The sequence below is a fragment of the Puma concolor genome, chromosome A1, assembly GCF_028749965.1.
Source record: "Puma concolor isolate L17-30 chromosome A1, mPumCon1.1.hap2, whole genome shotgun sequence".
Classification (NCBI taxonomy): Eukaryota; Metazoa; Chordata; class Mammalia; order Carnivora; family Felidae; genus Puma; species Puma concolor.
The window spans coordinates 196,425,792-196,569,970 of NC_141667.1; positions in this window are offsets into that span (position 1 = coordinate 196,425,792).

Sequence of the window (144,179 nt, forward strand, 5' to 3'; positions counted from 1 at the left end):
CCAGTTCTTTTTTGTGGCTGATAAAAAGAAAATATTAAAAGAACAAAAAAAAAAAAAAAAACAAACTAAACCAATGCAAACAAAAATTATATTCTCCTCAAGCAAAGAAGGTGAAAGCAGGCACACCTAACACATATGTCAACAGTGAGGCAGTTCAGATTTTTCTAGCCCTACAGCAGTCTTGAGACAATGATATATGAAAATGTATTGACTTGAAAGAGGAAATTAATTAAAAATGAGAAATTCGTAAACGCAGAGGTTGAAGAATTCTCTGGGGTCACTTCCTTCCTGCAAAGTAGTTTCTTCAGGTTTTCTCTCTGAGTGATACTTCCTCTTTTCTGGTTTGGTATGACTGAAGCGAATGTCCCAGCCAGCTCTCTGGTTTGCCTTTTTTCCCCACTACCTGTTCAGGTAATCAGTCAGAGAACAATGTGAATGCTGTTGCCTATGTCAATTAAATTGGGTCAAAAGTGTAACAGCAGTGGAAAAAGAAAAAGGAAAAAAAAAAAAAAAAGATCAGACAGTAAAGCAAAAGCCCAGGACACTGGAGCACCTTATGGTATGAGCAAACAATTCACTACACAATTTCTAGAGAGAGTAAACTCACAAACTGTTAAATACTGTTTTCCTTTGGGTAAAATTTTAATTAAAAAAGCAGCATGGATGCAGATTTCAGATCATCAGTATTCAAATAGCTGAGAAAGCCGTTTGAATTTTAAAATCTCATATTCTGTCACTTAAAAAATATTTTTTGCATGTATTTAAAATATAATTTGATCAACAGTTGTAAGACTACTATAGAACAAGAGAAATCCAAAATAAGGTTAGTCTTTGTATGATACTCTTGGGGAGCTGTTGAGGTTGCCTTGCTTAAGTTGGTAAAATTGGTTGTTTCCTAAGAAAATTGTAAGTTTTCTCAAAATTATTATAAAATAGTCCAATCAAACATCTTCTTTCCTTGTGAATCAGTTATTGAATGAAAAGAAATTAGATGACAAATCAAATAATATCAAATAGGTATCACGAGTGAACTAAATAAATAACTGATACCAAGGAAAATAAAACAAAAACAGCAAACAAAACAAACAGAAATGACTAATTGAATTGCTTTCTTTACTGTAGAGATTATATATTGTGTCATTATTTACGAAACTGGGAGTTAAAAAGTGGCTTGTGTTGAATGATTGATAAGTTTCCAAGGAATTAAAAGGAAAAGAACACTTTAAACAGTTGGAATTGCATTAACATGGTCCTAATTTGTTTTACTTTCATATAGTTCTTTTGAAAATACTATATCTGGAAATAAACAACACAACTGGCCAATAAACATAGGCTTTATTTTTCAATTTCAAGAAGTTTCACTATTATGCCCAGAGCAATATTTATCATTTCAAAACATGTACTATGTAAGCATTTAATTTAGTGTATATATTATAGAGCTTTCCTTGTTATTCCTTTGATATTGTTGCTAACAAAAGCATTTTCCATAATGGAAAGTGTAGGTAGTCAAAAATTTATTTATATGAATTATACACATACATAAACTAGGCATACAGATTTATGTTTTGTGTGACCCTTTTAACTCTCTGTACTTGCTGTTAAGTTGTATATTTTTCCATGGGAGCACGTAACTCATGAGAAAATGACTAACATTGAAAACTCAGTTAAGTCTCAAAAATAGGCATTAGTTCTCAGGCATGACTCTCCTTTTGGGAAATCAAAATTTTTATTGCTGGATAAATTAATGTTTCAAATGTATGAATACAGATGCTGTTTGCAAATTTGTCACAATCTGTCTTCCAGCAGAAGAATTTATACTGTATACAGTAATAGAAAACAGAAAACTGCATATTTCACTAAATTGCAGCTGTGTGTGGAAGATTGATGTGATTATTTTTTGTCAGTGAAACATGTAGTGAAACACCCATGTATTTCACTGGAGTATTGTAAATGGACCATGTATATTTATTTTTAAACTTATTCTACATTTATTTCACAAAATATATAATGCCCTTATCACATTAGGGAACAAGCATATTAAATCTGTTCAGAGTAATTTCATTACTTCAAAAACCAGTTTATATTTAAAATATTGAACAGGATTTTAACTTTCAATCTTAGAAGAATAAACCATATGATTTTCCATTCAAACACTGTCTTATCTTGAAAATGTGTCAACACCCAAAAAAATGAATTGTACATTTATTCAATATATCATGAACTTATTATATTGGTAGCAAACCCAAGTATTGCAGGCCAAAGGCAAGTGTTATATAGAGAATTACCTAATTATCTGTGTCACTGTATATGCATATGTGAAACTTAGAAAGTCATTTTTACATAAATTGGCTACATCCTATGTTATTATTGTGTGGGAAAACTTTAATATTATATAATATGTCTCATGGTGAAATCTGTTTTCAGTTAATTTTCCAAATAGAAGAATATAATTGCCTCTTTCCAAAGAAGTTTAGAAATTAGCCCTCTTCCAATCTCCCATAATATTGACAAATAGATGAAATTGATGACCCTGGAATACCCCTCAGCAATGATGTAATATCCAGGAGTCATGGAGCATTCTAACTGGAGAGCCAATCACAAAATCATGTCCAGAGTTAAAAAAAAAAAAAAAAAAGTCAGAATTTATACTTTAAATCAAATTGAAGTCAAGCTTTCAAAAATTAATTATTAATTTGCAGTTTGAGAAGAAACTTTCTGAGAAAGCTAGAAGAATAAATTGGGTCATAAATATTTCTTGCTCCAATATCTAACAGAATAAAAATAGCAGTAAAGGGGAAAAAAAGACCTCCATCATCCATATGAGAAGTGTTGCAGTCTCGTACCATGACACTCAACAGCAACAGAAAAAGAAAAGAGAAATTTCTTGTTTCAAGGGACACAGCTCAGTTCTCAATCCAAATCCCATTCTTCACAACAGAGAATAGAGAGTAAACAAAATCCAAAAAGATCTCATTAATAGCTCTAATTTGGGAAAAAGACTCCTTGTGTGGAAATAAGATACATACTACACCAAAAGAAAGAACTCTGCGAGATATTTAATATATCAGAAAAAGAAAGAAGAACCTCAGGCTTCCAAGAAAGGCTCTATTCAGGATGCAGAGAAGTGGCATCGGTGGAGGAATTGATTTCAGAAAGATGTAAGAGGGACCAAAACGATTCTGATAGATCTATCTTCTGGTTTAAGCACAAGTGAAATGCAGGATATGACACGACTATGAAGCAAATCAAGCAAGAAAAAAACAAAGCAAAAGTAGTGAGAACAAGAAGAAAATGGAAAAACAAAAAGATAAGAACAGGGAGGAGGTGACAAAGAAAATGATGAAAGAAATCTATCATGAAAAATTCAGAAAATTTACATTTTTTTTTTTATTTTTAGAGAGCACAAGTGGGGGAGAGGGGCAGAGGAAGAGAGAGAGAATCCAAAACTCAGTGCTTTGGAGCCCAACGTGACATGGGATCAATCACACAACCCTGGGATCATTACCTGAGCCAAAATCAAGAATCCCACAGTCAACCGACATTAAAGGTTTGAGATAATAACAGTGAATACCCACGAATTTTTTTGAGAAATTAAGGTAATTAAGAAGATAATATAAATATGACAGAGATAAAATGTGGAGAACTAAGCAGAAACAAAACATACTTACTATATTGGAAGTTAGACCTGAGCATTTAGAAAATATGTATTTATCTTTAATGTATGCAATCTATTTAATCTATATAAAATTAAAAATTCATTATATGTTAACATTAATAATGAAGTTCTATGAAAAGTATACTTTCCAAATCGAAACTTCGTGAGAAGAGTGGGATTGTTCTACGTTTTTGCAGTTCTCCATAATGTCTGATTTAATAGAAAAAGCTTCTGCAGTCAATTTGTTGCAGTCTGTACCTACATCTGAATTATATAAAGAAAATCCAGCTTCATACAGATAGTTGGAAAAGAAGAAAACGAGCCTATATGATGTTACACAAAAACTTTATAAGAGGGGTTTCCTGAAGACTAGTTGCAATGTGAAATCACGTCAATGAACTTTTCGTATTCTGTTATATTGAAATCTAGTCTGTCTTGTGGTTTGAAGAGCTCTTTAGCCATGCGTGATTTTGTAGCACCATGTCTTGATTATTTACTATCAAAATACAAAAAAATTGCATTAATTTTGCTATCTTCTCATCACAGGTATGTAGAAGGACCAGGAGGTTATAAATTTCACAGGGGCAGGTTTCCACAATTCTCGTTTCTTCTTGAAAGCTGGAATTTTATCCACGACAATAAATATTGTCTGTTGCCTACTTGTTTTCCTTGGGTGTCAAACTCTCAATGACCATTTTTTAATAAAATGTCTTCCAAGTATCTACACCTAAATAACCATATATTTTCTGTTAGTCCTTCTTTTAAATTAAAATATTATTCTGTGGGGGTCTCCTGTCTGGCTCAGTTGGTAGAACATTTGACTTTTGATCTCCAGTTTTGTGTGTTCAGGCCCAATGTTGGGCGTAGAGATTACTTGAAATAATTCTTTAGAAAAAATTATTCCATGGAAAATGTGGCTAGTTTAGCACACAACACAAGCACATAAAAAAGCTTTTCTTTCAGATAACCAGAATATTTGGGGTGCTCTTCTTTAATGGATATTTGTAAGTTAAACTGGCTTATTTTTTTTTTAACTGCTAGTGCATTGTGGTGAGGAGTACAATTACTATTAAAAGTGTTTGGGGATGCTGTCTTAATTTGTGCTAAGGAGGCAGCGATTTTACTGATCCTTGCTCTGGCATTATCAGAAAAATGACCATACAGTAAAAAAGGCAAATATTATCTCAGTGTTATAATGACTATAGTTTGGCCTTGCACATTCCCTAGAAGGATCTGTGAGGATACCCACGGCATTATAGATCAGACTTTGAGAACTAATCTGTTGTATTTATCCATCTATCAGTCTATTAGGCATTAAGACATGTCAGAAATGATAGTCTTATAAACTTAATAATGTTGGTTTCTTGTTGGTGGGATCTGGAGTGTCCTTTATTTTCTTCTTTGTACTTTGCTGTACTGTTTGAATTATATATAATCAGTAATAGGTTTAGAAAGCAAATGTCATGTCTTAAAAACAAGGAGAAATCATGAGAGATTCACTGCCTACAAATGACTTTGAATCAGAGGGAACAATAAGAACAAAGATATGGCAATAAAGGTTAGGCAGTAAGAAAGGATTATTCTAGAGAAGACCAGACTAAATGAGACAAAGGCAGCATGAATTTGCAAAAGAGAGATACCAAATCAAAGAGAACATTAAGAATTGTCTTGTGCTCACAAGGGGTGACCCTTGCTTTCTTACTGGAAAGAAACTATCAGATCTACTTGTATATCACTTACCACTTGGTAAACAGTAACTTGTACATATTTCTCATTTACAGACTATTCGCTCAGTTATTTTAAGCAAATGTTTTTGTCATCACAAAGATTCTGGCAAAAAAATAATTCTGAATGTCAAATCTTGGTGCCCACAGGGAGCAAAATCAAGTTAGACTTTCCTTCTCACAGAATCCCCACTTTGCTCCTTCACCCTGCCCCCCCCCCCCCCGCCCCGTATGTATACTCACATGCATAAACTTGACAGAATTATGTTTAAATCGGGTTACTTATTTGGGTGTGAGATGTATAGCATAAAGGTCAGCATTAGATTTCTTATTTTCAGCCTAAAGTATTATGTTCCTTTATTGGCATAAAATTAAATAGAGAAGTTACCAGATACATTTTATTGATAACAAATAAAAAAGTACTATTGCAAATTGCTTTGAGTTGTCCCTAACACATAGACATACACAATTTACAAATGTAGTAGACTATTTTTACATTTTATTTTAACAATTGTATCTTATATAGTACTTATAAGCCCTCTTGTTTTCTAGTGTCATCCTTTTAGTAAGAAAGATTAAAATTGGAAGCCAACATTTTTCAACTGTGAAGTACTGGATCCAATTACTTACAGCAACTAAAAGCAGAGTTTATTTTAATAGGATTTGCAGTAAAACAAGGCATATAAAAAATCAGATGCACAGGCAAAGACTTTTTCATCTTTAATCATTAAGCTACCAGTACAAATTGAGCCCTGAAGTTATTTCATTCCCAAAGGAGATCAGAGATTTAAAGAATTCAGGGGGATTAAACATTCGTGTTTGAGTGAACATGCTAAGTGTTTTTGTGCTTGCTATTATTAAAATAGTATTTTAAATACTTTATTTTAGATTCACATACCATATTTTTTCTTCTTTCCTAAATGATGTCTTGTGACTCCTAACAGTTAGCATTAAGAGTCGATGTAATGAATATCTTATTATTAACTTACAAATATTACCTTGCATATATTTAAGGTTGTTGATTTCCTTCTTCTTTAAACATTTCTGAGTCTCTAATTGTTCTGTTTATCTTTGATCTTGTAATTTTTATACGAGGGAAGAAAAGCGAACAATGGGAGAATAGCTTCTCATTAAGTTATGGCATCTGAGGATAAGTCTTAGTGTGCTACTATATCAAATTCAAACAACTAACTTTACAAAGTTTCAAAGTTTGTATGACAAAATGCTAACATGTGAACGTTTTTGTATCTGTAAATATATAATTACCCATGTGTAAATGAACCATTTCCCTATTTCCCTGTGAGAGGCTTAGTAAGGGATGTATAAATACCTTAAGAATCATTGTTATGTGTTGTAGGGGTCAGAGGAGTTAAATCTATTAATTAAAAAATATTTTATATATATGTATACATATATATATGTATATACATATGTATGTACATATGTATATACATATGTGTGTATATGTATGTACATATGTATATACATATGTATGTATATATATACACATACACACACACACACCTATATATGTATGTATATATATATATATAGAGAGAGAGAGAGAGAGAGAATATGTTCCTTTTGCATCAGGTACTATTTTAGGCACTGAATTACAAAATGTAAACTAATTGTATATCAATAACATTGTTTATAAACAGAATATGTATGAAGAAGGTGAAAACTATGGAAAAAGGCAAGGGTTAAATGAGGATTAGGCTAATTGATGCAGAAAGTAAGTTGACAAAGAAGGCATAAAAGCCAACCTGTGCTAGCTAAAAATAGCTATGTGTGGAGCACTTTGCTAGGTGCATTATAAATTTTTTCTCATTTATTTTTACAGTTCAATATATGAGATAGTATATCAGTTATTGTGTTCTTCTCAAGTAACAGAAAACACGAGGTCAAATTGGTTTAAATATTAAAGAAATTTAATATCTCACAATAATTGGAATTTCAGAGATAAGGCAGGCTTTGGGTGCAGTTCTGTCTGGGGCTCACCCATGTCATCAAAACTCACAATCTTTCTGCCCTTCTGCTCTGCTTTGTTAACCCTGCATCTTCAGCCTCGCTCTTGTCATAGGACAAGATGGTCACCAATGAAAATTGAAGGCCATGGCTTTTTGTTTCATTCCGTTTAGAAAGGAAAGGAGAAAGTTAAAGATATACTATAAGACTTTTTCCTTTGGTATGATTTGGTCTGTGTAGATCATACATTCACTCATAAATGGATAACTGAGCCTAGAGGAAAGCCATAGATCAACTTAAATAACCCGTATCCATACCAGAAGATGGGGATGGGCTCACCTTTCTCTGAGTGATTTCAGGAATGAGAGGATTTTTTTTTAACCAAATTGGGGACAACTAAGGTGTCCATATTGTGGTTGGAGGTTGACCAAGAATTTACCCAAAGAAGAAATATACTGTCATTACTATGACCATTTTACAATTAAGTGAGCTGGGCCATAAAACAGATACAAATAACTGGTCAAGGAGCAACCAGCTATGAAAAGGAAGACTTGGGTTTCAAATCCAGGTGGTCTGGTTTCAGAGCCTATGATCTAGATCAGAGCTATGATTACTGGAGGGCAGCCATTAAGCCAAGATCTTACCCTCAGATGGCCCTAGAAACCAAGCCTTTAGCAGCCAGAGCCAAGAGATCTTAATTTCCCAAGACAGAAACAGAATTATCGTGGGTGCCGAACATGTCAAGTCTCTCTTTGCCACATGAGGTTATGCTAAAAGGATTAGATATGTTTTATGTCCTATGCTGTCAAATGTGGTGACATACAATCTTCACCTACAAACTGATACCTAGCTTTTATTTATAATGAAATGTTTTAGCATATGGACCGATATGTAGGATGTCCAGCCTTTATTCTTATTTGTAAAAATATAACTTTTTTTATTTGCCTTTATATTTAAAAATCTAAGAATTTAATAAGAGCCCTTTATTATCACAAATCAAATTCCATTCACCTCTCTCCGTCTCTAGATATAACCACTTCCCCGAGTTTGATATTTATTACTCTGCTGGATATTAACTATTTTACTATGCGTGCAAGCATTTATAAATAATTTTACTATTATTTTTATGTTTTAAATCCTTATATTTTGCCCACATGTTCCTCTTTTCACTCACCATTATGCTTTTGATACTTGCACATGTTGATATATGTCATCTTTGTTTATTTCATCTGCTACATGGTATTTGGCTTTATGAATATTTTATATTTTTTCTATTTTCCTTCTGATAAGCATTCCTTTCTCTCACCACCACTTGATATTTTTAATTAAAAAAATTCAAACTAAAACATAAAGTGTTTAATAAAGTTTCACTTTTCAATTCTCTAATTACTCTTGATGTTTGGAAATGTCATATATTTATGGGTTGTTTGGGTTTCTATTTCTTATCCTTTTCATTTCTTCCCTGCTGGTTCGTATGTATTTTTCTTAATGATTTTCAGATTCTGTCTTTATTTACTCTCATTATTAATCTTCTGTAAATATTATTGCACAGCCTGTACTTAACTTTCACTTTCTTCGTGGAGTTACAACGTAGAGTTTTTAAAAGTGTAATGTATTCAGATTTTTCAGTCTGTTCATGTATTTATTTTTTTCCAATGACTGTCAATTTCTACTATGTTCCACACACAGATCTCTTGGACAAGACAATGCTCCATGGCCACTGAGCATGACTGCATGTTCTTAATGTGCATGCCAAGAATACAAAACCTTTGTTTCTCTTTACAAGAGCCACTCCTCAGGATCCTGTTTGCAGTAAGCCACTCTGAGGGATGAGGTCATGCCATCCTCTTCACAGAATGAAAGCTTGCTTACCACTCATTAAAGAAGGCAAATTCCCTAAGCTCAGTTTTCCTTAGCTTTATTACAAACCCATTGTGTTTGTAGGACTCATCTGTGCCCATATCACATTACCCCCTTGGAACTTGGGTGGGGAAATGGGAAGTCACATAAACAAAAATGCTGATGCTCTTGGTGCTTGCAGTTCTATGAGAATTAAATTCCTCGGCCCAGAGTGTTGTGTCTTTTGCCATGAGTATGTTTCTTAGCTTGTAATAGGCATAAAATTCCAGACCTTTCCAGTTTTTGGTGCAAGGAATGCATGATGGCATAAAATGGGCAAAGCATAGAAATTTCAGCATGGATTTTACATTCTAGCAGAAGGAAAGAGATAACAAACAACAGAGATAACAAGGAAATTTTGTAGTAAACAGGGTGTTAAATGCCATGCCATTATATATAGTTTGATAATATGTAATATATATGTTTTACATATTATATATTTTATATATTGCAAAGGAAATTAGGGATTGGAAGTACTGGGACAAGGGATTTGGCTTTGTAGATTTTTGTCTGTGAAATCCTTATCTTAAGGCCAAAGCATTAACCTAAATTTTCTTCCATAGATTTTTCTTTTGCTTATTATATTTTGGTTTATATTTCTTTTGAATATATTTTTGTGCATGCTGATGATCTAGTTTTTATGTTTTCTTCAGGATAACCAATTGTGTCAGTTCCATTTCTCTTAGGTCGTCTTAAAAAATGTTTTAAAAATTTTGGAATTTGATTCCACAATGGGAGATATGTCCTGTGGTTTAGTAAAGTACTAGGTAAAGTAATATTTTGGTAAAATTTGGTTTCATGCCAAAAAGTAATAATTTACAAACACCTATAGTCAACCAATGGCAAAGCAGACATTGTTTTCGTAAAACAAATTGAAAAAAGATATGGTATTAAATCATTCGACTAACATTTTTTGGCCATGGTTTTCTGAGTTATTTTACTTTGATACACAATGTGAGAATAGGCTGGCCTTTCTTTTATGGCCAGTGACAAGACAAAGAGCATTAAATTTGAGATACCATCTTGAATATTAAGCAATTAGGAGGGGGCTTCTGGTGTCCCTCAAGTGCATGAGCTAGGATGTATTTGTGTTGGCTTCAGTGCTTCCTTTTGGACATAGATTTCTCGGCACATTTAACAAATCTATTTCATTTTGGAGGTTAGATTTATTTAAATGGTCTGAGAAGGACTTTATATCATTCATTCTTGCCAATTAAAATACTTTCATAGAAACTGACTCTCAAAATATCTCTCTTCAAATAGGCTTGAGTGCAGGCTAAATGGAGAATTTTTATTAACCAATCATCTCATTATTTAGGCTTTCTGATGTCAGAGAATATCACTGGACATAGTAATTAAAAGTATCTGTCCCTATCAGAATATTGTCCAGGTGCTTATTCTAAGACCCAAACAGTCAATGTATGCTAGTTCTAGAGGTTTGCGGTTTTGAACTGATTATAAATTGGTCACTTTTATGGACGGTGAAATGTAGAAATTGGGTACTGGCAGATTTTTTTTTCTCTAAATCTCTGGCTCCCAGACTCTTCTCAGTGTCCTTGAGCATCATGGGACAGTACTTCTAAGGTAGAATCAAATACCTCAAAAGTTCTGACTAGCAAATACCACAAGGTTATTTTTTTCTTAAGTCCTCCTGATACCATATTGCCCCCCAACCAGATTTGCAAATGGCATCAGTGATTCATTTGAACAGTTTGGTGGGGACCACAGAAGTGGTATATTAACATCCATCTTGCCTCTCAGCCAGAGCTCCACTTCAGCCATTGTTAGCCAAATACCTTGGTGTCAAAGTGGCATGGACTTGAGACACAATTTCTAACACCCTTGCAGTTCATTCTGTTAAGTTGTGGGACATACTTTACGGGACATACTGAGAAAAGATGTGCCCACTTACTTCAACACATGACCATCTTAATCCTTTATTCTCAAAGTTATTTACCTTTTTGAAGAGTCACTTCTCACATTTATTTAAAGTCCTCAGAATTAAATCATCCAGATACATCAACATCCACAAGTTTTAACATCACAGTCACACTCTTTTTCTTTTTGTTTTCCCTATTACAATCACCTACTCCTACCTGGATATCTCTTTGAAAGATAGCTAGTAATGTTGAGATACTCAAACAATTCTATCTAATTAGAAAAATAAATGAATAATAAATGAACAAAAGTATCATGAAACTTTACTAGAAAAAAATGAAGACTGCTTTCATTTCATATTCATCTGGTATAATCCTTAAATCTTAATACTAAAATTCACAATTAAAGTAGGGAGTGCTCATCTTGAGGTAGGGAGTATTAATCCATTTGTCTGGGGTCCTCTAATTCATACATTTTGAATTATCCCAAATTTCTTGCTTAACAAAACAGTTGGGCTTGCACAAATAACTCAGAAATAACACTAGTTAATTGCAGTTTCTAACAACTATCCAAATCCTGGCCTCCACACTAGTGTTCTTTTCCAGATTACTATGAAGAGACTGTCATTTCAATCCAGACTGTCCAAATAATCAGTTATGTGACCAGGAATGCATGATGTCACTTCTCTCATTGACAGTTTTCCTTATCCTCAATTTAGATAAAATGTTTAGCCTGTGTGTTGGTAGTATTGTTTTTAGGCTCAAATAGCGCATGCATATTGATAATCTCTGAAAATGGAAAGGTATGTACAAATGGTGACCATTATTATTATTATTATTATTATTATTATTATTCCTTTCCATACACTAAGATCATTTGTTAAAGAACAGGTAAAATATAGAATCCCAGCCATAGGCACATAACCCTAAGTGGGCTGAACAAATTCATCCCTAGGACTTCCTCAGACTGTCAAATAAATAAATAAATAAATAAATAAATAAATAAATAAATAAATAAATAAGAGTGAGAGAGAGAGATCCTTTCTTTTATCTCAGGCTACTAGTTGAAAGAAAAACATAAGTCTAGATCTGCAGGTGATCATTTTAGCCAACTGCACGGAAAAACTTTGCCTAAAAATGAAACTACCACAGAGGATAGTAGAGAAAAAAGAGAGAAAGAGAATCATAGATCCTTGAAGACATATTTTGAGTGCTTTTTGAAGCCAGATACTTCTTTTGAACATCCCAGTTACATTAATCAATAAATTCACTTTAGCTGTTTCTCTTTAACTAGAGTTGGATTTATTTTTTTTTTTTTCACTTTGCCCTGGAAGTTGAGTTAAAGAATCAGCCTCCTTTATAAATTCTTCAGAAAAAAAATATCTTCATTTCTGCAGGTAGGCATCTAAGCCTCCCACAAGGTACAATGATTTAGCCAAGTATTCTCAGAGTTAGAAGCTACCACCCACGATTTCATCCCATAAAGCCGACACAAAATTAGGACAGGCCCTTGAGAATTCTCTTCTGCATATCACTGAAAGAGAATGCTATTAAAAGATCAGATATCTTTTTGAGAAAAAAGTACTCTGACACGAGAGGAATAAGTAATATAAACTGTGGAGGAAACACATTGGCAATTACTGGATGCAGGGAAATGGACAAGGCCCTGTGGATGAAAGAGGGCATGAGAGAGCCCTTCCTTTGAGGTTATTTGCATCCTCTGTGTGTTTAATGCTTCAAGGACTGTGTTTGGGTATGTGGACTATTTAGGAAGTATGCAGGTCAGCTCTTTGGGCATTTATCAGAAAGCTAAAATAATATGTCTGCCTCTGGTGTGATGTTTCAGAATGTTTGGAGAAGGCTTTGCTGTCCACAGATTCATTGATTCAGAGATGTGGATAGGGTCTGCTTAGAACATGTGGGAACAGGGTCTACCCTGGGTCGACTTTTGTCCTAGACTCATAATACCTTTATCTCAGCATCTGAGCATAGCTTAAGTAGGGGAAAGGAACAAAGGAAGAACAACAAGGGAAAAAAATGTGGCCATATCATTGGCCAAGACATGGCTAAGTAGCAGATGAGGATGGCCGTTAGTTTAGGGCTCTCCAATTAATTTTAAGAGGCTTTAGTAAACTGGCCAGGGATGTTTTCTTCATATTCTTGGAGAACACTATGCAGAGGAAGGTGGATCCCACTCTCCTATCTCTTTTAACTTTTATTCTCAAAATCTGGCATTTTAACATATTTTACACTGCTAATGAGGATAAGACCAATGTAAGAGAATGCATACTCCAAAATCCTCACCTTGCAAAGTCGTACAACCAGAGGGTCAACCACAAGTATGTCCGTAGAAAAGGCAGAGGGAGATATTCCTCAGCCACTTGAACTCTAAGTGGCCTCATTCTAGAATTTCTTCAATATTGGTTCCTCATCACCTAAGTGTGGTGCAAGTCAGCGTTAATGTGGGTTCCTGACCTATTATCCTAAAATAGCAAGATTTATGAGGGGGAAGTGTAGAAAACACACATTGTACCAGGAATCATAGAGGAGCCTGGTCTCACCTGAAGCATGAGGGAGTAATTTGAAATCACTAGTGTTATCTTATTTTAAAGGCTTGTCTAGATCAATCTTCTGCACTTCAGGGTAAAAGACCCTAACACCTATGAGCTATATATGCCAACAGCCAAACTGAGGAAATGAGAACCATAATAATACCACACAGGTAGCACCTCTGGCATTTTGCTCCAATGCACAACAGCCTACAATTGTAGCCTTTGCCTACAACTCAAAAAAAAAAAAACAAAAACAAAAAAACTGTTGAGGCAAAATGGAATAATTAATAAAATAGAAAACTCAGTTACAATTGTTACTTGACATTAAGATTAAAAAGGTAAGTTTAGGGATAGCTTCAGTGTTCTACATGAAAAATCTAAGACCAGTGAGTAGAAGACATATGAAAGCATATTTCAAACACAGGTGTTTCCTCTAACATTTAAAATTGTCCAGTAATGTAAGAAACTGCTTTGCCATACCTGAGTTTAAGTATGTTGGAAATGGGACTTTTTACCTGAAATGGGAGATTGTATAAGATGTCTCCAAGATCCTTAATAATTCAAGATTATTCTGACATGTTCATTTATTTTTTTTGCAAAAAGGGTGCAGTGTATAGATACAACCTTTTGTAATTCTGTACCCAGATGTAGCTACAACTGACACCATCTGTCCACGCTATAAACTAGTTGCAGAAAATAGCAATTGCCAGAATAAATGGAACTAAATACAAAGTTGGCTGAAAGAGCTGGTGGTCATTCAATGACTGAAACTTTTTTTTTTTTTTTTTTTTTCCAACGTTTATTTTATTTTTGGGACAGAGAGAGACAGAGCATGAACGGGGGAGGGGCAGAGAGAGAGGAAGTCACAGAATCGGAAACAGGCTCCAGGCTCTGAGCCATCAGCCCAGAGCCTGACGCGGGGCTCGAACTCACGGACCGCGAGATCGTGACCTGGCTGAAGTCGGACGCTTAACCGACTGCGCCACCCAGGCGCCCCAAATGACTGAAACTTAAACACGTGAGTGTATTGAATGCAATCTCTAAGGAAACTGAGAAGTATATGGACAACTTCTTTTAGTAGGACTATTAAGCTTTTTCAGATTTTCTGAAAACATTTTTTTGGGGGTTTTGTCTGTGAGTGATATCTTTCAGAAAGGAAGGGCAGAACAGAGAACTCACTTTGACAGTTTCCATAAAATCGTTATTAGGGAAAGTTCAAGATTAATTACTAAAATTCACTTGAATTAGGTTTAAATACTGAAAGGTTTTATCCATCACAAGTTATGTACATATTTATTCTTTACAATGTTTCATACATAATTTAATATTTAAACTACCTATCATTTTGGGAATTTAGCTTGACATTTCATTCAGCGGTAATCCTGTCCTTTGTTTCTAATTACATTTCTTGCTTGTTCTGTTTTCCACTTTAAAAATTATTTCTGAAATTTAATTGACACCTTAATGAATACATATTTTTTTCATATCCTTTGAACATAAGCCAATTATAGAAGCTTTTCTTAAAAGGTTGAAGCACAAAAATGATTATAATTTTAAAGTTTGAAGGAATGATAGTCATTTTCTTATAAAATAATGTTTAAAAATATAGTTTAGTCATTTGACTTTCTGCTTAAGAGAAAAAAACTTTCTAAATTGTTGCTAAAATCTTGATTGTTGAAAATTAAAAACATTGGGGAAATAATTGAAACATAATGCTACATAGATATGTGTTCAAAATATATAAAAATCTCCTTTTAATGATTATCTAGTTTACAGGAAGTATATAGGATTAGGGGTGAGAGTCCTACTAAGTAAATGCAATTTATAATTACAACCTTAGTTTCCACATTTGTCTGAATAGAAGTCCATTTGAAATTAGTATTCATCAGTAGATAGTTCAGATGTTTTATGCCTGATAGAAATGTAGTAAAAAAAATATTTATTTCTAGTAACAGATGTATCACAGAAACAAATTTTATCGATAGCCAATGTAAATAGTAATTAGGCTAGGAAATACTGTTCAGTCACATTCTCATAGTCTAATTCAAGCCTCTTACTGAAATAACACCAGGCCCTCATAATGGTTACCATGGCCATTTGTTACACACACACACACACACACACACACACACACACACACACACACACGGTAGTTTGAAGTTTCCACAGATGTTGGTAGTATTTCGCTTAGCCGGGGCATCGAAAGCATACCTCACTGACATAATCTGAACTGAAATTGAATTTTGTTGCTTCCATGAGAAACAGTCCAGAAATGAATATTGGTAGGTGTATCGTAATTGTTTTCTTTTGCAGAGCAGTTTACAGTTTTCAAAGCCCTTATCTTATTTGCTATCTAAAAATAGTACATTCATGTACTCGGAATATAATTTTTTGCAGGATTCTTTATTTCTCATAATTATGCATCTTTAAATCCTATTCTTTTTTTCCCCCCTCATTCATGAATTTGGGCAATAGACATTTACTAGCTAACAGGATTCAGGTATGTTAAAAATATTAAATAAATAAACGTTTCCCCTTGGGAAACCTGTAATATGGTGTGGGGTACCATTAGATAAGTGAAATAAGAGAAAGCAAAACACTTTACATTGTAAGCAAAAGTTTGGAGTCTTCATTTGTAATTGGAAGGCCAGGAAGAGCTTCAAAGAACTTAATCATAAGGTGTGTCTTAAAGAGTGAGTAGTTGGTGGCCAGGGAGATGGGGTTGAAGCAGTGATGGCTGACCAGATGCAAATTTAGCATTTTAAAAGATTCTTGGCCTTGTCTGGAAACGTTTTTGATTTTCACAAGCAGGTAGTTGGGAATGCTACACTGTATCTAGTGGGCAGAGCTAAGGGATGCTTCAAACATCCTATAATGGTAAACATAGCTCTACCCACACCCTTGAAAAAGAATTATCTGTCTCCTACTGCCAAAGCTGAGAAAGTTGGGGTTATAGGAATTATAGGCAAAAGGAACAAATAAATAGAGGAAAAAAATTCTGGCTTATGGAAACATAAATTGCTCAGCGTGTGCTTGGAAGGGATAGGGACAGGAGTAGCAAGAGTGCCGTCTAGATTCTGGAGGGGAAGAAAGAGCCTGTGTTCTGTTTCAGCATAGTTGTTAAGAAAGGCATGTCTTTGTTTCCCCAAAAGCACAGCAATTTCTGTACATTACTAACAAATTAAGAATGGGTCTTTAATTCCTCTACTTTAAAGAAAGAAAAACTAACAGGCAGTTCAGTGAAATGGTCCCATTGATCTTAACATATTAAAACAAAAAACTGAGAAGTTAAAAAAAAAACATAGTTTATTATATTTGGTCAAATATCATTGGAGGGGTGTATGTATACACTTATTCAAATTTTATTTTATCAGGAGTATATTGTGGGCTCTCACATCACATGACAACATCTTTTCATGCTTCTCACCATGTGATCTTAGGAGAGGCTAATCAGGTGAATTGCTCTCAGACCCCAGATAGAGAGGTGGCTGTTGTGGAATGGAGTTCATATTTCAGCCTATGAAATGAAAATAAGGTACAGTCTCTATGTGGCATATGTACTGCTAGTTGTCTTCAGTGTAGCCATTTCCACCGAGAGCATGACTTTGGGAGGGACGCGCATGGAACGCTGAGGGAGGAAGGGGACACTCGCCTAGCCAGCCAGATCACCTGAATCATCCCTGGATATCAATGGGGGGACAGATGGCAAAGCCAGTTGCCCTCACATCCCAGTGTTGCTATTTCTTAAGTTAGTGTCTTGCAACAATGCCTGGTAAATTATTACTGAGTGTCTCTATGAATAAATATATGAATGAATAAAATGAGAAGGGAGAAGAAAGGAAGAAAAAAAAAGGGGAGGGAGGAGAATGGAGAGGCTATATCCTTTAAAAGCTGGGAATTAATTAAGTTCTATGAGGGCAAGTTTTTGAGTGTTTTGACCACTACTGAATTCCCAGTAGCTAGAAATATGCCTGATACTTATGATATTAGTGTTTGGTATTATTTAACTTAATGAATTACCCTACTCTTACAGAACTTCCTACCCTCCAGAATGCATACAGAAACTTTGATAGGGGTGGGAAGTGGCAACATGATAAACAGTAATTATAACCACCGATGGCTACATATTTGGACAACAGATGTATTACTTATACATTAAGCTACATTATAGAAGTGTGTATAGAAGTGACTCAAAAAGAATATAGAAATAAGGAATTCAGTCATGCGTGCATCTTCAGGAATAGATTACCTCAGCCAAACTGGATTTGGCATTTTCAAGATCAGGAAGTGTGTGGGGGTGTGTATGGGTGTGTGTGCGCGTGTGCACACTGGGGTGGGAGGGAGAGATGGGAAGAAGAAAGAAAAGAGAGACATGCTCTGATGATAGAAGGAGAAGAAGACAAAACTTAAGAAGCAATAGGAAATATCAACTGAGTCACCCGGGCACCCTGAGGGCATCTCACTTTTAAGCCTTATGCATCTCTTGGTGGTCAGCCCACTAAAAGAAAATACTGGACAGAAGGTGAAAGAGTCTTTCACCATAGTACCTTCTCCAAAGTTCTGTGACCTTTATATCTTTCTCCCTTAGTGTCCTCATCTGTTGAATGGGGCTGATAATTCTGTCTCTGCCTACCTAAAGCCTGCATGGGTAACTAGATTCAAAAATAATTTAAAAGTAGGTTTTAAATTTTTGAATACTTAATAGTAAAGTTCATGAGAACGTAGTTCTACTATCTATCAAAATCAACCCATTTTATGTTAGTTCTCACATGGGAGAGAGCAGGTTATCAATTTGGAAATGCTCTATAAAATTTTGTGATTGGTGGAATGCTTAGCACTTGAAAGAATTTTTAGTTGGGAAGATTTTTGTCTTTGACTATAATTGCCCTTTCAAGGGAAATCTTCAATATTACTAAAGGAAGAACTCTGAAAGTTATAAACTCATTTAGAAAAAAAAAAAATATAAGCTATAAGGATAATTTTTCTTCAAAGCTCTTAAAATGTATCTTAGGGGTCATTCCTAGTGGCGTTTTGTGTTTTTCTAATAGTGCTATATCGGCATTATTGTAAGAGTAAATTATTAACATGAGACCTAATTTGAAATTCCATACACTCAAAATTACTGGGATGATAGTTTTATCTTGGTGTTCCTTTTTCTCGAGTGTGGAATTCACTAATGGAGAATAATACTTCTCTTTCTCTTTCCTTTTGTTTTAGTTGTCACTACCATGTATATTGTGAATAAATGTTTGGGAGCAATTTTGCCTTTTTACGTATCATAAACATTAACAAATGCTGTTTGATTCACTTACAAATTATATGAGAAGAGCCATGAAATTTTCCTAACCTTTTCTGTAGCTCAATAAATCACAAACAGACAAGAAAGTTAAGCACTATTTCAGTGGAAAATCAGCGGACAGATGTAGCACACATTCCCCTCAAAATAATTCAGAACCTGTTTCAATTTATCAAATGCCTACTTTATCTGTCAAAACAATGTCCTTTCTCAAATAAAGGGCATTGTTTCTGTAGCAAGAAAAAGGTTCTGATGTATTGTTATCTGCAAATGGATGGCGGAATAATGGAACAACAGGCAGTGTTTCAAACTAAGAGATCAAAGGCCAGAATGCATTACAAATCTTGTTAAAATAAATGAGGGTAAGAGCATAATTCCAATAAAGACATTTATAGTCTTAAACAATCTCTCTGTCTTTTTGAAAGAGATCTTTAAAAATGAACCTAAATCCCCTTACAAACACCAAAAGGTTTTTGCTGCTTCTCTCAAAGAAGTTCAATATTCAAAGAAATACAAAATCGTAGAACTCTCATACAAGGTAGATAACAGTACTTTTTATGTGCTGACATTGTAAATTTTTTCTCATGCTACTAATCTATTTGTTGCATTTATTTGTGCACATCATATGCAAGGAGGAAAGCATTTGTCCATAAAATATCCAAATCGAAAACATTTTATTATGAAAATGTTTCACTAAATAATTTTTTAAACTTTGTAATTTTACGTCATCTCCCTGATTGTAAGCAATTTTTCCTCTTAAGTAATCTCAGTACTTGGATTTATAACAACTATTATAAATCTTTTAATTTCAGTTTAGGATGAAATCTTTCCTTTCTTAACGGCACCAAGAAAATCCAAATATAATTATGACATTACCAAGCATTAAAGTTGGACTGTACTTGTACACAATCATTTAGCTGGTATTTCCTAGTCATTGTCATGCGCAAACATTTGCTTTAACCTAAACGTGTCAGATGTTCATGATGATTCCGGCAGCCTAGTTGATCTGGAGCTGAAATATGACAATGTAGCCTGATGTATCTGTCTTCTGTGTGATTGCAAGTTGCTCTCATTTTCTTTATTCTAGCTCTTCTCCTTTTGTTCAGTTTTGTTTTTAAATGCAACTGTGACCTTTGCCAGTTGCCAGAGTATCTTCTTGAAACAAATCTATAACAATCTTGTTGTTATAAAAAAGAAATTCTATATTTAGTAATAACCTTTGGAACTGAGGACTGTAAAGTTCATTAATTCATGATCATCAAATGACAACACAGGAATATGTGACCGTATATATTCACACAATACTATAGTGGAACAGTCTTTAAAAACTACTGGAGAGTTATTAAAGTTGTATTGACCCACATCAGTTACCTGAGAACAATTCCTAGAAATGAAAAATATTTTGTTTCATATAACATAATATAGATTGTGATATTACTGACACTAAAATTGTAAGATAATGTGATTAAAGAGTTCCAACATCAAAAATTTAGTGTTCTTACTTATACCAACAAATACATGAATTAAACAATAGATATTTAAAACAAATGTGAATTAAGCAGAAAAGACTGGCATTCAGTTAAAGTTTCTTTTCTTACAGAAATGCTTCTGTATTCACCAAAACCCTAGGCAAAGAGAGGATTCCATGAACACAATGTCTAACTGTTTGTATACACCCTATAAAAGGAAAGTATTAGTTGGTATCCTTTGGGACATTCTGTTGAAAATTATCTGATAGGACTATAGAATTTGTTCCAAATATTTCAGTAAGCAGTGTAATCGCCAATCCGTGACAGTCCAAACCTCCCCTAATTTCTTGTTATATACCATTGACAGAAAGAAGGGGAAGACTTCATCTGCCTTCAGGGAAGTCACAAACACATACTAAAAGAGCAGTTTAAACTCTCAGTTATTTTGTTCGCATTCTGTAAAATGTCTCATGTCCTCTAAGTTATAGACTTCAGTATGAATTGAAATTAAAATGCCAGGTTTTAAATATTTTTAAAATATATTATTCCATAAATTAATTATCCATGTTTTTACTTTATTCCAAAACATAGAAATACATAAACGTGCTATATATTCATACACCCATTTTATATATTTATGTACTCAAGGAGTGTGTATCTGTATGTACATGGACATACACGTAAATAGTGTCTTTATCCACCAGCTCATCCATTTATCCATCTATCCGTTGTTGATAATTAAGGCTTGAGTCAAACAGATCTGAATTCAACTTCTGTCTTATGAGCTGTTTGACTTTGAACTAGTCAATAAACTTCTCTATTCACTTGTGTCATAACTCCACTCTGACCCAAGGCACTGAGAGGTTAAAGAAACAGGTCCTGCTTTCTTCTTCAGTAAACGTAATTTCTGGTGCAGATGTTTTTCACAGGAACCTCCTAAAATGTGTTAGTTTATTGCAAAATGTGAAATTTGTCATGTGGGAGATCTGAGTAGACAGATCCTTACATGATGTATTTTGATTAATCTCATTTGGTTCCAATTGTACACTGAGTATTAGAAAACTCTATACCTTCAAGGGGGAATTTGACCAATGGTGTCCAAGAATATATCTCTACTTAACAGAATATCTTTAAAAGATATACTGGGGTTTCTTACCCATTATCATAAACTCTAAAGATCAAGATTTTTTTAAAGCCCTGCACACAATCGGTCTATGCTAAAGACATGTCATTTAAAGTAAAAGCACAAGTGAAAGGAGAGAGTGGCTAATAAGACATGAGTGGGAGAGTCCTCATCATGGTGAAGTATTTGTCTTAAGGACCTTCTTTACTGCATTCTGATTTCTGTCTTAAAATTCTGGAAACTAAGGCTGCTCACTAGCAGCTCCGATACCTCTTAGTACCTGAGGATGGGACATGGGGTCGGGAAAGGAAGAGGTCTCCAGTCTCCAAATACTTCTTACAGTTTACCATGACTCTGTGCAAGAACTGAAGATGGTTTAGGGCCAGTATGCTACCCACTTGGAATGATGTAGCAACCCCTTATAAGTATTAACATTTAGAAACACACAGGCAAGTTTATTAGACTGAGAAATTCCAAGAGAATTTTCCATCAATTCACAGTTGAAAAAAATCAGGAAAAAAATTAAATCATTTCCCACCCACCCCCACCCCCGCCTCAAAGGACAAGCACTAAAGACACCTGATGCAAAGTACAACATGATGACTCTGAAGCCGGGGATAAAGAGAAAAGATCATTCAGGGAAGAAATTTTGACTAGGACAACCTTTATTCATAATCTGTATCCACAATTCAGATAAACACTGGTTTCCCTGCTTGATTAGATAATTTCATTAATATAGAAAACTCATTGAGGGGAGAAAATGTAATCGTGTAAGTTGGACGGATTTGCAGTGCAGGTTACTCATTGTTTTAAATTTTTTCATTTTATAAACAGAGTTACAGTAGCAGCTCAAAATATTTTATTGAAAAGAACAAGATAATGACTTACAACATCAATTATTTTTAAAATGTGGGATATTGTTTAAATTGAGGTATTTTGTGATATAAATTGGAAAAGAGGGTTAGTAGTAGAGACGATTACAGATATGGCTTATTTTCACAGTATTATACATAAAAGCTCAGTCATCTTTTTGATCACTTTATCACATATCTTGGTTTAAATTTCTGTGAACAAAATTGATAATATCAAATTTTAAAAGAAGTTCTAGCATTAAGGCACATTCCCTAACAAACTACAGGAAAATATGACTTTCCTATCAAATGTCCTTACAGTTACTAAGCATATATACTCTCCAAGCTTCTGATTAATAGGAAGACAGCATTAACAGACTAAGGCAGCAGTGATAATGTAAGCATTTAAAACAACAAAAATGCCTCTATGAATATTAAGTCAATGACTTTCTTCTGAAATAAAAAATGTGCTTGGCACTGAAAATTAATGTGATTTCTTGCATGTAAATTACCATATTTTAAACAAAAGATATCTTCAAGAACCATTTTAATCTTTGCTATATTTTACATATAGTACTTTCAAATTCATATTTCAGTGTTGACATATTTCAAATAAAGAAAATGGACTGTTGTAATCCTTTGCATGGTGTTTTCATTCAATTAGCTCTATCTTTCTTTTTCTAAGCAAACAAGATGGCAATTTACTCAAAGTCAACCCATAATAACATATATCAGCCAGAGTCAAACAAACACAGTGCTGCCCCTGCTACACCTTTTAAAATCAAACAATTTTAAATAAAAGCAAACATGAACATAAATAGTGTTTCCCTTTGGAATTTGACTGTTGACAGAAAAATGATAAAAACATAAAAATGGTTTGAATGTGTAAGGAAGTTAAATAATTCAGGAAATGTTTTATTAACTGATAGCAGAGAGAACAGGATTTTGGTCTTTGCATTATGCAGTAATGAAAGAATAAAATATATGATATGTGGCTTTAAAAAAAAAAACTCTTCCTAACCGTATTAAAATTTCACAAGGTAGTTGAAAACCACATTCTTATCAAGCACTCGCAAAAAAATAGAATTCTGTTTAAATATCTGTTTTTTTCTTTTCTTTTTTTTTTTTTTTTTAGGTTAGTTGCAACATTTTCCAAAGTGAAAGAAAACTTGTATGTCAGTATATAGTTTTGAAAAGGGTTTCTGGTTTATATTTTCAATCTATTAGAGCAGAAATTCAAAGGAAACAGAATCTGAAACAACAAATAAATACACAAACAACAGTCTGCTGGACAGTTTGCTACACAGAAATGTTACTGTTTCATGATGAAAATAGAAAACTATCCCCCCCCAAATATTACTCCCAAAACATTTTTCTCTTAATTTAGACAAAATGTAAGAAAATATAAATAATGATGTTGCTATGCAAATGTAAAGCTTATAAATATTCATAATTATATATTTATACTACATTTAAAAACTAAAACAAAAGAAAATCTTTATAAAGCCTATATGATATAACCGTGTACCAAAATCATGTAGACTTGGCAAATGTATTAAAAATTAAAGTTACATTAATTTTTCACTTACTCTCCTATAGTTTAAATTTCATCTTAGTGTAACAGAGGTATGGAATTCTGTTTCTGGGCTTGGATTCTAGATGCTCCATTTACTAGCTTTGTAATATTTGGCATATTATTAATTTTTTACTCCAAGTTTCTTTATCAGAAAAAATGCACATACTGAAATGGCTACGGTGAAATTGAAATAATGCATTTAGGAGATCCAATGTGAGAGAGACATTATTGGTCAATCATTATTACTTTATTACTTTATTTGGGTTTCCTGCATAATTCACAATGTTTGCTTATGATGATACTCTGTGCACAGTCTCTGAACAAAAGGAAGCAAAGAATTAACAGAAGGAAGCAAAAAAAAAAAAATTAACTTGTTTACAACAATTCTAGTAAAATATATGTCCTTCAGTCACCTAGGTGTTTTAATTGAAAATATATGTGAATTGTCCATATATTTATATAGCTTTGCTTTTTACCTTGCTGTGAACAATTGAATTGCAAAGCAGCAATGCTGAAAGGAGTACTTTGATGTAAAGCAGGTAACATTACAAGGTGGTACCACCTGTTTGGTATGTTGAACTTGGGACCAATGTTTTGTACGTTATATGCACAATATATAATCAAAGTGAAGACACATTTATAACTTTCAGCCTGGTAATTCTGCTTCTGGTACTTTAATCTTATAATAGACAAAATATGATGTGAGCATAATGTTGTCTTTGTTACATTTTTTTAAAGTAAACTCTGTGCCCAACATTGAGTTTGAACTCAGAAACCCAAGATCAAGAGTCACATGCTCCACAGACTGAGACAGCCAAGCACCACCACAATATTTTTAATTAGGAGTTATTGAAAATAATTCTTCTCGGGGCGCCTGGGTGGCGCAGTCGGTTAAGCGTCCGACTTCAGCCAGGTCACGATCTCGCGGTCCGTGAGTTCGAGCCCCGCGTCGGGCTCTGGGCTGATGGCTCAGAGCCTGGAGCCTGTTTCCGATTCTGTGTCTCCCTCTCTCTCTGCCCCTCGCCCGTTCATGCTCTGTCTCTCTCTGTCCCAAAAATAAATAAAAACGTTGAAAAAAAAAATTAAAAAAAAAAAAAAAAGAAAACTTCTGTAAGTTAAAGCATAGACACTCTTAGTGTGGTGCCTGGCACGATTGTTACTGATGAATAAATATTAGGACAAGAGAGAAAATACTACGTCTGCCAAAATAAATAGTTTATCTGATTATTCTTTGGATGGGATATCATGCACCATCAGGATGAATGCCATTACATGAATAAAGACTCCTGACATAATATTAAATGTACATATGAAAGTATAAATGTATTTAACATAACACCTACCTTACAAATTAATATAGGAAAAATAGGTTTAAAAATATTAGAGTAGTTACATTTGAGGAGTGTTTTCTTCTCCATTTTTAAGCCTCCATGTTGATTTTTATATTTATAAAATGAAGAGAAAGCATTTCTAAAATCAACATTTATATTTTCACGGTAATATATTTTTCATCTTAATTAGAGGAGGTAGATGCAATGAGTCTATATTTGTTGTTGTAATTGTCCATGCGTTTGTCTACTTCAAATGTCAATATTATAGCTACCCCTGTTATCCTACTACTTTTTCACTTCCCGTCTGAAGGCATTAGTTTACAGCCACTGATATAGGAAAAATAATATTGGTATAAAGAAATGAAATGTAAGAATTCTCATTCAGAGTCAATAGTCAGAGTAAAAGAATATGTATGTAGGAGTAACCACAGAATTCGCATGCCACTCTTTAAGTGGGTTCTCCTGAGACTGTTTCTAACTTGTGTGAACATACATGGTATGGACACTGGATGTAATGATCATTTACCTGAACAGAACTGTTTATGTGAACATGGCCTCTCTACAAATCTTGCTAACTGACCGTGTACTCAATACATGGTTTGGGAAACATGTCTTGTGCTTGCAATAGAGCAATCTAAGCAAACACATTGTTCTCTCATAAGCATGGAAAACTTTTTTATTTGTAAGGGTATTTTGAGACAATGTCAACAGAAAAAAATTCTGGCGAGTTTTCTAGGAAGAGTCATTTAAATCATCTTTTTTTATAGTAGGTTGTTTTATTTTTCAAGGGGACCCTTAAAACTGACCTTCTCAAATTCTTATAAACCTTTGTATTTCCATACAAAACACTAAAAATATAAAATGATGCCAGTTATATAAGTAGTCCATGTACTATAGTAAATATTATATATACACATACATAATATATATAAATTCTTTAATTCAGAGGCAGAATGAAAAGTATTTACATATGGATTCAAGTAAGGATAATTTGATATAAATAAATATGCCTCATTTTTAAAAGAATGTTGACTATCTACTTTATTTCTCACATTATCCTCTCCTTGGCCATGCAGAAAGCAAAGCAAAAAAAGTTAGTAATGCCTGAAATGAGTTTTACTATAGAGTATATTGTTTGTGTTATAAATGAATTATATTTCATATTACAGAGTTGGGTGGATTTTTCTCCCTGAGTGTTGTCTGTCAACTTGTTGATACTTATCCAGATCATACTTCTAAGTAGTATAGATTGGAAGCATAGGAAAAAAAAAAAATCTGAAGTAACATAAAATCATTGTTTGATAAATTTTCCATAATAAAGTTCTTGATCAAAGACATAACCCTAGAAATACTAGAAGCACATGTAGGAATGGCAATGAATTATTAAATCTCAAAGAGGAAAGGATGGTAACATTTAAGTCTCAACAATTTCCAGGTATAATAATAAGTTCATTTATATAGAGTATGTTTGTTTAAATGTTCTTAAAAATAAGGAAGATAAATATTTTCTGGTAATTTTTCAGATGAGGATAAAAATCTCAGAAGACTTAATAATTTGCTTTAGTTTTCTTAGAATTGAAAACCATGATTGAATGACACCTGTTGTAAAATGCAAATAGCCCTTTTTTTTTATTTTTTAAATTTGCATCCAAGTTAGTTAGCATATAGTGCAACAATGATTTCAGGAGTATATTCCTTAATGCCCCTTGCCCAGTCAGCCCATCCCTCTTCCATAACCCCTCCAGTCACTCTCTGTTGGTTCTCCATATTTAAGAGTCTCTTCTGTTTTGTCCCCCTCCCTGTGTTTTTATTATCTTTACTTCCCTTCCCTTATGTTCATCTGCTTTGTATCTTAAAGTCCTCATATGAGTGAAGTCATATGATACTTTTCTTTCTCTGACTAATTTTGCTTAGCATAATACGCTCTAATTCCATCCACATAGTTGCAAATGGCAAGATTTCATTATTTTTGATTGCCAAGTAATACTCCATTGTGTGTGTCTGTGTGTGTATGTACGTGTGTGTATATGCATATATATATATATACACACATATATATGTATACATACATATACGTATGTATATATGTACAATATATATGTATATATGTACGTATATATGTGTATACACACACATATATATGTATATATAGGTGTGTGTGTGTGTGTGTGTGTATGTATATCACATCTTCTTTTCCATTCATCCATCGATGGACATTTGGGATCTTTCCATACTTTGGCTATTGTTGATAGTGCTGCTATATAAACATTGGGGTGCATGTGCCCCTTTGAAACAGCATACCTGTATCACTTGAATAAATACCTAGTAGTAAAATTGCTGGGTTGGATGGTAGTTCTATTTTTAATTTTTGAGGAAAGTTGGTACAGTTTTCCAGAGTGGCTGCACCAGTTTGCATTCCCACCAGCAGTGCAAAAGAGATCCTCTTTCTCTGCATCCTCGCCAACATCTGTTGTTGCCTGAGTTGTTAATGTTAGCCATTCTGACAGGTGTGAGGTGATATCTCATTGTGGGTTTGATTTGCATTTCCCTGATGATGAGTGATGTTGAGCATTTTTTTATGTGTTGGTTGGCCATCTGAATGTCTTCTTTGGAGTAGTGTCTATTCATGTCTTTTGCCCATTTCTTCACTGGATTATTTGTTTTTGGGTATTGAGTTTGGTAAGTTTTTTTATAGATTTTGGATACTAACCCTTTATCTGATATGTTGTTTGCAAATATCTTCTCCCATTCCTTTGGTTGCCTTTTAGTTTTGCTGATAGTTTCCTTCACTGTGAAGTAGCTTTTTATTTTGATGAGGTCCCAGTAGTTCATTTTTGCTTTTGTTTCCCTTGCCTCTGGAGATGTGTTGAGTAAGAAGTTGCTGCGGCCAAGGTCAAAGAGGTTGCAAATAACACTTTTAAGATCGCAAAATATGGCAGTCACAGAATATCATTCTATCATACATAAGTGATACACATTGTGAGTGTAGCTGGCATGCTAAAGCTAAATACAGAAAAGCAGAACCAAGATAAAAACATAAATATCTTATCAAAAATAGAAAAATTACAGTTTGGTTAATATATACAATATCTTCAATTTTTTTTCCTGCAAGTGTTACCTGCAAAACCTTCAGTAGACATAATGGGTACTATGTAAGCATAAAACATATTAAATAAAATAATAGTTTTTGAAAATAAATTTAGAGACCCATATTTTATGTAGTGGACCCAGATTTTTAACCTGAAGTTCAAAAAAATAGAGTCTATGATTCTTAGAAGAATTTGTACTGGCAACCATATATCTTTCAAGGCAATACTAACCATGACACTAAGTACTATAGTATTTGGAAAGATATACAGTAAAAATGATTGCTTAATGACAACTTTAAAGTGAAAAATTTCTTGCCTAATTAAAAGCATGATAATTAATGGTATCTATATTGAACTCTTCTGAAATTTTTATCCACTTTGAGTTACAAATCAAAATCTAGGAATGTGCTATGCTTGTGTGTAGGTCTTTAAGACTAAATCCAGTTAGTGATATATGGTTTCTTCAACTACATCTCACCTAAAATTTATGGAATTATTTTGGGATTATGTGACACATAGAGTTCTATGTGTTATACCTGAAGCCACCTTCAGATATAACCTGTGGCCCAGGCCCAAGAACTGAATGACGCTTTGCTGCCTTGGTGATTAAATATTGACTAGTGACTTCATGAGGCTATCAGTCTTATTAAAAGAGATAATTATGACAATTAATGCTAAAGCAAAATTAATAAACAAAAAAACCCTCTTGGCTCATACACATGAATACATGTAGTCTACAAATCTGTGTGTACCTTCACAAGATTAGCATTCCAATTCCACATGGACTTCTGAATGCTTCTTGTTTGCTGTGTTTGATATTCTTTATGATTTCCTTTAGTTTTGCCTTAACCTAATTTGATTTGCATAAAGTTATCAGGGAATATCCGTTCAAGTTGAGGTAAAAAGGTAGAAAATGTCAGTCGTAAAAAGTAAGGCATGTGACAATACAAGTGTCCATCTACAGATAGGGGAAGTTTGCTGGGACACAGGATAAGTCCAAGGAAATCATCATAGCATAGAAAAAACATGGCCTCTAGGAATTTAAGAAGGGTTCAAAATCCTGGAAGCCCAAGCATTCACAAAGGAACTTGGATATTCCAGCTGCTAAGGGGGCAAGGCTTTTCATCCTCTGACCTGCTTTATATGGTCTGCTAGTTATGAGCAACTGTAAGTATGGAGGTGTTGACCTTAAGCAAATGAAAATCTTACCATAAACAAGGCAGGGAAAGGTGACAAGATTCCAACCTGGGGCTGAGATTGGGGCAATTTTTATGTGTGTAGTTCTCACTCATGCCATGAAATAAATCTGGTGAAAAAGCTTCCCTCTGAAATCAATTTTACCCTATATGTTAATGAAACTAGAATTTGAATAAACACTTGAAATAAAAAAAATAATATGCATTTTTAAATTGAACTTATTTCATCACATAATTCCATAAGAAAGGAAGAATTCCTGAGTGAAATGTAGCTAAATAGTGATCATTATGGAGATTACAGTTGAGTCTTCTGGAATATGTAATAGTTAATACCAGTGCAGAGTATGTATCAGTGCAAATGCACTTAGCAAACACAAAGATGTGCTTGATTTTGGTGAGAGCAAATATACTGTTTCTTAAGAAAAACATGTCTGAGATTATGAGAAGAAAACTTGTTTCTGTACTTTTAAGAAAACGATATTTAGAGTGGAATGGGGAAAGGAAAACATGTAACAGATACCTGTTACCTGTTTCAAAGAGTTTGTTTTCTAGGAAGTTCATCAATCAGAAATGATCCATAACACCTTAAATATCTTTTAGAATACTTTGGTTTTTCATGTTCTCATAAGTGCCCATTAATATGGCAGTTCTGCTTTGAGTTTGCTGTAGAAGCTTATACAGACACTGAATGTGGGTCCTCAAGAACAGAGATATAAGCTCTTGACACAGATTTCACTATGGTTTTTATACAACTGGTAATAGTTATATAGAGCAGGAAGCTAAGAAGTTTTGCAAGATGAATGGAAAGTTTCTGTGATTTTTATAGTTTTTAGTATCGTTGAAGACTAATAATTACCTCTGAAACTAAGCAAAGTCTCAGCCTTGTTTTGATATGAATATCCTTCCAACTTGCTATCACAAACTTCCTTTATAGACTACTCAAATTAAGCTACCTTCTTTCTCTCAGAACCTGTTTGCATTTTTCTTATTAGCATGATTTTATTTCACCTACATCTCAAAAACAAAACATAGGAAACACCTTCTTGCAATTATTATATAACAAACCTTGTCTTCCTTTATCAAAAATAAGAACTGATTTTTTCCCCCTTTGGGTCCTAGCCTTGTTTGGGACACTCTCTTAAAAAAATTAATACTCTCGGGGCACCTAGGTGGCTTGGTCATTAAGCATCCGATTCTAGGTTTCTGCTCAGATCATGATCTCGCAGTTTGTGACGTTGAGCCCTGCATCAGGCTCTGTGCTGGCAGCGCAGAACCTTCTTGGGATTTTCCTCTCCCTCTCCCTGCCCCTCCCCTGCTTGTGCGCGCTCTCTCTCTCTCTGTCTCTCTCTCTCTCAAAATGAATAAATAAAAACATGTAAACATTTTTAAAGAGTGAATACTCTCCATTAATGTACTTTGAATTAAATTGCAGAATACATTCCTTACATTTTATGAAGAAAGATTATATTTGATTTAAAATAAACTAAATCTAACTATGTAAGTTTTGAAAATGTACCAAATATAAAATATGAAGATCATCTTTAACCATAAGTATGAGGCAAATGAAACACTGCTGAAATTGTACTAGACCAATAAAATAACACTGGGAGTGTGCGTCGGAATTTGAGTTTAATATTAAAATTAGAATACAGGGGCACCTGGGTGCCTTGGTTGTATAAGCTTCTGACTCTTGATTTCAGCTCAGGTCAGGATCTCATGGTTCACTAGATGGAGCCCTATGGGCTCCATGTGCTGAGGGTGCAGAACCTCCTAGGGATTCTCTCTCTCTGCCACTCCCCGCTCATGCTGCTGCTGCTGCACTCTCTCTCTTTCAAAATAAACAAACTTAAAAAAAATAGAGTATAAATATGGTTCCATAATTAATTCCTCCAAAAATATTTCAAAAAGATTTGTATAAAGTGTTACAATGAAATTAAAAACCTTGACAGTTACCTAAGCATAACAATATCTCCCCATTAAATATCTTACCATGCTGCATAAACCTGATCATTATTTACCATTTAATGCTTAACAGTTTTATAATGGAAGTCCTCTCCATATTGTAAGAAGAGGGTAGCACTTTAATTTTTTTGTTATACTTTTCTTTTTTACTTATACTCTGGAGCTCCAGCCAACTTTCAGAAAACCACAGAAATGGAGCCTGACAATATTTTGAGCTAGCCATTGCTCTAGAAAACCGTTCAAACACTTACATAGAGAACCCTGAAATTACGCTTTTGTCCTGCCAGTTATTGTCAACAATAACTAAATAAAATAATTATTTTATTCTTTGCAAAATGAGGCTTAAAATTTTCATTCCTACTTTTTCCATCTTACTCTCATTGAGAATGTGAATTTACATATACAAGATTGCTTAGGACCATGGAATTTAAGGCAACATTGATTAGTTGCACACAACTAATTAGTATTATTCACATACAGATTAGTATTAGTCTATTGTAGATGAGGTTTCTTTGAAAAACAGCTTAAAATTGACACTCTATATTCTAGTGGTTAAAAAGTGTGAGCATCAGTCAAACATATCTTTATTAAGATCTCCCCCCCCCCCTTTACTAAATAGGTATCCTTGGAGAGATTCCTGAATTATTTTTACACTCTGGTTTCTTCATCTGTAAGGGGGAGGGCAACAATTACATCTACCTAAGAAGAATTTTGTGAGGATTAAAGCAGAACCTGGTCAAATCACTTCTAATTTTCCCAATATTAACCTATAGGTTCTTACATTAAGTTGCAGAAAAGATAAACCGGCCCAGGGGTATAACACTAAAAGAGAGACTGGCAGCCCTAAAAGTGAGGAAGCACTTTTTAGCAAAAATCAAATATATGGACAAAAGGGAAGAATATGCTCATGTCTAATTAATGAAGAAAGCTTTTACTCTCAGATTCTAAAGAGAGCATTTAGAAACACATAGTTGTTCTTCTCTAAGGTTTATAGAAAAGGTTATTCGCAAATAAAGTTGTATAGGAACCCATATCCGTCTTTGTCTACTTTTTGGGAGAGATTTTTTTTCTTAGCAGGTATGGACTAATAGGCAGCTGCAGGTTCCAAAGCAACCATGACCAGGTGGGGGTAGACGTGTGTGCTGATTATTGTACACCTGGTACCTTATCAAAGTTGGGTGTTTTGGAAATTAGCACTGGGTAGGTAGGGGGAATTAATACCATTTATTTTGTTTTAATTTTGAAAAATAGAAATATACATTTCATGAACCTTTTGAGATAAATATCTTAAGATAGACGGGTACCCATGTATGAAAATAGGTAAATAAAACAAAATAGAACATACATTATATATTTCTTAGGATTGAAAAACAGATTGTTTTAAGTGCTCGAACATAAATTGATTTTTAATTAATGGCGAGGAATAATTTTTTAAAAATAACAAAATTCATATGTGTTTTTTTTAACATGTATTTCAGAAATTACTGCATGGAAATGTATTGCAAAAGACTGGTTTCAATTTTAAATTCTTAGCCAGACATGGTCTTACTTGAAATTATGGCAGTTAAGGGGCTTCTGAGTGGCTCAGTCAGTTAAGCATCCAACTCTTGACTTCAGTTCAGGTCCTGATCTCATGGTTCATGAGTTCAAGCCCTGCATCAGGCTCTGAGTGTAGAGTCTGCTTAGGATTCTCCGACTCTCCCTCTCTGCCTCTCCCCCACTCATGCATCTCTCTCTCTCTTTCTCTGTCTCTCTCTCTCTCTTAAAATAAATAAAAATTAAAAAGAGAGAGGTGATGGCAGTTAATATTTAACTATTGCTATATTCAAATTGTATAAATGTCTAAACTGGAACTTTTAATTTCAGTAACATACCCCCCCATAAGGACATTTCTTTATTTCCATTGACTAACAGACTCTTGTTTTTAATATTTTATTTATTTTTTGAGAGAGCATAAACAAGGGAGCGGCGGGGGCGGGGACAGAGGATCTGAAGCAGGCTCTGTGCTGACAGGAGTAAGCCCACTTCTCATGAACTGCGAGATCAAGACCTGAACTGAAGTTCGACGCTGAACCAACTGAGCCACCCAGAGGCCCCTCTATTGACTAACAGACTCTTATAAATCTTAGGATTCTGAACGTGACATGAATTCTATGGGTAAATAATCTAGTCTAGTCTACTAATAATGTAAATTATTAAACTGGAATCAAAGATAATTTAGTAACTTGGTCAAAATTACACTAAAGTTGGAGGACAAATTAAAGATAAAATTACAGTCTGAATTTTTTCAGTAGGATAGTAGAGAAGAATCAAAAGAATCTAAAAGTAGAGGGAGAGGGGCTCCTGGGTGGCTCAGTCAGTTAAGCGTCCAACTTCAGCTCAGGTCATGAACTCACGGTTCGTGGGTTTGAGCCCCGTATCAGGCTCTGTGCTGACAGCTCAGAACCTGGAGCCTGCTTCAAAATCTGTGTCTCCCTCTCCCTCTGCCCCTCTCCTGCTCACTCTCTGTCTCTCTGTCTGTCTCTCAAAAATGAATAAACATTAAAATTAAAAAAAAAAAGTACCTACAAAATTTCTATGTGTATCTGTTTCCTCTATTAATTGTGTTTACTCATTTCAGAGATAAGGCCTTACCATGACAGACATAATAATTAGACAAAATAAGAAAGAATGGTTATGTGCATTCAGATCCATGACTGGGGAAAGAAGAAAGCTTAGAAATTACTTATATATAGTACACAGATAGACTTTGTGTCCTCTCTCTCTTCACATCACTGTCTAGCACATTTAGACAAGATCTTCTCACACCTCTAAATATACCTTATAAGGATTTGTCCTCACTGAAGTGCTACATTACCCAGTATAAACAAAGTACAAAATTAAATAGTTCAAGTCCAGAGCTGGAGAATTGGGAAGTCCAGTGTATTAGCAAATATTAAATTCAACTGCTTTTAACAAAGACTTTAAATAATAGGGACTTAAACAAGGCAGAACTCCATTTCTCTCATATTTCAGCAAATCAGGAGATAAATGTAGGACCAAACTCTCTTGTTTAGATAAGAGGAGGAGATGCTTCAAACAAATGGAAGGATTGGTCTTCATAAGGAATAAAGATTCTTGGACTGTCTGTCATAACAGGAGAAAAGACAGACATGTAGGTAAGGAAGCAGATGAACTGGTGGGACCATAAAGCAAGCAGTGCACAGATTATTCCACCCCCCCCCCCTTTTTTTTTTGAGAATAAGTTTAAGACCGAGTCATTAGCAGGGTATGGACTAGGTTATGTATACATGTGGGTGCATGGGGTTTAGAGAGGAGATTTCACGATAACTTAGAACACATATAAGCTACAGAGGACAATAAAGAAATAGTGGACACAGTCTATGATTCTGATATGTGGGTTCATCCTGGAAGACTGTCAAGAGTTCACAGAAACTGAAGCTATGTGAATAAAATGGTAGTTGTGATTAGGTGTTCATTAGACCATAACATGACTATTTAAACTTTTCCCTTATCAGACAATGAACTCACCAGATATAAGAGCTTATTTAAATTTGGTATCCCTTGGGCACCTGGGTGGCTCAGTTGGCTCAGTGTCCAACTTCAGGTCATGATCTCTGGGTTCATGAGTTTAAGCCCCACGTCAGGCTCTGTGCTAGCAGCTCAAAGCCTGGAGCCTGCTTTGGATTCTGTGTCTCCCTCTCTCTCTGCCCATGCCCACTCATGCTCTGTCTCTGTCTCTGTCTCTGTCTCTCTCTCTCTCTCTCTCTCTCTCTCATAAATAAATATTAAAATCAGTATCCCTAGCATTTCATGCGGATCATATTGACAAAAACTGTGTTGAATGAATTAATGACGGGTACTCTTGAAAATGTGGAATAATCATGTTTTTTCATAATCAAATCTTATGGCCAAAGATAATGCTCTGTTAAATACAGCTTTTTGCATGTTATCTTACATACTTTCAGCATATGATCCCTGAAACTCATAGAAAATGAAAAAAAAATGCTTTTATATAGAGCCTGTATTTTGGTTTAGACTAATTCAGTACTCAGAAAGAAAAATCAGAATTCTGATTGCCCCAGACCGCTATGATTTCTACATAATGCTGACTTGCTGAGATTTTATAAACCTTGCTTATAATAGGCCACTCTGTTTCATTCTAACCTGAACCCAAAATAAAGAAGTTGTGTGTGGGTGTGTGTGTGTTCTCTGCAGGTTATCGCATTCAGGTCTATGGCATATCCTTGAAAGAAAAGAAAACATCTAAAAATAAGACCTAGGAATTCTAAAGCACCATAAAATTCTTCACAAAATGGACAATTGAATAGTTATATTGATTTTTTTTCAGTGCCAGAGATTTTCCATGGTTGCAGGTTTGGCACCTTTTGAAGTTGCATTTACTCTTTTAGGCTGTTAAGGCACTATTTAATGAATCAATTCAGTCATTTAGTCAATAAAAGTATCCTTGTCTCCTAAAAGAGTTAATATGCCTTTTCAGTGGTGCTTCACTTATAAAAAAGAAATAGTTAAAGCACTCAAGAAATCAGATTTAATATTAGTTAAATGCATTAGAAAAATGCACATTTTTCAAAGTAATGGATTCTTCTCTACCCCTGATGATATACATATTATTTGTAAACACACTCCTAGACCCCCATTGCAAGAAGCGTTCTCTGTTTAGAAATGTCAATGGAATGAAACACTGTCATAGAATAATGATCTCTTGTTCCCACATAAATGCCTAGGGAAAACTAAGATGTTCATTTTCAAAGCAGGAAACATTGATCCTCTGGGTATGTCCTATTAAAATGACTTTATTTTATTCCATCCAATAGCAGATGTAAATTCAGTCATTTAGTCTGATAGATATGGGTTCCAGAGAATGACATTTGTGTGCTACGGTACTACTAAATAGATGAAAATCATTGCATTTTGCTTTGCTTTATTTGTCAGCAAAACAGAATTAAGTCTGTTCATGAACATTCTAAGGTTTAATATTGGCAATTTAGAAATGGTATATACTGATTTTATTTTTCTTTGATTTCTTTTAAGTAAACCTTTTCCAGACCTAATGGTCATTCAGTTACATAATTCTGAATTATATGCATTCTACTGAGAATTCTATATATTGTCATATATCAGAAAGTAGGCACTATAACACAACATCTGAAGATTTGTGGCCAATGACTGTTCAAATGAAGGTAAATGTTACCATAATAAAAAAATGATGGAGAATCATGCCTAGTTTTGATAGTATTTTAATCTGAACAGCAAAAAGAAAAGATGGCCAGAGCTCCGGGGGGAAAGACAGAAAAGCACAGAGATTTATATGTTCAAATAACGTGCATGTATATACATATAAGTCTGTGCACAGATGATCTGTAGGTGGACACATTCCGCATGATGAATAGTCACATAATCCCTTAGAGCAGTTTTTATACCTGTCCTTATGGTGTATACTATGGTACATGCGTCTTACTGGCAATTCACAATAGAATTGTGATCCAAATTAATGGAATCAGAATAACCCTTTCCATCATTTCTTTCTTCAGGATCTCAATTTCATGTTACCCCCATTTGTGTACCTGGCTAAACGCAGTGATTGTTTTTTGTCATCAGAGCATATAAAATTATAGAAACATAAGTTAGAGTCAAATGAAAAAGTACCTTTTATTGAAATAATGCATACTTCTCTTAAAAATGGGGTCATTTCATAGCACTTCTGAAATGAAAAACTTTAAAAGATACCAATTATCAATAAGATGAAAGCTGTACAAAATGTCATAAGAGATGTGGGTGTATCTCAGAGCTTAATATATTATTTAAAGGGAATAGGGTTCTCATATCTTGCTAATATATTTTAAGAAAAGGTGGCATTTTGTCATGCTATCTGGTACCCCTCACTATAGCCACTCACACTGAACTTCTCTTATTTTCTCCCATTTCACACCCATAACATAAAAGCATAGATGAAGGTGTCACTCTAAGACACATTGCCACTCGCAAGTGCTTGTTGAAAAGAGCAATACAGGGGCACCTAGGTGGCTCAGTCAGTTAAGCGACCCTCTTGATTTTTGCTCAAGTCATGATCTCAAGGTCATGATCTCACAGTCATGAGTTCCAGCCCTGCACTGGGTTCTGTGCTCACAGCGTGGAGCCTGCTTCGGATCATCTGTATCCTTCTCTCTGCTCCTCCCTCCCTCCCTCCCTGTCTCCTCTTTCTCTCTCTCTCTCTCTCTCTCCCCTCCCCTCCCCACCCCTCCCCTCCCCCCAATAATAAATAAACGTTAAAAATATTTTTAGGGGCACCTGAGTTGCTCATTCAGTTGAGCATCTGACTTTGGCTCAGGTCATGATCTCATGGTTCGTGAGCTCCAGTCCAGTGACGGGTTCTGTGCTGACAGCTCAGAGCCTAGAGCCTGCTTCGGATTCTCTGTCTTCCTCTCTCTCTGCCCCACCCCTGCTCATGCTGGCTTGCACTCTCACTCACTCGCTTGCTCTCTCCCTCCCTCTCTCCCTCTCAAAAATAAATAAACATTAAGAAAAAAATTTTAAAAAGAAAAGAGCAATACAGAGTGAAACCTGTTGCCTTACTTGACCCTGCTTTGACACAATTACTTATTCTATCATTTTTCTCTTCATTTGATCCTTCATGTTTTGGCATGCTATGGTTTTTTCCCAAGTACATTTTACTCCTAAATAAAATAAACAATAACAAAAACTCCTGGTCTCTCTCCATCATGTCCCATGTCCTATGCTCCACCCCTCTTATTTTTTTTTCAATATATGAAGTTTATTGTCAAATTGGTTTCCATATAACACTCAGTGCTCATCCCAAAAGATGCCCTCCTCAATACCCATCACCCACCCTCCCCTCCCTCCCACCCCCCATCAACCCTCAGTTCTCAATTTTTAAGAGTCTCTTATGCTTTGGCTCTCTCCACTCCAACCTCTTTTTTTTTTTCTTCCCCTCCCCCATGGGTTTCTGTTAAGTTTCTCAGGATCCACATAAGAGTGAAACCATATGGTATCTGTCTTTCTCAGCATGGCTTATTTCACTTAGCATAACACTCTCCAGTTCCATCCATGTTGCTACAAAGGGCCATATTTCGTTCTCATTGCCATGTAGTACTCCATTGTGTATATAAACCACAATTTTTTATCCATTCATCAGTTGATGGACATTTAGGCTCTTTCCACAACTTGGCTATTGTTGAGAGTGCTGCTATAAACATTGGGGTACAAGTGCCCCTATGCATCAGTACTCCTGTATCCCTTGGGTAAATTCCTAGCAGTGCTATTGCTGGGTCATAGGGTAGGTCTATTTTTAATTTTTTGAGGAACCTTCACACCGTTTTCCAGAGTGGCTGCACCAGTTTGCATTCCCACCAACAGTGCAAGAGGGTTCCCATTTCTCCACATCCTCTCCAGCATCTATAGTCTCCTGATATGTTCATTTTGGCCACTCTGACTGGCGTGAGGTGATATCTGAGTGTGGTTTTGATTTGTATTTCCCTGATAAGGAGCGACGCTGAACATCTTTTCATGTGCCTGTTGGCCATCCGGATGTCTTCTTTAGAGAAGTGTCTATTCATGTTTTCTGCCCATTTCTTCACTGGGTTATTTGTTTTTCGGGTGTGGAGTTTGGTGAGCTCTTTATAGATTTTGGATACTAGCCCTTTGTCCGATATGTCATTTGCAAATATCTTTTCCCATTCCGTTGGTTGCCTTTTAGTTTTGTTGGTTGTTTCCTTTGCTGTGCAGAACCTTTTTATCTTCATAAGGTCCCAGTAGTTCATTTTTGCTTTTAATTCCCTTGCCTTTGGGGATGTGTCAAGTAAGAAATTGCTATGGCTGAGGTCAGAGAGGTCTTTTCCTGCTTTCTCCTCTAGGGTTTTGATGGTTTCCTGTCTCACATTCAGGTCCTTTATGCTCCACCCCTCTGATATTTTCCCCACCTTGCAGTTGGCTCAGAAAATTAGAAACCCAGAGGTTTTCTGCATCATTACATACGTTATTTTAAAGAACGTTCTCAATTATTTAATACAATTGATTAACCAGAACTTTAATTTTTTAAAATCATAGATCAGATTAGAAGATGCATTTTAATACTTGAAAACTTAAGAATCATTCATGAAACATTTTTTCTTTCAATACCCACCTATGTTTTAACATATTTCATCAAGTGCTATTTTCTCCAAATTATTCTACCATCTTAGATACATAAGGGCAGACACATTTCCTTTCAAATCTATTTTTACTGACTCTTCTGCTTCTTAGAGAAAAATCAATTAGGATATACTTAAATACTCTAATTTAGCATCAAAAATTACAATCAGTAGGACTAACATTTTCTTGGTTATATTTCTAAATGAAAAGTGAAAGGGGATATATATTGGCACATTTAACTGGATAAATCAATACAATTCCAAATCATTCTGCTTTATTTTAAAGTGCCTTTGTTTAAAAAATCTATAGTGACTAATTTATGAACTCCTAGAATCATTTAATAACCTTGTTTAACCTTTGAAATGTTTCATAACCTTAGAAAGCCCAATGAATGCTATAATCTCAGAATTACTAACTTCCTTTCAAGTAGTGGAATATGCACGAATGGACCTAGATTCCCCTTAATTTCACTGAATACACTTCCTTGTATGACCCTCTCCACATCTCCATTATTTCTGCTATTATAAGTCAAAAAGCCTATTATGTTTATAAATGCTGAGAGCAGGAGTGAACTTGTTAGGAGCTTGCATACTTAGAGTAAATGAAAAATGTATTACCAGGAGATGGGAACATTTTAAAGCTGACTTAAATTGGTAGGACTTTGCTTGTTATGTGCCATTCACTAAATATGAATTTGTTTCCTACTACGTTCAGAACCATATGATCATAGATATTGACAGTAGCTAGAGATAAGTAAATTGACACATCCTGGGTTGGTGATTTTTATAGTTCTTTTACCAAGATACTAGCCTAGTTCTCTGCTCCCTTCATGGAGGGTGTGGGTGTGTATGTATGTAACTCTTGGAAACCACAAATATTTTTAAGTGAGCATTTAAACTTTGTTAATCACACAAAGAAAACAAAATACATAAAGACATATTTCCTGGTCACAAGGATATAATCTCAGTGGGGAAAAAGTCAACAAACATAAATCAATAGAAAATAATATAAAGCAATATATCACTTATTGCCTTGTTTTATGGCCTAATAGTTTCCATAGGAACTAAGAAGAGAAGGAGATAACTGGACCGATGTCAGACACGAGTAAATGGCAGTAGTAGTGCTTTACTTAGTTCCTGAAGACAAAGTGGAAGTTACAGGCTAGAGATCTGGGAGGGCTTCCCACATTATTTTAAAAAAAGAGCATGAATTCAAAGTTTTCTTACATTTTCTGAAAAATGTTTATTTTCACATGGGGTGTTTTTACCCTCAGGAGACATTTAGCAACGTCCGGAGGCATTTTTGATGGTCTCTACTGAGCTGAAAATGTGAGTGTTGAGGAAAGTGGGAGTAACAATAGGGGGCAGATAAAGGCCAGGGGGAAAGTGGTGCTGCAAATATTCTTATGTTGCCTCACAATGGAGAGGATTATCCTGTCCAAAGTGTCAATGGTGACAGGGTTCAAAAATCCTGTCCTAAATTTGTGAGTGAGGCAAGTGGGTTTCTCACGTCTTACATTCCATATCAGGTTGTGAGCCTTCACTGCATTTACCAGCCGTACAGATGGTTTAGATTCAAAAAAAAAAAAAAAAAAGAGAAGAAGTAATGATAAAAAGGTTGATCCTGATCTCTTTAATTTGCCTCAATAAAACACATGACATGCCCTTAAGTACTTCACAGAGTATACCACAGTGTGTACCACAGGGAAACATAGTGTCTTTCTATTTACTTAGGTCTTTAATTTCCCCCCTCAATGTTTTGTGGTTTTCAGTATCTGAGTCTTAAATTTATTAATTATTTTATTCTTTTTAATTCTATTGTAAATTGGATTTTTTCTTAATTTCAGTTTTGGAGTTGTACAGAAATAGAATTGTACAGAAATAGAATTCATTCTTTTAAAAAACCACTTCATTCAGCTATGACTGGCATACAAAAAAATGGTACATATTTAATATGCATATTTGATATATACCTGTGAAATCATCACCACAATCTGTGCTGTAAACATATTCATCATTTCCAAAAGTTTCCTCCTGGACTATGTGTTGTGTGTGTGTGTGTGTGTGTGTGTGTGTGTGTGTGTGTGTGTGTGTTTGTGTGTGTGTCTTGATAAGAACACTGAACAGAAAATGTACCCTATAAGCAAATTTATTAGTATACAATACAGTTGAATATTGAACAATACAAGTTTGAAATGTGTGCATCCTCTTATATAGGGATTTTTTTTACATAAATAGAGTATAGGGCTGTAAATGTACTTTCTCTACGATTTTCTTGACTTTTTAAAAATTTACTTTATTGAAAGAATAGAGCATATAAGATATATAACACAGAAAATATGCATTGATTGACTGTTTATGCTATCAGTAAGGCTCCCAGTCAAATAGGCTGTTAGTAGTTATAAGGTTTGGGGAAGTCAAAATTTATAAAAGGATTTTCAACCACACAGGGGCTTGCCACTAGCCCCTGCGTTATTCAAAAGTCAACTGTACAGTTTCATTAACTATAGGTATTATGAAATAGAGTAGATCTCTAGGATGTACTGATTTTGCATAACTGAACCTGTGCCCTTTGACCATCACCTTCCTGTCTCCCTTGTCCCCAGCCCCTGGGAATGATTATTCTACTCTGTACTTCTGTGAGCTTGACTCTTTTAAATTCTTTATACAAGTAAGATCACATAGTATTTGTTCTTCTGTGATTCGCTTATTATACTTGGCATAATGCCCTTTGCAATCATCCATATTGTCACAAATGACATTCTTTTTAAAAGCTGAATAGCATTCTATTGTATATAAATACCATATTTATCCTTTCATCTATTGTACATTTAGGTTGCTTCCATGTCATGGCTACTATGAATAATCTTTAGTGAATAGATGGGTACAGATATCTCTTGAAGATCCTCATTCCAATTCCTTTGCGTTAATACCCAAAAGTGGGATTGATGGATCAAAATGTAGTTTTCAGTATTTTTTATAATGGTTGCATCAATTCACATTCCCACCATCAGTGTTTATTTCCTTTTCTCCACAAACTCTTCAACACTTTTTATCATTTTTTTTTTTTATAATAGCCAATCTAACAGGTGTGGGGTTGTATCTCATCATGGTTTTTATTTCCATTTCCTTGATGACTAGTGATGTTTAGCACCTTTTCATATACCTATTGGCAATTTATATGTCTTCATTGGAGAAATGTCTTCTCCATTTTTTTTTAACGTTCATTTATTTTTGAGAGAGTATGGAGGAGGGGTGGAGACAGAGGATCCAAAGTAGGCTCCACGCTGACAACAGAGACTGATGCAGGGCTCAAACTCACACACCATGACATCATGACCTGAACTGAAGCTGGATGCTTAATCGACTGAGACAACCAGACACTCCACTTCCCCATTTTTAAAATAATTTTCTTTTGTTATTAGAATTCTTTTTTTTTTTTTAATTTTTTTTTCAACGTTTATTTATTTTTGCGACAGAGAGAGACAGAGCATGAACGGGGGAGGGGCAGAGAGAGAGGGAGACACAGAATCGGAAACAGGCTCCAGGCTCTGAGCCATCAGCCCAGAGCCTGACGCAGGGCTCGAACTCCCGGACCGTGAGATCGTGACCTGGCTGAAGTCGGACGCTTAACCGACTGCGCCACCCAGGCGCCCCTGTTATTAGAATTCTTTAAACGTTTTGGATATTAACCTTTATCAGGTATATGGTTTCTAAATATTTTCTCCTATTCCATATGTTTCCTTTTCAATTTGCTGGTTGTTTTCCTTTGTGCAGCAGCTTTTTAGTTTAGTATAACCCCATTTGTCTATTTTTTGGTTTTGTTGTATTTTTTGTTCTGTGTTTTTGGTATCGTATGCAAGAAATAATTGTTAAGCCCAATATGAAGAGATTTTCCCCTCATTTCTTCAAGGTGTTTTATGGTTTCAGGTTCTGATATCTCAGTATTGAACTCATTTTGAGCTGATTTTTTGTGTATGGTGTAAGATAAGGGTTCAATTTCAGTCTTTGCATCGTATATCCAATTTTTAGACACCATTTATTGAAGAAACCTTTCTTTCCCCATTTTCTATTCTTGGTACCCTTGTCAAAGATCACTTGTCTATATATACAAGGGTGTATTTCTGGGTTCTGTATTCTGTTCCTTTGGTCTATGTGTCTGTTTTTATGTCAATATCATACTATTTTGATTACTCTATGTAATACATTTTGAAATCAGAAAGTGTGATGCCTCCATCTTTGTTCTTTCTCAAAATTGTTTTTGGCTAATCTGGATCATTTTTTGGTTCCATATGTATTTAAGGATTTTTTTTTGTTCTTGTTATTTATGTAAAAAAATGCCATTGGGATTTTGATATAAATTTTATTGAGTCTATAGATTGCTTTGGGTAGTATGGCAATTTTAATAATATTAATTCTTCCAATCCTTGAACATGGAATTTCTATTGTATCTTTTAAATTTTTTCATCGTTGTTTTGTAGTCTCTCTAGGGCTTACAGTACACTTCCTAACATATCAAAACCTATTTGGGGTTTTAGATTTATACTAAAGTCCAGTAAAATATAGAAGGTTGAGTAATATATATTTTTTTTATATTCACCCTTGTAGAGTTATCATTAAACCTTTTAGGTCTTTACATATAACAAACCCAATAATGCATACTTATAATTATGACTTTTTTATCACATGTCTTTTAAAGAAGCTGACAGAATAAAGGAAAAGAAGTGTATACTTACAGAATTTGTTATATCAACCTTCTTAATTACTACTCCTTAATTGCCTCCAACGGATTTCAGTTGCCTTGTGATATAGCTTTTTTCAAACCCACATATTTGTGTTCTTATTGTTAAATATACTTCATAGATATGTGTTATAATTTCAATAATATTACATGTATATATTATTTATGAAATTGTTTAAATAATAGAAGAAAGGATAAGTAATTCATAATTATACTCTTATTTATAATTACATACACACACCTGCATAGTTACCTTTACATTTTGTGTTTATGTATTAATTCAAATTACTGTCTAATGTCACTTACTTTCAGCCTAAAGAACTTCTTTTAGTACTCTTTGTAGGACAAGTCTGTTAGCGAAACATTGTATAAACTTTTGTTTGTTGTGAAATGTCCTTATTTTGCCTTTATTTTTGAAAACTAGTTTTGGTGGAGAGGATTTTTGGTTGATTTTTTTTTTCACTTTTGGCATTTTGAATTTGTCAACCCTAATTTTTCAAGCCACTGTTTCTGATGGTAAGTCAGCTATTAATCTTACTGGGGTTCACTTATCGGTAATGAGTGTTTTTCTCTTACTATTTCAAGATTTTAAAAATTTTGTCTTTCTACATTTTCATTTGATTTGTTTGGATACGTATCTCTTTATGTGTATCTTGGAATTTGTTGATTTTCTTAGTTGTATAGATGAATATTTTTCATTACATTTCAAGTTTCAGCGACTATTCGAATTTTTTCTTTCCTTTTTTCTCTCCTCTATTTCTATCATTTTCATTACACATATGTGGGTGTGCCTAATGGTGTCATATAGTTCATTGAAGCTCTTTGGTTTTTCTTCATTGTTTTTTATCTTTGGTTTTCAGACTATACATTATCTATTGGTATACTTTCCAGCTTATTTGTTTTGTAAGCTGAAAATTCTGTTGAGTCCTTCTATTGAATTTTTCATTTCAGTTATTGTACTTTTCAACTTAAAATTTTCATTTGGTTCTTTTATAAGATTAAAAAAATTTTAATGTTTATTTATTTCTGAGACAGAGAGAGACAGAACATGAGTGGGGCCGAGGCAGAGAGAGAGGAAGACACAGAATCAGAAGCAGGCTCTAGGCTCTGAGCTGTCAGATCAGAGTCTGATGTGGGGCTTGAACTCGCAAACTGTGAGATCATGACCTGAGCCGAAGTCAGTTGCTCAACCGACTGAGCCACCCAGGTGCCCTGGATTTTTTTTTAATAATAGTTTCTATTTGATGAAACATTGTTATTATACCTTAATTATTTGGGCCTGGTCCCCTTCAATTTTTTGAACATATTTTTTTAAATTTTTTTTAATTTTTTTAACATTTATTTATTTTTGAGACAGAGAGAGACAGCATGAACAGGGGAGGGTCAGAGAGAGAGGGAGACACAGAATCTGAAGCAGGCTCCAGGCTCTGAGCTGTCAGCACAGAGCCCGACACGGGGCTCGAACCCACGAACCGTGAGATCATGACCTGAGCCGAAGTCGGACGCTCAACCTACTGAGCCACCTAGGCGCCCCGATTTTTTGAACATATTTATAAAAAATAATAATTGCTTTGGGGTGTCTTTCTTCTTTGCTAAATGCAACATCTGGATGCCTGCTAAAGAAATTTTTGTTTCCTGTTTGTTTTGTTTTTGATCATGTCTCATGATTTTTGCATTTTAGATAATATATTGTAGTACTCTGGATAATGATCCCCTGACCAGGGAGTTGATGTTGTTGTTTGTTTGGTCATTTATTTATTGAGTGACTTGACTGAATTCTGTGAAGTCTATTTTCCCTGCATTGTGTAGTTTTTGTTTTTTTATGCTCAGGTTTTTTTCTTATTTTCATTTTTTAAGCTGACTAGCCATCACTCTTGTTTCAGTGTAAGACACTTACTGGACAAAAGTTGTGTTTAAGCTGCATTAGCCAGTGAGATTGTTGCCCTTACCTTCAACTGCGTATATGTGTTAGGGGGAATGGGGGGTGGACATTGGATGCTGCTGTTATTGTTCAAGATTACCATTCAAAGAATTTACATTTTTGCCACGTGTTGAACCAGGGACTGGTAGGTTGGATATTTTCTCTTTAATTACTGCCAGAAAGGTATGTCTTTAGGCATACCCATAGGCTCACAAACATCCAAGGGTTTGTGTGATTTTGTTTTTAAGCCTTGCTTCTTTATTGCCCTTGGGTCAGTGTTGCTTATTTTCAGTCAGTGTTTGGTCAGACATTATGCTTAAGTTCCTCATTTCACTGAGGATTCCACTTTCTGTTGATTCATCTGCATTTGGTTTGTGTAATGTTTTTAAGCATTCCTCATGCCCTGTTCTGATGCTTCTGAGTCATTGTCTAGCACTTAATATCCAGTCTTCCCAATCCCAGAGAGTGACTGTGATCTTACGATGGTGGTTCTTTGCTGTCTCAATTCCTGGTTCTTTTTGTTAAATTCCGTATTGCTGTCTTTTCACTTGTAGCTACAGTAGGAAGGAGCTAAAACTTCCTGCTTTATTTCCCTCTATTATTTTGAACAGTGTCATTAGGCATGGAACTATTCATGTTCTATTCTAAATGAAATCAGTCCCCACGAGCTGAGCTACGAAACTCTCGTCCTGTGACCTCTTTGACAAAACCAGTGGACTACTACACAAGAGCCAAGAGTGAGTTCTGCAGTACCCTTCCCCTGTAGTGACTGCCATAGCTACTCTGTGAATAGTTTACCTGGTAGGGTAAGCCCTAGTTTTCTTGGCTTGCCCTTCTGGCTTAGAATCTTTACCATAAGTACTAGCCGGGTTGTGAGTGTCCAGGGCTCAGTGTTTGCATCTACCACACTTTGAGTAGAACTTCTGCCCAACGCATCAGGGCCAGGCGGAGGAAGGATGCTCTAATCATCTTAGCTGTGTCTGCCCCAAACAGAGCTTCTGCAGCTGGGGGTTAAGAGAGATAAAGTATCAGCAGCTTGCTCACTTGAGGTGAAATTGTAGCCCCAGACTGGGAACAGGAAGGTGAGAACCTTCTTGATTCTACCTGTCTGGAACAGAGGGCCAGGGATAGTTCCCATAAGATGAAGCCATTTATATTCGGAAGCTAGGAATGGCTCTAAGACCTCAGACTCTGTTGTTGTTGTTTACATAGATTTAGTAGATTCTCTTGAATGAATGTTTCTTATTTGTTATGTACTCCTAGGAAATCTCTAGAGACTTTAAATGCTGTGTGTGTGTGTGTGTGTGTGTGTGTGTGTGCGCACGCGCACATGTGTCTGTGCACATTTTCTGGGGAATAGAGTCAGTTGTGCTCCTCACTCTGCTATTCCAGAAGTCAGTCACATAACGTATGTATATGTGTCACTGCTGACTTCATCTCAAACCCTAGTGATATTAAAGTGTTCTGTGCTCACAAAACAACTATCCTACAGAATGTGAATAGGTTCTGTAGGAAAAAAACACATCACAAGTAGCTGCATAACAACTGGAAAGTTGCATGTTTCAGGGATGTAAGAGAGATAGAGAAAAAGTGGGTCAGATGTATGTTGTCAAAGCAGGGCAATATCACAAAAGCTGCTGAAAGAGACAAAATCAAAAAAAAAAAGGAAAGCAAAGAAAAGAGTATTTCTAATTACTATTTTAAAATTATCTACTTGATTCACAGTATTAAAATTATTAAAAAAATGTATTAATATTTAATATACATATGCCTGTTAAAACAATTACCCATTAAATCTCTTGTGTGCCATTAAGCCATTTATAAAATTCAGGGGAATCATGCTTTAAGTATCGAATTATCTTGAGATTTTAAAATGTATTTCTCACAGCTTCAGAGAAATATAAACTTCCTCTGGCTTTACTCTCTGTGCATATTAAACACTGGTTTAGAATATTCCTTAGTTGATAGTTTGTTCTTCCTGAAATACTGCCTCTAGAGCAATTCCTAATGACAACCACTCCTCTGAACACTTTATTACAACTGCTTATCAATTAATTAATGAACAGAGGGATATCTTTAATGAAGCTTCTCACCTTTTTGGGAAGGCCAAATTAAAATCAGAAATCCCCTCTAGTGTGAAATAACAATTTTCCACTTTAAGCTAAATGATGTTATCAAAACCAAAATATCAACTGGTATTTTCCTATGTACTGGCCACTTTTTCTAGTGTTCTCTGTTTCTAGAAATAACAGCACCATGTGTATATGGTAGGTCTAAATGCTCTTCACATAACTCACTAGGTTAAATCACAAACCATAGAGGCTATGGCTCTATGTCTGCTATTGTTGAAGAGAAATAGAATAAAAAGTCTTCCAATATAATAAAAAACTTCAACCCACAGCTGTATAACTGCTTAAAATTTTTGACAGGTAAGGAATTATCAAGATGGCATAAAGAGTATAAAATGATAGAGAAGTTTCTGTTCTATATAGAATAATCTTTCTAATAGGATGTGTCGTCTTCTGGCTTTCCATGAAAAATGATTACTCGCCTGATGATTATATCTTTATCTACCCAGGATACTGATCAGTCAGTGACTTTAATCAATATAAACTCTGGATAATTTAGGGTTCAAAAACACTCTGTAGTCAAATACAGAATAAACTTCCCAGCATCTTACTTGAATAGACAACGTAATACTGTCCTAGTCCGTATTTTTTTAACATTTATTCAAATGTAATTTATTTCTAGATAAAGATAAATTCATCTCAATTAGGTATGGCATTCTATAAAATATATTCAAAAGTCACTTATATAGTGCTTAGTTCCTGTATGTCAGGCCCTATTCTAAGCATGTCTCTAACAATTCCCTTAACCTATCGAATAATGCTATGGAGTCAGTATTTTCATTAGTCCTCTTTCATAGAGGAACTCCCATAAATTAACTGTGGTCAGGAAGATAGTTCCCCACCAGGAGTCACAATGAAGATAAATGCCAAAGCTGAAATTGTGTCACTAAATCTAGGGTACTACCTACCATGCTATCCTACCTGTTTTGGGGGAAAAAAATCTCTAAAGCTTTTCATCTGATTTCTTTTTTAATGACATGTTTCATTATCGTTACCATCAATACATTAAAGTACTGGATGCTGCTGTACAATCTGTTCTGTACAAAATTAGTCCCTTTGTCTTCCTTTTAAAAGTTTCCAGGTAAGTGTGGCCGTGGATTAACTAAATTTAATATGTGTTGTTATAACGATCCTAATTATATTATGTTTGAAAGATTTTGTTATTTTGGCTGATTATTTCCTTTGCCCCTGTAGGGAGAAAGCTGTGTCATTTCAGGACATTGTCCAATACAGTTCGTTACCACACCTATAAAAGAATTTCCATCACACTTCTCTTTCCTCTGGCTCTAAATATGCAGTGTATTTTTTCTGCAGCTAATGAAGAATTGAAAGTCCTCCAATGTCATGTTTGAGAGTGCTGAGGGTATTCAGTGGAAAGTGAAATACTCTAAAGGAAAATGAAAACTATTTGGGGGGAATTTGTTTTAAAATCATTGAAAATCTATGAGTAGCACATATGCTAAAATATCTATAATCTGTTTTTAATATACTTGAAATTTTTTTTCTGATGAGAAGTATTTTCCTATTTGATTTCCTGATTAAGGTTCAGTAAGATGTGCATATAAAAATAATAAAATATACGCTGTATGAAATATGTCCTACACATGATATCTTTTTTTATTGGCCAATGTTTCTGTGTGTGTTAATAACACCAGATGTGCTACTGAAGTCACGTTTATTTAAAATAATTTGAAACTCTATCAGTAAATCATTGAGAAAGAGGGAGAAATTGGGGTAAAGAGAGATTGGATTTCTTGGGGTATAAGAAAGCATTTTACCTAAAGAATCACTTTTTCAAACTCTACCTCTTCAAGATTCTGACAAAATAATTATGTTGATGCTTTTCATAAATTCTACGTATATGTTTCTATGTGTGTGTGGACAAGTGTAGGGGATGAATAAGTCTTTAGCTGAGTATCACTATTGTGTTTTTAATCCTATCATTTAAATAATAGATTTTACTCTTTTAAGTTTGCCATACTGTTTTCCTTTTTATCTTCTAATAAAATTGAAATACTTCAAAGCAGTGGCTTGTGATAGGTTCTATTATTTTGGCTTTTCCCCTTATTTTAATTTGGACATTTATTTTTAATAGTGTATATTTTTCCCCAAGCTGTAACCTTTTCTAGATTCACATATATTTAAGGCATTTGTGCAAGAGAACTTTCTTTGCATGTTAAGGTAATGAAGGCATAGTGTAAGGAAAACAATGAGTGTCTTTCTTATCTAGCAGACCTGGGCTTTGACCATACTTTGTTAGCCATGGGATTTTTTATTCATTCCTTTTTGGAATCCATTTCCTCATTTTAAGAAAGTCTCAACATTTATTTCATGGAATAGTTATGACATTTACATTTAAATAAAGATGATATACACACATGGATATATGCATAAATGACATTTATCCCAGTAGGTAAACTGTTAATGTTCAATAAATTTTTATTTCCCTGAAATCTTATAATCATTCATTTATTAATTTACTTATCTATATGCATTTACCTGTTCAGCTTATCAGGACTTCACTATATCCTCTTCCTGTATAATTTTGTAATGCACGCATAAATAAGATAGTCTGGCCCCACAAAACACACAAATGGAAAGAAATTGAAGATAAATAAATTGATAGATGTGATAAATGCACTAAAATAGATTCATTCAAAGAGTGGGTTTTTATTATTTTTGATAATCATGTGCTTCATTTTCAAGAGTCTACTCACATTTTCTTTTCAGAAGTCTATATGTAAGTTACACATTTATTAATAAAGTGTATTCCTAAGTATATTTTTAATATTTTAATTTTAAGTGACCTAGCAAAAGCATACATTAGAAATTTGGTTTTGTCTAGCAAACATGTTTTTGACTTCTTTTTGAAAAGTAGCATTTAAATACATTTGGATGGCTCTATTTGTAATAGCTAAAAACTCCCCATTGAAATTAATGAAGTCTAATTGACAACAAATGCTCCGCTGAAATGAATAGGTTTTATTACTGAGTCATCCTTACTGGAATGAATGGCATTGGTAGCATATAGATCACACAGTTAGAGAAAGAAGGGACCTATTAGATTAGTAAGTCTGGGTTGTTGTCTGCTTGGTTAGGATATAGTCCCCAAATAGAGGACAGAACATTTGATCTTAGCCAAAAGGCCATGAACAAAAGCTATTTTAATTTATTGCAATTAAAATGAATGGGATTCAATCTAACACATTTATGAGGATGCGATAACTATCGAATCACATTCATTTCAGTGGGGTGCGTTAGTCATCCAATTCTATTCATTTCCATGGGGATCCATTATTTATCGAATCACATTTATTTAAATGGGGATTCATTAGCTAAAAAATCTAATTAGTTTCCATGTGCATGCATTAGCTATCATGTCATCCTTCCTTTCAAAGACAATTCTCTAGTTATCAAATCCCATGCATTTATGTTTGGATTGGATTCTAGAGTTTGAAAAGCTGTTACTCTTAATTAAATGGTTGCAATAAACTGTTATCGTTATTATACTGTTGCATATTTAAGAGTATTTTCTAAATATCCAAAGACTTAGTCACCCCAGTTTTCAATAGCTAAATGAAATGATCTTGCAAACAATAAAACATTTAATTTAGCAAATGTCCAAAGGTCCAACATGATTTTTAAAATATAAGATGGTATTATCTCTCTGGGTCAGACTCTCATTTTTTTTCCCCTGGAGCCTAGCTATTTGGTGAAGTTTTCATGTTCAGAGAGATTTTGGAAATGAGGGGAAAAAATGCCAACCTGCTAAAAGACCATATGATTAGGTGTTTAGATTTATGAGTTATGTTTACTAAGCTCAAGCAATAGTACATGTGTCTTTAGAATCCTAATCAGACGGATTTCATTGTCACTTCTTGGCCACAATTCCAACTCTTCAATTATTCAAAACGATCTGTGTTTTGGAGAAACCAGCGCTTGTTTATGCCAGGTTTACATAACACCAACATAAAGGGATAACTGGAAATTATCCTTTGCTGAGGTAGATGAAGCAACAATAGTAGTTACTTTAGACAAACACACCTTTCTTAAATTATCTTGATATATCTCTGATTTATTCAGATAACTCTAGCTTTCTCTGGACTTAAATTATCTTTTGAGTAATAAAGTGATTATGTCACTTTAGTTTTTGAAAAGTTCAAGGACATAGAATAATGTGAACATATTATATCTGTAATATCTTAAGGCTATGTCCACCCAAGGGAACTTTGGATTACTGTGAGTACAATACTTACTTAGTGAGTACAAGGTGGTTATTGAGTTATTTAGCTCTTTTCAACGTTATTTTCGTATTTCACAGGTTCAATAGCCATAAACATGTTTCTTGAGTTACTTTAGATTTAGCAGTGCCATTTTTGTCTAAAAAGTTTTTAGTGAGAAAAGTACACAAAAGAAATGTAGAAATTGTATATAAGTCCTTTACACCAGCATAAGCCAATAAAATTCTGTGCGCTGGCTGCTAATAATTTGATTGCTTTTCAAATTCCATCTTTTAAGAGTTAAGAACAACATAATCCTGTTAGCATTTCTGTAATATTTGAATATTGAATCAATTATTATATTTAAAAATAAAAAAACAGCCACAAAATATACATTTATAATGATATGCTGAAAAGTCAAAATGTCTAGAGTTGGATTTGACTAATGCCATTTGTTACCACTGAGACCTTGTAAACTTAATTAATTGCTGGTGCCCCTATTTATCTATAATATAAGAATAAAATCAAAGCTACAAATTCATCTGTAGAACTATGTAATCTAATCCTTGTGAATAGCTTACTTTGGTACCATTGTACATGTTCACTGTAATACCTGTAAAAATTGGTAGGAACTCAATGAATGTAGTATGTGCTCAGTATAATTAGCTTTTTTATTATTACTAAGTTTTTAAAAAGACAAGGAAAGCAATTAGTAATAAACTGTCATCCTAGGAATGCTTTCCTTTATTTTTCTCTTATGAAAACAACTAAGATGAACGTGTTTCAACATGTAATGCTGCTATAACTTAGAAAAAGCCTTGGCTTTATCTATACTATCAGTATTTTTATGTGTAATTATTTCTGTAAAATTCCTAATTAGAACCGAAGGCAAATAAAGATCATTGTTGATTTATTGGCATATTGTATTCTATAATTATTGTGGAACTTAGAATTTGTTTTCTTATAAAACTCGGTAATTGTTGCCTTTGATTCAGTCAAACAAGGCATTGATAAGAGGGTTCTGAGTCGCTGTGGAAAGCAAGTAGACACATAACTAAATGACGTCCAAGGGATCCCGGGTTTTTCTTGCCTTGAGAGAAAATGTGGAAGTGCTGAGTGGGTCAATACACTAACAAAAGTCTGGAGTTGAAATGACCCTTATTTAGGAACTTCAACATCAAAGAGAAATTATTGGTGCCTTGATCTAAGGCCGTGGGTATAGGCATGTTTCCTGATGACTATTCATACATCCATGGTTAACTGATGGCATTAAGGAGCAACCCAAGCTGAGTCTCATAAGCCACATTTATCATTACCACCTAGCTATCTAATTTATACCCAGATATGAAGTCAGAAAGAAACAGAGAAGAAATGGGATTCTGAAAGATCAAGTCTTTCAAGCAACCGAATGTCCAAGGACATGTTTAAATTATTGGTTCCAATGGAGAGTATCAGCTTCAGCTGTTCTGATGTCCCTTGCTTTCAAGCTAATGAAGTATAAGATAAGATCATTTACAGAAAAATACAGAGACTTTCTTTGTACTTTTTAGTGTTATATGATGAATCCAATAATTCTGTCATACTCATTTAACTCATTATGTACTCTACACATTATTTTGGTAAACCTGCATCCCAGAATTCGTCAACTTTTCATGTCATGTACCCTTTAAATGCACATCCCACTTAAGTGGTGGGAGTTGAATACTTTATTGGATTTCTTTCCCAAAGATATTCCTGGGAATCCTCCATTTGGAGACTTGGGAATTCAGAGATTCACCTCAGAGTAGCTCATCTCCTCACTAACTCTTGTCTTATAAAGTCATCTGTTTTCATGTCACACTCACCTCTCTCGGACCTTTTTTATCTTTCATACCGCTTTTCCCAAATACTGATACTAGATTCTTCTGTCAGTTCCCCAGATGATTACCACAACCAAGTTATAATCTATAACAAGATTTTACTAAATACTTTAGGATGACAGGAATTAAAAATGGGGAAACAAAATTATATGTAGCTTTTCTCAGTGTTCAGAGAACTAAGCCGCTCTGTAAGGATCTCCTACTAAATAGTATTCTAAATTTCTGCTTTCCTTCAGATAGTGGTAGACAGCTTTCTCTCTGTCATGGGACCTGTGGGCATTTCTTCCTTACCTGGTCTAGATTTCAGCTTTTAAGACCCCAATTAAAAATAACAATCTCTCTCTTACCTTTCTACTGCAGGCAATGGACCTGCCAAATCCTCATTTTATAACCTAATATGAGCCACTTGTCAGGCCATCCTCTAAAGATGATTAAAATAGAAACATAATTCCATTTCATCTTCCAGAATTGGTTTCTCCCTATAACTCCTACCAAGAATGACCACCAGAACACAGTAATTAGGCATCACATCATGTACCAAAATCTAGGTTTCTTTGTGTGTGTGTGTGTGTGTGTGTGTGTGTGTGTGTGTGTGTGTGTGTGTTTCTTACTGTAAGTGAAGGAGGGGGGCAGAGAGAGAGTGAGAATCCCAAGCAGACTCCACACTCACTCAATCCAATGACACCTGACAGGATTATGACTTGAGCTGAAATCAGGAGGCAGATGTTCAACTGACTGAGTCACCCAGATACCCAAAAATCTAGGGTTTTTTTTTTTTTTATCATTAAATGACACTGAGTGTTCTGCCACCAGGAAAGGATATGCCTTAACTTTCTTAATTTCAATGTGCTGGTTCTACAATCGTTTCAAACATCTTTATTCCCAGAATAGGATCCTTGCTCTACATTTTCATCATTAAAAGAACCATGAAAATGATTTTTCCAAAACCTAGGACAGATAGTTTTCAACAGTAAGTTCATTCACAGCTATTATTAGAAAAAAAATTCAGTTTTGAAATAACAGTTGTCACTCATCAACCTTACCCCCCCCCATTTTATTTTCACACACATATCATATTTGTTTTTACTACCAATGTACAAAAAAAAGGAGTTTAAATATTAGCCAGGGAATTGCAATTCATTTTGAACTGGTAAGGAGAAGAAGGGATGAATTGGTTTATAAAGGTTGGGTCCCTCCTAACAATTTGACAGATCTTCTTAGTGGGATACTTCTGGACAAAATTAACAATGAATTGCTTTCATTACAATCAGATGTCTGAGAGAATGGTCTACCTGTTACTTCTCTTTTCATTAACAATATCATTACTTTCATCTGAACTCATTTCTATCTTGGTCCACTGTGAGATAAAACATAATCTCAGAAATTTTAACTTTCAGTTTCCACTAGGAATTTCATGATTTTTCTATGATGTGTTATTGATCATAAATATGAGAAACAGAAGCAAGTGCTAACTTTTATTAACTAATTTGCTTACTTAGAATCATTAATAAATGCAAATATCCATTTAAAACCTATTTTTACTTACAGAGATAAAATTATCCTATATTTCAATGTAGGATTTCAGCTGTTTTGTAAGTACCATTCCAAGAGCCTTGTTTTGGAAAAATGTGATGAATACATGATTGTAGAACAAAGAGCCAAATGAATCAAGGTAATATTTGAGATCCTTCCACATTTACTATTTGCATTTTCTTTGCTTATATGTAGCATTCACTAAATATATAAAATATTGTAATATTCAATCATTTTTTGTATTATTCTTTAACCTCAATGTAAAAGGACCATAGAACCATATTTACTTTGACTTCCTTAAAATTGTCCTTAGCTTAAAAAAAATTGCCCTCAGCTTGACTAAACTTATATAGATTTCTTCCAGATATAAGTCCCTGACCTGCCTTTTCTTAGAGCATTAAATGTAGACAACTTTCATGTGTAAATTGTTCCTCTGTTCTTAAATATGTAAATCTTCTCTCAACCTCTTACCGGTTTTACAACACGGGATTGTCCCAGGAATGTCAAAGGCGCCATCCCTTTGAAATGGAATAATTAAGAAGGGTAGAGGCCCTGTTGCCGAGTCTGTATAGGAGGGCAGGAGCCCAGCTATGAGAAGTGCCAATCAACAAACACAGATTGCCTAATCACACTGACTAACCTCTCCTCCAACGCCACTCTTCAGTACTCTTCCATCAGCTCATCCTCAGCTTAAAAATTGCCACCTTTGTGTCATTGGAGTTCAATTCAATCTTTCCCCATTGCAATAGTGCTACATAAAGTCTCCCTTTCTTAATACCTTCTGGTGCAACTTTTTTTGGGCAATATTTGCCTCGTTCATGACTGTGAACCCATTATTTAGTATACTGTATTACTGAGTGCTTATTATGTACCATGCTGGAAATGACAATGACAAGGTGGAGTTCGGTTCTTCTCTCAAGAATCTCACTATGTACTAAAAGATGCAGGCCTATAAACCAAAGATTATAATATAGAGTTTAGAGTAGAGTGACTTTTTCATTTCAATTAAACTATACATTGATTAAAGTACATGCATGCGTGTGTGTGTGTGTGTGTGTGTGTGTGTGTGTGTGTGTGTGTGTGTAGGGGGTATGGATTGATCCACCAAAGTCTGTAGGAGAAATACAAAAATACACTGAAGCTGCAATTTGAGACCCAGAAGCCCATTTAGGGGAATTATGCATTCATCCTATAGATTTGTGTCTTTGTGTCCCAGTTAGGGAAAAAGCTTCTGCATCTGAAATATGACCTTTCATGTTTTTCTGGAAGGCGGATATGGCGGTAAATGGCAGACAAGGAGGTGTCTCTGGACTTAGTACATTTCAAAGTTTGGAACAAGTTGGAATAGCTTTAGTTATTTTAGTCTATATCTATGGGTATATGTCAAAGACAATGTTTATATGATAATATTTATATTTCTTCATATGTCAGCACAGCAGCAAGAATTCATAGCATGATGGAGAAGTTATGGAGTTAAAAGATCTTGGTTCTAGGGGCACCTGGGTGGCTCAGTCAGTTAAGTGCCCAACTCTTGATGTCAGCTTAGGTCATGATCTCATGGTTTATGAGATCAAGCCCCATATCAGGCTGTGTGCTGGCAATGAAGAGCCTGCTTGGGATTCTTTCTCTCTCTCTTTCCCTCTGCCCTTCCCCTGCTCACATACTCTTTCTCTCTCAAAATAAATAAATAAACATTAAAAAAAAAGATCTTGGTTCTTGTAGGCAATGTTCTTTCAAAAGTAACTTTAAGATTTGGAAAATTCATTACCTTTATGAATCTCTCAATATTCTCAGTTATGAATTGAAAATGTTGAACTAGCTAAATCCAAAATACATATATTTAAAAAAATATTTTACCATGTTCTATTCCAAGAAGAAAAAAAGCTGATAGAAAATATTTTTTACATATATCTGGTGACTATGTTTTTTTTTTTATATTTTAGTGATTTTCTTTAATATTTTTTGACTATCTCATATGCAGGTAATAAGGCTCTTTAAATTCTAGTTCCAACCTATCTCTATAAATTCATCTTTATTAACAGCCTTCTCTTATTCCCTAAGATCCATTCGTGCCAAAGTTTTCATGAGTGTCTTGCATGCCAGGGCTTTCCTATTTTCTATGATGGAATTCTCTGAGCATATATTTTTTTTTTTATCCACAAAAAGTTCTCTATTCTCTCCTCTGTTAATCATTCCTACCCTGGTGCTCCAGGCAAAAGCAAGTTGCTGCCTCTTTTGTCTATATTCCCACATATCACACCTCTATTAAAATGCTCTATAAAATGAGGTGAGTATATGACATCATGAAAGAGTTAACCATTCCAATCCGAGACACCCAGTCCCCAAATGTCAGTATTGTCTCTTTGAGTTATATCTATGAGGTCAATTTGTTTAATATCCCTCAGTCTTATTTTTTAAGTTTATTTATTTTGAGAGAGAGAGAGAGAGAGTGAGTACAAGTGGGGTAGGGGGCGGGCAGAGAGAGTGGGGGAGAGAATTCCAAGCAGACTCTGCTGTCAACACAGAGCCCCATGTGGAGCTCAAGCTCACAAAGTAGGAGAGCCAAGATCAAAAGCCAATTGCTTAACCAATTTAGCCACCCAGGTGCCCCATCTCAATCTTATTTTTTAACACAAGAAGATACAAATTCCTGCCTTAGATTGTTGGGATTATTAAATGACCGTGTATGTAGTTGCTCTAACACAGTAAATCCCCAGTAAATGTGGCCTTCATCCCTCATATTATATTCAAATCATGATTAGAAGGAATAAATGTGTAATTCATGACCCATGACTTAAGTCAACAAAACTCTCTTTTGTATCTTTTTTTTAAAAAGTTTTTATGGGCGCCTGGATGGCTCAGTAGGCAGGTCATGACCTCACGATTTGTGAGTTCTACCCTCACTTCAGGCTCTGTGCTGATAGCTCAGAGTCTGGAGCCTGCTTTGGGTTCTGTGTCTCCCTCCCTCTCCGCCCCTCCCCTGCTCGCTCACTCGCGCGCGCGCTCTCTCTCTCTCTCTCAAAAATAATTAAACATTAAATTTTTAAGTTATTTAAATTCTAGTTAGTTAACATACAATGTAATATTAACTTTAGATGTACAGTGTAATGACTCAACACTTCCCTACGACACTTGGTGTTCCCCACAACAAGTATACTCCTTAGTCCCCATCCCCTGTTTTGCTCATCTCCCCACCCATCTTCCCTCTGGTAACCACCAATTTGTTCTCTCTGGCTAAGAATCTGTTTCTTGATTTGCCTCTCGATCTTTTATCCCCTTTGCCCATTTGTTTCTTAAATTTCATCTATGAGTGGGTGCATATGGTATTTGTGTATCTTCTGATCCACAGACACTGCTTTTACATTAACATCATTGCAGACTGACCAGAATTCCTGGTGTCACCTCCAATCCTGGGAGAAATAACTGCAATTGTAATGTCTCAAGGAGTTTACCATTGAGCTTCCATAGAAGTCTCTCTGGTAAACTCCAGCAAAGCCTCCTACCTCATGCTGTCTATTCCGACTCTTGAGCTGCGAGGTATCATTTATGGCATTTGTTATTCCAAAAGTAACAGCCTTCACTCTGCCCTGGGGTTTTCTTTATCACTAGAATTGGCTCATTAGGCAAAATTAGAATGCATAGTTGTAATAACAAGGAATCTCCAGCAATTACCATGAAAAACCTCCAATTGGTAAGAAATCCATTGTAGTAAATGTCTTTTCACTGAAAAACTACTAAGTAAATATGCTATGTGGATGTTTTACTCTGGAATAAAGGAATAGGAACGATGGTGAGAAAAAAAAATGGAGGACTGAGACCTCAAATTCATACTAGAGATAGAAAAAAGGCTTGAGATGCCTGGCAGGTCCAGAAGTTATTTGTCATTGGCAGGGTAAGTATTGCCGAACCTATTAAGAGATTATGAAAATAAAATAGAACAACTGATCCCTTGATGCATTTTGGTTATGATTCCAGTAACACATTAATTGGCTTGTTACTGCAGAAGGGGATATGGATGTTAGAATTAGGGAAGAACGGTCTCCATTATGTATCTCTTGACCATATAGTACTGAGGGGGAGGCCGTCATTTTTAGGAAAAATACTATGCATTTCACTTATCAATAAACATTTATTAGTTTCCCATTAAATGTAATAAAGTTCATAGCTATGGCACAGGCAAAGAACAATGAAAGTATCTATAATGCAGGATTGTTCCTTGTAGACAATGTTAAAGTATATATATTATTATAAAAATCAACAGATACAATATTATAACTTTATTATGCAGGATTTTATGTAAGCATATTTTTCTTAATGGAATTATGATACTTAAAGCATATGGCCACGAATGACAATGCAAAAATAGATTTTAATTTTGGGGTCAGAATTATTCCCAGCTTCTACTGGTAACTCTTAAAGATTTTCGAAATAACCATCTAAATTCCCAAAGACAGAAACATATGAAGTGTAATTTTATATGTTTTTAATTAGCAATTTTTAATACCTTCTACTGCAATGATGACTTTTTTATGCTAGAATACCTCCTCCTCTTTTCCCTCCTGAGAAGGTAGACCACATATCATATGGTTTATTCCTGGCATGGTAATTTCAACCACCCTGGCTTTTGAAAAGCACCCTATACACTTCAGTGTTTCTGTTTTGCTATCACTGTAACAGCTTTTTGAGATGTGCAGCACTAAACAGTATGCATTTTAGATAAGAATCTGCTGTCCCTACCCCTCCCACACACACACTTTTAATCATTCAGCTTTCTGGGAGCTTCATCATTCCTGTTAATGGAAAGAAGACATTTAAACATTTGTGCAATCATTGTGTTTACAGTCTGATCTATAAGCTAGCTCTAGTACAAGGACGTTGGATCATATATACTCTGACATCTTCTTTGCAATACCTTTTCCTATTCATTAAATGAGAATTTTTTTTTCCATCTAATAGGGTGATAAAATAAAACACTTATATTTGGGGGTGGAATTACCTGGATACAGTCATCTCAGAAATAATTTCCATTAGATAGCTGTGCTATCGAGTGTCTAGTGATTAACAGTGCACTCAGAAAGTACATTTTGTCATTTGAATTGGTGACTTTATTTTTACCAGAAATCAACAGTAGAAGATTATGGAACCAGGTATGAGAATTATCTTGAAAGAATTTTATATTTTCCTGGTAACAGTAGATTCTCATTACTTCTAATTATTTTTAAAGTTACAAGTGTAATCAAGAAATTCCACTATTTTTATATCGGTAATTTCAGTAAGAATGTTCATCATTTTTCTAACTCAGAGTAACAACAGGACTCAAAATAGCAACGAATGACCCTAATACAATCTTTTCATAAAAACAATTTCCATTGTAACCACACATACACCCCAAGAGATCTCTCAGTATAGATCTAACATCTATCTATTATTTGTCCCCTTAAGTAGCTTGTAGAAATAGAGTTTAAAAATACACATGGTACACAATATTCAATTTGAATCTTTTTATTCAACTGAGTAATTGTTGTAATCAAGGAGAAAGAAGAAACATTTGTGAAGGTTGTACTTTTCAGAACCTTATTTACCAAAAATACAAGTAGCATCCAAAAACATTCATTGCTATCATCACTTCTTTATGCAGTAGTAATGAAGATATTTTGGGTACATTTTATCCTGCAGATTTATTTCAAGAAAATATGAATTGAAAAACCCACATTTATGACTAATGGGCAATTTGAAATTTGTGCCAAATGTTAGGTTTCCTATTCTAGATACTTCCCTGAACCTCTTTGCTTTATTTCTTCTTGAACGGTAATGCCAAAACCTGATGTGTATTGTTGATTTAATTTTCTGTGAGTTAATATAATTATAAACATGTGGGGCTGCATGAAATCCATATTTTGTTGTACCAGAGAAGACTTTCACCATAGGGGGAAGAAAAACAGGAAAAAAGTTAGGGAGCAGTTCCTCAGTCTATACTGATGGATTGGTGAAAATAAATTTATTTAGGAAAATATATGATATCGTAGGTTGTGGAATGATGAGATGGAAAATAAACTTCCACATTAGGAACTATGCAAAAGGTAAGCAACATGTTGAATTTATTTCTAACTGAGCAGAACCTAGTCTTCAAAGACTCTGAAGTCCAACCATTAAAAAATAAGGTAGTTTTTATTAAGGAGACATGCAGGATATCCAATATAATTAGATAGTAGGCCCTGGAGGATTTACAGGACTTAGGATTTTTTAGAGTCAAAGAGCTAAGTAAGCGAGTATTAAAAGACCTACCCCTGATATGAATAAATCCCACATCTGTAAGTTGTTTTGTAATTTTGCTTTGAACCTTGCGAGGTGCTATAACTCAACAGTCCTTTCTCGTCCATGGGCTTTATCCCTGTGTAGCCTTATATTGGGCAGTCCTGTGGTGTCTTTTTTCTACTTCTTTCTCAATAGTTCTTACTCTTTTTTTTTTTCTTTTCTTTAGGTACATGCTTCTCTCCAAATCATTTAAATTAAGTGCTAAAATATTTCCAATACCAAAAGATTATCTTCAGGTTTTAAATGTTGCACAATAGGGGAATTTTGCACTGTTCTTTGATTTCTCATGATTTGAAATGGAAATATATTTCCTCCACACAATTGCACTCAACATAGGCATAATTTTCCAAAGCATTCATAATGAACTCTTCATTTACAAAGGGAAAAAATGAACCAATGTGATTCAACATGTGATAGGGACTTTTATAGACAGAAAATTCAATGGCTGACCAAAATGTTTTGTGCTGTGATGGGCAGTCTGAGGCATTGTTTAGATTTATTATATTTCTCTCCAGTTCAACCTCGTCTTGTAGCTTTTCTTGTCTCCCATGGGCCCATTTCTCTTGGTTTGCTTTGTCTTCAGTGTCTAAATCTGGAAATTTCCTTTCTTTGCATTCTGCCATTCTTTCTTTATAAAAGGTTTCTGGATGTAAGCGCTTTCTGGTCATTTTAATTTTTTAAACAAATAAAAGAGAGCTGCATGCATGTATTAATCCATTTTTAATAGCCACTACTGAAAGACAGGGCATTTTCTTGGTATTGTTTTGAATGGCTATTATCTTAAAAGAGTTTTATTTTTATCAATATCTTTTGTGACATTCAGTTAAAATGACAAAGACTCCCATGCTGGGCAAACTGAAGAAACCCTTTAGTTCACTGAATAAAGGACTGAGACTGGCTGTGGAGGATTTTTTTTTTTTTTACATTTTTTGTTCATATTCCATTGATGCTATAGTTCTTCTTAAATAATTTTCATGTCCTATTAAGAGAACATGGTATTTAGTATACAGATAACTTTTTCACAGGGTCACCTATAAAGTTAAGATTTGGTACATTGCTGCCATCTATGGACAGAAATTGAATATTGATTTCAACGGTAGCTGTAGGACAGACATTTTCACACGTATGTACATTACCATGTAGAAAACATTAGAGAATAATCATACACTTATACATATAAAGGGAGCCTACTTATTAATATATATTAAAACTCTGTAAAGAATCAATTTGCGAGACATAAATTCAATAAGCTCAGATACCAGTATCACGGCACTGTATGGTAATAGTGTATGGTGTTTTATATGAGTTGACAAATAGTTTCACATGTTTATTTTTTTAAGATTATGGGTTGAGAGTATATACTATCAGCCCCATTTGACAAATGAGGAAACTGAGGCGTATTTGCAATTTGCCCAAGTCACATTGTTTATCAAAGGGAGAATTCACTTAAATGGAAATCTGATCGAAACCACTCTCTGGGATCTCTTTCTAATTCTTTGCGGGACGTGGGCTTTCAGAATGTTTGTTCCTTAACCCTTGCTCAAATTAACCACTATGTATAAATAGCTGCCACCTAACCAGATATCTGTCCCTTCATTCTTTCAACAAATATTTGAGAGCTTACTTGGGGCCAAGAACTCTTCTAGGTATTGAGAAATTGCTGGGATCAAGAAAGAAAAGATCCCTGCTCTCTTTCTGCTGACATTCTAGTGTGGAGAGAGGCAACAGAAACATGTACATAACTGGATGCAAGACCTGCTGAGAGAGTGGTAGGACCATTGACAAAGATAAAAATGCATGATATGATAGAGAGTTTCAAGGCACTGCTAATGCTTATGGAAATGTAAAAGAAGCCAACAGTGCAATCAGTGTTTGCAAGAAAACAGAGCCGAGTTGGGAAGACAGAAGAAATGATGCTTTTTGTAATTGCACAACTTGATGACGTAAATGTCACAGAGCAGTAACAAAAAACAAAATCACTTCATTCTGTTTGGAGCCCACATGCTAATTCCTGGACTTCCAGTGTGCAGAATTAGTAAAGTTCAACACTGACCAGAATGATCAACGGTGGCCTCACAAAGGATAGAAGTCTCAGCAGTGTCTTAGAAGAGCAGTTGTTTTTTATTGAGGCAAAGGGAAAATGTTTGCAAAGGCAAAAATATGGAGGATGATGAAAGGATGAACTTTGTAGAATCAAAGTACAAGAAAAGCATGCTTTTTTCCACACAAGCATTTAGTGCCACCTCAGGCTTTGTTAGACATTGCATTTCCAAACGTCTGCTGGCTTTTAAGCCTGGTCTCTGTGTCCAAAATCACATTCCTCAAATAATCTTTACTTTCTTCTTTCTTTTTAATCACGATTAAAAAAAATAATATCACTGTAATCTTCATAATTATTAAGCATTCATTCCAAACTGCATTCTAAAATATTTAAGAAATATTTACTGAAAATTTTGGCAAGGAAATTAGCAAGTAAACTTAGCCACATGTAGCAATAATTATTAGTAAGTGGTATTTTGTGAATGAAGTGAGAATTTCTTATTGAAATATTTTCATTCTCAAAAATTATTCTAGTTGAATCTAACTTTCCGTGATATATCATGAAAGTCATTTTATCAGTGAATTGAACTTAAATTCTGATAAGAATAATTGATCACTTTGGGGCACCAGGGTGGCTTAGTCGGTTAAGCATCCAACTCTTGGTTTCAGCTCAGGTCATGATGTCACAGAGTTCGAATCCTACATTGGGCTCTGTGCTGACAGCACACAGAATCCTTGGGGTTCTCTCTCTCTCTCTCTCCCTATCTCTGTGCCACTCCCCCACTCACATGGTCTCTTTCTGTCTCAAATAAATAAATAAACTTTAAAAAGGGAATAATTGATCACTTAAGAAAAATATACAAATTTCTCTGTGTTCTAGGAAGCAGTAAAGTAGTATAAGTAATCAGATATTTTTTTGCAAATAAAAGGTACAATTCCCATTCCTTGTCATTAATGGCCCCCGTTCCAGTTCCAAAGAGAATCATCAAGGGACACCTGAATGGCTCCGTCGGTTGAGCGACCAACTTCAGCTCAGTTCATGATCTCTTGTTTGTGAGTTCGATGCCCACGTCTGATTCTGTGCTGACAGTTCAGAGCCTAAAGCCTGCTTCAGATTCTGTGTCTCCCTCTCTCTCTGCCCCTTCCCTGCTCTTTCTCTCTCAAAATAAATAAACATTAAAAAAATTTAAAGGGCATCGTCAAGGAATATAGCACCTGTCTAAATTTCAACATCCCAGATCAAGCACCAGTAAGTAAAAATATATGGCAACTTTCTTCATGTTATGTTAGTCATGAAAGTAGTAACATAGAAGCTTGAAACAGCAAGAATTTTTGAAATGATTTGTAGGTATATATTTATTTCCAAGTTATGTCCACAGAGTAGAGATTTATCTCTGAACTGGTTAATTCGATCAGTGTAAATAATCCATCTTGAATCTAAAATCCAAAGTGGTTCTTTGGGGGATGTAATTGAGCCAATGAATTGACGAATTGTCAGTTCACCTCTCTATGCAATTTGGCCGCACTTGACTCTCTATATAAAGGCGATGATACTAATTGAAAGCACAAGTACATTTTAGCCGTTATTCAGACAAGACACACAGCAATAAACCAAATTTTCTAGTTTTACTCATCTATCATGAATAATGTTATTACTATGAAATGCATTATGCAAGCTATATTTTATTTTCTTCACAAATTACATGAAATGAAATTTGAACTACACATTTTTTACAGCAGATGCTATAATGAACATTTTTGATTCAAGTCCTCTCGATGTTTTTTGCCCTAGTCCTAAAACAACTTCTTACATCATTACTAACTTAAAGTGGTTGACATTGTTAAGAAAAAGGCTATAATACACTGCATCTGACCTTTATCATTCAAGTGTTACAGTAAATAATCCCAGGCATGCCAGGTAAACACGGATAACACCTCGTTTAGTTTTGTTTCTAATTGTAAGTGGAAATTCCAGGAGATACTCTGCATTTGTTCCTCCATGTTAATTTTGTGTCTGTGATTTCCAATGTTTGTCGATTTCTAATTATCTTGCCTGTAACATTTGTTTGATTGTAATTTTTGGAGAGGTTGATAGATATATAGACAGATAGATAGATGGGTGAAACCCATAGATGGTTCACTTAAATCAACTTTACAGTAGAGTGTAGTCAGAGAACATTTTCTCACAGGAGATGTATTTCTGCTTTGAACATTATTTTGTGTGATATGCACAGGATAAGGATGTGACGGAAAGGGCAGAGAGAGGGAGTGCATCCTAAAAAATAAAAATTAGAAATGTGCAAAAATACCAAGGCATGCATAAGCTTGAGGTGTTCTAGGCACATCAGTTACTTTTTGAGGAACATAAGATGCATGAAAGAAAATGAAGAATGTAGAAAGTGAATTTTGACCTGTATCATGAATGCCATTTTATGCCATACTAAGGACTTCAAAGTTTATCATTTCATAATGGGGTGGTGGGAAGGAAAGAAAGGAAATACTGTGAAATACTTTAAATGGAGAAATTATGAGCTGATTAGATTCCACTCTTTAAAAAAAATTACCTAATTGGAATGTGGGCAATAGATTGGGCAGTCAGGAGGTCTAGGTCATGATGACCTAAAGCAGTGGCCTTAAGTATGAAAAAGAGGAAACAGAAATTTGGAACATCTGAGAGACACAATCATCAGGATCTGTCACCAAATATATGTGGCAGCTGAAAAAGAAGGGCTTAACATGACTCCGTATTTTCTAGCTTGAGGAATTAGATGAATGATGATACCCTTAACTACAGTAAATAAAAGGAAAAAGGAGCAGATGTGGAGGAAAAAATGATTTGCTCAATTTTAAGTATGCTGAATATACTGAATGGAGCACACACCATTTTTTTAACCACTTGGAAAAACATAACTATGCATGATTTTGGAGATGTAAAATATGTAAATTTTAAGAAAGAGACTCAGAGAAAAAATAAGTGACATGAATAACAGGATTGATACAGTCTGTAACACATTTTAAGTGCCTAATAGATATATGATGAATGAATAAACTGTGCCAGGTACTGGTCTACCTTCTAAAAACACACTGGTGACAGAGATATAGTCCTTGCTTTCAGAAAGCTTGCAGTCCAGTGTGGGAGATAGGAATGCAGATAGATAGTAAAACAAACAAACAAACAAACAAAAAAACTGGGTATTAAACAACATAAACACCATAGTAGAGGATGCTCTCAAAGTAGCCCAGGAAGACAGTATGATCGATTTGGGAGGGCTTCTGACAGATATTTCACCTATGAACAGACGTAGTTGTGGGAAATTCAAACTCACTGCAGTGTGAGAAATGGTTTGGAAGTGACCAACACAACCTGAACATTCTCCGTGGCTTGACTAAATTTTAGTTGTGTTTCTTCCTGACTCACCATAAGAGACTCTTAAAAACTGAGAATAAACTGAGGGTTGATGGGGAGTAGGAGCGAGGGGACGGTGGGTGATGGGCATTGAGGGGGGCACCTGTTGGGAGGAGCACTGGATGTTGTATGGAAACCAATTTGACAATTTCATGTTAAAAAACACTTGGTATTGTAGCTTCTTTCTCTGCCTCTTTGCAATGTAAATCTTCTATAACACAAGAACGTCTTTCTCAAGGACCTGGAAGCCATTCCTTTGAAACATAATCTATAAAATAGCACAGCAGCATCTGCGGGAAGGTAGGAGCCTAACTTGAAGAAGTGCCAGTTACAAACATGGATGGCCAAATCACACTGACCAAACTTCCCATTGACTTCCCACAGCCCCTTTCCACTAGCTTGCCTCAGTGAGTAAAAACCCTTGTGCCTTTTTTCTGAGCAGAAATTACTTCAGTCTCTCCTGTACTGTGTGATAGTTTCTCTCCTCTCACCAACATTGTCTGGGTTTCCCCAGTTTTACTCGTACTCATTTGCATGTATGTGTGTAATTATTGCTCTATGCAATTGTGTCCTATGTGTGGATTTGTGTATGCATCTCACAGTCAAGACTTAACAATCCCATGAATGTGTGGATCCTTCATGATGTCCTTTTCCAATCACACCAACTCTCTATTCCACCTACTTCTTTTTTATTTAAGTTTATTCATTCTGGGAGAGATAGAGACCGAGACAGAGACAGCCAGCATGAGTGGGGGAGGGGCAGAGAAAGTATCCCAAGCAGGCTCCACACTGTCAGTGCAGAGCCTGACGCCAGGTTCGATTTCATGAACAGTGAGATCATGATCCTCTATTCCACCTTCGACCTTCTTTCTACCGGGTCTTTAACTTTTTGCAACCACTGGTCTGTTCTCTATTTCTATAATTTTGTCATTGCAAGGGTGTTATACATAAATGGATCCATATAGTAGTAACTTTTGGACTTGTATTTCCCTCTCAGTGTTCTCTGGAGATTTATTCAGGTTGTTACATGTACTCATACTTTCTTCCATTTTTTTTGTTGAGTAATATTCTAGGGTATGGCTGTACCACAGCTTGTGTTACCATCCATCCTTACTGTTTTCAGGTTTTGGCTATTATGAATAAACCTGCTATAAACATGTATGCACAGGTGTTTATGTGAATGTGCCTTCATTCATCTGGGATAAATACCCAGGATTACGATTGTTTGTTCTATGGTAGCTGCATATTTAGCTTTTTTAATAAATTGCCAAACTGTTCCAAAATGGCTATACCATTTTATATACCCACCAGCAAAATAGGAATTACTTATCTTGCTTCTCTGCCTCCTAGTCAACGTTTGATATTTTCATAGGTGTTGTTTGTGTGTGTGTGTATCATTTTGATAGGTATTTGGTGATATCTCATTGTGGTTTTTACATTTCCCTTTTGGTAGATGATGTTCAACAACTTTTCACAAGCTTATTTGCTGTCTGGTTATCCTCTACAATAAAATGTCTGTTCACGTCTGGTAGTTTCCAAGACTGCAGACAAGTTAGTCTCTGGCAGTAAATCATAGGAAAGAAGATAGGAGCCCATACTAGAAAAGTGTTAGGGGCATGAGGAAAAGGGATTAGTTTTAAGTGATCATTAAGGGATGGTAATTTGGAGGTAAACATGCGTAAAGTAATAAATTTAGGGAGGATACCCAGGTTTCTGACCACTTCATTGTAAATTAAATGGCCAATTCAATTGGTTGAGGAGAAAGCACAAGGAAAATAATAAACTAATCAGTAGATTTTTTTTAAAGAAGTTTGAGGTAGTTGTAGGTATATGTGTGTTTCATTATTTCATTCAAGATATCCAAATAGCTTTTGAGTGTATGATTAAATATGTTCATTTTGTTTGGTCATTTCAGCTTGTCAATAAACTGTGATAGCCTAGGAATTAGTAGAGTTTTTCTGTAAAGGTGACTTAAGATGGAAAAGTAAATAATTGTAAATAAAGCACAAACACAGATAATCTATATAGGAATATTTGAAAATATATTACACAATAAACTCATTTCTTATGATCAAGAAATAGAGCTTACTATTCTCCTGATCAATACAGACTCTCCTTGTTTGTTACATGGATTACTACATAATTCTGTAACCCTTCCTCAACCACACACACGCAAACACACAGGGCACATACTCTGTCACACATATATACACACAAAACATGAATCATGTTCCCACATGTAAAATAATATGAAAATGAAGAGTATTTCTTTAGAATTTTATCTGAATATTTAAATCACTATAGACGTTGGAGCTACATCGCTTAGGAATTTGAAACAATTCTATGCAATAACTGGGGAAATTAGTGTCTTCTGTACAAAAAAAGTGGAACACCAAAAAATTTTTGTGCAAATGTGCTATATGAGAAGATATAGTTGTCAGTTCTTCAACCATATGAAAATAAGCTGTGGCTGAAAAGATTGTAAATGGTAAACACCTGAAAGTAGTTTTATAGGTGAATTTTTCCAGAGTCTGCAAGATGAAAATGGTTCAGTTGATGACTGAACATTGGTTCAGTTGATGTTAACTTGATATCTGAGATTGTGCTCAGGAGGGGTTGGATACAGTTTAAAGGTTAACCACTGCTTGCATAAGTGTGCACTCTGTATTTACATAAGCATCAATTCCCTTTATAAAAATTGTTTCAATGAGACTAGCAATTTTTAGTTACCAATCTTCATTCCTTTTTCTAGGATAAAAAGAAGGGTAGGATAACATAATGACTGTTCACAACACATTGTCTATATTGTGGTTGATGGGTTTTTACTTTGTTTAAAAAATATTTCAAAGTAAAAACAGAATTCATGGAGCTCTTAAAAATTTGGAAGTTTTATTTTTTTTTAATTTTAATGTTTATTTCTGAGACAGAGACAGAGCATGAGTGGGGGAGGGGCAGAGAGAGAGGGAGACACAGAATCAGAAGCAGGCTCCAGGCTCCCAGGTGTTAGCACAGAGCTGGACGCGGGGCTCCAACCCACAGACTGTGAGATCATGACCTGAGCTGAAGTTGGACGCTCAACCGACTGAGCTTCCAAAATTTGGAAGTTTTAAATCCCCAAATCATTAGCTAAAAAATGAGAGGGAAGGACGGGGAGAGTTCAAAGAAGATAGTACAATGAAAAAAAAATCTAGGCTTTAAGGACCGTTGTGTTCCCTATAGTTGAGGACAGCTTAAATATATTCATTGTGTTTATAATAGTGATTACTATTTTTTCAAAAATAATATATATGATTACCTAAATATGCTAAGGAAAGCAAAAATGTATAAGGCAGTAGTTAGAAAACGAAAGGAAAAATACAGTACTATCATCTATTAATGATAACCATCATTGGTATTTTCTGTACATTTAATTTTTATAAGTCATCATGTAACTATCATTCTCATTGCCATGAGCTACTTTTGTGTATAATTATAAAATAAAAGAGGTCTGGAAGATTTTACATTTTATAAAATAATTCACTCTTGAATTGAAAAAAAATCAATTTCAAAAATTCAACAATTTTCATTGATAGTTGTTTTAAGCTTATATTGTTTTTAACATGCGGCTTCTCTGATCTGTGGATTTTTGTGGAAATGTTAAGTTCTTCAGCACTCTTGATTTTAGTGATACAGGCCCACCCCCAACCAAAAGTTCAGCTAATGACTTTAGAATGGCTGTCCTTATTTGCATGAAGATATTGATATGCCAGGTGTTTCTAGGATACTGATCTGTCAGTCAAAGCCTTTATCTTGAATATAATATCTAACTTCCACAGTACAGAAAGCTGTCCATTTATCTAAGACAGTCCCAGGCAGGCAGGAATATGCTGTTCTGGACTCCATTCTTTCCTTAATATATAACCCATGTCTCTTGAATTGTCAGGTAATTTGAAAGGAAAAGTATCACTGTACATCTTTCTCATTCAAATTACATTGTCCATCTTCCTTCTCCTAGCCCTTACCCTGCCTGTATCCCTGGGAACTCTCTCAGAATATAAAATTAACTAGGCAAAAAATAGGAAAGTTACCTACACCAGTTATTGAAATATAAACCTACATTTTCGGTCCAATTCCTTTTCGTAGCCTGGCATTTTATAAATGTACATGAGCAATTTATCTGTTATTGTTCAAATAGGGAATTGAGGATTTATAAGAAAAATACTCAGACAATCTACCTCAGTAAAGCAGAGGTTAGAGAAAAAGGAAATCTCTTCCTTTGGTAGCTAAAGAAGCAAAATCTCAATCAGGTGGGAGTTATGGGGAGGTGAGCTCGGAGCCTAAGGCTTGTGTCTGTAGTGGAGTGAGAGCAAATTGTTTGGAAGAGCCAAGTTAGAGTAATCTGTTCTGTTATGAAATGAGCTTTCGTAAATGCACTGTGGTCAAAGCTTGACAGGTAGGAGTGTGAGTGTGTGTGTGTGTGTGTGTGTGTGTGTGTGTGTGTGTGTGTGTTATGCACACATTTTTAAATTGTGTTTTTAATTGAAAATGTTGTTAGAAAATGAAAGAGGTCATAAATGAATTAGAAATCCATCTTACGACTATTCAGGGAAATTTTAGGTTGGAATTTTATCTTGCTTTGGGCTATCGGGTTCCTTGAAAAATCAGTTTTCCTTGAGAAAGAGCATCTATAGTTAAACAGGTTGGTATGAGCATGACGACTTTGTAATCACTGAATTAGTGTAAATAGAGACAAATTCAATTATTTTAGATGTTTTCTTTGGGCCTTCTGTTATCTAACAGAACCCAGAGAGTCACACACATGTAATATGAGTTTGGGGCAACAATAAAGAGGATCATTTTCTATTTGACTGGATATGGGTTTTGGGTTGCAGATGATCTCTGAGTTATTAGGAAAGCAGCAAGAGCGTGCACTGATTTGACAAGTGTGAGAACACAGGATCAGTTAGAAAGTGGAGAGAACTTATGATTATTACCTCTTTATAAATATTTTTATCATGCACTTCTAAATATTTTTATTTTCAAATGCAACTTGAATGTGACAAAATCTTAATTTGGAGTGAGAGAGGAAACCTGGGTTTCTTCTATAAAATGAGGAGTTAAAAGGCTCTTTATGAACTATTGGTGTGTGTGTGTATACACATTTTGAAATAAGAATTAAAATTATATTTGGATATTTAAAGGGATTAGTTTCTAATAAATTACAATAGAGATGATTTTGAAGTAGTCCAAATTATATATGAAAGAATATTTTCATGTTTTTTATTGATCAAGCTTGGCAAATGTTTGCAAATGAACAATTTAACATGTTTGATAAACATGGTGTAATATGTGTAACTAAAAGACATTTGTTGGGGTGCCTGGGTGGCTCACTCGGTTGGGTGTCCGACTTTGGCTCAGGTCATGATCTCACGGTTGGTAGGTTCCAGCCCGCGTCGGGCTCTGTGCTGACAGCTCAGAGGCTGGAGCCTGCTTCGGATTCTGTCTCCCCCTCTCTCTCTGACCCTCCTATGCTCATGCTCATGCTCTCTCAATAATAAAGAAACGTTAAAAAAATTTTAAAAGGCATTTGTTTACATGACTGATATTTGAAATTTTTCTATGAGGTGCTATACTATCAGAGATTGCCATAGTTTTGATATCTTATCATGTGTTTAAAGGGAGATTCCAGATCTTGGGATATTTTTATTCTTAAATATCAGTATATTTTTAGAATGTGCTATTTTTTTTGAATAGAAGACTATGCCAGCTAGCAAAACAATCTGAAGTGGGGTAGGGGGAGGAAGAAAGGAAGAAAAAAATAAAATTGATAGAGGTTGAACCTTGGAATCTATGGAAAGAGCAACAATGAGCTCTAGTGGCAAGATGTTATAATGTCAAGCATGGGCGAAATTCAGCAATGATAGTCTTCACTTTATACATTCCATAAAGATTTCTCAGTCTTCCAAATGAAGATTAATTTGTGGAAATAAGCATTCCTCTAAATCAGAATCTCATTAACTTCACAATATTAACTACCTGGGTAGGATATCTATAATTTATATATTACATATCATTTATCTATTATAGTTTTTACAAAACACCACCACCAAGATTACTCTGTTAACAGCATATTTTATGTTGGAGACGACATAACTTATACTGCATCTGATCAAGTCATTCTTAAGTTAGACTTGGGTTTTAAAGGAGTATTGATTTATGTGCTGTGTACTTGATAATATATGTGAGCCATCTAGTCCCTCTGCCCTACCATCTGGTCCCTTCACACACACAGGCGCAACTGGAAAACAGGAAGAATGCTTCTTTTTCCTAAATCTGACAAATCTATATTTTACTTCCTCTGTTCAGGGCAGTGGTAATGTACAAATATAATTAATAAACATATATTGGGCATCAGTTCAAAGAACATTTTAGTTTTTAATCTGTTCTGACAACTTTGGGCACAAAGGAGGTTTGATTTTTTTTTTTTGTTTGTTGCTGTCCATTTGTCTTGGGAGTATTTTAATTCTGGGTACTTGATAAGAACAGAAACTAATATTTGTATCCTCATGTGGAATTTTTAAAACTCTTTATTTGTTGAATAGTTACTGAATAACTAAAATGTGCCACAAATTAGGCTAGATGTTAAGTGATATTATTCAAATGCTTTATTGAATTTTCTCTAAATAGTAAATATCATATTACATTATTATCCACACTTTCTTGGAGAGAACACTAAAGCTTAGAGAGGTTAAATGAAACCCAGAGCCAATACATTTAGATCAAGGATTGGAACTCAGATAACCTGCCTTCAAATCCTGAGCTCTTGTTGTGATGAGCACTGAGTGTTATATGGAAGTGATGAATCACTAAATTTTACTCCTGAAACTAATATTACACAACATGTTAATGAACTGAAATTTATTTTTTAAGTTTATTTATTTATTTTGAGAGAGTGCATGCATGAGCAGAGGAAGGGCAGAGGGGTGGGGAGGAAGGGAGGCAGTCTTTATGCTTTCAGCACAGACTCCGAGGTAGGCTCAGGAACCCTGAGATCATGACCTGAGCCTAAATGAAGAGTCAGACACTGAACCAACTGGGCCACCCGGGGGGCCTCTAAATAAAAACTTGAAACAAATCCTGAGCTCTTTCTACCACACCTCATTGCTACTGTCTTGGTTCCTTTTTAGGGCAATTATTCACAATGGATATAAAAGTACAACTACTATGTTTACCAAGGATACTTTACATTATATCAAACTTTACTCTTTATAAATTGTTCTCACATATTAGTATATTAAATCTTCTTTGAAAATGCCTTTATGTTACATAGGAATTTTTATTCCACTCAAAGTTTTTTTTTTAAAGAAGAATGTTTCTTCTGATATCAACCAGCACATGAATAATTATCAGAGTCTGCCTTAATCCTGAAACAGAACATAGCTACATATGCCTGTCTGAGCTAGAGAGGGATAGAGGAGAAAACCTTAACTTAGGTGTGATATTTTATTCATATTTCCTTACAGCATTTCCAAATGCAAGTCTAAATTAGAGATTTTGATCAGGTCCGAATGGAAAGAATTTTAAACATGGGCAGTTCTGCCATATGGAATAACAGCATGGGGCACAAGACAACCACTTCCCACTGGACAGGAGTGTAGAGAGCTGTTTAATACCTGCTAAATACATCAATTAAAAATCCTTACTACTTGTAAAAAATGCCATTTAAGAATCACATTATTTAGCAGCTGTTACATTGCTTTCCCCGTAGAATTATAGAACTACAAATCCCACTTCAGCCAATTCTAGAGAGATTACCTGTCATGTTGTAACCAACAGACATATTGTATCTCAAAAACCTTCTGGGCCAAATTTGTACATTAGCTTCAAGTTAGCTTTTAAATCAATACTAATATAACTGAATAATCAGATTTTGCATAAAGTAAAGCACACACAAAAAGGATAAAGTTGAACCTAGAGTTTAGTTAGCATGGTAGGGTTTGATAGTTTTAATTATCTCACAACCCTCTGAATTATTTTAATTTGACATACATACATATTGTAAAATGATTACTACAGTATGGTTAGTCTACACATCCATCACCTCACATAGCTATGTGTGGTGAGAACATTTAAATGTACTCTCTTAGCAAATTTCAGGCATACAACGCAGCGTTGTTAAGTATAGTCACCATGCTGAATATTAGGTCTACAGAACTTGCTTAAGACTGAAAATTTGTACCTTGTGACCAACATCTTCCCATTTGTCCCCTTCCCCAGACCTTGGCAAACACTATTCTACTCTGTTTCTATTAGTTTGACTCTTTTAGACTCCACATATCAGAGAGATCATACAGTATTTGTCTTTGATTTATTTTACTTAGCATGATGCCCTCATTCATCCATGCTGTCTCAAGTGGCAGAGTTTTCTTTGTTATAAATGAATAGTATTCCACTGTGCATATTACATATATATCAAATTATATATACACATATATTCATATTTTATTTATTCATCCATTGGTGGACACTTAGGTTTTTTTCAGGTCTTGGCTATTGTGAATAATACTGCAGTTAACACGGGAGTGCATGTATCTCCTTATGGAGGTGTATCTAAGTATCTATGCAGAAGCAGGATTGCTGAATTACATGAAAATCAATTACTATGATACACCATATTAACAGAGTGAAGAATAAAAAAAGATATGTTGATCTCATTTGATTCAGGAAGAGCATTTGACAAAATCCCACATTCTTTAAGATAAAAATCTCAACAAATTGACTATAGAAGAATTTACCTTAACATGATAAATACATATATGACAAGCCCACAACTAACATCCTATTCAACAGTAGAAAGCTGAAATCTTTCCTCCAGGATATGGAGGAAAACAAAGGAGCCCACTTTCAATATTTCTATTCAACATAGTACTGAAAATCCTACCAAGAACAAGTAGACTAGAACATAAATAAAAGGCATTCAAATTGAAAAGAAGTCAAACTGTGTCTATTTGCAGATGACATGATGTGTAAAAAACCCTAAAGTCTCCACCCAACAAAATCTTATAATAAATAAATTCAGTTGTCACAGGATATAAAAACAACATACAAAAATCACTTGTGTTTTTATATATTAACAATTAACTATCCAAAAAAGAAATAGAACAATCCCATTCATAGTAACATCAAAAAGAAAAATAAATAATTAGGAATTAATTTTACCAAACAGGTCAAAGATCTGTACACTGAAAACTATAAGACTTGGATGAAAGAAATTAAAGGCACAAACAAATGGAAAGAAAAATGTCCCGTGATCATGAATCACAAAAATTAATATTTTTTAAGTGTCCATACTACCCAAAGCAGTCTATAGATTCAGTGGACTCCTTATCAACAGCCCCATGGCATTTTTCACAGAAATTGATAAAACAGTCCAAAAATTTTTATGGAACCACGAAAGACTTCAGTCAAAGCAATCTTTAGAAATAAGAAACCTCTGAATTCTTACTTAAAAGCTCTCATTTAAAAGTGTGTCACTGCATTCACCAAATGCTCAGTGAGATTTTAAGCACAGAAAGGAAAGATTCTTTTTATGGAATTGATTCCCAATGACCAGTTTTTCTTTTTCTTGATCACCAATAAATTCCTTTGAACAACGACTAGGTGCAAGGAAGGCATCGTGATGAGGAAAAAAGACAGCTCAGGACTCTTTTCACTCTACGTTATCTGTAGCTCTCTGAGAAAGACAAAATCCATTTGGGAGAATGACCAAACTGAAATATTAACTTGTCTGTATGTCTAAGTTTTAATTTTTTCCCACTAAATGTTACAAATAAACTTAGGTGAATTGTATATCCCTTTAGTATTATATACGTACATACTTTGTTTAGAGGAAATTTGCCTTAATTTATTTATGCATTTTCAATCTAAAATACTCCAGTCACCATTGTGTTGTAATGTCAACATTATTTCTTAACATACAATTATTTTAAACTCTTAAGAATCACTAATCATCAATATAATTTCAGGACAAAAAAATAGGATATTTTTGATTGTTTGTGACTGGACTACAAATGAATGATATTGCTTTATGAAAGTCTCCCACTCACTGTATCAAATACTATGTTTCTCCTGTTAAAACATTGGAGAGTATTTGTAACTCAGCAGACTATTTTATAACCAGTTACTTTGATTGACCAGATGCTAATTTAAAGGTTTTTACATTTTAGTTATTCCAAAGATAATGTTCTGGATGACCAAGTGTGACTTCTTCTACATCATGTGACTTTATTAGCTTTCCCATTAGGTTTTACAGTGGTATTTTGTCATTTAAAAAATCTACTCCTGTTGAGAGCGACAGGTTATAAGCTCCTAAGGCTTGTCAAAATCTTTTTTCCCCTAAATTTTTAAACCACCAGACTGTTGTGCTTATCATGAGGATCGCTCAAAAATGCCTTTGCCTGTCAAATGCAGAAACATACTGACATTTCGAGGGCCAAAAATTTATATAGTGAAAATGAATATTTTTATAATATATTGAAAATATGTTACTGAGAATACTTTAAAAATAGACATTAGAGTCCTACTGTCTTATAACAAAATTGTTACAATTCTATAAAATGCACAGCAGTAAATCATCACAAGGGATAATACACATAGTTCTATTTAGGCAGTAGTACAGGTGAGGTGAATTTGATTAGATATTCACAAGTGTCCTTTCACTTTCACTTACCCTATCATAAATCAATTTATTCTCACAAAACAAAATCGATGTTAACAAACCACGGTTACTGTGTTGACCATAGTGGTGGTCTCTCCCTGGCCAGCACAATGTTTTAATCAGAAACGTGGTGGGTCTAATCACTCTGGTGCACTGATTGATTGGAATGCTAGGATGCATCTCTTCACTTCTTTCCGTGGGAGGAGTGAACGGCTTTTTCGTTCTTTGGGAACTCTAAGAAGTCCTTCAAGTAAGTATGTGCATAGCCTAGTTTATTTTAGAGATGTCTCTGGAAATTTTACTAAATATTGACTATTTTATTCTGAATTATCTATTCTGAGAAGGTCCTGCAGTTGATCAGACAATAGTGTTACAGCGGCTCATTGACCCATAATCTCTAAAATTAAATAAAGAACCTGCGCATCACCTTGTGATTCCTAGTTAAAAACAGGATCTCGAAATAGACATGACAAAAGTTCTAGCTGCACCTGATATATGTTTCCAATGTCTTAAAAGTTTTCTGTAAGTGTGAATGGAAATAATTGAGGCAAGTCCCAGGGCTCTGTCGACTATTAATAATTCAATAGTACTGATTGTGTAAGTAATGGCATATCAAGCAATAAAAATCCAGCAATATTAATTGATATCCTCTGACAAGCTGCTCCAGGGTATATTTAGTAGTTTTTACCACCTTTCAGCCAGACCATTTGCTTAAGGGCATTGAGATTTCATAGTAAAAGTTTTAATGTTTTTTTTTTCCTTTTGCTCTCCGATGAGATCAATGAAGATTCATTTTCAGGAAGAATAGAAACTATTAATCCATTTAACACTAATCACAGGTGCAGAAATGTAATTAGAGAAGTTGAATTGTAGATTACACTCGGAGAATATTTTTTAAGGGGTTATTTCCTACGATCAAAAAGATCTTTCTTTGAAAGTGTTCTACAGACTTCAGGAATTTCAAAGGCAAACAGGGTTCCTTACTGTCGGATTACCCAGAATAGCCCTACTCATTTTTAAGGCCATTGTCATTTACACAATTAATTTAAGTTGAAGAAACAAAGCTTCTTCCCAACGAGCTAAAGTGGACTTCAAGTTCCAAGTTCCTGGACTTGATGCGTTGTAGGAATCATGAGAACATGAGATTGTCATGTGAAGGAAAAATGTGTTTTCACTGAAATATACTCTACAGCTAGTTTTTCATATTCAAATTATAAAAATTATTTTACTTTGTTAAGTACCTTATATGTCAATCCCCAGATTCACTCAATTTGACATTTCCCTTTTGAGAAGTGGCCCTCTCTGAAATCATACACAGTTATCAATGTGACCTGATAGGCCTGAAGGGGCGGGTCACAGAAGACTTCTTATATAACTCCCAGGAAACTTGACCCAGCATAGTCTGGGAATGTCAGCAGCAGATGGCTCCTGGAGTATCCCTGATCTATGGCTCCCTCAGGCTTTAAGACAGGTGTCTGGTCATAAGAATTAAACAACAAAAACACCCACACTGCATACGTAGTACCACAATTAGGGGTTTAGGCTAATAAAACAATTCTAAAACAGAATTATGATCAGTTTATGCTACAGGTTGCTGTATGTATTTGCTGCCTTTTAAAGAAAGATGAAGATAAGTAGTTCTAGATGTTGTGACTCTCAATAATATCAATATTTTCATCCTTGAAGAGTAAACATAGCTCGTGTAGCTGTCTTTGGTTTTTTGTAGAATGTGTAAATTGATGTCTCAGTTGATGGCTCTAGGGAATACTGGAAGAAAATACTGATTTTTGGAGACATAAGTAAAGGACTTGGTTAATTTTTATCAATCACAAATTACTTGTTTAAGGCCATTTACTTGTATATTTTTCTTGGTTTTATTATCTGTAACTTAGTACCTAATATGTCTCTCTGAGAAACAATGTTAGACTTAAAAAAACTACGTGGAAACACTTAGAAAACCGTTTATCACATAAAAGCTTAGCAATAAATGTTTACTGGGTTAGCTTCAAAAGTATTATTGCAAAATTTTGAAGTGGTCATTTACGATTAGAAATGAAATTTTTACTCATTTTTTTTATTCAACATAAGGTATAAGGTCATTATAATATTATAAATATACAACATTTATAAAATTATGAAAACAGGATAAGTGAAATTCAGAGGGGAAATATAAGACAGATAAGAATGGTATATAGATATTTGGGGTGCCTGGGTGGCTCAGTCAATTAAGTGTCCAACTTTGGCTCGGGTCATGATCTCACAGTTTGTGGGTTCAAGTCCTGCGTTGAGCTCTGTGCTGACAACTCAGAGCCTGGATCCTGCTTTGTATTCTGTGTCTCCTTCTCTCCCTGTCCCTCCCCTGCTCATACACACACACTCTCTCTCAAAAATAAACATTAAAAATTTTTAAAAAATAGTGGTATATAGATATTTATACCCCATAACGTTGTACATCACTGGAGTAGTGTCATGAGTTTCACTCAAAGTCCTTAGTAGCCAGAGAAGAAAGGACAATATTTCCACAAGAATGATAAAGTTCCCCTAAAGCAAAACAAACCTATGTTTAAAACAAACGTTTGTTTTCTTAACATTGAGAGACTTTTAAAAAATTTTTTTTTCAACGTTTATTTATTTTTGGGACAGAGAGAGAGCATGAACGGGCGAGGGGCAGAGAGAGAGGGAGACACAGAATCGGAAACAGGCTCCAGGCTCTGAGCCATCAGCCCAGAGCCCGAGGCGGGGCTCGAACTCATGGACCACGAGATCGTGACCTGGCTGAAGTCGGACGCTTAACCGACTGCGCCACCCAGGCGCCCCGAGAGACTTTTTATAGACTACAAAGTGATTATGAAAAGTCCTTGAAAATATTTCTACAATCAATACCGTAAATGGATTTGTATGACTCTTCTTATAGCTCTAAGATAGACACTATAGTAAAGGTAACTCTTTGAGGATCTGAAAATTGCAATACTCTCTTTTCTGGGTCTGCTGAATCACTGTTCATTGACACTATGTTATGCAGGCCCTAGGCACTATTGTAGTCTCTTCTGGTAACCGTGGTTTATAGAAAAGGTGTTATTTCCCTGTGTATGGTGCTTAACATTTCTGTGGAGTGAGATGGAAGTTAAAATGCAAAATAAATAATGTAATTCCAAACTGAATTTTAGATTAAACTGGTGCACATTAGTTTTATGAAATTTGAACAAAAGAGCCGTAGGATAAAGTAAAACTGGAATTACTGTGTGGAAGGTGTTTCATGGCTCCTTTAGCTGGGATGTTTACAAAGTCCTTACAATTAGGTGTAATTTAACCCAAGTGATCCATATAAGCTGTAATGGTAAATACAGAGGGAGTAGCTTTCAAGGAGAAAGAATGGAATTGGAATATGCAAAGGCCCAGGGATGGAAGTGAGATTGTTGTGTTCCAGACAGAAAAGCGAATAGTGTAGGGGCACCTGGGTGGCTCAGTCGGTTAAGTGTCTGACTTTGGCGCAGGTCACAATCTCATGATTCTTGAGTTTGAGACCCGCATCAGGGCTTTTCAGCCCAGAACCTACTTAGGATACTCTGAGTCCCTTTCTCTCTGCCCATCTCTGCTTGCTCTCTCTCTCTCTCTTTCTCAAGAATAAATATAAGAAAGAAAGAAAGAAAGAAAGAAAGAAAGAAAGAAAGAAAGAAAGAAAGAAAGAAAGAAAGAAAGAAAGAAAGAAAGAAAGAAAGAAAGAAAGAAGAAAGAAAAGGAAGGAAGGAAGGAAGGAAGGAAGGAAGGAAGGAAGGAAGGAAGGAAAAAAGAGGCTAGTAGAGTATAGCAGATGGAGGCAGAAAGGCAGTATGAGTTGAGTTTGGAGAAGTAAACAGAAACCAGGCCATGCATAGCCTTTTGGGCCAGTTAACATATTTAAATTTACCCTAATTTGCAATGAGAATTTATTAGAGGGCTTCAAGATGATAGGGCATGAATCTAGTTTGATTAAAAGTTTCAAACTAAAAATATAAAATTTAGGAGAACTACATTGGCTGTTTAACTCTTCTAACATACATGTTATTTCTTGCAACCTTATTTTAGTTAAGGATTAGAATGCATATTCTTAAATTTATAAAATGGTGAATACTTGGAAGGTAGAAACATTCTGAGAATTTCCCCCACTGCTATCTGGTACAGCAACAGTACTTTTGGCAAGTTACGTTTTAAACTCCAGTTGAAAGGGAATACAACTTCTTCAGCTAAAGTTCTTGATCAACTACTGGGTTGGAATAATCTGAAACTTTCCCCAATTTATGTAGTGAGATATGCTCTGCTGATGAATAACCATGAATATACAATATCCCCAGACTTTCAGTGTTGAGATCTATGGTATAACTGATAAATATAAAGAAGTATATCCTAACTAGACTGTTGATATGTGTGAGACTTAAATCTTTGAGTATCTTCTGTCCTCTGCCTAAATATTCCTCGGACTTTACCTCAGGTCACTCTTCTGCTCTTTCCTTACAATTCAGCTATGCAGGACTTTTTCAGTTTTGTTGTTTATTTGTTTTAAAAAGCATTTTTCCTTTGTTTATAACCATCTTTCCTTAGCTTAAATGTTACCTGCTCATGTAATCTTTTACTGACTTCAACATTCCTCCAGCCCTTTTGGTCTCCATTACAAACCCTCACCTTATGTTTATTATATGTCACTCAATTATTACATTCATACTTGTTTTCTCATTTATTGCCTGTCTTCCTCTTCATTCTCCACCTGCAAAGGTAAGCACTTGAGGCCACAGATGAAACTATCTAACTATACATCGCAGATTCTGGAACAGTACCTGGGTATTCGTATTCATTCAGTAAATTTTGCTGAATGAATGGTATTATGGATGGAAAAAGAGTTTCAATAATCCAAATGTATACTTTAAATTTTTTTCTTAAGTAAGAAAAAGCTTGGAGTGACCTTACTAGGAATTCTAAACCTTTTAGTTTATAGGTTTTATAAACCGATGCGTGCTTGCTACCTAAACACTGAATGAAAATTGCTTAGCCTGTTAATCCAGGAAGCAAAGTGACTAGTGTTCAAATCTATGACAGATCCCAATGTAGCCATTTTAAGCACTGAGTCTGCTCAGACACTACATTAGAGGTCATGACTTGCTCACCTTTGGATGGATAGAATTATACTTTTTTATTGTTTTTTTTTTTTTAAACACTTTTTCATCTGTACTGACAGCAGATTATGTTTTGGGAGGTAGTGAAGGGACACTGGATGAACAGGCCTTCATCATACATGATGATGATGTTCAGGTCATCCTACTGACCGAAAAGATAATCTAAGTCCTCTTTAATGTAAGCATAGTGTAAGAACATGTAGCTATACATTATAGGTTCACCTTGACTGTTACAATCAACTTCATTCATGAATCAAACCCCAATTCAGAAGTCCTGTCCGTGTGAATCATTTCCATTAGAGGAGGCTCTATTGCTTGATGATCCTGCATTTGGGCTTTGGAGTCAGAACCTGGGCTTGAATCTCCATTTTGTCATTTAATAGTAGGTGACCTTGGGAAAGTTTTGAATTCCCTGAGACACACTTTCTCATCTGCAAATTGAGTATATTGTGGTTTTTGCCTAAAAGTCATTGTGAGGATTGCCAAAAATCATGCATGTATGGCATTTGGTGTATTATTTGGCACGTAATAGGTGCTTTTGAGCAGTAGCAACTTTCCTTGTCATCGTCATCTTCATTGTGTGTTAGACAAATTTTAAGTGTTTTAACATTGAAGTGAACTCATTACAAAAAAAGATAAGCAATATGGAAGCATTCATTGTAATCATAAAAATATTAAAATTTATGGGTATTCTCTAAAATTAATGGTCCCAACAGAAGTTTTTGGAGTCTTAGAAACTGTGCTAGATAATACTACTTAGAATAATTCTACACTAACACGTGTTGTTTATGTGAACAACCTTGCCATTAAAAGACAATCTTACACCAAGCAAAATTCTTCTCCAAATCATATGCTACCAAATAATGCTTTCTCATATTCTTTGCAATAGATACAATTTGAATGCTTACATAACAGTATTGACTGATTTAATTGTACAACATATGGCAATCACTTCCGATATAAGTTTTAGAGGTATTATCATCACTAAATAAGAAAACTAACATTTAAGATTTTAAGAAAGTGAATTTTAAAAATAATATTCAGTGGAATGTCTAAATCTTAGTCTTTAGTCAGAAGAAAATTAGGAATAGCCTTTAGTCCTTACACTTCCAATTTTACCTCCTAATCTATTTTCATCTTTTGTTCCTATATCCCTTTAACTTAAGAAATACAGAGCATAAAAATAAATACAAACATTAAGAATCCAAAATTTAACAAATGAAATTTCCCCTCAATCTCTGTCTCTCTCTACACACATATGCATTTAAGACTGCAGCTGCGGGAGATTAATACCATTCAATTCTAGTCCTCTCAAGTCAGTATTTTCTCTTGAATTGTGTTTTTTGTTTATTTTGTAATTGTACATCTTCTGGACAGAGATGTGAAGAGATGGTTAGAAATATTGTAGTTCAATTATTTGGATATTCAAGAATATCTATACTGTCTAGTTTAAGTGCTTTTATCTTAAAAATGGCAGAGGGGCACCTACAATATTATTGGGTTGAAATGTTTCATAAATAGTAACAAGATCGACGGTGACTTTTCAACATCCTTCTTTGGGATATCAAGACCCTTCACAGTAAATTTTACCATTACCTTAATTGACAAAGTCCTGGAAACAAACACAATGGCACTGCTTTGTTAGGCTGCATAAATATAATTGTAGATTGGGCAGTAACTTATTCACGCATCCTTTTGATTCACATAGACAGTAAACTGGCCTTTCCTTTGCTTAGTTTATTAATTTTAGACCAAGTGAGTCTTCAGGGCTTTCTTCTCTATATGGGAGAATAAGCATTAAAAAAATCAGCTACACTGTTGACTCCATTAAGACTGAGAAAAACATGATCTAGTTTCAGGAACTACTTTTGAACTCTGGCTGCAAATACTTTGTCATTTTTATACTGATCATCTTAGCAGAAAAATAACATATAGCTCTCTAGGCAGAAATCCTCTTAGAAAGTGCATAGACCTTGTGTACCCAGTGACAACATAGATGATAAATATGAAACAGACCCAGGAGAAAAATTCCCCAGCTTCCCTGCACCCATGTATCCATTATGCTGGCATATAAAAAAGGCCATGTGCTCTAGAAAATGAAATCTAAATGATCCATTCTTCATCTTACTCTCCATCATTCATAGGTCATATGAACATTATTCTACCAAGAAAATGGGGAGTTCTAAATATACATTTAAAAAGTCCATTTGACCAGCATTTATTAAGCATACACTATATGAAAAGAACAATGTTTGGCATGAAGGGCTACAGAGGTAAAGACTGTGTGGCCTTTAAAGAAATGTTCAAGAAATAGCAGAGTACATATAAAGTGAAATGTTATATTTTTAGTTAATCAGAAAAGATATAAACCTCAGACTTAATTTGGGACCAAAATTCTTGAAATCTGAAGGCCAATAGGTTTACCAATACACAACTCCTTTATTGTAAAAAAAAATTATATATATATATATATATGTGTGTGTGTGTGTGTATGTGTGTGTGTATATATACACACACACATACACACACACACACACACACACACACACACACACACACCAAATACATATGGGCTTTCCTAAGTAAATATTTTCATTCTTATAGCTTTAATATCCCTAAGTATTTGATCACTGTTATTAAAAGATATATAGGAAAAACTGGAAATAACAGTATTAATGCTTTGCTTTCTAATTGGTGTTTTACAACAATACTTTACAATTCAAAATTACAATCATTTATTTTAAAACCATTTTTTAAAATTTCATTAATGTTTATTTATATTTGAGAAAGAGAGAGAGCAAGCAAGCACACGCACAGGGGAGGGGCAGAAAGAGAAACAGAGACAGAATCTGAAGCAGGCTCCAGGCTCTGAGATGTCAGCACAGAGCCTGACGAGGGGCTCGATGGAACTCACAAGTTGTGAGATCATGATCTGAGCTGAAGTCAGATGCTCAACTGACTGAGTCACCCAGGTGCCCCTAAAATAATTATTTTTATTTAAAGAACATTTTTTTCAGTATTTCTAGCTGGTTTAAATAGGCAACAGTGGATTTTTACAGATAGCAATTAATGATTGATAATGTATACAGCTGGCAAAAAATAAGGTTTAATATATATTATTCTTAAGTTATACTAAAGACATGTAGCCTAGAAATGTATTTTACATATGGTTCATATTTTATTGAGAAGTAATTATTCAGTGTTTTCCCTATTAGTTACATCATATATTTTCTTCATATTATGTTTTAAATCTGTTATGAATTTGTGATCTTTAAAATTTCAAGACATGTAATTTCTGAGTCCAGAAGATTTCTGTCAAAGATTTGTCAGAAGTTGGAAACGTTTTAGAAAGAATTAATGCCTTAGAAAATTTTATTTTATGAGATTAAATTATAAAGAAATGCACCACATGGAGAGAGAACTGGATTTTTCAAAAAGGCCTAAATCTTAGTTACATCCTTAGTCTTTTCTGTGACCTTAGGCAAACTATTTAATCTTTGACATGCTAAATTCCCTGATTTTCATTTGAATGTTCTCTGGGAACATTTTGCAGTTAGCTATAGGTGAACTCTTAAATAATCACGGTTTTTAAAAGGAAATATATTAGGGCAGATGCAATCAGCTCAAACCTTGCTATAAGTAAACAATTCATTGAAAGTGTTCCCTAAAACCCCAGAGGTTCCAATGATCTTTCAGATGTCTCTCTGTGGTCAAATGTGTTGCATAATATGCCAAAACACTATCTGCCATCTCCTCTCAGTTGATATTTTTATCCCTGGTGAAAAACAGTCATGGGTAAGACTGCCAGTGCGTTAGCATGAGTTAAGACAGTCAAGTTAAACCTACTAGTTATCGTTGTATCTTCACCAGTATATAAGAATATGTTTGAAAAAAGAAGCAGCTTTTACTTAAGAATGCTTTGATGATTTAGCAAAGAATATTCATTTTTTTGAAATCTCAATTTTTGAATACAGAGCCCCGTACTCTTGAGCTCGACTCAGATCATGATCTCATGGTTCATGAGATCGAGCCCCACATTGGGCTCTGTGCTGAAGGTACAGAGACTGCTTGGTATATTCTCTCTCTCTCTCTCTTTCTCTCTCTGTCTCCATCTCCCTTGCCCTTCCCCCCACTCTGTCTCAAAATAAATAAACTTTAAAAAACATTAAAAAAAAAAGGACAAGAGAGAATATTGGACTAAAGTAGCAGCTTTAGTGTGAGTTAAGATTCTGCATTGTAATTCATACTTAAGGAACTGTTACTACCTGTTTAGAGGAATTTCAAATAATATCCATCATTATCTCAAAAGTCTTTTAAATTTTCTTTCTATTTTCAAAAACATGTTTGCATTAGGCCATATTTACTGTTTTATATTTTCACTGAAACATATATTACAACAGATTTAATACAGAAGCAGATATGAAAAACTAGTTGCCTTCTAATAAGCCAAATATTTTAAAAATCTACAAAAGATTTCAGTAATTGTTGTCTTAGATGATGTGGTAGTTTGTCATTTTTTGTTTATATGTTGCAGATTTATTGATGTATAAGCTAACAGTATTCTTAAGATTTCTCAGTTTTAATTTTTAATTCAGCAAACATTCATAGATAAAACCCAAAGAAGCAAAAGTTGTTTGGAGGTGCTTAATGATTTTTAAATGTATAGAAGACCCTGAAACCAAAAGGTATTAGATCTACTGCTTCAAAGAAACACAACTGTTCCTTTTCACATGCTTGTTTTGCCATGTGATCATCATGTGATACCAGTAGTACAGTCCAATATCTGCAGCAACAGGACTGAAGAGTCCATGTTAAGGGACCGTGAGTGGCCACAGCTTGTTTACTGTTGTCTGCATAGGAAGTTATAGTAGAAAGGTCTCCAGATTTTGCACATTAGGTTCCATTTCATAAGAGCAAGCACTTAACATCATTAATATGTACTCAGTGTGATCTGCAGAATAGGGTACACTTTGTATCAAAGAACAAAAAAGAATCTGAAATTTTACTCAGGGCATGTTTGAATGTAAAAGGTTTATAGCTTAACTTTTGTTATTAACACACCTTCAAGAACGAAGAAATGCCTTAAAAGGAAAAGAAGTGGTCATCTCAGGTTTATGAATTGCTATTGTTTGTTTTGGGCTAATACTACTAGCAATTATACTGCGTCCTAGAGACTGCTGTATTTTGCATAATTTGCAAATACTATGTAACTAGTCCTTCCTCCAATACGTTGGGTTGTGGCCTATAATTTCCCCTATTTTACAAAGAAGAAATTGAGACACCAATATCTAGATTAAGTAGCTTTCCCTGGATCACCCAACAAATGATGGAGTCACAGTTCATTTTTCATTTGTTTGACTCCAGATGATGTTCTTGTTTTCCACATTCTGCACACAAAAGAAGTATCATCTTTCTCAAAAAGATTTCATCAGATGTCATAGTGGCCCAGTTTATTTTATTTTTTAAAGTTTCTTTATTTATTTTGAGAGAAAGAGAGAGAATGTGCGAGTAGGGGAGGGGCAGAGAGAGAGGGAGAGAGAGAGAATCCTAAGCAGGCTCCTTACCGTCAGCGTGGAGCATGATGCGGGGCTCAAACTCACAAACCATGAGATTATGACCTGAGCTGAAACAGAGTCAAATGCTTAACTGACTGAGCCCATAGTGGCTCAGTTTAAACTTGTCCTCACAATAAATTCTGATGCTTAGCCATGTGATAACGAATTACTTGATTAAAAAAAAAACTTTTGTTTTTAATTGTTTGAATTATGTTTTTAATTCAGTTCATGAAACAGTCATACAAATGTAGTGGACTAGACCTGGTATTTTGTGTCCTCTCTTGAGGAGGGATATTCCAGGGAGATCTGCTTGAGTGGCAGGATGATATTCCTGGTCCACTCCCCTCCCTGTAACCAGCACCTATGCTCTGTTACCCTATAACTGTATTGCCTGGCAGGTCATTTAAAACTTCACTTTTGCATAGTTCTTTGGCATTTTTACAGAAATCTTATGAGAAATACACTGGCATCTCCTAAGTATAAAATAAGGTTAATATATCTCATATATATCTCATATAAAGGAACTGGAACGTGCAGAAGTGGCCTCAAATTGGGAATGGACTTCATCTCTTCTAATTATTAAAAACCGTGCTTTCCTTTGCCATGGGTGACTAGCGTTAGCTCCTCTGAGCCTGTTTCCTTACATGCCTCACACAAGTTGGACAAGCTGATGTCAAATTAATTCATTTTAAGCCCCGTTAACTATGTACTAAGCTAAGAAACATAAATTCCCTTTGATAATATGTAGTAGATACTGGCTCAAAGTCCAGAGAAGCTTGAATTTTAAAGAATGTCCAGAAATGCATTCTCTGTGACTCTTCTTAAAGGAATCAAGGAGAAGAAAAATGTGTGATTTCTATATGGATTTCTTCCCATCCAAATGACTTCCCGTAGCAATGATTAACTGTTTCTGTATATGGCTGTACATAGACTCTCATGTGCTTTCTAAATTCTCATTATTCCAAAACCCACTCTCAAAATAGTCCGTGATGGTGTTATGAATATCATTGGCATGCTTTTTTCCTGCAAAAAGCATTGTCATGCCCCTTTCACCTTATAAAAATGAGATATGTTACAGTATGTCTTAACAGAATAGAATTTCATGGAGTAGTCTATGAAGTACAAGCTTGAAGACATAAAAACTGTACCTTAAATTCGATTCTGCTATGTCACGCTGACCAAATATACAATTTTTGTAACATTCATTTGTAAAAAGAAAAAAAGCAAAAAAGCAAATTGACCATAAGGCATTCAGTGCAGTGTCTGGAAAATAGTGAGGTTCAACACATGCTAACCGTCATAATAATAACATTAATCTTATTGAGGAGGAATTTCCCCTAGTTATTTGTCCATTAGTGTTTTTACATATGCAAAACATGCAAAATCTGGTAGTCAGAGTAAACTCAAGGATCTTGCTTTTGGAAGGTGGCTCTGACCACTAAGATGGAGGTTCGAATGCTGAAATGGAATGGGAAAATTAGATTTCCTGATTTTTTTTATTGTTGTACTTTAAGAAAATGTTTATATACGCCAAACTAATAGGAAGCTATCATAGTAATATTGATGTTTCAGGCTTTTTCTAGTGTAGCCCTCCTATAAATATATGGTTACTTTCACGAAAATGAGAAATCAGATGTTAATCTCTTCATCAGTTAAGAGAAAATAATTAGAAAAAATAAATTGAATATTATGTAGTATACAGAAATAACTGAAATTACTGGTGGACCTACCTTTGAAAAGTAAAATATTATTAATATCAAATGCATTAAAGACCTCACATTTTAGGGGCGCCTGGGTGGCGCAGTCGGTTAAGCGTCCGACTTCAGCCAGGTCACGATCTCGCGGTCCGTGAGTTCGAGCCCCGCGTCGGGCTCTGGGCTGATGGCTCAGAGCCTGGAGCCTGTTTCCGATTCTGTGTCTCCCTCTCTCTCTGCCCCTCCCCCGTTCATGCTCTGTCTCTCTCTGTCCCAAAAATAAATAAACGTTGAAAAAAAAAAAAATTTTAAAGACCTCACATTTTAGAGTGGAAAATCCCCCTTGATATTTTCACGTCATATAGATTAGAAAAACATAAAGTTAGGATAGTTACATTCGAGGGATGTGTGTGTGTATATATATATATATATATATATATATATATATATATACATACATATATATACACACACATATATACACACACATACATACACACACATATACACACATCTCAAAAGGAATTATTTCTGGAAAATAATACAGTTATCAATGTAGACAAGGCAATTCCTCACAAAGATCAAATCTGCCTATTGTATTTCTTGGAGTGTACAGCATTTTGAAGATGATAAATTAGGAGTAGTAAAATATGTTATCACTAACATTTATACACATATAGTATGTAATGCTTTGTAGAGCAGAATTTTAATTAACACTTCATGAACTTAATGGAAATTATAATTTATGTTTGTATCAATATTCACTGAGAAGAATGCCGTTAGTTTTGATTTGTTTCTTCCCAGATTTACCTGAGGATTTCCGTGTTGTCACTTGAATCATACCAATTTATTATGTCAGCTTTCTTTATATATCCATTTTAACATTTTTGAGCATTCTAGAATAGTATGAGATGTGCAGAAGTATTATAGGCTCAATTAATTAACTTTTTTTTTAACATCCCCATACTTTTTACAGGTTTCCATCACTTCACTGAATGTTTAGATTCGTACTAGCAGTATTTTATTTCCTCAAAGATAATGAGATCTAGGAATTACTCAATGATTTTTCTAGTGCCATATTTTATACACCCCAGATTGTCACCATAAATAGGTTGTGAGCTTTTCTAAGGCATCAACCACAATTTATACTTTTCATGTATTCCACCCACACCCTGGCTCTGAGCTTGTTTATTCAGATATTGCGTGCTCTGTGGGTGCTCTGGCAGGCTTTATGCTAAGTACTGAGTAAACAGAGATAAAAGACAAAAATCCCTGCCCTTAGAAATTCATAGTCCAATGGGCAGAAAAAAGTCAACATGCAGTTAAAATGAAGTGTGATCAATGCTCTGATAAAGGTACATTACAGTGATTTGAAGGCCATTCCCCAGATACCATTTTCTTTAATTCTTTTTCTTCAACATGTTTAAAAAAGATTTTCCTAGTGGGGAAAATACTGAAAAAGACCTTGTTGGTCTAAGTTTCTGATAAATTTTCTGATAAAAAATACAAAATTTTTAAACTTCTTTGCCTTCTAAATGGTTAAAAAATATTTTCCTAATGGAGAACTACTGAAAAAGAGCTTTGTCAAAATTTCTGACAAAAATACAAAAATCTGGCCCATGAAAGAGATGCAGGGTTAGGAGTTAGGATAGTGGGTAGCAAATTTGAAACGAGGAGGACAATACCATTAGCGAATTCTGAAATCAGCAATGACTTATTCAGGGCCGAGATTTCCAGGGACTATCCAAAGAACTGCTAAGGCCAAATAAGTTAAGAGGAAGACCCAGCAGCTCTCTTAGGCAGTTTAAGATTTAAGTTTGAGATAGCCCAGGTTCCCGGGTTTGTCCAATACACTTTTAATTAAAATTATCTGCCGTGTACATGTGGCACACAATAAGGCCCTTGGGGAAGGAGTGATGCAGAAGAATGGGACTCATCAAAATGAATAATAAGTATTTCCTGAGGGGCGCCTGGGTGGCTCAGTCAGTTGTGCGACCGACTTTGGCTCAGGTCATGATCTTGAGTTGTTGGTGAGTTTGAGCCCTGCATTTGGGGTCTCTACTGACAGCTCAGAGCATGGAGCCTGCTTCGGATTCTGTCTGTCTGTCTGTCTCTCTCTCTCTCTCTCTCTCTGTCCCTCCCCTGTTCAAGTTCTCTTTCTCTCCAAAAAAAAAAAAAAAAAAAAAAAAAAGTTAAAAAAATAAAATTAAAAAAATAAGTATTTCCTGACTTCTAGTTTGGAATCAAGACAGATGAACTGACAAGGACCATATTAGTCATATGAATACTGTAAAACCCAATATACTACATATTATACAAACTATAGAAATTTAAAGAGAAGCTACTTAAATTTGTCTAAATGGTTGGGGCACCTGGGTGGCTTGGTCGGTTGAGCGTCCGACTTCGGCTCAGGTCATGATCTCACGGTCCGTGAGTTCGAGCCCCGCGTCGGGCTCTGTGCTGACAGCTCAGGGCCTGGAGCCTGTTTCAGATTCTGTGTCTCCCTCTCTCTCTGCCCCTCCCCTGTTCATGCTCTGTCTCTCTCTGTCTCAAAAATAAGATAAAGAAACATTAAAAAAAATTTAAATTTGTCTAAATGGTTAAAGAAATCTTGATAAAATGTTACCAGAAGTATAGCTTGTGGGATAGGCAAGTTTTAGTAGCCTGAAGTATGTGTGAAACATAATTATCCAAGCAAATATGATAGAATTGTCACCACAATAGAAACAACATTTCAGACTTGGGGGCCTTCAGAGGTTTTCCTATCCATGCTCTTTGATTGTGACAGATAAGGAAACCAAGATCCAAACAAAGTGACCTACCTAGTGAAACCCAGTTAATTCATAAATAGTAATCATGGGACCATTGCTCACATTCCCAATTGCCAATCTTGAGCTTTTTGTTATTTTTCTCCTTTACTTTGCTGATGAATTCACAAATATGCAATTTTTCATGAACAAGCATTCAATATTATGTACCTCTAAGGCCTTTTCATAGGTTATGAAAACTCATAACTTACAACTTATAAAATAAAATATTCATAAAATATTAAGACTGCAGACTCAGTGTTTAAAAATATACTGTACTCTAGAGTCATATAATACAGTCCTAACGATTTTGAACTACACTATACAGTGACCACTATTAGCTCCAATTTGTAAAAGGATTTGATTCTTCCCAAGACAATGAGAGTAAATCCCCACACAATTTCTTTGTCTATCTTGTTCCAAGCAATTTAAAGTTGTGGATTAGTAAATGAAATATGGCAATCTTTTGTGGCACTGGGTGACATAAGTTGGAATAAATTGAAACACATAGACTTAATTTGCCATAGAACACATGTTGTTAAGTGGCTGGGAGTTTTGTGTTTTACCACTGAAAAGATAGGTAGAGAAAATACGCACTTAGGACAAATAATTTAAGCATCATGATATATTTTGTTTTCCTGAGCCCTCTTAGGTATAATAATTTTTAGTTGATTTCCTTGTGTATCCAGATAGATTGTCAATACCATTTACAGATGTTGATTACAGTGATGCAGGTGAACACTAAAAAGGGAGTGATTAACTTTAATGTGTTGTTTTAATGGATGAATGTTTTGGTTAGACTGACACAATTTAATCTCAAAATGGCGATGGTAGTCCTTGTGGGCCCCTGGATTTATCTGAGTATATTTAAATTACTTAAATAATTGCATACAAAAACACTTTTGATAACAATTCAGAATTATAAGGCTATTTTTAAATATTAAAGTATAGTCACTTAAGCTATTTAAAAAATTATATATGGATTTGCCAGTGCGTGCAAAGGACATTGTGTGACATAGTAGTATGGTAGTGTACGACTTTAATTGTCAGTGACTAAAGGGAAAGGAAAGTTAGATATACTACAATCATGATGTTTTCATTTATTTATTTATTGTTGGCCTGGAAAAGGTACGGCATAATAATGAATTATTCAAATAATCTTGGCATGTGCTTATATAGAAATGCTGAACTTTAAGGAAACTTTTCCAACAGTGGCTACTGTCATACTTATGTTTAAAGAAGACTTTTATTGCATCAAAATAATATTGTCTTTCATATGAAACTGGTGGCCAGATCTTACATTTCATTGCTTTGTATTCAGTTTACTTGGATTTTGTATTTCTAAAAGAGTCAGGGGAATTAGTTTACAGGTACTTTTAATTTATCTACATTAAAATAATATTATAATGAATAAGTTAATTGAAAATGTCCATGAGAATATTTTATTAGGTCTATACCATCTTTACATTTTGAGAAACAAATATATGTATATCTTAAATATATTTAAATATATTAATATTGTTAATTATGATAAATTTCCAGATTCTGATAGAAATATATTTAGTAGTATGAATGATGTTTTGATTAGATACTATTCATCATAACAAACCATATCTTTATTTATAAAATATTTTGGGGTGAATAAACTTGAATTATACCAATATATTTTTAAAACTTTATCAAGATGGATTTTATTAGTTATTAGTTTGTTAATTATTTCTGTTGAATTATTGCTCTAGTCGATTATACCAATTGGCTTTTCAACTACCATATAATAAGCCTTATTTGGTTATAGTAAACTATCCTTTTAGTATATTGCTGGATTAGGCCACTATTTTTTCTGATATTATTTGTCCGAATGCTCATACATGACATGAGTTTATATTATTACTTTCTGTGTTATATTATCAGTTATAATATTACAGCTTATATTATATTATGTTATATTATATTATGTTATATTATATTATATTATTTTATATTATATTATTTTATATTATATTATTTTATATTATATCAGGCTTTGCTATTTGGGATTTATGATCGTAAAATTAGTCACAAAGTATTTCACCCTTTTATTTATGTTGGACTAGATTACTTGATCAGCACTTTGAAAATATGAGACAGTTGTCATGGTGTCATTTATGGATGCAGTTATCTAACAGAATTAATTTACCAATGCCATATTTATCACACGCATACACTTTGAGTACTCTATTTTTTCTTGAATTAATAAGATAATTTCTTAGAAACACTCATCAATTTTTAAATAAGATAATGTTGCTATATCTGCTTTAGAATAGCTTTTTAATGCAAAAATTAGATCAAATTCTACATCTTTTTCTGTTTTTATTAGAATTATTTTAAACAATTTTTAAAATTTAAATTCCTCATTAGCTCTGTTGAATCTTTCACTTAAAAATGTATATAACATTGATGTATTTCAAAGATGAACAAAGAAAAGTACCACAGATTTACAGCTTTTTTTTTTTTTTCTATTTTATTGATAGTTGGTTTGGGGCAGTATACTATTTTTCTTTTTGTTATGATTTATTTATTAATAAATTGATTTTATTTCTATCACTGCTCTCTGAATTTACTGTGACATTTATAGGAAATATAGACTGAGTAATTTCCAATTTGGGAAATTTACTATTTTTTTTAAGATTATCATGTGTATATAATTGTTTTAAATAATTTTACTGGTTAAGGAAAACCAAAAAGAAAAGTTTATCATCTGCTTGTATCACAGATTGGAAGAGCACTAGCTATTAAATTTATGTCTGTGATTTTATTTTTGGAATGATATGTATTTTTGTTTTTTACTACACTTCCCTCCAAACCTAAGAGTTGCTAAGTTTCCATTATTTCTATCTTTGGTGCTATAATGTTACTTATGGTGCCACATCATCAAGCATTGAGGTGTGTAATAGGTGATCTTCCCAAAATTAATTAGAAAAGTTGATGATTTTGTATCATTTTGGAATATTTTGCATAGCATAAATATTTAGTAAATGCTATGTATTTATTGTAAATCTTGCCTTGTAAATATATAAAAGTTCATTTCTATTTTACTTTTTTTATTTAAAAAAATTTTAATGTTTATTTTTGAGAGAGAGAGAGACACAGACAGAGCATGAGAGGCAAGGGGCAGAGAGAGAAGGAGACACAGAATCCAAAGCAGGCTCCAGGCTCAGAGCTGTCAGCACAGAGCCCGACATGGGGCTCGAACTCACAGAGTGCAAGATCATGACCTGAGCTGAAGTCAGAGGCTTAACTGACTGAACTACCCTGTGCCCCAAGTTCATTTCTATTTAAAAAAATTAATGTTTATTTATTTTTGAGAGAGAAACAGAGCATGAGCAGGGGAGGAGGGAGAGAGAAGGAGACACAGAATCCAAAGCAGGCTCCAGGCTCAGAGCTGTCAGCACAGAGCCCAACGCAGGGCTCAAACCTGCTGACCAAAAGCAAGATCAGGACCTGAGCTGAACTAAGACCCTTAAGTGACTGAGCCACCCAGGTGCCCCAAAAGTTCTTTTCTATTTAAATCTACTTTGAATTATAAGATATATGATTTGTTTTATTTTTAATTTTTTAAACAATGCAATGAGCATGAAAAACACATGTAAGGACAAAGGAATATTATTTAATTATTCTTTCCCTTTCTTAGGATAGTGGCTTACAGAAATTCATAAAGAGGGTGGCATGTCTTTAATTGTAAGCAGGAGGACACAAAAATATACAGATTAAAAGATATTGAAAAAAAAGACCGGGGACTGCCATTATGGTCTAGCCATGATTGTATATGAGCTGTCGATTGCGATCTATGATTACTAGCTAGCATAGAAAGAGAAACCTTTCAGTTACCCAAATCACTGTGTCTATGAGACAAACAAGTAAATAAGACAAAACAAAAATCCTATTCACAAGAATTAAAGCTGTTCCTTGTACTTACAACAGAGGGAAATTAATCTCAAGATGCCCTCATTGCAGTGAGGATATGAGGGGAAAAGAAACTGTGATTGAAGGAGAAATAGTGTCATCATCTTTATAGTGCAATTTATACAACTTTTTTTTTAAACTTTTTTAACGTTTATTTATTTTTGAGAGGGAGAGAAGGAGAAACGGATGAGTGGGAGAGGAACAGAGAGAGAGGGGGAGACACAGAACCCAAAGTAGGCTCCAAGCTCTGAACTGTCAGCACAGAGCCAGATGCGGGGCTTGAACCAATGAACCTTGAGACCATGACCTGAGCAGAAGTTGGCTGCTTAACAGACTGAGCCATCCAGATGCCCCCATACAGCTTTTTTTTTAGAGCAAACTTCAATATAAACCGATGACTTTCAATCAAAGTGCAAATCAGTAAAAGTTTTATGGGAAGCCAATACAGAACAACCCAAATGTGGTTATGAGGGTCCAGCAGAATGTTGCGGTAATAAGATCTGCCTGAGATTTACAAGCAAACAACTGGCTGGTCTTGGTCTATAAAACTGAAAAAAACTTGATTTCCCATGAGTTAGATTCTAGGGCCCCAACATCACCTATCCTTGACTCTCCCTTCAGATAATGGAATCTCTCCAGGTCATATTCAGGTCCCTCTGGAAGAGGATAAATAATTCTTGGCCAAAGTGACATTGGTGCAAGTGAGGTGGACAGCCCGATCTTTGGCAAGTTTGCTTGGTGAGACAGCCATAGAAAAGAGTACTTTTATGCTGGAACCAGATAGGTTAGGAAGGGCTGCAGACTGCTCCTTATCTGACTTGTGAGAAAGGGTTACATATAATATGGTGATTGCTATGATGTTTTGCTTCCTCTCTAAAGTTAGCTCAGACTGATTTTCAAATGTAGAAAGCTTCTCCTTAATGAATTCCTACCAAGGAGTCCGATATGTGGTTTTGCAGAAGGGAGAACTGTCACAATTACTTGCAGTGTTTCCCAAGTCCTGTTAAGAATACATTGTGATCAGCTGTTCGGGGTTCAGAGCTACAAGAGCATGGTTCATGGACTGGAAGGGCCCAAATGGAGGTCAGGTGTCAGGCAGGGGCATTTTGCAAAGTCCATAATAAGGATTAAAATCAGGCACAGGGGTTTTGTGGTTTATTGGATTTACTTTACATTTATTCTATCATTTAAAACTCTGATAATCCTTCAAATACAAACTGCTGCTTTTTACTGTATCAGAGATCTTAAATTTTTCATTTTAAGCTTGTTTTGGGTTCCACTCTATGTTCATTTTTTCTTTCTGTAATTGTTCTGCATTCTTCCAATCTTTGAAATTCATACACTGAATTGTTCTATGCTAGAAATCATAGACTGTGATTCTTGGTGTGACTGCTTTCATTATGTTCGTAAACCTTGCACACTTCTCTTAGTGCACATACATGCCCACTTCTGTGGGACCAGCCCTAAGACTGTACTTTGGGGCTCATATGGCTTATAAATTTTCACCATTAACATATGATGCCTAACTAATTTCAAAAGGATATAGCAATTATATTCCCACTAGCAGGATATGAAAGTTCCTATTGTTGTAGATATTCACCAAAACTTGATATCGTAAGGTCTTCTTATTATAGTGATTTTGATGGATATGTAGTATTTTATCTATGTGTGTATTGTCCAGAAATATAATTAAACATTTCTACTGTGTAAGAATACTGAAGAAAATAATGAGAGTTTTATGGTATAAAAGTACTGTTTGAAAAATAAAAATATTACTTTAAAATTTTCATAATTTTATCACAGGAATATTACCTTTTTTTATCAGTTGGAATTTGGCTGTGTTTCAATTGATTAGTGATATACATTACAAAACATATTCCTTTTTTATTTTATTTATTTATATTTGCAAAACTCATCTTGAGTCCTTTGCTGGAAAAAAGTGTATTAGTATTTCCAAACATAAAATGTTTGGATAATTTTTAATTTGTATTTATGGTAGTCACTTTCAGTATGTTACAGATATCTGTCATTGCAACATCATATTTAACTTCCTACTAAACCCTTCAGTTGACTTGATTCCAGTTACAGCCTTTAATGAATACAGTTGACCCTTGAGGGATGCCTGGCTGGCTCAGTGGGGAGAGCATGTGACTCTTGATCTTGGGGTCATGAGTTCAGGCCCATGTGTCAAGTAGAGTTTACTTAACATTGAAAAAATTTAAAAAATATAAAATTGACCCTTGAGCAAAACCGATTTAAACTGTGTGGGTCTATTTACATGTACATTTTTTTCAATAAATACTGTATAAATGTGTTTTCTCTTCCTTATGACTTTCTTAATAAACATTTTCTTTTCTCTAACTTACTTTATGAATACAGTATATGATATATACTGTATATCTGTATATACATGATATATACACAGTATATATATATGATATATACACATGATATATATACAGTATATATATGTATATACTGTATATATATATTGACTAAGGGTAATATACAAAATATGTGTCCATTGACTCTTAATGTTATCAATCGGGCTTCCAGTCAGTAGTAGGCTTATTACTATTGAGTTTTGGGGGAGTCAAAAGTTGTAGATGAATTTTCAACTGTGCAGGGAGTCAGCACTCCCAGCTGCCACATTGTCCAAGGGTCAACTGTACTAATTGACTGTTAGTACCTGTTAAACCATTTTCATATTGTTTAATTTAGAAAATAGTCTGTATTTCAATATGAAACTCTAAAGTTATTGGAACGTAGTTCAGGCTATCACTTTGCACTTTCAGAAGCTAATTTCAGTGTAGGATATTAATCTAAATAGTTCTTGCCAAATAAGTTTCCCAAAGGCACAATTTTCCTGGGTCTGAACAAATTAAATCAAACTTCTGCATGACTATTTGTGGAAATCTTTTCATAGAAACACCTTAATGTCAACCAGGGGAAAAAAAAGAAAAAGAAAAAAGACAAAAAGGATTTTACCTTGGAGGAAATGAAATTGTCACTTTCTTTCAACAGTTCAAAAAACTAATTTACTACCATGCCACATACATGATACCCAATCTTCATGCAGCAAAGCCTGCTCTCACATCCCACACCCTTGTGATAAAGGACAGCATTACCCTTCCAGTAGTTCAGGGCTTGAAGTGAAAGAAACTTGCTGAGTCATTTATGCCCTTTGATAGTAATGTGTTGTGGCAGAAGTCATTGTCCTAGGCCCTGAGGGCGTTGATGGTTGAAGGCTCTCTGCTGACTTCTCTACTTGTAGTTTACCTTAACTGAAGAACACTGCCTTGCTCAAACTTACGCTTGCTTCCTGGAGCAGCCAGAATCCAATTACTGTTCAGTGTGGAGTATAAAAGTCCAGATTCCCCTAACTTAGAGTACTTCCATATGATCATCCAGGGTTCCCAGGGGAACTAAGACTTCTGTCATGACTTCAACTTCTCCACTCTTCCAAATCCCATTTTCAGGTATCTTTACAGGCACTCTTCCTAAAAAAGATTCCCCGGTAACTTCTTGCATGAATCTCCTTCTCAGAGTCTACTTCCCAGGAAACTTAACCTACAAAAGTTAGTGCCAGGAACAGACCCTAAATAAACTAGAATTTTGGAGCTAGATCATTGTCATTCAGTTGGCAATGAGGGCACCATCACTGGCTGTAGGTGTCATGTTCTCTGTCCCCAGAGTCCTAATGTCATAATTCATAGTTATGTCCATAGTTCACTATGTAGGCACAATACATTTCGAATTTTCACTGAACTGAGCTCACATAATGATAGAAGAAAATGCACTGGCTGAGGCAACATATCATGCAATTGAATGAATTGGGCAGAAATCTTATTTAAAGAGAAAATGGAATCAGATAGTTGTTGCAATAAATGCTGTGGTAAATGTTGTGATAAATGCTTTGGAGGAAGACAACTGGAGGGAGAAAGGTAGAGGGCTCCCTTGAAAGCTATAAAGGACTCTCCTCTCCTGCGCTCAGCAGGAAGAGCTGAAGACTAGTCCTGGAGCTCAACCAAAGGAAAATCAGGCTTCCATAGAAGCTTACATTCTTGTTACTGGCATCTGCCTCACTAAAGTCAGGGGCCTGATTGGGGAGTGGGAGGGAGAACAAGGCATGGATTGGGATCATCTTGGTTGATTCACTTGAAAATCTTAAATTTCCAGAGTTTACTGAGAATCCAATTTCTCTGCAAGTATGCCATACATTTTGCTGCTAAAGGCTAGTGCGTCCTCTTTCTGGAAGACAAAGAAAATCCCTCTTCTTTTCAAGATAAGAAATGCTTCCTATTCTCAGAAACTATTCTCAATATTTAAGCCAATAAATAAGGTTAAGTTGAATATAGCCTAGCCAGAGTATTCCCAGAGCCAACATGCATTCATAGGTGCCAGAAAAATACATGTGAGACTGGACTGTGAGGGTGCTGAATCAAGAGATGTGTGGAAAATAAAGTAGACTAAGAGAGAGTTTATCAATATGCAGTTTAACACCCCAGCAAAGACACTTAGAGATGATGCTAACATGCCCTTAGGATGGCTATTAGAAGCATGAACAAATAGTTAGACTAATTACACAAAGTAAAATTACCAGAGTGCTATGGCAAGTGGTAGAAGAAGGAATCAAAGGCTCAGAGAATCAGATATGATAGAGTGGTTATATGGATGTACTACATAAGATTGGGAAATTTACCATTTGACTGTGTTTTGTAATAAGGCCTGGGGCACATTGGATTCATAAAATCAATCACAGCTTCTTGGTGAAGATAGGCACCATAACCAAGATGGCTCTTCACAGTAGCGCAGGGCTAATGGCAGGAGATGCAGAAACTGAGCTTCCTTGATAGTGATGAGGTTGGTAGGAATTGTAAACCATAGAAGCTCCTTAAACTAGCTCTGTGTCATTTATACAAGAATCCATCTGTCTTCGAGCACTTTCTTATTTTCTGGTGCAGATTTCCCAGGCCCATTTTATATTTTGCCCTAACCCAGTCATTTCTCTTAGAAGCCCTATGTCTTTTTAGTGTGCCAAATCAAATTTAGAAACCAATGTCTGAATGTTAGGTGTGCTCATTGTTTTGGGGGTATCATTGTTCTTGGGCACTCTAAGTGGACAGAGCAAGGGGATGTAGATATTCACACACATATGCATGTGTACACACATACAGTATCATCCGTGTTTATTTCTATATTGATTGCATATTGTACATCATCATCAGGCTCCCACTGATTAATTCTAATGCAACACAGCAGAGTTTATTCTTTTTTTTCCCTTTTCATGTATATAACTTCCTTCTCTAATAAATACCTGACTCACATTATCTTTAATATATTTAATTATTCAATTAATCCATCTTTATTCAATAAACCCTTGGTGCTCCTACCCTTTCCCCATCCCTCAAAGATACCTTTTTCAGCTCACTCAGGCTCTGGCAACCCGCAACAGGCCACCACTTCAAGCAGTCCACATGGACTATGCATGTTCTGATGCTCAGATGGATGTCACCTTAATCTGCACTCTGATACCCTCCCTGGTGAATGCCCTCTTCACTCTGCTTGGGCTCCAGCACAAGTTGGAGATGAAGTTGGGTCATCCTTCATGGATTCTTTCCTCACATTGCTTGGGTGCTAATTTTCTAAGCTGTGCTGACTTCCAAAGAGCTGTCCCTCTTACCATGTCTATGTGCCAACACTTCCCAGTAATTGGATCCACTTATCTACAACTCTGCTCTAGATCGTTCTACAAAGACGCTCCTCTCAACTTTCTGGGATTCTTGTACTCCATGTTGGATTACCTTTCTTCCATTCTACCACCCCATGACAGACCACTCTCTTACAAGAATATGTTCTTTATTCCACTTAGGCTCCAATAAACTGCCTTCCGACACTGGTGTCCATTTCACCCTCCCAGAGATCCAGTACCCTACACCTGGCCATACTGCCTCCACCTCTGCATGGGCAGTCTGACTCTGCTCATGCTTTCATAGACTGTGCCAGGCTACTTTCCTTTGCAGTAGCCCTTCTTACTAAACTTGAGCTTTGATACCATATGCTGGGCTGCCTGTGTATTTATCACTCAATATGTTACCCGGCACTCTGCCCTTACTCACCAACCCCCTGCGTAAGCATACTCCTCATGTGGGTTGTTTTAACACCTTGCTTTAGGCAGCCTATATCCCCCTTACACACGCACGCACACACACACACACACACACACACACACACACACACCATGCGCACACACTCATACAGATACTTACTATCTTCTACCCCACCTAATGGCTTTGGAATGATTTGTTCAGGTAGGGAAAGATAAAGGGATGGAAGGAAGAAATGGAAAAGTAAGGAAGGCAGACAAAGAAATGAGGAAGAGGAAGAGATCTTATATTCCGCCCCCCCCACCCCCGCCACATTGTATTCTAAAAGCTCTATTGTTCTTTCTTTTACATGTTAGATTTTTTTGTTCAACATGGTTTGAGATAAAGATCAAATTTCAGGTTTCTTAGTTTTTTGTTTTCTTTTTTAGTGTGTCTATCCTATTGTTCTAGCATCATTTCTTAAAAAGTCCATACTTCGCTCTTCACATTGAAGAGCCCTTCAGTTCTGAAGTAAATTAACTTTCCATGAAGACATGTATCTATTTCTGTGCTCTCTATTTTATTTCATCAATTTCATTACTGTAGTAGTATTATAATTCTTCATATGTAGTGGCATCATCCCTCTCACTTTGTTCTTTAAAAAAAATGTATTTATTTTTGAGAGAGACAGAACATAAGCAGGGGAGGGGCACAGAGAGAGGGAGACACAAAATAGAAACAAAGCAGGCTCCAGGCTCTGAGCTGTCAGCACAGAGCACGATGCGAGGCTCAAACTCACGAACCACAAGATCATGACCTGAGCCGAAGTCTGACGCTTAACAGGCTGAGCCACCCAGGTGTCCATATCCCACTTTGTTCTTATTAAATATCCTTGCTGTTTATGGTCCCTTGCACTTCCATATATATTTTATAATTAGTTGCCAAGAATTCCCTCTAATATCTATCTACAGAACAGATCTGTAGATAGTGAATTGTGTCAAATTATTTTTTTTCTGAAAATAACATTTTATTTACATTCTTTAAAGATCTGGTCTATGGCTTTACAAATCTAAGTCGACAGTCATTCTCTTTCATCATTTATATATATCATTACTTTTCCATTTGTCTTAGTTGAGAAGTGGTTTAGGATAAGCTAGGTTGTGCTTCAATGATAATATCCTCCCCCTCAGACGTTAAAGCAAAGTTTCTCAAAGTACACACATCATTTGACTCCGTATCATTTTAAATAACACACTAGAATGCAGAAAAGTTTAAACTTTCTGGAAAAATATTCTAAAGTACAATATTAATGTATATTCTACAAATTGTTGTTTAAACACCCATCTTTCCCCCAGTAGTTTCTTAATTTGTCTGTAAACTTTATGTAGCGCAGCATTTTTCCTATACTTGAAAAATAAACTCTATTTATTGCTTAAAAAGAAAGTGAACTAATTATTTTCCCTTTTTAGACCTTTGTTATGCTTTATTGATTCTAAGTGGTGTCCAGAACTTTTCTAAAACTGTTTATAGAATTTATTTGTAGAGTTACTTGCAGAGTTTATTTAATCTGGAATAAAAGAAATGCCTAACTATAACTAGAAAACTACCTAGGATTTCCTAACTTTTATCTGTTTATTCATGCCAGATCACCATTTTTTTTTTCCTAGCTGCAAAAGTATGTCCTTATTTAATACAATATTGGGATTTTGAAATTTTACTGTTACACCTGCACATTGCCAAATAAACCTTCTCTCACTCTGTTTTCATTTAATTTTTTTTTCTTATAGAAATATTCAGTCCTGAAGGTGTCATTCCTAGATTTCTTCTTTACTACCATTTCACACATGTATCAGAAAATTTCTGAAGGTGTCTTTCTATAACCTAGAGTTTGTGAAGTTCACCTGATACTAAGGGAAATGTTTACTTTTTTTTATTGGGCCATTAATTAAACATCAACCTGGGATCATCCTTGCTGGATTTTTTTTCTTGTCTTCAGTGTGATCCTGATTATAGTAAACAGTACAATATCTTGTGTGTAGGAGAGAGTGAAAAATTATGGTATTGATTTTGTTCTAATCACAAATACTTTTTAATGAATGAAAAGTTTACTTAATGCAACAACCACCAAAAGTAGTGTATTCAAATAAAGTGATTTATTTACATTAGTGTGGCTTTGTCATAATGTAATTACTCAAAGTGTAATCCATGCATAAATCAAATTAATTAATACCATAAAACAATAGCCACAACAATTCCAATTTTTCCAGCAATCTTAATCAATAATATGAAAATGAGAAAACAAATGAAAAAACAAAACCGGCCTCTGTCAAAAGTAAGCAAGCACAAGTAGTCCAGAAAAATCAATTACCGTATAAACTTGATTTATTCAGTAGGTGACACTTCATTATTATATTTGTTTAACTACGTAAAGTTAATAGTAATTGTAAGCAGAGTAATTGAAAATACAAAGGAAAATATATAAATGAAATATTATGTTATTGTGCAAGTTCTTAACCGTTTTTTTTAGAAAGAGGATAAAAACTCATCTATGACTTTAAATTCTGAACTTTTACTGAAACTATGTTTCAAGACTATCCTATAACCTTTTTTAAGTTTCTTTAGAACCTTTAAATAATCTGTGTTATAAAATATTATTAACTACTTACAAGTGTGGCCCATTTTATATAAAAATCTATAATAATTCCCCAAATTAATACTCTCTTTGAAATCTAAGTAGACCTGTCCAGCTTTTGATCATATTTCTATTTGCGAGGTATGCAAGGGTGGACATTTACTGAGTTATTATGGGTTTCACATTTAGTTGATAATATTTTCATTCTTCTTAAAAATTTATATTAAATATAATTTTAATTCCAGTACAGTTACAATACAGTGTTATATTAGTTCCAGGTGTACAATATAGTGATTCAACAATTCTGTACGTTACTCAGTGCTCATCATGATAAATGTACTCTTAACTCCCATCACCTATTTTCTCCATCCCTTCACCTACCTATATGTTCATTCCTGAAAAAATTTCATCAATACAAGCTGTTATTAACAGATAGTTATCAATTCTTTTCCTTCTCACAAATGAAGACTTTCTTTGTCCAACGGTTTCTTATTCCGATCTAGTCTGAGGCGCTAAAGGTATAAATGGTGTTTTATCCTACTAAAATTGCTTAATATTTGTAAGGACACTTTCTTAGTGTATCCCTTATTTTATTTTACCTATATTACTTGAGAAATTATTGTGATTTTTACATATGGAAAATACCCCAAAATGAAAAGGCATAACTTTGGATAATTGTGTTAAGATTGAAGCACTGGAACTGTATTACTGGTGTCAAGAGATGAATATATTTCCTATATTTGAAACTATGTTTTACATCTGTTAGTGTTGGAGATGGATTGGAGTTGTCAACAACTATGCTAGAGAGAGTTAAAGCCCCTGCATCTGACCTAGGATACATTTAAGTTCTGAGAACAAATAGTAAACAATCAAATATTTGATGCAATGCCTATGTGCAAAGATGAGGAATAAAATGAAATGTAAAATTTGGTCTTGGGTACCAATGAATTCGTGGTTATAAAGAAAGATCAGATACGTCTTTATTTATAAATTTATATGAATATACTTCTGATTTCAAGCAAGTTAAAGAGTCATCCAGTGAAAGCTACAGAAATTAAGTGTTACAGATTTTTTAATGAAAGGCATCTTGCTTCCAGCTAGGTTGTTCAGGAGAAGCTTCCTGAAGGGGTAGAAACCCGAGTTTCTCAGAGACAAATTGCCCCAGGCCTGACTTATTAGCCAGATATTTGCTATTAGAATTGAATTCCAGGAATCAGGTCTAGGTCAGGATAGGAAGCATTGATGGTATGAGTAAAGATACAAACCTTTTCTGGCACACCAGGGTGTTCACGGGACCAGAAATGATGACAGAAACAATGAGACCAGAAAGTGTGATAACACAAGGGAGGGCCATATGCAAAAGCTGTGGCAAAGGGTACTTCACAATAATAAAAATAAATGGTGCTGGAAAGCTCTGGATGGTGTTTGTTCCTCACCACCCATGAAGTGGGTCAGTACACAGGGAAGGATTTTTTAAAAAGTAACCATTCTAGGAGTGCCTGGGTGGCTCAGTCAGTTGAGCTTCCAATTAAGGCTCAGGTCATGATCTCACGGTTTGTGGGTTCGGCTCTGTGTTGGGCTCTGTGCTGACAGCTCAGAGCCTGGAGCCTGTTTCAGATTCTGTGTCTCCCTCTCTCTCTGCCCCTCCCTCACTCATGTTCTGTCTCTCTCTGTCTCAAAAATAAATAAAAACATTTAAAAGATTTTTAAAAAGTAACAATTCTATTTAAATGGATCCCAAGTTTTGCCTTAAATTTTGTCAAGCATCTTATAAAATCAAATGTAGCCCATTTATATGGCTGAATAGGTTGACATGTGTCTTAAATGGTATCTGAGTATTAGGGTGAACACTGAAGAACGAGGTAGGAAATTTGAATTTTATTCCCTTGGTAACAGAATCTTCTGTACCCTGTGTTACCCAGCTTCCCCACGGTGGTATAATATAGCAAAACAGTAGCACAACATCACAAGTAGGATTTCGACAGACATAGATAAGAAAGAGAGCATTTCCTTCACTGGAAGGAATCTTCATGTCCATTCATAGCCATACCAACTTCCTTCCCAACACTTCATTAACTCAAGACGATCACTAATCTTTTTTTCATATCCATAATGTTGTCATTTAATGATGTTATATAAATGAAATTACACAGTATATAAATACTTAGGATTGGCATTTTTTTTTATCTCAGCGTAATTCCCCAGGAAACTCTTCCAAATTTTCATGGATAACAATAGTTCATTACATTTCATTCCTTAGTAGTATTCCATTATATGGGTGTACCATAGCTTGCTTAAACATTCCTTCATGGAAGGACATCCAGGTTGTTACTTCTAATTTTTGACTGTTATGGATAAAACTGTTGTACATATTCATGTGCAGGTTTTATGTAAACTAAGTCTTAATTTCTCTGGACTAAAAGTCCAAGAGTACAATTACTGGATCATATGGTAGTTGAATGTTAAGTTTTACAAGAAACTATCAGTCTGGGGCACCTGGGTGGCTCAGTTGGTTAAGTGTCCAATTCCTGATTTCCGCTCAGGTCCCGATCCCAGAGGCACAGAATCAAGCCCCGCATCAGGCTCTGTGCTGATAGCCAGAGCCTGCTCGGGATTCTCTCCCTCCCTCTCTCTATGCCCCTCGCCCACTTGCTCTCTCTTTCAAAATTAATAAATCTAAAAGAAAAAAGAAATGGTCAGTTTTCCAGAATGACTGTACTGGTTTATATTCCTACCAGCAGTGTATGGATGATCTACTTTCTCTAAGATAGAATCACCATTTTTTTATTATAGATATTCACAGAGGGAGTGTGGCAATATTCATTGTGGTTTTAATTTGCATTTCCCTAATGGCAAATGATGCTGAGGATCTTCTCGTGTACTTATCTGTGTATGTGTAACCCTTTCAGTGAAATATCTCATCATATATTTTGTCTATTTTCTAATTGGACCTTTGGTTTTTTATGGGTGAATTTTTTGATAGTTGTTTATGTATTCTGGACACTAGCCTTTTGCTGGATATGTGACTTGCAAATATTTCCTCCTAGACTGTAGCTCTTAACAGGGATTTTCACAGAGCTGTGTTAATTTTGATGAAGTCAAATATATCAAGCTTTTCTTTTATTTAATGAATTATACTTTAGTGTCAAGTCTAGGAATTTATTGCCTAAACATAAATTCCAAAGATTTTCTCTCATGCCCTTTCCAAAGATTTTATAAAATTTACATTTTATAGTGTTACTGTTTATACCTACAATACACAATCTATTTTGAATTAATTTTTGCATAAGCCGTAAGACTTAATATTTTTTTCATATTCTCCATTTTCCAATTTCTCCAGGAACATTTGTTGAAAAAGCATCTTTTATCTATTGAATTGATGTTGCTTTTTGTAAAAAGAAAATCAGTTGGGGATATTTGTCTATGTATTGTTTCTCAGTTGTGTTCCATTGATTGACATGTCTATTCTTCTGCCAATAACAGTCAATTTGGTAAACTGATTCCGCCAACTTTATTCTATTTCAAAATCATCTTACCATGTTCTAATTGCTTTGCATTTCTTTATACACTTAATTTTTTTAATGTTTATTTATTTTGAGAAAGAGAGAACAAATGGGGGAGGGGCAGAGAGAGAGGGAGACACAGAATCCAAAGCAGGCTACAGGCTCCGAGCTGTCAGCACAGAGCCCGACACGGAGCTCGAACTCATGGACTGTGAGATCATGACCTGAACCAAAGTTGGATGCTTAACCAACTGAGCCACCCAGGCGCCCCTCTTTATACATTTTAGAAAAATCTTTTCCACAGTTAAAAAATTCTTGTTGGGATTTTGATAGGACTTGTGTTAAATTTATAGGTCAAATTTGGGGTACCTGGGTGTCTCAGTCAGTTAAGCTTCTGACTTCCCTTCAGGTGATGGTCTTGCAGTCCATGAGTTGGAGCCCCAGGTCAGGCTCTGTGTTGACAGCTCAGAGCCTGGAGCCTGCTTCAGATTCTCTCTCCCTCTCTCTCTCTCTCTCTCTCTCTCTCTGCCCCTCCCCAGCTCACACTCTGTTTCTCCTCTCTCAAAAATAAACAAACATTATTTTTTTTTAAATTTATAGGCCAATTTGGATAAATTGACATCCTTATTATGTTGAATCTTCTAATCCATGAACACTGAATCTCTTTTGTACAGATTTTGGTATACAGGTCCTATATGTTTTGGTAGATTCGCACCTAAGTATTTCATTTATTGAGTGATTGCAAATAATATTGTATTTGTGATTTCAGTAACTATGTGTTCACTGAGAGTGTATATAAATACATTTGATTTTTAATTTTATACATATCAAATATTTTACCATGTTATCCATTTTTAGGTTTACAATTCAGTGGCATTAATTAGATTCACAATATTCTACAACCATCATCATTAGCTACTTGCAAAACATTTCCATCATCGCAAACAGAAAATCCATAACTATTAAGAAATAATTTCCAACTCTCTTCAACATCTGGTAATCTCTAATTTACTTTCTGTCTCTATAAATTTGCCTACTCTACATACTTCATATAAATGGAGTCAAACAATATATAGAGTCTCTTTATCATGTTGAAGAAGTTCTCTTCTGTTCTGATTTTCTTAAGAGGTTTTTTTTATCTTGTTTGAAAGTTGAAACCTGAAAACAAATGTTTTTCTTCACAAACTGATGAGGTCCTACAGTTTCTATTCTTTAGTTTGTTAATATGGTGATTGTTTGATTTTCAAGCATTGAACCAGCCTTTGGTCACTGACATAAGCTCTATTTGATCATGATTTATAATTCTTTGTATATAATGCTGAAATCTATTGCTAATAAGGATTTTTATATCTATGTTTACAAGGGGTATTATTGGCCTGTAGTTTTATTTTTGTGTGCTGTCTTTGTCTGGTTTTGGCATCGGGGTAACACACACTTCATTCTCTCCACCATTCATTTTATATACAATATCCAGCGCTTTTAGTTGTACATAGTGATAATAATAGACTACAGTGTATCTACTCTATCTTCCTGGAAGTATAAGTCCTATAAGTTTTTTGAGCAGTATTTTAGTGGAATCTACCTGAGCTCATACTCTTAGGTAATGGGTAATACAGTAGAGCTCTGTTTACATTAAAAAAAAAAAAAAAAGCCTTACAGTTCTCATCTTTAGTCTAGGCATGACCTTTGACAAATTATTACCTTCTGTGACATTCAGTTTCTTATTCATAAAATGGGAATAAGCCCGCTCTCCTCAGAGGACCTTATGAAGATTGATATTACATCTAAAAAGCCTTGCATATGGTGTAATCTCCTCATATGATTTTTAAAAAATAAATTTAACCAATTTTGTAGGTAGCAGATGTTCCTGTAAAAAATGTGGAAAAGTTACAAAAGCAGAAAAAGTAGACAATTGACCTTTTCCTCAACTCTCAAAATAGTCTACAGCTAATATTTTTGTGTATTTCCTTCTAGCACTCTCCAAACGCTTAGTGTTCTCTCATACTATGATAATGCACTACTAAAACAAAATATTTTAGCTTTTAGATAATTCATATGGCTTTGTCTGTTAGGTCTACATTAAGACTTTCACTACTTCTATCCTTGTTTTAACAAAGATTCTTAGTAAACGTTGTGTTTAGAGAGACGTTACTTATACATACTAAATGGATTGTTTCAGAAAGAAATGTTTGTGCACTATAATTATAATTTGCATTTCTTTTTTTTTTTTTTTTCAACGTTTATTTATTTTTGGGACAGAGAGAGACAGAGCATGAACGGGGGAGGGGCAGAGAGAGAGGGAGACACAGAATCGGAAACAGGCTCCAGGCTCCGAGCCATCAGCCCAGAGCCCGACGCGGGGCTCGAACTCACGGACCGCGAGATCGTGACCTGGCTGAAGTCGGACGCTTAACCGACTGCGCCACCCAGGCGCCCCTATAATTTGCATTTCTTAAGTGCATATAGATGTCAGATACAGTGCCAAGTGTTGTTTGTTCACAATAACCTCAAGAATTGGTTAATGTTATTATCACTGTATAAGAGCTAAGGAAATGTAGGACCAAAGAGCCCACACTTTGGTTCGTAATTACATGCCTAAAAAGTGGTGGGGCTTGTGTCAAAAAGATCTAGGGTCTGTTTGAAACAAGGCTTTTCAACAACCATGGAAAGGACTAGGAAAGTGAAGGTCAGGAGAAACAAGGTATGGCAAGAAAGTCTCCAGTGAGGCTTTCAAGCATCTTTGATACAGAAATAGGCAATTCACAGAAGCTCCCAGGAAGCCACTTAAGACTTCAAGTCTGTCGGCCATCTCTCTGTTTACAACTGCTGCCAGAAAGCAGTGGCTTCTCCTTCCCTCCAGGATTTCGTGACTCAAGTCATTTTTCTTATTTGTCTGTATTGCCAATAGCCACTTTGAGCCACGTTGAGCTCAGTTTGGCTGCCACTATAATGCTGTGAGTAGTGATTCCATTTCTTTGTCAGATAGAATCAGGTTCAAACATCAAATCTATGTCGGTTCATAGACACAAAACCTCTTGAATGGAGTGGAAGCTGAATTTCCTTCGGAGGAAGGACTCTGAGGTGCCATCATGAGTATGCACTACAAATCTTCCTCTTACCTTTCCCAAGTTACGTGGCACTATTTATCAAAATGGCTGTACTCTGTGGAATGGTAAATGCCTCAACTCTTCAGAGATTAATAGACACTGGCTGTGGATTCAAAGTATTTCCCAAGGTTACCCTATTCCATTGAGGTCTATCAGTCAGATGAGAATGGGATATGGGTACTGACCTATCTTTTAGTAATCTCTTTGGCTCCTGAATACATAGTTAGCATTGACACATTTTTCCTTCATTGGCATACTGACCCATAAAACAAAAGTAATTATTACAATATTTGTGCTATCAATATTTCAAAGAGAAATGGCTTTTATTAGGATAAATAAAGCTAAGTATACAATAATAATTGTTGCAGCTATTAATTGAGCAGCTAATACATGGCAGGCTTTATATGTAACTGTGAAATCTTTATATCACAATAGTTTATGAATTCCCAAAGCTTCAGCATAATAACTTGTCCTTCTTGCCTCAATAATTACGATTTTATAAATAGTTACTTTTTCTTATCACTGTGAGAGTCCTAAAGGGAAATTTTTCATAAAATTAAATGGCAGTATACACCTCCAATCAGGTTGCTTCTCTAGCCTTACCCCTTGGTTTTTGTTCACATCACTGTTATTTCCTGAAGTCCTATTTGTATCTTGCTATACCATTACTATGTTCAAGGTGAGCGTCCCATTAAGTGTGAAGAATTGTCCTTAATTTTCTGGACGTCTTTCTCCTGCCATCCTGACCATCAACTTCAATTGTCTCTATGTTCCCACCATGTAAGGCTGCATCTCTGCTAATCTGATATGGTCATCCAGTGATGATGTCTTTCAAGAAGGGAGAAATAAATAAATCTCAGGGGAAGGAAACATAAGAGAATGTTAGTGAGCAGACATTTTGTAAAAGAATTGCTAAGGAATGTTCTTCACACAGAATAGAAATTATACCTGATAAGAACTTGAAATATCATGAATGAAGGAAGAAGAGGAGAATGATAAATATCTGTGCAAATATAATAGACTTTTCTCCTTTTGAGTTCTTTAAAATATGTTTTATGGTTGAAAGCAACAATTTTAATATTATCTAATGGGTATTTCAATGGATGTAGGTATATTATACAAAATTCTATAGGACCAATGGGGCTGTATGAAGGAATCTATATTGTGGTAAAATTTCTACTTCCAAACTGAAGTGGCAAATACTAATTCTAAACAGATATGCAGAAGTTAGTATGCACTTTTGACTACTGAAGCAACCACTGAAATACATAAGAGAAATATTCTCAAAACCATGATAGATGATTTAATATAAGTTCTAAAAAGGTTGAAATCCCTGAAAAGATGACAGTAATGTAGAAATAGGGGAACACAAAGCAAAGAGAAAACATAGAAAGCATGACGTATATACAAAGATATCAATAACTATATTACATATTAATAGTATAAACACAACATTTTGTTGAATTTCTTAACATGACCCAATTTTATATTCTCTATAAGAAAGTCACTTCAAATACTGCTAATTATAGGTTAAGATAAAAGGATGGAAATAGATTTATCAAGCAGGTACTAATTAGAAGAAAACATTAAGTGGCTATATTAATAGCAGACAAAGTAAATTTCAGAGTGAAAAAAGAAATACCCAGGGATGAAGAACATTATGTAGTGATGAACTGGTCAGTTTGCCAAGGAAATATGATGATCCTAACTGTGAGTACACCTAGTAATCAAGCTTCAAAGTACATAAAGCAAATGCTGACAGAAATGAAAGGAAAAATCTACAAATCCTCAATTATATTTGAGACTATAACAATAGTCTCTCAGTAGTAAATAGAACTGATACATCATCAAGAAAAGATTGGGCACCCAGATGGCTTAGTCTGTTAAGCAGTGGACTTCAGCTCAAGTCATGATCCCACAGTTTGTGACTTCACGCCCCGCTTCCGGCTCTGTGCTGACAGCTCTGAGCCTGAGCCTGAGCCTGCTTTGGATTCTGTGTCTCCCTCTCTCTATGCCCCTCCCCTGCTTGCACTCTCCCTCTCTCTTGCACTCTCTCGTACTCTCTCTCTCTCTCAAAAAATAAATAAACATTAAAAAAAAACTGAACAGGGGCGCCTGGGTGGCGCAGTCGGTTAAGCGTCCGACTTCAGCCAGGTCACGATCTCGCGGTCCGGGAGTTCGAGCCCCGCGTCAGGCCGTCAGGCTCTGGGCTGATGGCTCAGAGCCTGGAGCCTGTTTCCGATTCTGTGTCTCCCTCTCTCTCTGCCCCTCCCCCGTTCATGCTTTGTCTCTCTCTGTCCCAAAAATAAATAAACGTTGGAAAAAAAAAAAAATTTTAAATAAAAAAAATAAAAAAATAAAAAAAAAACTGAACAACATCAGCAAACAGCAGGATTTAATTGGTATAGAACATACAACCCAACAATAGCAGAATAAATATTCATCACAATTGCATGTAGACCATTCACCAGTTTGCCTGCCTATATGATAGGTCCTAAAACAAAACTTAACACATGTATAACAACTGAAAAAAAAATTAGAAATATGTTTGCTAAACATAATAAAATTAAACTGAAAATAACAGGAAAATATACTCAATCAATTGGATATTAAGTGACACCTAACTAATCTATGCATCAAGGAGAAAATTCCAAAGGAAAATAGAAAATATTATTTACTAACTTAAAATAAAAACACTAAATACCAAATTTGTAAGACACAGATAAAACAATGCTTTGAAGAAATTCATAGGAATGCATGAATTATATTAGAAAAGACAACGGTCTGAAATCAACAGCTTAAATTTTCAACTTAACCTGAGAAAGAAGAGTAAAATGAGTCCAAATCAAGCTTAAGGAAACAGATAGTTAAGATAAGAGAGGAGTTGAATTTAAAACAAGATCAGTAGGGAAAATCCATGAAACCAAAACCTGATTCTTTAGAAAGATCCGTAAAATTGATAAACCGCTTCTAAGAGTAACAGAAGACACAAATTACCAATACCAAGAATGAGGGTTATCTACAGACCCCACAGACATGAAAAGGGTAATAAAGGAATAATGTGAAAAACTGTACACACATGAATTCAACAACTTAGAGGAAATGGAGCAATAATTTTAAAAGTACAGACTACCAAGACTAACTAGGGGTTGATATGGTTAAACTAGTAACCTTGTAAGTATTAATGATATTAAATTCATACTTGGGGCACCTGGGTGGCTCAGTCGGTTGAGCGTCCAATTTCGGCTCAGTTCATGATCTCACAGTTCGTGAGTTCTAGCCCCACGTCGGGCTCTGTGCTGACAGCTCGGAGCCTGGAGCCTGCCTCGGATTCTGTGTCTCCCTCTCTCTCTGCCCATCCCCACTCATGCTCTGTCTCTCTTTGTCTTAAAAATAAATAAGGGGCGCCTGGGTGGCGCAGTCGGTTAAGCGTCCGACTTCGGCCAGGTCACGATCTCGCGGTCCGTGAGTTTGAGCCCCGCGTCGGGCTCTGGGCTGATGGCTCAGAGCCTGGAGCCTGTTTCGGATTCTGTGTCTCCCTCTCTCTCTGCCCCTCGCCCGTTCATGCTCTGTCTCTCTCTGTCCCAAAAATAAATAAACGAAAAAAAAAATTTAAAAAAAAAAATAAATAAATAAATAAATAAATAAATAAATAAATAAATAAATAAAACATTAACCTTTTTTTTAATTTATAAAGATCTTCTGAAAAAAAAATATATCCCAGGCATAACATGTTTCTCTGGTAAATTTTGCCAAACATTTAAGGGAGAAATAACACCAATTCTGCTCAATTTTATCCAGAAGCTGGGAGATACAGGAACATTTTAAAACTTATTTTATGAGGCCACCACTACTCTGAAATGAAAACCAAAAATATTATCAAAATAATGTAGACCATTATTCTTGAATAGCAGAAATACCAACATCCTCCACAGAATATTAGCAAATGAAATCCAGGATGATATAAAAGGAATGAACCATGGCCAAGTGGAATTCTTACAGTTAGGTAAGACTGGTTCAGTTTTTAAAAATCAATCAATGTAATTCAAAAATTTAAAGAAAGAAAACACAAAATCATATCAATAGATATAGAAAAACATTTGACAAGATTCAGTATCGATTCATGATGAAAACTCTTAGCATCCAGGTTTGCAATGAAACTTCTTCAACCCAATAAGAAGCATTTACAACATATTTACAACAAATATCATACATAATTGTGAGAGACTGCTTTCCCCATAAGATTAGGAGCAAGACAAGGTTATCCAGTTTTTCCACTCCTATTTCTCATAGTACTGTAACTCCCAGCCAAGCCAATGGACAGGAAAAATGAATAAAAGTATGGAAATTAGAAAGATGGAAATAAAACTGTTCCTATTCACAAATGACATGATTTTCTGTGTAGACAATTACAAGAATGTACAAAAATCCTCCTGAAATTAGTGAGCTTAAGTAAGTTAAGGCTACAAAATACAATGTAAACACACAACAATTAATTTTGTCTCTATATTCAAGAAATGAAAAATTGGAAGCCAGAATTTCAAAAATCAGAATACACACACACATGCACGGATGCAGCATATACATAAATTACTCCAAAAACATAAAACCAAGTATTTTAGACATCACAGAAGGCCTATATAAAAGAGAAAAATACCATGGAAAACTCAACACAGTAAAAGGTCACTTCTTCCTAAACCAATCTTTAGACTTAATGTAATGCCTATGCAAATATCAGAGTTTTATAAAGATACATAGAATCTAAAATTTCTATAGAAAAAAAAAAACTAGTGGTGGTAAACTTGAAATAGAAAAATGTTTGAAGAAACACACTACCCAATTTTAAGAATATTTAAGAGGGACGCCTGGGTGGCTCTGTCGATTAAGCATCCAACTTTGGCTGAGGTCATGATCTCATGGTTTATGGGTTCGAGCCCCGTGTTGGACTCTGTGCTGATGGCTCAGAGCTTGGAGCCTGCTTTGAATTCTGTGTCTTCCTCTCTTTCTGCCCCTCCCCTGCTCACGCTGTCTGTCTGTCTGTCTCTCTCTCAAAAGTAAACATTAAACAAATTTTAAAAGAAGAATATTTAAGAATAAAGCTACAATAATAAAAAATAGTGTGGCATTGGCAAATGGATAGACACATATATAAATGGAACAATACAGTTCAGAATTAGCCCAACATAATTGTGGTCATTCAGACTTTGACAAAAGTGCGAGTTTGGGAAAATTCGAGCACTTGGCATAGTGCTCCATTTACTCACATGTCATTGAGACAGGAAGCATGTCGTTGGTGTTGTCCACCTTGTTACCAGGCAGGGGATTAACATTGGTGTATCTCTGGATGGTATCTCTGTAGATGGTCCAGAGTAGTCATTCTAATATTTTCAACAGTCTAAGATTAACATGTAATGGATCCAAAAGTTCCCCCGAGGGAACTCAGAAGCGCAGAGGGAATCTTTATCAGCATAGGCCTAAAACTGAGACAGTAAGGATCACTTCTGGGAGATATCAGCAATAAAGGCTCCATTGGGCTGGGAGATTTCAGAAACAGCTGCCATCAGAATTAGGCAGGACTCCATGTTGAGTCAGACCGCCACACTTAATTGTAGAGCAGCATAGAACACATACTGATACAGTGGCATGAAACAACAGAGCCCAACGAAGAACCATGAAACAGCAAAAGAAAAAGTGAATTATCCACCAGTTCTCTCCCCTCTTCTAAGAACCTACATGAATTTTCTCTTGAATCCATATGTTAACTTGGGAAGCTGGGTCAGTGGGGTGGTGGGTGGGGTAGACCATTCATTCCAAGGGGAAAAAAATAACACTGATAAGTTTGAAGTTTGCATTGGTATCTTTGAAACCAGTGTTTGAGTCTGTTTCCTTAGAGTTGTCAGAGATCAAATAATATGATACTAATATTCTCATGTGTCTGCTAAGTAATATTTGTCATCCAGTCATTATGAAAACTGCCCTACCAGAAGGTTAATAAGTTAAAAGCAATATTTTCTTGGGGTTAGATTTCATGATAGATAATATACATTTAGCTAATTGTTTTATTGATTTTTACAACTATTGTGATGAAAACAAATACAAGCCAAACACTTTATTTTGAGCTTTATATTTTGTTTTAATAGACTAAGTATCAAAATATTGAGCACTTTTAATGATCTAAAGAACATCTTTTGGATAATGTGAATCCATTTGTTTATTCAAATTTTATTTCTAAAAGTTAATCAAAAAGGAAATTTCTCAAATATATTGTTGTTGTTTTTGGAATTTGAAATCAGGAAGGGTATTTGAGCTACAAAACTAACTCTTCCAAAATAATCAAATTAAATGATCCACTTAAAAGATGATTGTAAATTGAAATTTATTTGTAACCAACCTCACATCAGAATTATCTTAATTGGGTCATACCACATATAACCACCAGATGGCGGTAAAAGATTAACTAACATTAAGCATCATCTCTACAATCCAGCGTGCTTAGCAATGTTTTAAGTTTCAACTCCTTTCAGAGTCTTTTTCATGTGAAATGTTTTAAATAATTTCCAAATTCAGTGCAAATACCAATTCATTGGTACTAATATAGGACTAAGGCTATTGGAACCTTAAGGTTATTACAATTATAAAACAAAATACTAGAAGAAATTGTTCTCAACCATTTCAATTAAAAAAAAAAAAAAAACATGGACAAGCAGTTAGTAAAGAAGTTAAAAAGTTAGGCAATCATTTGGGAAGTTCTCTCTTTTCAAAGGTGTTCTGGAGTATATACTATGTATATATACTATGTATGTTCTCTATACTGCATAGAATATAAATGTTCATAAAGAGCATAAAAGAATCTATTATGTGGGAATGACTTAAACATGTGCAACATAAGTTTGAAATTATTTTTTTTATTTTTTCAAAAAAATTTTTTTTACGTTTATTTATTTTTGAGACAGAGAGAGACAGAGCATGAACGGGGGAGGGTCAGAGAGAGGGAGACACAGAATCTGAAACAGGCTCCAGGCTCTGAGCTGTCAGCACAGAGCCCGACACGGGGCTCGAACTCACGGACCGCGAGGTCATGACCTGAGCCGAAGTCGGCAGCCCAACCGACTGAGCCACCCAGGCGCCCCAGTTTGAAATTATTTTAAAGTTATATCAGTGATTCTTTCTGTAGCATCACATAAATAGTTGAATGTTATTTTCCAAAGCCCACAATGGCTTTGTAGCATTTTCTATTGGGTACAGTACACACGCGTGGCCCCTTTGGGTGCCCAGGGAAGACCTACAAGGCTAAACTTCCGTGGCCTATAATTCATAATTAATTGACTCCATATTGAATTTTAATTTTCTTCACAGGTAAGTTCATAAAAAAATTATATGTTTAAAATTCTTGTTCAATGTAAAATCTGAAGTTCTTGAAAGGGATTTTTCTTATTTGCCAATGAAATTTCCTTAATATGTTTACTGATACTATCTTCAAGAATCTTAAGAAAAGTTATTGCAAGAAGTCTTGTTTTTTTATTATTTTTTTACTTTATTTATTTTTAGGAGACCTAATGCATTCTAGAGCAAGTTTTTTTTTTAATATGTCTTTTCAAAAAATAGCATATTTCACATATTCAAGTTTTTTACATACATTTTTCGCAACCTCTATGGACAAGTAACACTCAGAAATGTCAGCTTCTTTCAGTGATCACCTAACAAGGAAGTTGTGGCAAAAACTGTTAAAAATATAGTATATACCAGGGACACCTGGGTGGCTCAGTCGGTTGAGCGTCCAACTCTGGCTCAGGTCATGATCTCGCAGTTGGTGAGTGTGAGCCCTGCATCGGGCTCTGTGCTGACAGCTCAGGGCCTGGAGCCTGCTTCGGATTCTGTGTCTCCCTCTCTCTCTGCTCCTCCCCTGCTCACACTCTGTCTGTCTCTCAAAAATAAATAAAGATTTAAAAAAAAATTTTTAAATACAGTATATGTCAGAGTTTACACCCAATGATACAACAGATTAAAATAATTTGCATCTTTATACTTTCCTGATAAATTCTTATCTGATTTCAATAAGAATGCATCTAATTTTATTTTAGTTTGAATTGGCAAGTGAAAAAAAATAATCTTTATCACTAATATACTGACAGAAGATGTGGACATTGACCTACATTTCTGATAAAACCTTCAAGAAAACGTTTGGTGTTAAAATATAATGTTCCATTTCAAATGTTTGTTTGATTAGCTCATCATGGAGGACTGCCTTATATCTCAGCCCTGCAGCGATGTACCATTGACATTTCAAAATTTGAATCAAGGTCCCATGATGCAAACCACTGGCTCTTGGGCTTATTTCAGTCCATTTTTCAAATACTGAAGATAAAAATAACATAACTCTCATTTATCTTTTTTTAATCTAAAAAGATGGTCTCTAAAAATACTGAGTCTGATTTCTGCATGGCGGCATTCAGTTTACGGATGAGTGGTGTTTGATGTATTTAGACTAATTCTGTGTGCCCACTTCCTCAACCTACCTGTGACTACTTTTTGGATATCCGAAAATGGTCCTAAATGTCAGTTATCATTTATTACCACATTAGAGCTGCTATTTTTTCTTAGAGTAGCAAATTGTTTCTCTGTCCTCGTGTCTCTCTCAAAAATGGGAAAAAAAAGATCAAGACATCACAAGTAGCAAGAAAAAAGAAACAGCATATTAATTTGTATAAGTGAGCTATTTCTATGCACTTACTATTTGATTATCTTCCAGGCCTCTGTAGGAAGAGAAATCTGATTCCTATTTAAAATCTGTTGAACATGATATCATGCTTTAAAATTTATGTGTTTCAGGAAATGTGATGTGCCTACATTTTCATTTTTAAAAATATAATTTGACAAATAGTTCCCTAAATTGTTACTTAAAAACTCAGGGGTTATAAGAATACTTCTTGGTAGCTGTAGGAATTCTAAATGCACAACTGTAACAGATTTCAGATACAATAACAAGCCTGTGAGGTGCCTTGTAAAAAAAAAAAAAATGTTCTCTCATTGCATATAAGAAATTCCAACCAACTTGGAATAACACACAGGGTTCTTTATCTCTTGGTCCTAGTGTATCTCTTGGAAATTTTAAGAGCTACTGCCCTTATGCATTCTCAACTCCAGCCATAGAAAGCTATTCAACAATCCCCTGTCATGTTATGTACAACCACATCTCCAAGACTTTTCTTCTCTTATTCTTGGAATCAGAAACACTTCTGAACCTTTTGTACTAACCTTCAAAACCAAATTCAATTTATGTTTTCTCATAAGTTGTTCATGCTTCAGTTCCAAAAATTAGTTGTTTCCTCCTCTGTATGTTCATAGCACTTTCTACCTAATGCTGGTTACTATAACTTTTTGCTGTCTCACGACTTAATTAAATATTTATCTCACATTTCACACTATAGTTTCCTAGCACTAAATACAATATATGGTATATAACAGTGTCTAATAAATTTGTGCTATAGTCAAATGATGTAATAGTGAAATAATTTCTCCATCAAAATAAATTTGAAGGTAAGAGAAGGGGTTGTATATATGTAAAATGCAAATCCTCAAGTTTTCTGCTTATTCTGGAGGTGCAGACTACTGCCTGGGCAAAAATATTGATCACTTTCTAGGTAGTCCCTAGCTTAAGTTTCTTAACATTTCCCCTATTTTTTCTACATTGACAGAAATGGTAGTAAGTGTCCTTATCTTGTAGAATTGTAACCAGGATGAAACATGTTGATTTATCTAAAGAACTTAGACAATACCTGGCAACAACACAGGCCCTAAAATTATTTACTATTATTAGTATGATTGAGAAAGTCTACATTTTAAAGCACTAGGTATTTTCCCCAATTTAACACATTAATACGTAAAAATATAAAATTGTGAGAGTTCTGCCAAAAAGAAGAGATACTTTTAAATTAACCAAGATAACATAGAATACTACCTGCTAATAAAAGGAACAAACTATCAATGCAGAGAAATATACTAAGTGAAAAAAGCTAATCCCAAAAGGTTAAGTACAGTATAATTCCATTATTTAACATACATGACATGATAACATTATAGATTTGGAGAACCGATCAGCAACTGCCAGGTTTAAAGTCAGGGGTGGAGTGAGGAGTGGTTATAAATAGGCAGCACAGTGAATCCCCATGGAGATGGAACAGTTCTGTATGTTATCTGTGGTGTTGGGTATACATCCGTGGACCCATGCATGTGACAGGCATTCATAGAATTAAATGCATAGATGCACACACACACACACACACACACACACACACACACACACACTCCCCATACATAAATACAAAGAATGCTGGGATCGCTGATTAAGACTGGTGAATTACATGAATGCCAATATCCTAGTTACGTAATTGTACAAAGTTTCACAAGATGTCATCATTAACAGAAACTGGGTCTCTTGATTTTATGAGTACATGTAAATCTATAGCTATCTCAAAATGAATGTTGAATTAAAAATTATTTATGACTGAAATTGTGATTGGATCCAAAATACTTAAGTAATTATGGATAGACATCTATTTCTATCTAGGAGTAAACTCAGGTAGTTATATGTACATAAAGTAGGATGAAAACATCCATCTCAGTACTATCTCTCTTGCTTTGCTTGCATTTTAATGAACAATAAAGAACAGAAAAGATAAATTTAATGACATTTACATATTTCATTCTATTATATTATTAAATAACTAACTCATATTTATTATACTTAATTTAAATGCAAAGTAATCTGCTTTCCTGAAATTGTTTGGCTGATAAATTCATTTCACATCATACTTTCATATGAGACATCTTCATCTGCAAAGTGTGATATTTTCTCCATCCTTCACATTTGAAGTGAAAAATGATTGAATGAAAACTGATCCCAGGCAGGAGCTGGATAGTACAGCACAGGCAATTGTTTAGAACTTAGACTCAAGCACAGATTTTTCTGGATGTTATTACTGATGTTGTTCAAAACTACCAGATCAAAGTGATAATAGAAAGCAGACCAGCTTTTCCTGGACTTTATTGTTGTTATTCAGTTCTGTACAGATAAGTGCTCCCCATACCCACTCTTCCCCCAGGCTTAGACCCCTAAGAATTGGTCCCACTCACTTCCCTGACCTTGGCATGCAAATAGCCCTAGATCAGCACAGAAATCATATCTGTCCTAGAGTCAGTTCAATCACAGTGTGGAATACAGAAAAGGAGTAAAAAATCTAGCAGATTCCTTGCACAAGTGAGTAAAGGAGGTAACAGTGGAAAAGGAGGATTTAAGGAATTAAATAAAAAGACTTTAAATTCTCTGAAAATGTAGTAAAGGTACAGGACATTTTAGCTGTACTCATCAGAAGTTTACAGGCTTTGCATTTTCAAGTGCTACTTAAGTACTTTAAGTTATGCACCAGGGAGATTAGATGACATGCCCAAATTCATAGAGCTAATTAAGTGCAAACCCAACTCTTAGACTTGGGTCCATTGTTGACTCATTGGCTCACACCATATTTTTGTGCTTAGAACATACGCCTCATAAATAAATATCATTCTGTGGTTTCATATGCTTTATACATGACAAAGAGAATCAGAAAGACTACCTTTTTAATTATTTTATTGTTATTTTGGTTATATTTGCAAACAAATACTGTCAATAGCCAGAAAAAGAAAAGCCCTCATCCAGTAATATTTACTTATTGTACAGGGCCCTATGGAAGGCCTTTGTGTTTCACTCCTTTATGTTCAACACGCTTCCTTCCAGTCCTGTTTACACTGGGACATTTTGCTAATTGACCCCCTGTATCTCATTGATCTGAGTTCCATACTAGAGTATCCTTTTAAACAGGTTGCAGGGTTTTAAGATCCAGAAAGCTATAAATCAGATGGGTACTGCCTCCGTGGGCCAGTAAAACATGAGCCATTTATCCCTGTACATTTGCTGACCTTTTGATCCTGCATTTGCAAAGGAAGTACCACTCAGTCAGGGTCTGGTCTTCCAAGTTGCCATTGAAATGAACCCACTGAACATTGTAATATTTCATTAGAACTTTTTGCTATTGTTTATTGTATATATTAATTATATATATATACATATATACATATACCTCAGGGGATGAGAATAATTTTGATTAATTTTTATTTAGGTGCATATAAAAATGTTTTTCTAATGTTCATTTTCTTCAAAGTGTTTTTTATTCTTTCCTGGGATTGATGATAAATTAAATTCTACCTGCAAGACAGAAGGGGTTTGTATGCTTGAATGGTGACACTATTTCTGAGATAAAATAAAAGTTCAGGAAAGAGCTAACTTTCATTTATTGGTATAAAATATTAAAGCCCTTATTTTTAAGCATTAAAATTGAAACAGGATCACAGGATTCCAGGTAAGGTCATTTGAGGTTGATTTGTTTTAGAGAAAAATATGGTAAAGAAATGCATCCTGAGATAGCCTGCCTCCATTATCAATTTTTAATCATTAAAAAAACAATGTTTTAAGGGTCTTTTCTTGACATTTTTATAAGGATGTGGTCATAGTTGATGAATACAATAAAAGCTACAAGTGGATAGATTCCGATGGATAAAATTATTCCAACGGATAGATTTTTCCAGTGGATAGAAATTTCCAGACAAAGTACGTATTACAAATGGGTTGAAAGGATTTTTAACTATAAATTGCGAACACCATGAAAATAATTTAAACTTTTATAAGGTTTCTTGGTGTCATTTTCTATCATGATTGAATCATTGCACCCCCAGTTCAGACTCTAACAGCCTTAAAAATTTTGGATGAAGGTGTATGTTTTTGCAAGACAGTTCCAGAGTTTTTACTGTTTTTTTTTTAAATCTTAGATATATTATTTTTCCCTTAAAAATTATATACATTAAATAATGCATAATTATACTATTAATCTTTTGGTGAACAATGTAAATTAGAGTAGATATGCAGTTCCATGTCCCAAAATAAATTATTAATGTAGTTAAATTCAGGAAGGCTTGTTTGATTCATGGATGGATCCTGGAGAAAGTGTTACAAAAGCTTTTGTTCTTTTTCATTCCTTTCATTGACTTTTCTGCTATTCTTCAAACATTTAATAGAACCAATGTTAAAAAATGTAGATAATAAGAAAAAGTCACCTGTAAAGTTTTCCTGATTTTTCTCATTGATTATGTCACGACTATTTTTGAAGGAGTTGAAATCAAATGCTTATTTTTGATACAATTCAATTTAATGAGGATACATCACATAAACACCGTTGTTTCTCTGCTGACTTTCTCCTCTTTACTCTTTCATTTATTCATGCAACAACATTTTGAGTGGCCACTCTGTGTCAAGAGCTGTCCCCAACACTAATGAGACACAAACACATAAGGCTGTCAAGCTCTCTTTTTTTTCATACAGCTTATGATATAAAAGTGAAAGCAAACCAAACAAGCAAGTACTTTGCAGTGTAATATGTTATAATGAAATTCAAGGGTGCTGTGGAAGAACTTAGACAACATGTCTGTTAAGGAACCTGAGAAGCTGACCAAAGAGGCATCTAGGTTGGCACTAGGATTTGAGGTGGTCAACAAGTGAGAAGAATATTTCAGGTAATAAAATGAAGAAAATCAAAAGCAGTTGTTGGGAAGACATAGAAAGACAGATAGTTATGAATTAAATCTGGATTTTTTTGGAAGGAGTGGTGAAGGCAAAGAGCCGGGGCTAGACCATAATTGTAATATAAATCAGGAAAGACTAAGAGAATAGGCAGGAGTTTAAGAGATTATGTCCTTTCATTCAGGTAACAGATACACACTTAGGGTCACTTGTATTTCTGATGCATGTACTACACATGATATTTGAGTACTATATTGGGATTGAGAAAACACCCATCTATTCATCATTCTAGATGGTCGGGTGGGAAGGACTTCCTCCAGGAGCCTGGTTCTAGGTTGATCCTTGAAACTAAAATTTATATTTAAGTGTGCCTGGGTGACTCAGTCAGTTAAGTGTGTGACTTTGGCTCAGGTCATGATCTCACAGTTCATGAGTTCAGGCCCCGTGTCAGGCTCTGTGCTGACAGCTCAAAGCCTGGGGCCTGCTTCGGATTCTTTGTCTCCCTCTTTCTCCCTGCCCCTCCCCTGCTTGTGCTCTGTCTCTCAAAAGTAAATAAACAATTAAAAATAAACAAATTAAACAAAAATAAAAAAAATAAAAGTTGTATTTAGAGATGAAAAGTGAGAAAGATGGAAACAATACCATAAAAATCTTTTTTAACAAAGATACTCATGCTAATATCCAGATCAAAAAGTTTTACTTTCATAACTTTTGGCAGTTTTCTTCTGCAAATAAAAGGACAATTAGAAAAGGGATCTATTTTTATTTCCTGGATTCTACTAAATTTCTCCATGGATCCTCTTCTAGTCCTGTTTTCACAGATACATGAATAATTATATATGTGATATATAATATATATAATTATGGGTATGATATATATATTTCTATATGTGGTTATATATTCTCTAATGTATTACATAATATATATTACCTGTAAAATTAACCATGAAGGATATGCAGCATTTCATAGAGATAATAAGACTTCAAGAAGAGAAAACTGTCATTTGAATTAGTTGGTAGGAAATAAAAATTGTCAAAAGTACTTCATTATGTTTTAGGTAATAAAATATTGCAATCTGGAGCTTCTGTTGTCCTAGGAACTATGATGTACACTTTTTGAAATTTACTTACAGTGAATATCCATTGTTAGTGACAGTCCAGTTTATACATTCAGAAGGCTGTCTTTATGGAATTTTTAGAGTTCCTTCACTTTACAGCTTAGAGCTATCCATTAGGGTTGTTGTCAGGCTTTTTTTGTTTTTACCTAAGGCTGCTTCTAATGTCTGTTTTCAGGACTACTGGAATTAGACAATTAACAACATTAGTATAGTTGATGGTCTTGTCTGTAAGAATGGTAATAGGTTTCAAGAGATTAATAGCCTGAGTAGAGTTGTATAATGGAACATCTGCAGAATAACCATTAAGCATATTTGTCATAGTAATTTTATTTGTGACTCCTGTAACAGAATTCTCAGGAACCAGCTAATATTTTGTACTGACCAAATACATATTCGAAAACCTGGTTTTCATATGAATATGTGCCATAGAATGAGGACATTTGGGTTATGAATAATTTAAGCAAAACATAATTGACTATTATAATAGTAACATTACAATTTCAATTCACCTGTATTGTGCCTTGAATTGAATGTTTAACATAAACCAATAAACTTAACTAGCTACTTAATACTAATCAGTAAAAAATTGCATAAACTTATTAATTCATTATAAATATTAACTGAACCAATATTTTAAATGTTTTAAAATAATTTTAAGAAAGGAAATATACATTCAAGGTGGATTATATTTTTGTTGCAAATTAGGAGTGTAGATAATAGCCATATTAACTACAAAGGTATATGCAGCTCATATGATTCTTTCAAGCTAATGGATACAATAACGCATGGTACCATACAATGCAAAGGAGAGAAGCATGTATTTCTGTATCCCAAGTAATCTCTGATGAGTACATTCCATGTGTCCATCTCCAAATAAAAGGTCTTCCTTCACTTGAATCATTTTTTTCCCATTTCAGTTCCATAGTAGAAGCTTATTTTAAACCAGCAGAGGAAATGGCTCCAAGAGTATAGAAAGACTCAAAAATGAATACAAATTCTTGTCCTTGACTCTGGTCTTGGCTTGGGTTCATATTTGTGGCTTCTCTAGAGGGAATATATACCACTTTTCAACTCCTTAATGTTCCTGTTGAAATCACAAAATATATTATCTAGAAGGAGATGTTTGAGCTGGGTCAGGCTCTGCAATGGTAGCTTCAGAATCATGAAAGCTCAGTGAGTTTGTGGTGTCATGAGAAGTTCAATGTGGTAGGGTAATTCTGTGAATGGCATGTTAAAGAGAAGATGGTGACATGGTCAAATTCTATGAGAGGTGGATTGAGTTTAGATTATGTACATCACTGTTTGCTACATTAATGGGATTTTATATTAACTGGGAGGTACTAAGAATACTTATAAGGTAGGGTACTAGCCATTCTGGTGGCTTTGCAAAAAATGATTTGGCTGAAAAAGGATTAGTAGGCAAGAAAAAAAATTAGGAGGCTGATGACCACAATAAGACTATAAACAGAAGATGATGAAGCCCTAGGAAGGCAATAAATAGGGATTAAGAGATTCTAACTAAAGCTCTTACTGAGGTAGATTGGACCAGATTTGATAATGGTCAGCAGAAAATAACAGTGAAGAATGGAGAATCTAACATGCTGTTAGTTATTCCAACACAAGCAAGAGTTGAATAGTCACTTTATTAGTACAGCCAAAATTATAAAGAAAAAGCCTAAGTGAGAGAGAAGTAAGTTTGGCTTTTGGACGTCAGTTTTGAGGTCCCTGTATAGAATATTTAAGTACATAGGAATAGTTAATCCTTTATGGAAATTAAATTTGGGATCAACATGAGGATCTTGAGATAATAACCACCACTATGGGAACGAATAATGCCATCCAGGGAGAACTAAGAGTGAAAAACAGAAGAGGGGGAAATTTCCTCTTAAAAGGGTGGGCAGAGGTGGAGGAACAGAAGGGGAGACCATGGCAGGATTGCAATAAAGGAGATAAAACAACTTTGAAGACAATAGGGAGTGGAAAAAAATTTTTAGAAATAGGGTGAATCAATATTGCCAGACTGTTAAGCCCTTTAGGATAATTAAACAAAATTTTAGCCTTTGGCTACAGTAATTAGCAGGAAATTAGTAACATTAATAAGAACATTTTTAGTAAAGCAGTGATGACAGTCATTTAGTATTTATCTGACTTAGGGCTTTTAACTACTTTTGTGTCAAAAAATAAATTTCTCTTGCAAACAGCCACATTTTTGTTTTCAAAGCAGATACATGGCTCAAATAAACTGACATGGTTGGGACAGGTTATTTAGACACTTGAATAAGTCTTACCCTACAAAGGACTTTGTTTTGTTTAAATTTACCTATTGCTATTTTAGGCCAACACAAATTATTAAAATAATAACTCAACCTTATGTGTATGATAGCTGACCTGATAGTTATAGAATAGGGATGACAGAGGCATAAATAGGTCATTCCCCATATCCCTGTAATACGGCAGAGCCAAACAATTCGTACACACACCACATTGCCTTTTAACCTTGCAAAATTAGTTAGCACTTTTATCAGACTAACAGATGAATATACTAAACTACACACGAGACTTTAGAACCGAAACACAGAATGTTATGGAATAAAAGGAACCTGCAAAACCAACCCCTGCAACTCTAAACATTAGGCCTTAAACATTTAATTTATTTGATCAAGGGAACATATTTATTATGGGAAAATCAGGCCTAGAACCCACATTACTATCCTTCAAATGTTTTTATTTCTTTTAAAGAAAAGATGCAAAGGTTTGTGTTCCAATCAGATGTTTAATGCAAATTATTTTATTTTAGTCATTTGCACAAATATGCAGTATTTGTTTGAAAAAAAATTGCTTAAAAGTTTAAATAAAAAGGGAGTGCCTGGGTGGCTCAGTTAAGCGTCATACTTTGGCTCAGGTCATGACCCCATGGTTCATGGATTCAAGCCCTGTATTGGGCTCTGTGCTAAAGCTCAGAGTCTGGAAACTGCTTCGGATTCTGTCTTTCTCTCTCTCTGCCCCCCCCCCCCCCCCGCCCCGCTCTTGCTCTTTCTCTCTCTTTTACTCAAAAGTAAACATTAAATTTCTTTTTAATTTGAAAAAATAAAAATAAATGTTTATAAGTATGTATTTTTTTTCTCAGTGTACTTCCAGTTTTAAAAAGTGCTCTAATAGCAAGGTGTTGTGATTTTAAAGCAAATTTAGATCAAAGTATTTGTCAGTAATGAAAGATTATCATCACATAAAATTTACTAAAACTGGAATTGGAGGCTTTGGCTTAGCTCTGTTTTACTAAGCGTTCAACCATACAGAGCTGGAAAACATACCCTAAAAGTTTAAAGTGCAGGTAACACAACACAAGATTTCCCTGGAGCGTAATGCTTAAGTCATGTGCTTCCAAGAATAGCAAGGAGACCAGATAGTCTATCCAATGTCTCTACTAACCCCTTTCCTGTTATGAACTCAGAGTTTCCTGCTATTTGAGTGAATTGAAGAAAAATTTAATGCCGCTCAATTCTATCTTAATACATGTTCTAGTGAAGTAGAATTGGCAAGTAAACCAAGAGACTGGCCATACTGTATCATGTCCTAACCAAAGAATGTCCTCATGTCATTCCTGTCCCAGTGTAGCCATGGACTGTCCCCTGTGGTCATGAATCTTTGAAGGTGTAATTCTTACTCACCAGTGTTATATGTGCTGCATGGTACCTAAGTCTGATTGGCCATGATCATAAACAAAAGGGGGAAGGAGGCCAGCATCATCTAAACCCCATCTGCCAGTTCCTTTGTCATAAGCATGACAGAGCAGGAACTGGATTTTGCCAAACATGTTGCACTAATCATCAACATTGTAGAGGAAAGCACTGTGTCTCAGAAATGGAGTTTGGCTTTCCTCAGAGATTTCTGGCTTCTTGAGCAGTAGGATGTCGATGACTGTAGAGCAAATGCCTGAAGACCACCACTCCTTCAAGTTTTCACGTGCCTATAGGAACACTTTTCAGAGCCTTTGTCCTAATAGACATGAGCCTAAAGTTTTACTTATGGCTTTGTCATCTCCTTTACATAGAGACACCAGAGCAAGATGGTCCCTGGCCTTGGGCCAGACCCATATCTGTGTCTACCAGTCCACCAATTCTGAAAGATGGTTTTATCTTCCTCTCAAAAGACCAGACGGCACACCCAAAGGGTTTAGTGGCTTTTTAATAAAACAGCTTAAATCACAAAATGACTTGTTACATACCTGTATCGCAGAAGCATGTTTCACATATATGTAACTATAGATGAAGAAATTCTTCTCAGCAAAAGCAGCGTCTGCTTCACAGTGATTATCCAATCCTAAAAATAAAGAGAAACATACCAAAATGAGAAATTAGCAGCAGGCATGGCTCCAGAGCCTTTCTCATCCCATGTCTAAGGACATACAAAAACCCCCATGCAAGAAGGACAGAAATGGCAGCCATCTAACATCAGCAGGGTTAGTGAACAGACCCTACTCACTGTGCTAGTACAAGCCTCTACCTCCCCTTTGTCTGGACTTCCTTGTGCTCTATTGTCTGCCTTTTCAAATCACTTTCTCTGACTCACAGCTTTGTTTCCTAATCTCAATCTTGTTCTCCTCTGATTTGCTTCATATCAATGACTAATAAAGCAATTGAGTGTTGTCTCCCAACCCCTACCTCAATCTGGGTTTATGATTAAACAAAATACTCTGAAACATGCTAAAATACACTAGTGAATAACCTGCATTGAAAATTTAAGGTTATATAAGCACAATGCTTCAAAATTTAGAATGGAATGCCTCCCTAATCCTGCTTATTTGGAATCATATGTGTACGATTTTATAAATGCAGAGAAAATAGTTATTGTAAATGTTTCCTTAAGTTTAATTTATTACTGATACAATATATTTCCTTCTTTTTTCCTCCCCCAACTCCTTCTCTTTTATCCTTCCTTATCCTTTCATTTTGGCATTGGTTTTATTTTTATCTTTTAGAAGTTTTTTAAATTTTTTTTTAATGTTTATTTTTGAGAGGGAGAGAGCAAGAGAGACAGAAAGCAAGCAGCGGAGGGGCAGAGAGAGAAGAAGACACAAAATCTGAAGCAGGCTCCAGGCTCTGAGCTGCCAGTACAGAGCATGACGCAGGGCTTGAACCCATGGACCGTGAGATCATGAACTGAGCCGAAGCTGGACACTCAACCAACTGAGCCAGCCAGGCGCCTCCTAGGAATTTTAGTATAAAGTTAAATTGGATAATTTAGGAGAGAGTACAGTGATAGACTGTTATTGTTATTAGTAGTAATAGCAATCTCAGTACTAACAAGAGCAGTATCAACTTCATCTTCATCATCATCACCATAGTTTTTACATTAACTCACGTAAATATTGCCAGAGTTTACATGCCAGCATTATGTCCCCCCAAATATGTAGTGAAATTCACTTATTTAACTTCTGAAAATGCCATCATAGAGAATGATATCATAGAATCCCATAAAAGAGATAAAATAACACAATATAATACACAATGCAATGGCACAAATTTGGGATATATATATGTATCCTTAAAATAAAAATACACTCAATACTATATAGATTTTAGAATATTAGGGTATTTAATATAACTTAATTTTATAGGTATTTCATTTCAAATGGTTCTGCTTCTTTAGCTTGGTAGAAATTAACTAGATATATGGATTGGCCTGATTCTTTACCTGAAGAATAGCATATAAATTTAAAGTTATATAGTCTTAAAGTCATACATCAAATTGATAGTTTAAAATTAGAATAAAAGACATATTCAAAGTATCAACCCATGTGTAACTATTTTCTGTGGTTCTCATTTTCACTTTCAATATATCATAGGAAGTGCTCACATAGTAATACATACAGTCTGGCTCTAAATAAATAGGTCAAATATCCTGAAGTAAAATAAGAGAATTAATACCTTAACCTCAAATGGTTCTGTTTTGAAAATATATCTTGGAATATGGGACATATTCAAAATGTAGGAAATGGAGGAAATACATTCAAGAAAATTTGATAAATATGAAAGACTATAGAATATATAAAAAGTTTTTTTCTCTGAATAACTTGAGTCTGTAACTGCTTGAAGATTGAAACCTCTTCTAGAAAATTCTAGGTGGGAGATTTAATTAATAAAGTGTCATTTAAAAGTTAATTATACTTGGGGCGCCTGGGTAACTCAATCGGTTGAGCATCTGACTTCAGCTCAGGTCATGATCTCGTGGTTCGTGGGTTCAAGTCCTGCATTGGGTTCTCTGCTGTCAGCACAGAGCCTGCTTCAGATTCTCTGCCCCACTCTCTCTGCCCTTCCCCTGCTGTTCTCTCTCTCTCTCTCTCTCAAAAAAATAAATAAATAAATAATTAATGATACTTAACAAAGATTTGATTTTAGTAATTAAAATTATGTATAAAATACTGAGGTCATATGGATACATACAAAACTCAAAACATGCATATGGAAATTGTCTTTATTCATATGCTTTCAAAATTTTATAGAATAAGATATAAATCCATTTTCTCAATTTTCTTTTATATTCTTAGAAGATATATATATTTATATTTATATATAAAGTAACATAACAAATATAATTTTGCAACATATAATTAAATATTTAACATTTACAGAAAAAGGCAGTCATATTTTTATGCCACATAAGAGTTCAATCTTCAAGAGCAATTAAATTAAAAATTCAAAATTAATTGTAACACACTATGTCTTTTGGAAGCTTTATTTTTTTTTTTATTTTTTTTTTAATCCTAGTATAGTTAACATACCGTGTTATATTAGTTTCAGGTATACAATATAATGATTTAACAATCCTACATATTACTCAGTGGTCTTTGAGATAAATATGCACTTAATCCCCTTAACCTATTTCACCCATTTCCCCACCAGCCTCCCCTCTGGTAATCATCAGTTTGTTCTCTATACTTAAGATCTGTTTTTTAGTTTGTCTCTTTTTATTTGTCTTTCTTAAATTCCACATGTGAGTGAAATCATATGGTATTTGCCTTTCTGACTTATTTCACTTAGCATTATATTCTCCAGATCCATCCATGTTGTTGCAAATGGCAAGACTTTATATGTTAAGAGATAAATCCCTTTTCTCAATTTTCTTCTATATTCTTGGAAGATATATACATACATATATAAGGTAACATAACTTAAATAAATTATGCAACATATAATTAAAGACTTCATATTTATAGAAAATGGCAGTCTTATTTTCTCCATTTAATTATTGATGCACACTTGGGATGCTTCCATAATTTGGCTCTTGCAAATAATGCTGCAATAAATATAGGGATATATATATCTTCAAATTAGTGTTTTCATATTCTGTAGGTAAATATACATAATGGGATTACTGTATCATGTTCTATTTTTAATTTTTGAGGAACATTCATAGTGTTTTCCATAGTGACTGCTCCAGTTTGTATTCCCACATTGCAGGAGAGTTCCTTTTCCTCCACAAGCTTACTAGTATGTGTTGTTTTTTGTGTTTTTGATTTTCGTCATTTTGACAGATGTGCAGTGATATCCCATTGCAGTTTTGATTTGCATTTCCTGGCTGATGAGTGATATTGAGCATATATCATGTGTCTGTTAGCCATCTGCATGCCTTCTTTGGAGAAATGTCTGTACATGTGTTTTCCCATTTTTAATTGGATTATTTTTCTGGTGTTGAGTTGTAGGAGTTCTTTATATATTCTGGATACTAACCCTTTATCAGATATGTCATTTGCAAATATCTTCTCCCATTCAGTAGGTTTTCTTTTAGTTTTGTTGGTTATTGCCTTTGCTGTACAGAAGTTTTTGTTCTGATATAGTCCCAATAGTTCATTTTTGCTTTTGTTTCCCTTGCTTAAGAGACCTATCTAGAAAAATGTTGCTATGGCTGATGTCAGAGGAATTACTGCTTTGCTCTCTTCTAGGATTTTCATGGTTTCATCTCTCACATTTAGTTCCTTAATCCATTTTGAGTTTTATTATGCTTGATGGTGTCATTGAATTACCTAAGTCTATTTTCATTTATTATTATTACCTTTATCTCTCCTGTTCATCCTGATTGCTTTCCTTGACTCTGTCCTCCAGGTCACTGGTCCATTCTTCTGCTTCCTCTAGTCCATTATATTTTCCATCCTGTGTATTTTTTTAATATATGAAATTTATTGTCAAATTGGTTTCCATACAACACCCAGTGGTCATCCCAAAAGATGCCCTCTTCAATACCCATCACCTGCCCTCCCCTCCCTCCCACCTCCCATCAACCCTCAGTTTGTTCTCAGTTTTTAAGAGTCTCTTATGCTTTGGCTCTCTCCCACTCTAACCTCTTATCCTGTGTATTTTTAATTTCATTTATTGAGTTCTTCATCTCTGACTGTTTCTTTGTTACGTTTTTCTATCTTTTCATTGATGGTCTCACTGAGGTCCTCCATCCTTTTCTCAAGTCCAAGTGAATATCTTTATGACCATTATTTTAAATTATTTATCAGGCATGTTACTTATCTGTGTTTTGCCTAGGTTTCTTGCTGTGATTTTGTCCTGTTCTTTCATTTGGAACATATTCCTGCATGTCCTCAGTTTTTTCTCTCGTGTCTGTTTCTGTATGTTATGAAAGTCAGCTCTATCTCCTCCTCTTGAATGTAGTGAACTTATGAAGAGGAGGTCCCATAGTGCTCTGCAATGCAGTGTCTCTCTTGTTCAACAGAACCTGTCACTTTAGGAGTGTCTCCTACGTGTTGCACGCATCCTGATGTTGTGGCAAGATGTTTTGCTTTCAATCCAGTCATTTGTAATTGTTCTCTTTGTCTGTTATGGGCAGAGTTTGGTCCCTCTGTTGTTGTTGCTTGGCCATTCTGGGGCCATCTTGGAATTATATTGAATCAGACCAATTATTTCCTAGACAGGCAGTAGCACCAAACTACAGGAGAACATGAAGACAGGGTGAATGGTAACAGCAAGATCCACACCCATGGAAGGGGACCTGTAGCTTCTGGGGACTGAGGCAGGCTATTTAAGCATATGGTAGAGACAACACATGGTGTTAGCAAGCTTTTAACTGGTCTTCTTTGGTAGCGGACCTGGAATTGAGGCCTGGTTGGAGGCAGTGTGTCCACAGGAGAATACATGGGTGGGACACACTATTAGCAAGTTAGGTAGCCAGTGTTGTCACTCTGCTGGTTCCTGCCGATGTCCATGTGTCTAGGCTTCAGGGTGGTAGAGGGAAATGATGCCTGCCAGCTCCTTTGGTCCTGGAGAAATCCCAGTGAGCCTTGCATCTTTAGCAAATGCTCTGAGATTAGTAAATAAATAGACCACATATTCTCCAGGGGTTTTTCAAACTGCTGCCTCTGTGCTATATATCTATAGGGCTGTTTTTTGGTACTATCTCTTTAAGGGCAGGGTGAATTTCCTGTCACCCTCCTGGTGTGATATTCTATTTCTCTCCCCTCTCTGTGTCCATGGGGTCTTTCTCTCCCACAGAAAGTCCAGCAGGTTTGCTTAGCTCCTCACCTGTCTCCACCCTTCCTACCCTTTTTGATGTCTCCTCATCCCTACATTTAGCTGGGGAAAGTTTGTTGAGTCTTCAGGTCATTTTCTGAGTTATTTACACTGATGGGAGGAGGTGAGCTTAGGGTCCTTCAACTCCACCATCTTCCCTGGAAGTCTGTAACAGTTTATTTTGATGAACTTCAACCTCTGTTAATATCTTGGGCCAAAATCTAACCACTGTTAGACTTCCACAAGGAAAAAAAAATGAGACAGCCTATCCCATTACATGATCAACATTTAAAAGTAAAATTTTACCAAAAATATACAAATAGCATCATTAGAACATTTATTCTGGTCTACTGGGGAGGCTAGCAAACGTCTTTTTAGCATCAGTTTGGGAGACCTAATTCTCTGTCTGGTCATTAGCTTTCAGCTGCCAAATTATAGACATCAGTGTTCCATGGGGAAAACACTTCAGTTTCAGGTATTTGAAGAGTTAGTGTTTTTTGAGTGCTACTAAGATATGTGACATCAGGTGTCAATTTATATTTATACATAAAAAATGAAAATATAGCATCTATAACAAAAAGATGACCACCCTTAAAATTATATCATAAAGAAAGTATCATAGGGTTTATGACTGCATGCACAAGAGTTTATTACTCTCTCTATGAATCAGTTAATCTTTCAGTTCTTTTAGTTACTCTTTGGTAGGGTAAATAATTATTTCAATATTGCCATTCATTTATAGTATTTAAAGACTATGAATTTCATTAGCCTCATATATGAGTTTAACAAACATAAATATATTGTATTTCAATATTCAATTATTAGGCATTCTTCCTAAATTAATGTTGTTTTCTAAAAGTGGAGATCATAATTTTGCCTTCCCTCTTATTGTGAAAAGATAGTATCCCCTTTTCCTCTTGTTCACACGAATATTTTTCTGGGTATGTTCCTTGATTCAGAAATCTAGGAACCAAAAGGACAATCTCTCCCATCTCCATATGATGTATCCTAATAGAACAGAGAGCAGAATATTCCGATCAAAAATTCCCTTTAGTTTCCTTTAATTGACATGAGTAACAAGCCATTTTTATTTTCTTCCATGGCATTGAACTTTAATGACTTCACAACAGTTGTTTTTCAGAATGCCCTCTATATCAGCATGTTTGATTGTTTTCTCACAGTAAGATTCAAGTTAAACATTGTTGGGAGGGGAAAAAATATGGGTGATGATTAGCTAAATTTGGATTACCAGAATATAAACAGAGAGTCTTAGGTTGCTGACCATTGTATGGATTTGCTGCTTTTTGTGTCATGTGTTGATGCTGATGCTAGGTCAGTGTAGACCTGAAATAGGAAATATTCCATATATGTAGTAGGCAGATTTATGATCCTCCTCCCCCCGGCTCCCGCCACCACCCAAGTTCTCATCCACTGGCTATTCCAACGAACGCTAATCTATGTACTTCTGTGAAATACTTTGCAGATGGAGATGAGATTATTAAGTGACCATAAAAATAAGTTTATCCTAAATTATTATCCTGATTATCCTAAATTATTTGGAAGGCCCAATTACACAGACTTTAAAAGGAGAGTAGTGTGAAAGATGTGTCGAAAGAGGGAGTGAGATGAGAGATGAGACCGAGGAAAAGCTGGACATGAAACTTGAGAAAAATTAGACTGTCAGTGCCATTTTGAAGATGGAGAGGTGGGGGTGGGAGCATGGACCCAGAAAAGCAGACAACCTCTGTAGGCTGAGAATGACCCCCAGTGACAGCCCAGCAGGGAAGCAGGGAGCATCGTCCTACCACCTCTAGGAAATGAATTCCGCCAACTACTTGAATGACCTTAGAATGGGATTTACTACCAGAGCCTTCAGACAGGTAGAAGTTTTTCCAGCCTTTGATTTCAGCCTTATAGAACTCTACGCAAAAGACTCAGCTGTGCCACACTGTACCTGAACTTTTGATCTACAGAATTCTGACAATGAATGTGTTTCTTTTTAAATTACTAATTTTGTGTTACTTTTTAAAGAAGTGATTGAAATCCAATACAACAGAGGAAATGGTTGTGGTTTCCTCAATAGGGCATTTTAGTAGCCCTTTTTTTAGAAGGTAGTGAGGGTGGAACACGCGCCATGTGACTCTGGGTCATTTCCAATAAGAAATGGTTTTCTTATTTGTTTGTATATATACCATCTCCTTCACCATCAGCTGACTTGAAGGCAGGCACACCAAGAGATACTCAAGGAGTGTATTTTGAGCATGCCAAATTACCTTACAATTAAAATAAGGTATGTCAGGATCCAAAGGTATATAGAATTGAGCAGCTTTAGCATAGTTGTTTTCTGAGTCTTGTTTAGCAAACACTGTCACCCATTCTTTTGAGCTTTATTATATTTTCTTTTTCTAAGGAAATTTTTATTGTTTATGTTTATTTGTACATTTATGGGAAGACAATTATAAAGGATTGTCTTAGACTTCAAGAATACTCCTTTTCATTGATTTTGTTGTCCATATTTTTTATTTTAATGAACTGTGATACAATAAAAACGGCCCATTCACTCATTCATTCATTCATTCATTCATTCAAGAAATGTGCATTGAATGTCCTCTTTTGCCAGGCATTGTTCCCATTAATACTTTTGTGAAAATGCAGCTGGTAAATTGATTTCACATGGTGAATATGAAAAGTAAGAGTTCACCATATTAAGGGGTTAGTAATGGTACGCTTCCTACATCCTGTGCAACACTCCCAAGTTAGCATACTTAGTTTTCTTAAGGTTAGTATTTGTTAAAAGGTTATATCCTGGATTGTTATGGGCTTCTTCCCACTTAGATACCACTCTGCATCCAAATATGAGAAGTCCATTTAATACCCTAGGGTTTCCCAGGACTATTATAAATAAACATCAGCCTTCCCTGTGCCTGTATCTCCTGCTGCTCTAAGCTCACTAATTTCTCTATGTCATTCTCTAGAATTTATGTGTACCATGTGTAAACATGGATTATTATATATACACATACTTTCTACCCCTGTCTATTGACAGAGCCTAGCAGCAGTGACAACACAGTGGCAATGAACACAATCTGCATTCCAACTTTGCTTTCTATTAAAAAGAGCTAGCACTCCTTGCAGAAATGGCTGATTCTACCCTATTTTGGAAAGAAAGTATATAAGAGGATCCACCTGAAAAGTTTGTCTCATACTTCTAGTGAAATGGAGAGCAGTTGAAGGAATTTGAACATATCAACAAAACCTGATTTATGTTTGAAAAAATATTCACTCTGGCTACTCTGTTGGAAATAGACTCCAGTAGTTAAGAACAGGATCAAGGACACCTGGTAGGAGACTAGTACATTAATCTAGATTACAGAAGATGGTAGAAATAGTGAGAAGTGCTCAAGATTCTGGATACATATTGAAGATGAAGTCTAGGATATCCTGATTAATTAGAGGTAGAAATAGAATGTACATAAAAGGGTGGTGTGTATATGCATGTGTGAGACAAAGAGGGAGGGAGAAAGTTAATTCCAGTCCATAATTTCTAGAGTTTTGCTCTGAGCTACTGAGTTTACATTTTCGAAAAGTGAGATGGATAGACAATAGAAAAGAAATTTGGTGGGTAGAAGGGAAAAGTCGGGAAATCAGTCATATACATGCTTATTTAAAGTTATCTATAGGCTTCTAAATATAATTAGGCATTGGCAATGATCTATAGCAAAGGGTAGAAAGCTGAGCTAAAGATACAAATCTGGGGATCATCAGTACATTGCCCATATTGAACTAGGAAACTGGGTCAGATCATCAAGTGAGTCAGCATACATAGGAAGAAAAGGTCCCCAGACTTAAACTTGGTATGCTACTATAATCACTGATTCTATGTCTTCAGTTCTAAATACAGTTTTATCTCAAATACTGTTTTTGCTAAGTAGAATTTTAATAATGATTATCACTGCTCTAAAAAATCATGACTTAGCAGGGAAAGTTTAGGCCCTATGAGGATACCAGTGGTGTTAGTTGTTTTTGAGCAAAGACTTTTTAATCACCATTCCCTGAACTTTCTAAAGCTACTAAAAATAGTCCAATGATTGCAAAATATAAATTTGTTACTACAGTGTATATAGGGGTCAGAGCACACCTTTTATAATTTTAAATATTCCATTTGGCCTATTAATCCATAGAACTTTTTACATTTTATTTCATGACAAAACTTCATTTGTCTCCATGTGAAAAACACTTCCCGGTCTAGCAAAACTGACTCTTCATGAATATGCAACAGGTTTAGGCTGCTTTAAGTTCATCTCTCACATAGTTCTCAAACCCTAGAATTGGAATAGTCTGTTTCCAAATTAGGTGATAAAAGTAGCCTTATGGCTTTTTAGAGTAATTCATAGGTTTTGGAACCAGAAGGTTTTGAGTCACACTCTCTACTACTCATCTTAGGTACATTTTGCAATGATTTTAAATGTCAATTTCCTGATTTATAAATTGTAGTTGGTAGTAATACTGATAAGGATACTATTTAGAGTGACTAGAAAAAATCTGCTTATAATGCTTAGAAAAATAAGTAATATCTAGCTGTTGTTATAATATGTAGCTAACACCATCTCTAATATTATTGCACTGGCGTCATAAATTCATTATCTCCTTTTAAAAATTACCCGGCACCTAGAAAGTACATAATGTGTGGCTCCTATTCTGATTATTATTAGCTTTTCACTGCAAAGTCAAGAGAAGAAGCCGCTTACCTCTAAAAATCCTAAGTAAGACAATTTTAAGAAACTCTTACACTATTGTTTCCTGTGTATTTTTATTTCCAGGGATTATAAACAATTTCTAAAAATTCCCCTTATTTTATGAAATGTTTGGATAGTAAATATCAAACTTTTAAATGTTTATTTATTTGAAAGAGAGAGGGGGTGGGAGAGAGAGAGCATACATGTGTGAGCAAGGGAGGAGCAGAAAGAGGGAGAAAGGGAATCTCAAGCAGGCTCCACATGCTCAGCCCAGAGCCAGAGGCCGGGCTCGATCTCACAGACATAACCTGAGCCAAAATCAAGAGTCTGATGCTTAACCAACTGAGCCACCCAGGAGCCCAACAAATATCAAACTTTTTGAAAATAGTGAATATTTTCTATTAGGGTATTCTTTATTTTTGAATTAACTTTCTTATACTTAGTAGTTTAGGGACAATTAGAACTGTAATAAAAATATTTCACATATGTATTAACAATTTAGTATTCCTATACCTACAATTTCTTCAGTTCATTCTTCAAAATGTGATGTATGTTTCTCTGAAAACAAAAATTAGATACAGTTATGAAATAGGACAGCTGATTTGAATTTCTGGCAGACAAATTCACAAATTCATGTTTAAAATGCTGCTGTGCAAAACTTAACATTCTACCTATAGCTGAGATCACCTTTTTCTAAGTGTTTTTTATTTTCTTTAATTTTTTTCCTGTCCCTGGTGTATGTCTCAAATTTTGAGTATAAGACTAGCACCCAGGGACTATTTCAAATTCATAAAATCTATATAGAAAAAAAACTTAACATTTTAGGCATATTTTGCTGCACTGACAGATATCCATAAATTAAGAAATGCTTATTTTTCTGCTTAGGACTATAACCATCTGCTTAAAAAGTGTTGGTTAAATATGATATCGCAGGTCCTTCATTAAATGAGACACCCGAGTTTCATTTTGGGCTCCAATGAACAATTCCGAATGCCATTCAAAGTGACAGTTCAGGTCTGCTCTTTTTTTTTTTTTTTTTTTTTTCTCACAGACATTTGCAAAACTTTCATGTTTTTGAGATGATCTTCAGAGAGAAACAATCTAAATGAGGTGGGGTTGACTGCTTGCAAGTTCTCACAATGCAGCAGCTGAATAGACAGCTTTCCACAGTCTGTAACACATGGTCTGTCTGGTTTATAAACCACCAGATTGATTAACGGATCCCATGAAGTCCTAGTAGAATAAGAAACTGCAACTCCTGTGTGTAAATCAGGCCTTGACAAGCTGTAAATATGAGGCATATGGTGTCTGTTTTAGAGCACAGGCTTTGGAGTTCAGCAGAACAGGGATCACATCTTGGCCTCATTGCTTACAGTTTGACCTTGGGAATATTTATGTTCTGGGTCTCATTTTCTCCAATTGAAGAATAAAGATAATAAAAGCTACCTCACAAATTGTTTGACAGATTAAATAAGCTCATATGTGTGTACAGTGTCTGATACTCATTAGCACCAATCAAGAATAACCATTTTATAAAATGTGTTGTCACTCCTGGGGCTGGCTTTGTGTTGTCACAATTGATAAAGGCATTTAACTTAGCAGCTCAACCCCATACAATGCCTGAGAAAATCAAAACCAAGCATGATTTATTTCTTAAGGAAACCCATCTTCATTAGTGGGGGTAACATAGTGGTTTGCAAGTTATCTGCCTTAAAACCCACAATGTTTCTGTCTTCACCTAGGTCAATGTCTCTGACTTCACAGCCAACTGTGCTGCTTGGTACCTTGTCCCCATTCTCAGTGTGTGCCTAGGAATTTTTCTCATATTTAGTTGTCCCTTATTTAGGACATGGATTCCAGTCCTCTTGAACAGAGCCCTGACAGATGGCCAGACTTAAATATTCCTCTTTTTCTAGCAAACAATTTTTTAACCTTTTGACCCAACTCCTGGCTAAATTCTCATTTTCACTTGGGTCTATCATAACACCCAATGTAATTGTGCTCTAGAAATAGGCTGTTCCTACCATCCTGGCATCCTGGGCAAGCTGGACCATACTAAAAATACTAGAATGTAGGTCTCTGCTCACTTCTATGGTCTGATTAGTTCTCTAGTTTACCTCTTTGCTTTTTGT